This window comes from Pristiophorus japonicus, chromosome X, assembly GCF_044704955.1.
Source record: "Pristiophorus japonicus isolate sPriJap1 chromosome X, sPriJap1.hap1, whole genome shotgun sequence".
In the NCBI taxonomy this organism is placed as follows: domain Eukaryota; kingdom Metazoa; phylum Chordata; class Chondrichthyes; family Pristiophoridae; genus Pristiophorus; species Pristiophorus japonicus.
The window spans coordinates 19,673,001-19,817,179 of NC_092010.1; the positions used below are offsets into that span (position 1 = coordinate 19,673,001).

General features: G+C 45.7%; 2 protein-coding genes across 5 annotated transcripts; one reads left to right on the forward strand and one right to left on the reverse strand.

Moving 5' to 3' along the window:
- The first annotated feature begins 12,309 nt into the window (after positions 1-12,309).
- Positions 12,310-41,829, forward strand: dazap2 (DAZ associated protein 2). The gene is made up of 4 exons (XM_070869436.1): positions 12,310-12,448; positions 19,562-19,683; positions 35,794-36,024; positions 40,253-41,829. The coding sequence occupies exons 1-4, from the start codon at positions 12,436-12,438 to the stop codon at positions 40,379-40,381; spliced, it is 495 nt and encodes a 164-aa protein (XP_070725537.1). The 5' UTR covers positions 12,310-12,435; the 3' UTR covers positions 40,382-41,829.
- Positions 41,830-55,821: 13,992 nt separating this feature from the next.
- Positions 55,822-115,660, reverse strand: LOC139240918 (cytoplasmic dynein 1 intermediate chain 2-like). Of its 4 annotated transcripts, none has more exons than XM_070869438.1 (17): positions 115,575-115,660; positions 104,259-104,376; positions 97,782-97,899; positions 94,190-94,280; positions 85,019-85,134; positions 82,783-82,878; positions 79,751-79,913; positions 79,494-79,593; positions 77,561-77,686; positions 71,681-71,827; positions 71,343-71,456; positions 70,299-70,432; positions 68,904-69,048; positions 68,111-68,251; positions 64,736-64,861; positions 62,121-62,220; positions 55,822-58,965 (listed from the first exon to the last, which is right to left on the reverse strand). In XM_070869438.1, exons 2-17 carry the CDS (start codon positions 104,364-104,366, stop codon positions 58,958-58,960), a joined length of 1,833 nt encoding a protein of 610 aa, XP_070725539.1. In that variant the 5' UTR covers positions 104,367-104,376; positions 115,575-115,660; the 3' UTR covers positions 55,822-58,957. The 4 variants fall into 4 exon arrangements, with proteins under 4 accessions (XP_070725539.1, XP_070725541.1, XP_070725538.1 ...); XM_070869440.1 differs by adding an exon at positions 88,104-88,163 and having other exon boundaries at positions 55,822-62,220; XM_070869437.1 differs by having other exon boundaries at positions 55,822-62,220.
- Between the last annotated feature and the right edge of the window lie 28,519 nt (positions 115,661-144,179).

The following is a 144,179-nucleotide window of genomic DNA, read 5'->3' on the forward strand; positions in this document are numbered from 1 at the left end:
TGGGGACCTAGAAAACATAAATGAGATTATTAGAAGAGAAGGGGATGCCAGGGTGATATGAAAATGTAAGCAGGCATATGTATGAGGAGCAACACTGCTGCTATAAATATCACTGACAGACGTCACATATAATTGACATCATGATAGTACAGGATCTGCATTGCATTACAATGATATTTCATGATCCCATCATTAATTACATAACATTACATAACATTACGTCAATCATATATTGTACTGAAATGGCATTAAATTACTTTAAATCACCAATGGTTTATACATTACTCACGTAGCACAAGAACAGGTTCAGCACCACCACGGATGGTCAAAAGATTGTGGACTCCCACTAACGCCAACGTCCGCTCCTCGAGGTCGGTGAGTTGGCACAGATCTGCCGGTCCTCCTCCAATCCGCCTTTGCTCGGCGTGATTTTTTGACAGTTTCCTTGGCAAAGAGCATGGCATAAGCTCATTGCCTAGGTATTATTACAGATATTACAGATATTAATAGATACTATTACTATTACACAACACAACACACAGAACACACAGATAATTCACAATTAGTCACATTGCCCTTGCTATTCATCGTTAACGTTATATGCTAATACACTTTGTATGCAATTGAATGCATGGTTATATCTACGATCTGAGAATAAATTTAATAAGATCGAGGTTAGGAACTAACGCATGACACCAAGATTACCAGCCTCATTACAATCCAGCAGATCTACATTTGAATTAATGAGTCATTGCATCATTACAATTTATAAATTTAATAAATTTAATACTTACTCTTTCAGCACCAACAAAGTCGTTCCAGCGCTCACGGTTCGGCTCACGGACCTCATGTGTTACAGATGAGACCACTTCTCCGATCTCCGCCCATATTCGCTGATAAACCCTGGGGGGTGGTTTCCCACGACCACCCCGGGTCAATTGGGCCCAACGAGTTCTTACCTCGTGGACGAGGACAACATATGCCTCCTCGGAAAAACACTCGGCACGCCTTCTGCCACCCATCTCCTCTCCCACCTCACCCAGATCACTCCCTTCATCCACCTCCTCCACCTCTATAACATCACTCAACACCTCCTCTACGTGCTCCATTATTTATTTATAATTATTTTCAGTTATTTTCTGGCATAAATCAATTATTCAATATCCAATCCACAAAACCAGCTTTCCAACCACACTCGACTCTCTCTCTCTCTCTCTTTCTGTTCTGCGCATGTGCAGATGACCTCTGACCTCCCGAATCGCGGGAAAAGTTAATCACCTAAAAAATACCACACATGCGCAGAACGGCCGTTGCTGTGGACTTGCTAACGCCCAAACTAGCGGTTTTTAAAATGGGCGATATTCCGGCGATCCTGAAAAAAAATAATATCACTAACGCCAGATATCTAGTGATATTAAATAATAATATCACTATACTTTCCCGATGGAAAGTCGAGCCCTTAATCTCTTCTGCCTTCCACCCTATCACAGACATTCCCTTTTGTTCTTTCCTCCCCTCCCCCCTTTCTCTGCCTCAGCACTTGCTTAAAATCTGTTACATCTTTAATTTTTCCATCAACCTGACACGTTAACTCTGTCTCTCTCTCTCTCTGCCTGGCCTGCGGAGTATTTCCAGCATTTTCTGTTTTTATTTCAGATTTCCGCAGTATTTTGCTTTTGTATTAATCTGCCCTTTCCCTTTCCAAATGCTGATGCGTCTGTTACGTATTTCCAGCATTTTATTTCAGATAAGAACATAAGAACATAAGAAATAGGAGCAGGAGTAGGCCATTCGGCCCCTCGAGCCTGCTCCACCATTCAATAAGATCATGGCTGATTTTCTACCTCAACTCCACTTTCCTGCACATTGTCCATAATCCCATGATTCTCTTAATATCCAAAAAACTATCGATCTTTGTCTTGAGTATACTCAACGACTGAGCCTCCACAGCCTTTTGGGGTAGAGAATTCCAAAGATTCACTACCCTCTGAGTGAAGAAATTCCTCCTCATCTCAGTCCTAAATGGCCGACCCCTTATTCTGAGACTGTGACCCCTGGTTCTAGACTCCCCAACCAGGGGAAACATCCTCCCTGCATCTACCCTGTCAAGCCTTGTAAGAATTTTGTATGTTTCAATGAGATCACCTCTCATTCTTCTTAACTCTAGAGAATATAGGCCTAGTCGACTCAATCTCTCTCTATCGTTTTCTATTATTTACAGCTTTTAAAAATCTCTGTAGTAAAAGACAGCTGATTGTAGGGGCAGCAGTTTACAATCAATCTCTCTCCAACAGATAAAAATAGACGGGGTAATTTTAACTTTGGGTGATAGTGTAAGATCGGTGATATTGAGTTAGCCGTCCATTATACACAACACCCGATTTTTTTTCTATTGAAGTCAATGGAAGGGAAAGTCAGACGGGGCGTATAATGGGCGGCCAGATGCAACACAAGAATCGTCCTTTTAAATGCTTTAAAATTACTCCACAGAGAATAAGTCAACCCCATAATGAGACAAGATAAATATTCACTGCAACTGGGTCTCAGCAAATAACTCGCAAATGACACAGCCACAAGTTGGATTATGGTTCTTCCATGGGGAGAAAAGTAAGAAGAAGAAACAATGACAAAGTTTTGACTGTGACCCCATAATTAAGATAGAAAATAAGTGCTGTAATGAAATAAGTAATTCCTGTAGAATATAAAAGTGGGCTGGAATGCTCATTTCGAAGACTGATACTTTGATAGACAAGGTAAATGGGTATCTAATGCATAAAGGAATCAACTGGCATAGCCAGTCAAATTTCAGGTAGAACAGGTTTTACTGTAGTATTAATAATAGAAATGGATTTCAAACCTGCACAGACTTGTTGGTCCCAAAGGAGAGGTAAGCATACTGAGACCCAGCTTGGTCGACATCCTGTAGCTGGACAAGCTGTGCGAGGAGACCGAGAAGTATATGAAACAGCAACTAAACCAAGGGTCACAAGTGCACTGGAGGCTGCTTACCAATAGTCCCCTGGCCATATCGAGTGCCAATGTTTTAGCTGAAAAGTGACTTTGTGGTGACACATAGCAGTGGAAGTACATTTTTATTTCCATTGGAACCTCGCTACTTGAGAATGTTTTAATTCAATTTATTTGTTTTCTCCACACAAGTGTTTATAAACTTGTTTCTTGTTTCACTACTGTGTTCCTCAGGCATAATGGCCTTGCATGAGACACACTGGGGTTGATTTGAACTTGTTCTGCCACATGGCAAGGGGTCGCCAAATTGGGTGGGGTGCAAAACGGGTGTCCGAACCACTGTTGTCCATTTCCCACCCTGCTTCATTTTAAAATCGGCCGGGGTGCAAAACAGGCAGCCGACCCGAACCCATCTCGTTCCTGCCAGGTGGGTTAGGTTAGAAACATAGAAACATAGAAAATAGGTGCAGGAGTAGGCCATTCGGCCCTTCGAGCCTGCACCACCATTCAATAAGATCATGGCTGATCATTCACCTCAGTACCCCTTTCCTGCTTTCTCTCCATACCCCTTGATCCCCTTAGCCGTAAGGGCCATATCTAACTCCCTCTTGAATATATCCAGTGAACTGGCATCAACAACTCTCTGCGGCAGGGAATTCCACAGGTTAACAACTCTCTGCGTGAAGAAGTTTCTCCTCATCTCAGTCCTAAATGGCCTACCCCTTATCCTAAGACTATGTCCCCTGGTTCTGGACTTCCCCAACATCGGAAACATTCTTCCCACATCTAACCTGTCCTGTCCCGTCAGAATCTTATGCGTTTCTATGAGATCCCCTCTCACCCTTCTAAACTCCAGTGTATAAAGGCCCAGTTGATCCAGTTTCTCCTCATATGTCAGTCCAGCCATCCCTGGAATCAGTCTGGTGAACCTTTGCTGCACTCCCTCTATAGCAAGAACGTCCTTCCTCAGATTAGGAGACCAAAACTGAACACAATATTCCAGGCGAGGCCTCACCAAGGCCCTGTACAATTGCAGTAAGACCTCCCTGCTCCGATACTCAAATCCCCTAGCTATGAAGGCCAACATGCCATTTGCTTTCTTCACTGCCTGCTGTACCTGTATGCCACCTTTCAATGACTGATGAACCATGACACCCAGGTCTAGTTGCACCTCCCCTTTTCCTAATCTGCTGTCATTCAGATAATATTCTGCCTTCGTGTTTTTGCCACCGCAGTGGTTAAAATTGTGTATGGAGAAAGAGTCAGACTGAACACTGTGAGCTCAAAGTAAAGTTTGATCGTAGTCTTTTATTGCAGGTCTCCAGAGTGCCTCTCCAACCTGTGAAGCCTCCTTAAATACCTCTACTCCCAAGGGATTATGGGATCCCTTGGGACTCCAGGGGATGATCCCTCTGGTGGCTGTACAGAATAAATACAAGTCCACATATATAACAACACTTCCCCCCCCCGCCAAAGTCAATAGTGTAACTATTTACAATGTGAGTCGATCTGGGGCCCTTCTTGCCCTGGTTGATCGTCTCGGTGTGAAAGCTGGTGTTGTTGAATCATTTGTTGGGCCCTCGCTGGGCTGCTGTGCAGCTGGCCCTGCTGGGCTGCCTGGTGTGTTGGGTCCTGCTGGGCTGCTGTGGATGATGGGTTCTGCTTCGTGGTCAACCGTGGTGCCGGTTGCCACTAGTGTGTATGTTGGGGGATCAAAAAAGGTAGGGTCCAAGGTGGGTTGCTCAGAATAGTCCGTGAATCTGAGTTTGATTTGGTCCAAGTGTTTATGGTGAATGAATCCATTTGAAAATTTGACCTGAAACACCCTGCTCCCCTCTTTGACCACGACAGTGCCGGGAAGCCATTTGGGACCTTGTCCATAATTTAATACAAATACAGGATCATTGATTTCAATCTCACGTGACACATTTGCGCTATCATGGTATGCACTTTGTTGAAGCCGCCTGCTCTCTACCTGTTCATGTCGATCAGGGTGAACTAACAAGAGCCTTGTCTTAAGTGCTGTTTTCATGAGCAGTTCAGCAGGTGGGATCCCAGTGAGTGAGTGGGGTCTCATGCGGTAGCTAAGCAGGACTTGAGATAGGCGAGTCTGCAGTGAGCCTTCAGTTACCCTCTTCAAGCCTTGCTTGATGGTTTGCACTGCTCTCTCTGCCTGACCATTGGACGCTGGTTTAAACGGGGCAGAAGTGACATGTTTGATCCCGTTACGGGTCATGACTTCTTTGAACTTAGCACTGGTAAGTTGTCGCTCACCAGGACATCGGGTAAGCCGTGTGTGGCAAACATGGCCCGCAGGCTTTCAGTGGTGGCAGCGGACGTGCTAGCCAACATTATCTCACATTCAATCCACTTGGAGTACACGTCTACAACCACAAGGAACATTTTACCCAAGAACGGGCCTGCATAGTGAACGTGTACCCTAGACCACGGTTTGGAGGGCCAAGACCATAAACTTAACGGTGCCTCCCTGGGTACATAGCTTAACTGCGAGCATGTATTACATCTGTGAATGCAGGATTCTAAGTCCGCATCGATACCTGGCCACCACACGTGGAATCTGGCTATCGCTTTCATCATTACGATGCCTGGGTGGGTATTGTGGAGGTCATTGATGAAGGTGTCTCTGCCCTTCTTGGGGACCACTACTCGATTACCCCACAGAAGGCAGTCTGCCTGTATAGACATTTCACCTTTGCACCACTAGAACGGCTTTATCTCTTCCTGCATTTCCACTGGGACACTGGACCAGCTCCCGTGAAGCACACAGCTTTTGACTAGAGATAATAAGGGGTCCTGGCTTGTCCAGGTTTTGATCTGCCGGACAGTGACGGGTGATTGCTCACTCTCAAATGCTTCCATAATCATGGCTAGATCTGCGGGCTGCGCCATTTCCATTCCCGTGGTGGGCAATGGCAGCTTACTGAGAGCATTGGCGCAGTTTTCTGTGCCTGGCCTGTGGCGGATGGCATAGTTGTATGCGGACAACGTGAGCGCCCATCTCTGGATGCGGGCCGATGCATTGGTATTTATCCCTTTACTCTCGGAAAACAGGGATATAAGTGGCTTATGGTCAGTTTCCAATTCGAATTTTAGCCCAAACAGGTATTGATACATTTTCTTTATCCCATAGACACACGCTAATGCTTCTTTTTCAATCATGCTGTAGGCTCTCTCAGCCTTAGACAGTTTCCCAAAATCATTAGCTTGTTGCAATACACACCCGATGCCATATGACGACGCATCACATGCTAGTACCAAGCGCTTACTTGGATCATACAGCACAAGCAATTTGTTTGAGCATAACAATTTTCTCGCTTTTACAAAGGCATTTTCTTGGCTTTTGCCCCAAACCCATTCGCCCCCTTTTCATAGTAAGACATGTAGTGGTTTTAGTAGTGTGCTGAGACCCGATAAGAAGTTACCAAAGTAGTTCAAGACTCCCAGAAATGACCGCAGATCCGTCACGTTCTGTGGCCTCGGTGCGTTCTCGATTGCCTCAGTCTTCGCGTTGGTGGGCCTGATGCTGTCCGCCGCAATCCTCCTTCCCAAGAACTCCACTTCAGGCGTCAGGAAAACGCACTTCGAGCGTTTTAACCTGAGCCCCACGCGGTTGAGTCGACTAAGAACCTCCTCCAGGTTCTGCAGGTGCTCGACTGTGTTCCGACCTGTGACCAAGATGTCGTCCTGGAAGACCATGGTGTGCAGGACCGACTTCAGTTAACTTTCCTAGTTTTTCTGGAATATCGCTGCCGCTGATCGAATTTGAAACGGGCATCTGTTACAAACAAAAAGACCTTTGTGCGTGTTGATGCAGGTGAGGGCCTTTGATAATTCCTCCAATTCCTGCGTCATGTAGACTGAAGTCAGATCCAGCTTCGTGAATGTCTTTCCTCCCGCCAGCGTTGCAAAGAGGTCGTCTGCCTTTGGTAGTGGGTATTGGTCCTGCAGGGAGAAACGATTGATAGTTACTTTGTAATCGCCACAGATTCTGACGGTGCCGTCTCCCTTGAGGACTGGGACAATAGGACTGGCCCACTCACTGAACTCGATCGGTGAAATGATGCCCTCTCTTTGCAGCCGGTCTAGCTCAATCTCTACCCTTTCTCTCATCATGTACGGTACTGCTCTCGCCTTGTGATGGATGGGTCGCGCCCCCGGAATTAGGTGGATCTGCACTTTTGCTCCTTGGAATTTCCCGATGCCTGGTTCGAACAGCGAAGGGAATTTGTTTAAGACCTGGGCACACGAAGTGTCGTCAGCGGGCGATAGCGCTCGAACGTCGTCCCAATTCCAGCGTATCTTTCCCAGCCTGCTCCTGCGAGCAGCGTGGGACCATCGCCCGGTACCACCCAGAGTGGTAGCTTGTGCGCCGTTCCATCGTAGGAGACCTTTACGGTAGCACTGCCGATTACAGGAATCAGTTCTTTATTGTAAGTTCTTAGTTTTGTGCGAACTGGAGTTAAGACTGGCCTTGAGGCCTTGTTGCACCACAACCTTTCGAAAGTCTTTTTGCGCATGATGGACTGGCTCGCGCCCGAGTCCAGCTCCATTGACACCGGGAGCCCATTTAGTTCAACGTTCAGCATTATCGGGGGACAATTCGTGGTGAATGTGTGCACCCCATGTACCTCTGCCTCCTCTATCTGAGGCTCTGGTTTGTCGTGATCCTCCATGTATCTGTCCTCCTCTGCAACATGGTGATTTGCAGGTTTAACAGGCTTTGCAGCTCACCTGCACACTTGTTGGAGCTGTCCCATTGTTCCACAGCCCTTGCAAATGTACTCTTTGAATCAGCATGAATGGAAACGATGATCACCCCTACAGCGCCAACAAGGTGTTAATGGCCTTGCATTCATCACCCTTGATGATGGACTCTGAGACATCAGCGGACGTGCAGCTGCAGGTGTGTGTGACCTGCCCTGTACGTTACGATTCGAAAACAACATCACTTTGTTCACAGTACTTGTAGCAGCACTTGAGTGCTGAGAGATTTGCTTCGTATTGTCACTGGTGGCAATAAACGCCTGCTATTACCTTACTCAAGGTTGGGGTCTCTACAGTCAAAAGTTTGCGAAGTATGGTTTTGTGGCCAATGCCAAGTACGAAAATGTCTCTGAGCATGTGCTCCAAATGTCCTTCAAATTCGCAATGTCCTGCAAGGCGTCTTAGCTCAGCGACATAACTCGCCACTTCATGACCTTCAGACCTTTTGTAGATGTAGAACTGGTACCTCGCCATCAGAACGCTTTCCTTCGGGTTCAAATGCTCTCCGACCAGTGTGCACAAATCGTCGTACGATTTCTCCGTGGGTTTCGCTGGAGTGAGCAGATTCTTCATGAGGCCATACGTTGCCCCTCAGACGGTGAGGAGGATCGCCCTTCGTTTGGCAGCACTCTCTTCCCCATCTAGCTCGTTGGCCACGAAGTATTGGTCGAGTTGCTCCACAAAAGTTTCCCAATCATCTCCCACTGACAATTTCTCCAGGATGCCCACTGTTCTCTGCATCTTTGGGTTCGCTATCTGTATCTCGTCGCCAGTTGTTGTGTATGGAGAAAGAGTCAGACTGAACACTGTGAGCTCAAAGTAAAGTGTGACCTTAGTCTTTTATTGCCTTTCCAACCTGTGAAGCCTCCTTAAATACCTGTGCTCCCAAGGGATTATGAGATCCCTTATGGACTCCAGGGGATGAGCCCTCTGGTGGCTGTACAGAGTAAATACAAGTCCACATATATAACAAAAATGACCCCATAATTTCTGCCTTTTATACATATTTTTCCAAACTTCGCCCTGTATCTCCTGAGCCGTTGTTTTGTGCTAGGGTGCAATTTCACAGGTGGTAACGTCTCCCTGATTCCTTGCCCAAGTGGCCATTCTACATGCGTGAGTGTAGACAGAAACATTTCTGTAGCACCTTTCACGACCTCAGGGCCTCCCAAAGCACTTTACAGCCAATTAACTACTTTTGAAGTGTAGTCACTGTTGTAATACAGGAAATGCGGCAGCCAATTTGCACACAGCAAGCTCCCACAAACAGCAACATAGCAATAGTATGGATGCAATTAAGGGGAGGCTAGACAAGCATATGAGGGAGAAGGGAATAGAGGGTTATGCTAATAGATTTAGGTGGGGAAAGACGGGAGGTGACTCGAGTGGAGCTTAAACACCGGCATGGACTGGTTGGGCCGAATGGCCTGTTTCTTTGTCATACATCCTATGTAATGACCAGATAAACTGTTTTTAGTGACATTGATTGTGGGATAAATAGTGGCCAAGACACCAGGGATAACTCCGCAGCTCTTCTTCAAAGAGTGGTATGAGATCATTTACGTGCACTTGAGCAAGACTTGTTTTAACATCTCATCTGAAAGACGGCACCTCCAACAGTGCCAGCACTCCCCCAGTGCTGCAGTGGGAATGTCGGCCTGGATTATGTGCTCAAGTCTCTGGAGTGGGGCTTGAGTCCACAACCTTCTGATTCAAAAGTGAGAGTGCTACCAACTGAGCCAAGACTGACACTATCAGCCAATAGCTGATAGGCTATTTGACTGTGGTGGGCATTACCCTCACCTGATAGCTACACACGTGTGGTTTCCCGCAGGAGGCACATGTGGTCAGAAGTGCAAACCTAGCCTGATTTTTTCCCCCCTCCCTAATGTGGATTAAATTGCTCCCTCTCATCATGATTGCAGTTGAACTGTGTTTGATCTTCAGCAGTATAAGCAGCTGAATGTTTACATTGAGCAATACTTTTATTGCAATGTTCTGAGGTAGGTTATCAGTAAGTTTACAAAGTTCTTTTTATCCAGGTAGTGGTATTGTTGTTTCTCCTATAAAGGCGAAGAGACCATGGGGCTCAATTTGGGACCTTTCAAACTATATAAGCTGTCAGCTGTGGCTCAGTGGGTAGCACTCTTGCCTCTAAGTCAGAAGGTTGTGGGTTCAGGTCCCACTCCACAGACTTGAGCACAAAAAAATCTGGGCTGACACTCCAGCGCAGAACTGTGCGAGTGCTGCACTGTTAGAGGTGCTGTCTTTTAGATGAGATGTTAAACCGAGGCCCTGTCTGCCCTCTCAGTCGGACGTAAAAGATCCCATGGCAGTGATGGCACTATTTCGAAGAAGAGCAGGGGAGTTATCCCTGGAGTCCTGGTCAAAATTTATCCCTCAATCAACATCACTAAAACAGATTAGCTGGTCATTACAGACATGAGTTCAAATCCCACCACAGCAGATGAGGAATTAAAATCCAGTTAATTAAATAAATATGGGATAAAAAGCTAGAGTCAGTAATGGTGACCATGAAACTACTGGATTGTTGTAAAAACCCATCTGGCCCATTAATGTCCTTTAGGGAAGGAAATCTGCCATCCTTACCCGATCTGGCCAGACTGCTTGTCTGACATCCAGTTTTGGATGAGCAGAAATTTTCTCCAATTAAATATTGGGAAGACCAAAGCAATTGTTTTCGGTCCCCGCCACAAACTCTGTTCTCTAGACACTGACTCCATCCCTTTCCCCAACTCCTGTCTGAGGCTGAACCAGACTGTTCGCGAACTTGGTGTCATATTTGACCCTGAAATGAACTTTCGACCACATATCCACAGTATAACTAAAACCGCCTATTTCCACCTCCGTAACATCGCCCGTCTCTGCCCTTGTCTCAGCTCATCTGCTGCTGAAGCCCTCATCCATGCCTTTGTTACCTCTAGACTTGACTATTCCAACGTACTCCTGGCTGGCCTCCCACATTCTACCCTACGTAAACTCGAAATGATCCAAACCTTGACTGCCCGTGTCCTAACTCGCACCAAGTCCCGCTCACCCATCACCCCTGTGCTCGCTGACCTATATTGGCTTCCGGTTAAGCAACGCCTCGATTTCAAAATTCTCATCCTTGTTTTCAAATCCCTCCATGGCCTCGCCTCTCTCTATTTCTGTAATCTGCTCCAGGCCCACAACCCCCTTGAGATGTCTTGCTCCTCTAATTCTGCCCTCCTGACCATCCCTGATTATAATTGCTCAACCATCGGTGGCCGTGTCTTCAGCTGCCTGGGCCCTAAGCTCTGGAACTCCCTCCCTAAACCTCTCCGCCTCTCTACCTCTCTTTCCTATAGATGAAGTATAATGTGGATAAATGTGAGGTTATCCACTTTGGTGGTAAAAACAAAGAGACAGACTATTATCTGAATGGTGACAGATTAGGAAAAGGGAAGGTGCAACGAGACCTGGGTGTCATGGTACATCAGTCATTGAAGGTTGGCATGCAGGTACAGCAGGCGGTTAAGAAAGCAAATGGCATGTTGGCCTTCATAGCGAGGGGATTTGAGTACAGGGGCAGGGAGGTGTTGCTACAGTTGTACAGGGCCTTGGTGAGGCCACACCTGGAGTATTGTGTACAGTTTTGGTCTCCTAACCTGAGGAAGGACATTCTTGCTATTGAGGGAGTGCAGCGAAGGTTCACCAGACTGATTCCCGGGATGGCGGGACTGACCTATCAAGAAAGACTGGATCAACTGGGCTTGTATTCACTGGAGTTCAGAAGAATGAGAGGGGACCTCATAGAAACGTTTAAAATTCTGATGGGTTTAGACAGGTTAGATGCAGGAAGAATGTTCCCAATGTTGGGGAAGTCCAGAACCAGGGGTCACAGTCTAAGGATAAGGGGTAAGCCATTTAGGACCGAGATAAGGAGAAACTTCTTCACCCAGAGAGTGGTGAACCTGTGGAATTCTCTACCACAGAAAGTAGTTGAGGCCAATTCACTAAATATATTCAAAAGGGAGTTAGATGAAGTCCTTACTACTCGGGGGATCAAGGGGTATGGCGTGAAAGCAGGAATGGGGTACTGAAGTTTCATGTTCAGCCATGAACTCATTGAATGGCGGTGCAGGCTAGAAGGGCTGAATGGCCTGCTCCTGCACCTATTTTCTATGTTTCTATGTTTTTTCCTCATTCAAGACGCTCCTTAAAACATATCCCTTTGACCAAGCTTTTGGTCACCTGCACTAAATTCTACTTCTGTGGCTCGGTGTCAAATTTGTATTGCGTAATACTCTTGTGAAGTGTTTTGGGACGGTTCACTATGTTAAAGGCGCTATATAAATACACATTATTGTTATTGTTGTTAGGCACTTTGGGATATCCTGAGGTTGTGAAAGGTGCTATAGAAATGCAAGTCTTTCTTTTTTGATATATACGTTCAATAAGACAATGGATGAACCGTGAAAAGAAGTGTCATTTTCAACAAAGGTGGCGTTAAATATAATAGTTGAACGAGATCAATTCCGCTTTAAGAGTCTGGGTCCGCTTGCTTGAGTGACAGGCGTTGCCGTTACGCAATTCGAACAAGGAAGTAACTGTCGAAGCAAGGCGTGAGGCGACGAATCGACCTGATCTGATCCCATCCAAACCGGGACAGCCAGAGCTCACGCCGCATTCGCCCGCACCATGAGTAAGAAAGGTGAGGCTGGCGGGGTTTTTTTTTTGGTTGTGGTTGTTGTTGTTGTGTGTGAGGGCCGGGCTGAGCGGCGAGCAGAGGGCGGTGGCTCGGTGGTTCGGGGCCTGCGGGAGCCGCAGTCCTCACACATCCTGCGCAGGCAGGCCTTGGAGCCGCTCCTCGATTTGAGGACAAATTCGGCCGGCCTTCCGTCCGTCCGTTAGGCAACCTCCGCCAAATCCGGGCCGGGCTGCGGAAAAAAAATCCGACTTTTAAAATGGGCGAACTAGAATTCAAGCCGTCGAGTGATCGGAAACCATCGCCAATCCGAAGTGTGTTTTTAAAAAAAAAACGAATAATGTTTTCGTTTATTTTTGTAATTGGTAGCTTTAGCTGACAGGAATGTTTGCGCAACGGTTTTTTTTTTCACCCTTTTTTTTTGAGGGAAATTCTTGTGCTTTCCTCCCTCCCCACCACTTCTGAGGGCTCTTTGTTGGCATACGGTCCCAGTCTCTCGCCCTGTTGCCAAGCTACTTGGCCACAGGGAGGGTAAGCACAGCCGGTTCTGCTGTCCATACACACAGTTGGCAGAAGGGATCACTGGATGAATAGCCAGGAATGGGAGGCCTTGTGTCTCTTTTTTTTGGCTAATTTTTTTTCTCTCTCTGGAATCCCGGCAGCTTTTAATAAACAATGGACCATGCTTGCTGCCAATGGCGACATGCAAATGCTCGCTGGGCTAGGCCCAGTGTGTACATCTAGAAGAGGAAAGAAAGGTGCTATTATCAAAGTAGCACTGACTGATTATTGCAAATTTTAATAAAAATGTCAGTCAAGCTAGATTATGCCCAGAGTTTCCTGTCAGACACGCTGTTTGATACGCAGCCGAAATTTGGTAGGAAGAACGAGGAGAAGCAATATAAATTAAAGGGTACAATTCTAAAGGGGGTGAACAGAGAGACCTGGGGGTATATGTGCATAAATTGCTGAAGGTGGCAGGGCAGGTTGAGAAAGTGATTTTTAAAAAAAAAAGCATATGGGCTTCATAAATAGAGGCATAGAATACAAAAGTGAGGAAATTATGTACCAGTATAAAACACTGGCCTCATCTGGAGTATTGTGTCCAATTCTAGGCACTGCACTTTAGGAAGGATGTGAAGGCCTTTAGAGAGGGTGCAGAAAAGATTCACAAGAATGGTTCCAGGGATGAGGGACTTCAGCTACGTGGATAGTTGTAACCGTTCTATGGTTCAATGGCTTCTCCACACTTGGGCTAACTTTAAATTATTGATGTTTAAAATGTTGGGATATTTCACATGCTGTGAAGTTACTGTGTACTGCTTGTGGATAACCACCTGCTGGTGTTTTTAAAGAAAAAAATCATTGGTGCCTACAAAGAAAGAGAGACTTGCATTTATATAATGCCTTTTGCCTGCTCGGTACATCCCAAGGTACTTTACAGCCAATAGAGTACTTTTTTGAAGTGTAGTCCCTGTTGTAATGTAGGAGCATATATATTGTGATTTGTTGGTCATTTAATTCTGTAAATGGAGCAATTGGTATGAGTATAGTCCTACCAAGTGTTCAGCCCCAAGAGTTAATGTGAGAGTCTTCACGTGAGTTGACGTTGAGCTGGAAAACTGCTTTTGGATAATTTCCCTGACATTTCACAGGTTACATGTCTTGATACTTTGGCTCTACAGTGCTGCTCTGCGAGGTCAGATTCACACCCTGCTTTTCTTGACCAGTTTTATTTTTAATATTTATTCCTTGGATGTGAGTGTTGCTGGCAAGGATGGCATTTATTGTCCATCGCGAGCTGCTTTTTTAGAAAGTGGTGGTGGGCTTTGAACCTCTGCAGTCCATGTGGCGAAGGTGCTCCCACAGTGCTGTTGGGTAGGGAGTTCCAGGATTTTGACCCAGTGACAATGAAGGAACGGTGATATATTTCCAAGTCAGGGTGGTGTGTGGTTTGGAGGGGAACATGGCGGTGATGGTGTTCCCATGTCCTTTTGTTAAGTAGTGGAGGACACTGGCTTGGGGGTGTTGCTGAAGAACCCTTGGTGAGTTTCTGCAGCGCATCCTATGGATAGTACACACTGCAGCCATGGTATTCTGGCTGCTTTGTCCTGGATGGTGTCGAGCTTCTAGAGTGTTGTTGGAGCTGCACTAATCCAGGCAAGTGGAGAGTATTCCATCATACTCCTGACTTGAGCCTTGTAGGAGGTGCAGAGATTTTGGGGAATTAGGATGTGAGCCACTTGCTGCAGGATACCCAGCCTCTGACCTCTTGTTGCCACAGCATTTATGTGACCCCCAGAATGTTGATGATGGAGGACTCGGTGATGGTAATGCCATTGAATATCAAGTGGGAGGTAGCTGACTCTTTGAGGTGGTTATTGTCTGACACTTGTGTGCTACAAATAGTATTTGCCACTTGTCAGCCCAAGCCTGGCTGTTGTTCAGGTCTTGTTGCTTTTGGGCATGGAGTGCTTCATTATCTGAGGAATTGTGAATGGAGCTGAACACTGTGCAATCATCAGCGAACAGGGAAGGTTATTGATGAAGCAGCTGAAGATGGTTGGGCCTAGGACGCTGCCTTGAGGAACTCTTCCTGCGATGTCCTGGGGCTGAGATGAGTGGCCTCCAATAACCACAACCATCTTCCTTTTGTGCTGGGTATGACTCCAGCCGGTGGAGAGTCTCCCCCCTCCCCAGTCTCCATTGAATCAGTTTTACTAGGGCTCCTTGGTGCCACATTCTGTCAAATGCTGCCTTAATGTCAAGGGCAGTCACTCTCTCCTCACCTGGAATTCTGTCTTGCGTCCATGATTGGACCAAGGTTGGAATGAAATCTGGAACCGAGTGGTCCTGTTGGAACCCACATTGTATTCAACACTTTTATCCTGTGTTAGCTTCCAACTTTTCCATTTTTTTTATTGAGTATCTTGCCTACTTTGATTTAAACCTACTACTTTGGTGCAGTGCATTGGTGTTTCAACAAGTTATGTCAATGAGCAGTGGGATGTAGGTTTGCACCTGTGGTTCTTCAGCCGCTGAGTTCCTGATCTCGGCTATGCCATTCGGATGATTGCGAATTAGAGATCAGTTGTTTACCCACTGGGAAAGAAAGCCACCATATCCTGCCATGGCAACCTCTTTCTGCAGTCAAATTAGCAGAGATTTGGGACAAGTCAATCTGGAGGGACTCTGGGTATGTTGCGAGGAGACAAAAACAAAATGTCTTGTGACACAACACCCATAGGATTTATAATCCTGAGGGAAATGAGGAATTTCAGTTTTGAGCTCCTAGAAATAATGAGAGGAGATGATTCTTGATTTGAACATTGGGGGAGGGGGTGCGCATGCAAGAAAGTATTTTTGGAGTTTCAAAAGAATAAAGTGGGAACAATGGCCACGGTAGTATGGGCAAAAGACAGGACAAGAGAGGCAGGAGAGTTTGGAAACCAATGAAGGAAGAATCACTTCAGATAGCGAGCTTTTTCTGCATTCTATGAGCAAGTGGCTAGAACTGAAATATGGCAACAGTATTTAAGCCTTCATCAGACTTGGGCTTAAGAGGTGTTGAGAAAAGGAGTGTGTGGCACAAAAGGGAGATGGAACATTTTGAGGGTGACTTTTTAGTAATGGATGAAATGAGGGTTGTTTGGATTTGCAAACTGTCTTTTTGGATTTGTGACCTCAGTTACAAGCCATCCCAGATGGAAAGGATAAAAGTTTGCTCTCTACTGGCTGTAAAGGTTCCTGCGTGAAACGGGGTTTGTGTAGTCTCAACCCAGTTGCTCGTGTTAGTCCACAGCACAAAACTGCCCTCCCCCCCCCCCCCCCCCATTTGCCGTAAATTGATTCTAAAATATACCAGTCTCACTCTGGTTGTAGGGATGGCTGCCCTGAGAGACAGAAATGTCACACAAGTACAACAGGAAATGCTGTTAAGAGGCTGGGCGTGATTTTTGTGTAAACTGTATCTTTATAAAGCGGTTGTTTTTTTTCTCAGCGCGCACACACAGGATCCCTTTATCTCTTCCTTCTACCCCTCCCCCGGCAATTGTTAGTGCAGAGTGGTGGGAGCTTCGCTCTGTACCTTGCAATGTGCTATACTTGATCGGGGCATACTGCATACTGGTTAAAAATGATACATTTTCCATTCATCACTTGCCCATTGTGTTTTTCTGCACCAAACAGTGAGCGTGCAGGCTCCATCCAGTGGCCACGGCTTATAGTTTCACTTTCCAGTCTTATGACCTCACCGACCAGCAGTTTCCAGGAAATCGTTTTTTTTAAAACTCAGGAAATCCAGATGAGGGGTCAAGGGCAATGGAACAGGACGCGCAAGGTTAAAAAGAGAAGGCGAGATAAACAAAGAGGGATATAATAAGAAGCCATGTTTTATTTCCACAGAAGCCAAAAACACAAATTATTAAGCACTAAAATGAACACAAAAAGAAAACATTTGAAGAAAAAGACAATTTCTCTTCCAGCAAAATAGTCGGTTATCCAGATCTGTGTTAATAAAATCGAATCTGGTTAGCTGTCCTCTTACAAATATAACGTTTGCAAACCTTTTCTCCTTCTGGGAGCCAATCACCTTGTAACGAGGTAATTCCAAAAAACAGACTTTGCCCTTTATAGTTTGAACTACGTAATCAAGGGCATTGGAAAAAAGATAATAAAGAAGCTTTAACCCCAGTCAGCGTGCAGCAAAGTCGGGCACGGTGATTTCCACTGTGTAACTGGAATGTTTGGTGACTGTTCATTGGCTGTATTTGAATATAGCCCTGTTGCAGGAGATGCCATGTTTTCGAAAGGGCTGCTCCCACTGCTGTGGAGGACCTGTGATGGAAAATAACTGGAGCACATGAGTGGCAGAAACCCTGGAGAAAAGGCTGTTTGAATTTCAAAGCAGCGAGCGAGTCTAACTGTTGCCCGCATCTTAGCGTTTGAGTGCATTTCCACCCGTCGGGCAGTTGAATGGGACTGCTGGCAAATACTCCATGAATGTCTGATTTCATGTCCTAAATTTTCCCCTCGTTACTGAAATTTCAATGTCTTGAAATGTGTTTGAAGTACTAGTGCAAAATTTGTTATTTTGCAATAATCTAATGAAATCTGATGTACTTGCCTTTGCTCCGTTCTAATTTTATTTAAACATAGTTTATAGTGATCTGTCAGTGTTTGCCCATCCATGGAAGAGAATCAGAGTGCAAGCCTGCTTCTACTGTATTCAGCAATCTTTGGCTTGTGCTGTATTCTTTGAGCTTAGTTTATCATTAATATAAGGGGTTTATTGTTTGTCCCATGTTCCTGTGTGCATATAGTCACATTTCACTTTGGAACAAGCATGGGCTTGTCTGTGGAAGTGACGCTTTACTCTGAGCAGAAGAAAGAAGATCTGGAGCACACCTGAATCGTAACAGATCATGGGAAGGATACATCAGATGTATGGGAAGGATACACCATCAGAAAATGGCAGCCCAAATAACCTGAAACATATTAAATGACGCGAAGTGAATTCAAGATCTTTCCCACAAAAAGCACAGTACTGGGTCTAGAGAACATTTTTAACATAGGTTGGAGGGGGGGGGGTTAAATGGACAAAAATTCCGAGCGTATCGGGAAGCTGGCTCCACCCCGCCGACTTCCGGGTTTTACTGAGGCGGGACAAGGAGCAGGCAGCCATTTTAAATATGTTAATGAGGCCTCGGATTGGAACTGTTTTGCAGGTTTTACTGTGGCTGGGGTTGGCCTCGGGGGAAATCTGGCAGCTGCAGCTCGGTGAGGACAGCCTCGGGGAGAAGGTAAGTGGGCCAGGAGGAGCAGGAGTGCTTTCTCCCAGCCCCGCAAGCTCCAACCCCGGGGCCAGGGAACGGACCTACCTACTCCCGCAACCTCTGGAGTGCTCCCCGTCCGACTGGAAACCAAGCCTGTGAATCAGGCTGACTCCTGTGCGGGGAAGCATGTCGGCGCCAAAAGTTGCACGTGGGGAAACCCAGACTTTCCCTGCAAAACTCTGCCGCTGCCAGCCTACACCACCCACCCAGTAAATATCCAGCCCATGGTGTTGGCTCTCGAGCAGAAATAATAGTAGGAATGTTTCTGGGTGGTCAATCTCTACACTTCAAAGCACCAGGCAGAAAGGCTGGATCCCTCTTTCTTTCACACTCAACCTGGGTAGGCAGGTGGTGAGAGGATTGTGGCATATCTTTAACAATGTGACTGGTGTAACCATGCCCATGTTTTCAGTTCATGGGTATTGTGAAACTGTAGCATGCTCGCTGAGATTTGCCCTTTCAAACAGAAAATTGCTGTCATTCTGCTGAGCAATAACACTTCTGCGGTAAAAGTGTTGAGAAATGTGGGTGCTGGATGGAATGCAGGGCATGATTAGATTTAAATTGAAAATGATAGCCTTTAAAGTTTTTTTTAGCACAACAAGGTTTTGATGTTTCCCTGTAAAACTGAAATGAAAGTGCTGATCCTTTCTTGACTTATAATAGTTATCGGTCACAGTGATTTAATTGTTAAATCAAATGACATTTAGATCACCTGAAATGTTTTTGTGCTTTATTGAGATCGGACATTTCCTTTTTGAAACAGTTTGTTATTTCTCTGTTAAAATGGGCCTCCATGGTTTTCAAATTGTTTGGGTATTCCCCTCTTGTCCAGAAATTCAGCTTTTTTTGATCTTTCGGTTTCCTACCACTTTTTTTTTTTCCCTTTTTGGCTGGCATGGACTTCACATCCAGCTTCCACAGCTGCTGATGAGCTTGTGGAGTAGGCTCGAGGGGACAAATGGCCTACTCCTCCTATTTCTTGTGTTATGTTTGCAATCATTCAGTGCCACTGTGAGATACAACTGATGGTGTCTATTCATGTTTTTAAAAAAAAAAAACAAATCTGCCAGCTTATCAAGAGAGTAGATGCTTCCCAGTACACCCTAACCCTAAATGCAGATGTCGGCCCTTTCCCATATCAACAACAAATAAATCAAATGGGTTGAGGTTAAGAAGTCATCAGCTTAGTATTGCGTTATCAATGTAGAATCATGGTATTCTGAACTGAATGTCTTGTGTGATTTTTTTTTTTTTTTCCCCTCTTTCTCCCATTTTCTTTTAGGAGTGTATCAACAGCAAGGTTATCCTACACAGCAGCCAGGTATGGCTCCGCCACACTATTTGCCCACTGTTCAAGTTCCTCAGGCACCACCTTACACTGAAGCTCCTCCATCTTATGCGGAGGTGAGTGACCTAGTTTGTATCAATCTTTACACAGATCATGGAGTAAGGCACTTTATAATGGCTCTTACCAGTCATTCCACTATATACGGTGTGTGCTACCTTTTGGTCAACAGTACAGTGAATTGCTGTATAGTTCAGAAACTTAACTACTGTCCCCCACCTAGGAGCAAATAGAGAGGCTGTGGTGAGAGAGTGCTTGACTGCAGAGTAAAATTGGGGTAGGAGGGGTGGGATTGGTCCATGGGAGTGATAATGTGTTAACGGCCAAATAATTAGCACAGATCTTTTTGTGTGTGTGTGTGTAATTTCACACCCCTGTTCTCCAAGCTCCTGAGCTGTCCCATCTCTCCACCCACTTTTGAATGCTCCCATCCTCGTAGGCAATAGCCACTATTTTTCTCCCATCCTACTCCATGCACCTCCAACTGATCCCAAACTCCCACACTCCATCCTCCTCAATAACTCAGTTAATTCAGAGACTAGGGTCCTGAACTTAAGGAAAGGTAACTTCGACGGTATGAGACGTGAATTGGCTAGGATAGACTGGCAAATGGTACTTAAAGGGTTGACTGGGGAATAGGCAATGGCAGACATTTAAAAAAATCACATGGATGAACTTCAACAATTGTACATCCCTGTCTGGCGTAAAAATAAAAGGGGGAAGATGGCTCAACCATGGCTGACAAGGGAAATTGAGGATAGTGTTAAATCCAAGGAAGAGGCATATAAATTGGCCAGAAAAAGCAGCAAATCTGAGGACTGGGAGAAATTTAGAATTCAGCAGAGGAGGACAAAGAGTTTAATTAGGAGGGGGAAAATAGAGTATGAAAGTAAGCTTGCACGGAACATAAAAACTGACTGCCAAAGCTTCTATAGATATGCGAAGAGAAAACGATTAGTGAAGACAAATGTAGGTCCCTTGAGTCAGAATCAGGTGAATTTATAATGGAGAACAAAGAAATGGCAAACCAATTGAACAAATACTTTGGTTCTGCCTTCACTAAGGAAGACACAAATAACCTTCCGGAAATACTAGGGGACAGGGTCTAGTGAGAAGGAGGAACTGAAGGAAATCCTTATTAGTCAGGAAATTGTGTTGGGGAAATTGATGGGATTGAAGGCCGATAGTCTGCACCCAGAGTACTTAAGGAAGTGGCCCTAGAAATAGTGGATGCATTGGTGGTCATTTTCCAACACTCCATAGACTCTGGATCAGTTCCTTTGGATTGGAGGGTAGCTAATGCAACCCCACTTTTTATTTAAAAAAAAAAAAGGAGGGAGAGAGAAAATGGGTAATTGTAGACCGGTTAACCTGACATCAGTAGTGGGGAAAATGTTGGAATCAATTATTAAAGATGTAATAGCAGCATTTGGAAAGCAGTGACAGGATCAGTCCAAGTCAGCATGGATTTATGAAAGGGAAATCATGCTTGACAAATCTTCTAGAATTTTTTGAGGATGTAACTAGTAGAGTGGACAAGTGGATGTGATGTATTTGGACTTTGAAAAGGCTTTTGACAAGATCCCACACAAGAGATTAGTGTGCAAAATTAAAGCACATGGTATTGGGGGTAATGTATTGATGTGGATAGAGAACTGGTTGGCAGACAGGAAGCAAAGAGTAGGAATAAACGGGTCCTTTTCAGAATGGCAGGCAGTGACTAGTGGGGTACCGTAAGGTTCAGTGCTGGGACCCCAGCTATTTGCAATATACACTAATCATTTTGAATGAAGGAATTGAATGTAATATCTCTAAGTTTGCAGATGACACTAAGCTGGGTGACAGTGTAAGCTGTGAGGAGGATGCCAAGAGGCTGCAGGGTGACTTGGACAGATTAGGTGAGTGGGCAAATGCATGGTAGATGCAGTATAGTGTAGATAAATGTGAGGTTATCTACTTTGGTGGCAAAAACAGGAAGACAGAATATTATCTGAATGGTGACCGATTAGGAAAAGGGGGGGTGCAACGAGACCTGGGTGTTGTGGTACATCAGTCATTTGAAGGTTGGCATACGGGTACAGCAGGCAGTGAAGAAGGAAAATGGCATGTTGACCTTCATAGCGAGAGGATTTGAGTATAGGAGCAGGGAGGTCTTACTGCAGTGGTACAGGGCCTTGGTGAGATCACACCTTGAATATTGTGTGCAGTTTTGGTCTCCTAATCTGAGGAAAGACATTCTTGCTATTGAGGGAGTACAGCGAAGGTTCACCAGACTGATTACTGGAATGGCAGGACTGACGTATGAAGAAAGACTGGATCGACTAGGCTTATATTCACTGGAATTTAGAAGAATGAGAGGGGATCTCAGAAACATATAAAATTCTGACGGGACTGGACAGGTTAGATGCAGGAAGAATATTCCTGATGTTGGGGAAGTCCAGAACCAGGGGTCACAGTCTAAGGTTAAGGGGTAAGCCATTTAGGACCGAGATGAGGAGAAACTTCTTCACTTAGAGTTGTGGGCATGTGGAATTCTCTACCACAGAAAGTTGTTGAGGCCAATTCGTTAGATATTTCAAACGGGAGTTAGATGTGGCCCTTGCGGCCAAGGGGACTAAGGGGTATGGAGAGAAAGCAGGAATGGAGTACTGAAGTTGCATGATTAGTCATGATCATATTGAATGGTGGTGTGGGCTCGAAGGGCCGAATGGCCTACTCCTGCACCTACTTTCTATGTTTCTATAACTCCCAGGTTGAGCTGAGATTTCAATATCTAGCATGTGCGCATTTTCCACAAGAGGCAGGGGAGTGGGAGGTAAGTTAGGTACCATTTTGTTTCTTGTTATGTGACTTGCCCCTTTTTAGTTGTAGTAGTTGGAATATTGGCCAAGTCACAAGGAGAACTGCCCTGCTCTTTGACTACAGCTATGCGATCCTGAGTAGGCAGACAGGGCCTCAGTTTAACACCTCCAGCAGTGCAGCACTGGCTCAGAAGTGTGCTCAAGTCTCTGGAGTGGGGACTGAACCAACAGCCTTCTGACTTGAGCATGTGTGCTATCAGTGACTCAAGCTGATCGGTACTATTTCAGTGCTCAGTAATTGGTGGCTTTGTGAGGGAATCCAGTTCTCTCTGCTTGATGCTTGAGGTCTCTCTGAGCTTAACGAGCCTTGCAGTTTTTTTTCTGAGGGTTAGGTGTTTATTGCCATGAGAGTACTGCTTTGGCACTTTTCTGTAGCAATTCTAGGAGCACTCAATATCCAAGATGAATTGGGCTAACCGGTTGTACATTATTTAGAATTTGTGCTTACTTAGGAGGGAGAAGTTGAGGCATCAGTGTTGAGGGGAGTGGGGGGAGGTGATAAATTGTCCAGCATTCACCAGGTGATCACATTTGCAGTCCTAGTGCAGTCAGACTACATTAGGTATTTGTGTAGGTTGAAGTACAAGGTAAACTCACTCATTTTGGGAACAAGCATTTATCTTCGAGACCTAGGGCCCGAATTTGGTCAAGGCCTCCGCCCGCCCAAAGTGCTGTTGAGGTACCTGACTGTACTTTCGGCGGGATATTCATGAAGAAGGTCCCTCAAAGGTAGGCGGGTGGCAAATGAGGGACTCACGCCGCCAATCTGGGTGGCAGCCGGTGGGAGCTCCCATTCTCGGTGGCAGAAGCGCTTGCCGCCGAGGCTGGAGTCGGGTCCACGGAGGGTTGAAGACCTAAAAATAAAAATCAATAACAAAAAAATAAATAAACTATCGGAAGACCTTCAGGGGACCCCATCAAGGTAAGTCGCTGTGGAAAAACCAATTTAAAAAAAAAAAAATAATGTTCACTAACCTTTTTTCAACGATATTCATACTTGCCCGTCGGGGACAGACCAGCCTCCAGCCAGCGGTCCGCCCCCGTTCTGGCGCCGACTCCCGCCGCATCAATATGGGAGTTTGGCGAGCGGGAGGTCAGTTGCGCTACTCGGCCGTCCGCTGACGTCAGAGGGCGGTTCCTGGCGGCACGCTCCTCCTGCCTGCTCCAGGCCATGTCGAAAGTGGCACTGGGCGGATCTGCAAGAGCAATGTCGGCGGCAGTGGGCGGTGAGTTGATGAATTTCGGCCCCCTAGATTACTGCATTACACTATGTCAACAAGCAATTTATGTAATAGTTAGGGGTAGGGTGCCAGTTCTCCTCCAACCCCCATTGTCATTACGCCCTCCATATGGGGAGATTGAGTGCTGGGAAGGTCATTGTGGAAAATGAAGCGGCATCTTCCATGATCTTACTAAATGGCGGAGCAGGCTGGAGGGGCCAAATGGCCTACTCCTATTATTATGTTCATATCTTTATTCAGCATAGACAATGTGGATCTTAGTGGCCCTGTTGGTCTACCTGGGTGTCTCTGCACAAACCAGTACATCGTCGCTCCTATGCTTTTGATCTATTTAGTTGTGGAAGAGCTTGGTGTGTTCTATGGTGGGTGGGTGGGCGGGCGGAGACAGTTTCTTGCAAAAAGGCAACATCTGTTTGTTTTCCCTTCAAGTGGATTTTTTTCTCTTCATTGAATGTTTGAGTCCCCTGATGTTCAAAGATATTATTTTGATCTCTGCCATATTGAGAGAAGATTTTACTTGGGACAGTATGGTCATGCCATGTGGATTTATGAAAAACTTGGGACTCTTATTCTTGAAAGGAGGCAGATAAGAGGGGCCGACAGAGATTACATTACAACAGTGACTACTCTTCAAAAGTACTTCATTGGCTGTAAAGTGCTTTGGGACGTCCTGAGGTCATGAAAGCACTACATAAATGCAAGTCCTCTTTTTCTTTCTATACCAAATGGAACAGAAAAGGTCAATCCTGAGCACTATTTCAAGTTGAACCTCAACTGCAGGATAAGGGGATACAAGTACAAACTGGTAAAAGGCAAGTTCATGACTGATGTCAGGATGTATGTGTTTACAAAGAATTTTCAATACCTGACATGGTGTCTGGGTTGGAGAGTATTGGCAAAGACTCCTGAGGCATTCATGAGGCAGTTGAGTGCTGTAGTGGGAGAATCATAGGTTTCCATGGAAGGATGGACTGAATGGCCACTCATCTGTACTTGTACATAGCCCAAAAGGCAAGTATCTCGTATCTAGTCAAGACATCCATGGGATCGGTAAAGTTGCTGAAAGTCCCCAGCTGTTGACTTTCATGTATTAATTGCCTTTAGTTGTATTGTACACCAGTTTTATTCCATTACAGGTGGGACATTGTCACAACGTGTTGGCTTGGCCTGGGAGGCTGAGGTCAACTGGGGATGGCAGGGTCTCTCTCTGCGTGGTCTTGTTATCCACTGTGGCAGCATTGCTGCATCATTAGCATAGTTATGTTTTTGACAGGTTAACACTTTTTTCCCCCCTCAGTAGGATGTCCTGGGTTTGTCTAGAACTCTTGAGGGTGTTGCTGGGTTGGGATGAGGTGGGACAGATGTCCTCTACATGTTGCGATGAGGCCCTTGTGTTGGGATGGAAGACCTGACTGTTTTGGGGGGGGGGTTTTAAAGTGTGTTGGGGGAATCTTCAGTCAAGAATTTTAGCTTGGTGTGGTACAGCAATCTACCTTGGATGACTTGGATCCAGGTGGTCGTGTTGATGTTATCAAAGGCCTTGCACCTTTTGTAATCGATATGGCGAGAGATCAATCAAAATAAGATGCAACAACTCTAAGCACAATTCTACCTCTGCTATAACAGAGCTGATGTACTTTTTTGGATCAGAAGCTGTGGACTCTGTATAAGTGCATTGGGGCAGTTTGGAACGGTGGAAATGATGAATGTTCTATTTTGGGTCTGTTCTGCTGTTGAGATCCACCAAAATGTTCTGGATAGAGAGACACCCCCCCCCCCCCCTGCCTTGCTCCTTAGGAACTCCACAGGTGCATATGTTGCAACACACTTATTGAGGTTGTCTTTCTTTTTTGCAGCTATCTCCTGGTTTCTGGTAGTGCACTTGGCTCCAGTTGGTTTCTGTCATGTAACTGAAATGAGCCTTTAGCTTATCTAAGTGAGGGTCCTGTATTTGCTGGGAGTTGTTCATATTTTCTTGAAGTGGGGGGGAAAAAGAGGTTTGTAGATTGTTTTACTTGGTTGGGGAAATGGGTGGCTACCTGTAAGAGGAGTATTCGGGGTAGCCCACAGCTGTTCCACGGTCAGATAAAAAAGCTGTACTGATGGAGTTACACTCTTGGGCTGAAGATTGCTAAGATTCATTGTTGGAGGCAGAGGACCTTTTGCCAGCAGATCTTTTGCCTCCCATTGGTCCTGCTGGCATTCTTTCAAACAGTGCTGTGTGCTGATCCCATCAGCAGTGTCGATTTTCTCCTTTTTTACTCCAGGGCTGTGGCATGGTGGGGATGAGGAAAGACTTTTGGGCTGTGATCTTCTATTTGAGAATAGGTTCTTTGAATCTTTCTCCCCCTTTCCCCCTCCCCACCATTTTTATAAAAAGTATAGATGCGTGGTCAGAACACAGTCTTGTATTCAATGTCGCACGCTGTAAAATAAATTAAGTGTCCCAATATTTTCCTTATCCAATTGAAGGTATTATTTTTAGGATATGCCGTCAAGTCTAGCCTTTTGTCCAATCTGTATGTAATTTACGTCGCAGTATTTTCAGTGATTTGGAATGTGTCGGCTGTGGTTCCTAGCTCTATCATTACTCGCGAACTGACATTCCTCTCTTTTTGCTAAAAACAGGAAAGCGTGTTTTTCTCCTGATGAGTCATAAAATTGCAGGAGCTTGTGGCTTTCAAATGTGGTTTGTGAGGATGTGATTTTTGTTACTGACCATGAAAACTTAGTCCTGACTTGCAATGCACCTGCAATAATCAGTTAACACTTGTCAAACCACTATACATGTCAAAGTTCAATGATCCGATACAATTATTAGAGAAAATGTCTGAATGCTAATAGACGGAAAAGCTGATTTGACAACCAGGCCCTGCAGTTTCTGCTAAGTACAGTAATGGAGTGACGCACGCACATGTTGAGGGGGAGGCCAGCTCCTGAGCATGCAAAGATGCATCATAATATGCTGGTACAGCTTAATGCTGTCTCCTCCACTGAGACTTGGCATGAGATCCTGAAGGTGCACTACTTGGAAGAGTAGAAAGGTAAGGCATGACTATTACTGTAAAAGCAATGCAGGGCATGTGTAGGCATGAAGCAAAGTAGCACTGTAGTTGTAAGAGATAAATGCAGAATGGTTGGAGAAATGTTAGCAAAGATGTAATAAATATTAGAAGTGGAAATAGTTGGCTTATACAAACTATATTATAGGCACTGTGATGGGAGAGAATCTACCGCAGAAAGGAATGTCTTTGGTCTAATCACCGTGTGCTAATTCTGCAGTAGAGATCACTGCCCCTTCTGTGCAATGCATTACCATGAGCATGCTGAGATGACCTCGCCTGATTTTGCGAGGTCAGGTCATTTATAAAAAAAAAATTACAACACAGAAGCAGTCCAACCAGTCCATATTGGTGTTTATCTTCCACATGAGAAGTGGTCCTAATCCCATGTGTCCACCCTGTTCACTTTCCCCATCCACACCCTGTCCTTCAACCACCTATCTAATTTATAAAAATGTTGATCTGGTGTCTGTTTGACTCATTTACTCCAGTAGTACATTCAACAACCTCACAACACTTGGTATTTTTTAATAAAAGTGAACATGCTTTCTGCACACTGGCCCAGATGCTGATGGATGTGAAGGGATATTCGGTGAGACGATTTAAAGGGGCTGCCACTTGCTGGCAAAACTTAAAAGGTGTGATGGGGGCAAAAATTCTTCCAACCATTCAAAATTTAAAAAAAAAAACATTTGTCAGCCTTTCTAAAGGCTGCATGGTTTGGGAGGGAGGGGAAGGAAGAGAGAAGTGACATACCAAAAGCAAGAGAAGGCTAACGCAACGTCGAGGCATGATATGAAATCTGTGGGCAAAGTGTCAGAGCAGTGTCCCATCTGTTCTTTTCCCCAAAATATCCTACTTCATATTTGTATATGTTGAATGGCATTTGCCTCATTCCTGTCGGGTGTGGGACAGGGTGGCTGACTACTGAGATAACCTCTGATGGCTGTCCCTGTGGATCTAGGTGAGCCAGGTGGCACAGCATAGTAAGCCTGAGCCGCTGCTCCTTCATCCTACCCAGGTAGCTGGCTCCTTTGTGGTACATGCATTGCCTGGGATAGTACTTGCTCTAAATTGAGTGCTTTGTATATTCTCTATGCTCCTGGGACGTTGTCACCTTTTCCACCACCACCATGATGTACTTCTGATTCTTTCTAAAAAGGAAACTTCTCTGTAGTATTTATTTCTCTCAATGCTGTGGTGATAGTTTAACTTCTTCCCCTTTTGTTAAACTTACTAATGCTTAACAAAGGGGAAGATGTTGAGGTATCAACCTTTCTTCCACTACTTTACATCCAGCAGATCTGAGTCATTTCCATAACCGGTTCCCTTTTTATGCCGACACATTGTTAGCCTGACTCACAACTCCCTACCAGGAGAACCAGCTAAATGTAATGAGCAGTCGACATTCTATTCTTGTTAACACGGAATGTCAACCCAGTATTGAGACTAACTCTTCACTCCTCTCTAGATGCCAGGTCTGACTGGAATACAATGTGACTCCGCAGCTGTGAAATGCTCTACAAGTTCTTCATTATTGACTTTCCGCAGGTCTTAACTAACATTTTATTTCTCCGTTTTTACTAGACGTTGCTGTGTCTCGTTTTCTCAGGGAGGAAAACCCAGTATCAGTGTTGAACACAGATGAATCCTCCATGCCATTCCACCAGTTTCACTTTTCACTAAGATTAGTGAACATAGTAGCTGAAGATGTATATTCTAGCTCCGAGGTTCCCAAACTTTGCTGAGCCTCCTCTTTTGAAGTTTCATGTCCCATGTGCACCCCTTTCACCATTCTAAGAAACACCAGATGGAGCTTTCAGCTTCCACGCCATCATTGCTGGACTTCCAATGGAAAGGGAAATTGGGCTAGGTGTATAGCGAGCAGCCGATAACCTACCCGCCTGTTTTGAGCCCTCACCAAAGTTGAAAGGTCTACAAGAAGATTGTATTTCCACGCTAATATCATGTATGCAGTGTCAACCCGATATCTGTAATATAACACCAGAATCAGATGAGGCTTAATCTGTGGGATGGTAGTTATGGCACACTAAAATGGGCATTATTAGTAAAAAGTAAGCCTTTCCTGTAATAAAGATTGCCAAGACTTGGCTGAGAATCTAGGCCCTATATCTAACTGTACCAGAAAAAAAAACTGTGGATGCTGGAAACCTGAAATAAAAACAGAAAATGCTGGAAATACTCAGTGGGTCAGGCAGCATCTGTGGAGAGAGAAACTGAGTTAATGTTTCAGGTTAATGGCTTTTTGTAAGAACTGGAAAAGGTTCGAGCTGTGGCAGATTTTAAGCAAGTACAGAGCAGCTTCTGGTCACTTGTCATTTTAGTTCTCTGCCCCACTTTCACTCTAACCTCTCTCCTCTGCCTCCGACACTGTTCCAATGCAGCTCAACATTGAGCAACAGCACCTCATCTTTCTATTAGGCACTTAACAGCTTTCTGGACTCGACATTGAGTTCAACAGTTTCATATCATAACCCCAACCCCTATATTTTTGGTCAACAGCTGTTGCTAATGATTGTGACCCCATTACACCTCCTCTCGACCCATCTTTTGTTTCTTTACTTGACCCATTACCATCTCCTTTTGCTTGCACCATCATTCCTTTTGTCATTTAATCACTTCTGCCTTCCACCCCATCGTTTTTTCCTCCGTACTTGTTTAAAACCTGTTAATCGCTAACCTTTTCCAGTTCATCGGTCATCAACCTGAAACGTGACTGTTTCTCTGCTCTTGATGCTTCCTGACCTGCTGAGTATTTACAGCATTTTCAGTTTTTATTACAGCTGGTTATTAGTATTAAGTAGTCCCTCCTATCGAGCATGACTTGCTTCCATACCAAAAAGGAATGAATTCACCGGTGTTTCAATGAGGGACCTGACTTTCTAGGTTTCGAACTACACGTTGAAGGGTGGAAGATGCCTGTGCGTGGATTTTTTTTAAACGTGGGGTGGCCGTTGCATGCCAGCCACCACACGGGCTTGACAGAGCTAGGTCTTGATCCAGTGGCAAGGGTTAACCAAGACGACTGGAGACCAAGCTCTGCTGCATGGATCTAGTGGGCACACATGCTCCTACTGTCCATAGATTGCAGTGTGGACTGGCCTGTGCTGCCCTTGGTCCCTCGCCTCTCCTGGGCCCTGATCTCTCACCGCTCCTCCGCATTTTCATTATGGTTGTGTTTGCTGACCCACTTTGATGCAAATAAAAGAAAAACTGATTCTTCAGGTAGAGGGACGACAATGCTCACCCAACACTTTACCTGGAATGTGTATTTTGATCCAGTCATTGTCAGGCAGGCTACAGAGACTGCACAGCACTAACACTCGAGCGTTCTGATAATACTTGATATGAACACTACCGATTTCAGAGAACGCACAGTGCTAACGCTACAGATTTTAATGAAAGCACAGCGCTGACAGTCTGGAGTGCTAAACACGCACAGCGCTAATGCAACCGATTTCAGAGAATGCACAGCGCTAACAATCGAGTGCTAAACACGCACAGCGCTAAGGCTACCGATTTCAGCGAATGCACAGCGCTAAGGCTACCGATTTCAGAGAATGCACAGCGCTAACAATCGAGTGCTAAACATGCACCGCTAAGGCTACCGATTTCAGCGAATGCACAGCGCTAAGGCTACCGATTTCAGAGAATGCACAGCGCTAACAATCGAGTGCTAAACACGCACAGCGCTAAGGCTACCAATTTCAGCGAATGCACAGCGCTAAGGCTACCGATTTCAGAGAATGCACAGCGCTAACAATCGAGTGCTAAACATGCACAGCGCTAAGGCTACCGATTTCAGCGAATGCACAGCGCTAAGGCTACCGATTTCAGAGAATGCACAGCGCTAACAATCGAGTGCTAAACACGCACAGCGCTAAGGCTACCAATTTCAGCGAATGCACAGCGCTAAGGCTACCGATTTCGGAGAATGCACAGCGCTAACAATCGAGTGCTAAACATGCACAGCGCTAAGGCTACCGATTTCAGCGAATGCACAGCGCTAATGCAACCGATTTCAGCAAATGCACAGCGCTAACAATCGAGCGCTAAACATGCACAGCGCTAAGGCTACCAATTTCAGTGAATGCACAGCGCTAAGGCTACCGATTTCAGTGAATGCACAGCGCTAAGGCTACCGATTTCAGAGAATGCACAGCGCTAACAATCGAGTGCTAAACATGCACAGTGCTAAGGCTACCGATTTCAGCGAATGCACAGCGCTAAGGCTACCGATTTCAGCGAATGCACAGCGCTAACAGTCTGGAGTGCTCAACACGTACAGCGCTAACACTATTGGTTGCAATTAAGGGATAGCGCGAATACTGCCGATTTCAGTGAAGGCGCTGCCCTGACACTCTGGAGTTCTGAGCATGCACAGCGCTAATCGTCTGGAGTTGTGAGAACACACACCACTAACATTGTAGAGTACTGATAATGCACAGCATTAGCTATGCTGTCCAAGTGCTAATATTAGAGGTAATAACATGTAGTACTTGCTGTAAACAAACCAACACTGTTGATGCTAACACAGATGGACATTGAAAGCATGTATCTACTTTGCTGATGAACAGAGTGGTATCATTTCTTGTTTCTCTAAGTAGAGAATGCTGCTGAAATGTGTTAAATCAGCCCCAACTGTCATTAGGCAGTATGGGCACACTCCTACATTAAGAGAATATGCAAGGCAGAATTTGTGGCAAGGTGGACAGAACATCATCTTGCCAGCTCTTGCATTTCAGGCACAATTATTCAGAGAGCCTTCACATGGCGACAATGAAAACTTGCATTTATATAGTGCTTTTAATGTAGTAAAATGTTCCAAGGTGCTTCACAGGAGTGTTATAGACAAAAATGGACACCGAGCCAAAGAAAGAGGTACTCTTGATATGTGATTTAAAAACTTGGTTGCAGAGGTAGGTTTTAAGAAGCAAAAGAGGAGACTGAGAGGGTAGCTACTTCCTGGTTTATGGCTGACTAAACCGACAAGCAGCTGAATGAAGTAATTATGAGGACTGGCAAGTTAGGCCTCACTCTCTAGAGGGCTGCATGGCACCAATTTGTGCCAGTCGTTGTGAACCTGGGGTCACGCATGACTCAGGATCAACATGATCTGTCAAAACTCCCCCTTCTGCTGGGGAAGTGAGGCCTCCACATTGAGCAGCCTCCCTCGCTTTGACTCTGAAGACACTCCACGCCAGGCCAACCCAGCAATTGACTTGCGGGCCCCCTTCATATATGACCCCATGAACGGGTGCCGCAAGATCATGCAGGGTGCTGAAGCCGCTTCTCTGGAGCTGAATTTGACAAATCCACAACATTGACTATTTTGCATAATTTGACTTGCAAGTTTGGTTTAGTGAGGTCCCATGTCATTCAGCGAGACTCGGTGAGGGTGACGTCATTGCAAGTCACATCTCTAGCGAAGTCATAGCTTTTTAGCATACACTGAGTGTGACGCCATCGGGTGTCCAGGGGTAGGCTTGGTGACATCATCGGGTATCCCGATGCAGACTCGGTGATATCATCCGGTGTCCCGGTGCAGACGTGGTGACATCATTGGATATCCCGGCTCGGTGCTGTCATCGGGTGTCCCGGTGCAGACGCGGTGCTGTCATCGGGTGTCCCGGCGCAGGCTCGGTGATGTCATCAGGTGTCCTGGTGCCGGCTCGATGATGTCAACTGGATTTTTCTTTTACAGGTCCCGTCCAATTACTTCACTTGCCGAGCATGCCTTCTGAGAAATCAACTCGCTGCCATTCATGCTTCAGAGCGTGATACAGGTCTATGGCAGGGGGAGGGGAGAGAGATGGTTATCTTAGTTAAAGGAGAGGGGATGATGGAGAGGAAGAACGTGATCTAGGTCTCGGGGGCAAATGGATCACGTTGTTCCTCTTTCTCCCCCACCGTGCCCCACCCCCTGCTTTTAGACCTAGATTAGGTTTTCCCTCCCTGCTTGCTCCCTCCAGGCTCCAGCATCTCTTTCTTCCCCGCCCCATGTTCTGCTCCTTCAGGGCTCCTGTGCATATGCAGTCTGTGCCATACAATGAGCATGGGTGCCAGGATTGACTCGGAGAGGCGAAAACTGGAAGCTTCCATTCCCTGGCAATATGCACTCCAGATTATTGAATATACCCAACTCCTATTTGTCCAGACCCGGCAGCGTCTTTCCCACCTCCCCCAGCCCATGACCTAATCGTGCCGCCCAGTTTGGAAACCTTTGTTACAGCTGACATAACTTAAAATGTGAATTTGGTGGAATACACATTTTCTTCTGTGCTCCAGTTTGACCTACGTGTCTCAGCCACATATACCAAAATACTTTATCAAATAATTCATTGGATCTAAGTGTTAAGTTTCCCCCGAGATTACAGGAGTGACTATAATTGTTGCATTGCCCTTGGGTTTCAATCTCTGTCAAGCTATTCATTCAGTGTATTCTACTTTGCTTGGAGCCCAAGGGTCCTTGTATTGAAAACATTTTGTTTTGGTCAGACGGAGTTGGCTACAGTGGACTGGGAAAATAGATTAAAAGGTCAGACTAGCAGTGGCAGATATTTAAGGAGATATTTCATAATTCTCAACAAAGATATATTCTCGTGAGAAAGAAAGATTCTACGAGAAGGATGAACCATTCGTGGCTAACTGAAGTTATGGATGGTATCAAATTGAAAGAAAAGGCATACAATGTTGCGAAGATTAGTGGTAGGTTAGAAGATTGGGAAAATTTTAGAAACCAACAAAGGATGACTAAAAAAATAAGAGAGAGAAAATAGATTGAGAGTAAACTAGCAAGAAATATAAAAACAGACAGTGAGAGCTTCTACAAGTATATGAAAAGGAAGAGAGTAGCTAAAGTAAACTATAGGCCAGTTAACCTAATATCTGTCATTGGGAAAATGCTTGAAACCATTACTAAAGAAGTAGTAGCAAGACATTTAGAAAATCATAATACAATCAAGCAGAGTCAACATGGTTTTATGAAAGGGAAATAGTGTTTGACAAATTTATTCGAGTTCTTTGAGGATGTAACGAGCAGGATGGATAAAGGGGAACCAGTAGATGTCATGTATTTGGATTTCTAAAAGGCATTCGATAAGGTGTCACATAAGGTTACTATGTAAGATAAGAGCTCATAGTTAGCCAATCTTCGATCCATGCTAATATAACAAAAAACAGAGAATCTGGATAAATAGGTCATTTTCAAGTTGGCAAACTAACTAGTGGGGTGCCACAGGGATTAGTGCTGGGGCCGCAACTATTTACAATCTATATTAATGACTTGGATGAAGGGACCGAGTGTATTGTAGCCAAATTTTCTGACGATACAAAGAAAGGTGGGAATGTAAATTGTGAGGAGGACACAAAGAGTCTGCAAAGGGATATAGATAGGTTAAGTGAGTGGGTAAAAAATTGGCAGATGGAGTATAATGTGGGAAACTGTGAGGTTATCCACTTTGGTAGGAAGAATAGAAAAGCAAAATATTTGAACGGAGAGAGACTACAGAATGCTGCGGTACGGAGGGATCTGGGTGTCCTCGTACATGAAACACAGTTAGCATGCAGGTACAGCAAGTAATTAAGAAGGCAAATGGAATATTGGCTTTATTGCAAGGGGGATTGAGTATAAAAGTAGGGTAGTCTTGCTACATCTGTGAGACCGCACCTAGAGTACTGCATACAGTTTTGGTTTCCTTACTTAAGGAGGGATATACTTGCATTGGAGGCAGTTTAGAGAAGGTCCACTAGGTTGATTCCTGGGATGAAAAAGTTGTCTTATGAGAAAAGGTTGGGCCTGTACTCATTGGAGTTTAGAAGAATGAGGTGATCGTATTGAAATGTACAAGATTCTGAGGGGGCTTGACAGGGTAGATACAGAGAGGATGTTTCTCCTCATGGGGGAATCTGGAACTAGGGGACATAGTCCCAGATTAAGATTCGCCCAGTTAAGACCGAGATGAGAAGGAATTTCTTCTGAGGGCCGTGAATCTTCTCTAACTCCAGAGAGCTGTGGAAGCTGAGTCATTGAATATATTCAAGGTTGAGATAGACAGATTCTTGAACTATAGGGGAGTCAAGGGTTATGGGGAGCAGGCAGGGAATTGGAGTTGAGGCCAAGATCAGATCAGCCATGATCTTATTGAATGGCGGAGCAGGCTTGAGAGGCCGGCCTACTCCTGCTCCTATTTCTTATGTTCTTAACCTCGCCCCCCCCCCCCCCTCCCCTTCCCTGTTTCTCTTTCCCGCCAGCCCACCTCATCCACTAATGTCCCCATAATTACCAGTTGTACCAAAAAGACAAAATTGGTCAATTTTGATTTTAACTAGAAAACATTTTAATTTAGAGAATTGGTTATTCATTTTGTTAATGGCGGTGGCAGAGAATGGATGACTGATGATTTACTGTTCTATCGAAATGATCTATAGAATTGTGAACAGCTGGAAGTGAGAACTAATATTGTAATTTACTGTGGGGGTTCAGATGACATCACATCCAAGAGTGAAGCGTGAGTGGCTCATGAACATCACCAGAACTCTCAGATCAAATTACAGCCTTGTATTTCCCCATCTATAATTGCAGTACTCCATTATCACAATGGCAACTGTGCAATTAAATTACAGCTTCAGTTACATCGATTGATGACTCTGTTGGACGATAGACATAGAGAGGACCGAAAGGTCTAAAGCAGAATTCTAAGAGAATGAACAGGGGGAGAAACGCAAATGCTGGATATCTGAACTAAAAATAGAAAGTGCTGGACAGATCCATCTGTATTTGAAAAGAGGGGAAGACAAGTTAACATTTTAGTTGTAGACCCTTCACAAGAGACATATGAGCCCATTTATTTTTATAAATGTTGATGGGCCTGCTGAGTGTTCCCAGGGTTGTCTCTTGATTTCTGACAGAGCCGTAGACTGCGTTGTACTGTAAACATTTTAGACTTATTGTAAAATGATAATTGAATTTGTTTGCATCCCAGCTTCACCAACAGCCAAGATATGTCCAGGCTCCACTTAGCATGAGTGCTGGCTATCCAGGTGGTTTCTATGTGCCAGTCACAGCCCATATGCAAGTGGGTCCAGCTGGGGTAGGCATGCCCATGCGGTACTATGCAGTGCCACAAGTCTTCTCTCCATCCTCAACTGTGCTCATGGAAGGAGGGTATGATGCGGGTGCCAGGTTTGGGGCAGGCACTTCTCCTAATCTCCCAGTAAGTATTCTGAACAGCCGGCACTGTGTGTGCCACAGTATAACTCGTAACCATACCCAATGTGCTATCTATGATTTGTTAGTTTGAATTGAATGTATCTCAGATGGTTTTGTACATTTTTAGTTTGTGTATTGTGACACTGAAGCAATTGAAATAATAAAGCAACTGCATCATCTGAAATAGCTTTATTACTGTAATAATCCTAATCTATAACAATGGACACTAATTTACACCTCGATTCCACTTTCCCTACTGTCGCTGTCCCCATTCTGACCTATTTATTTTTTTCGAACATTTTAATACTGTTTCCTGCCTAACATACAAAATATTTGAGGAGACCATCAGACCCATGAATACTGATCCAATCTGTTTTATGGAGTAACCTTGTGCCCGACCCCCTCTAATCTATAGTAATGTTAACCCCTGGGGGAGGGAAAAAATTAATGGGGGAGAAACCTGTGGCCAGTTTCAGAACAAGCCTCTGAGAAATTCTTCCCTGATTTCCTTAGGCAATCAATCATTTTTCCAGGAAACCATGGTTATTCATGATACATCACTTGCTATAATTAACTAACTCCTCTTACCACCCCATATATTCCAATGCCTTTAGTAACAGGGCTAACTAGGATAAAAACAACCATCTCCATCTATCGGTTCCAAACCCCACTTTACCTCTGATACATTTCAAACATTTATTCATCACCCTCTTAAAATGTTTTAGAACATCCTACGTTTCTGTTGTCTCCCTGAGTAGGTTATTCCATGTTTACTATCCTCTGAAGAAATTCTGATAACGGTGTGCTTGCCTTTTATTGGCCTAGAGCTTATCTTAATATTGATAATTCTGGGATCCAGTTTATCTGTTCATTAAGAACATAAGAATTAGGAACAGGAGTAGGCCATCTAGCCCCTCGAGCCTGCTCCGCCATTCAACAAGATCATGGCTGATCTGGCCGTGGACTCGGCTCCACTTACCTGCCCGCTCCCCGTAACCCTTAATTCCCTTATTGGTTAAAAATCTATCTATTTGTGATTTGAACACACACAATGAGCTAGCCTCAACTGCTTCCTTGGACAGAGAATTCCACAGATTCACAACCCTCTGGGAGAAGAAATTCCCTCTCAACTTGGTTTTAAATTGGCTCCCCCGTATTTTGAGGCTGTGCCCCCTAGTTCTAGTCTCCCCGACCAGTGGAAACACCCTCTCTGCCTCTATCTTGTCTATCCCTTTCATTATCTTTAATGTTTCTATAAGATCACCCCTCATCCTTCTGAACTCCGAGTAAAGACCCAGTCTACTCAATCTATCATCATAAAGTAACCCCCTCATCTCTGGAATCAGCCTAGTGAATCGTCTCTGTACCCCCTCCAAAGCCAGTATATCCTTCCTTAAGTAAGGTGACCAAAACTGCATGCAGTAATCCAGGTGTGGCCTCACCAATACCCTGTACAGTTGCAGCAGGACCTCCCTGCTTTTGTACTCCATCCCTCTCGCAATGAAGGCCAACATTCCATTTGCCTACCTGATTACCTGCTGCACCTGCAAACTAACTTTTTGGGATTCATGCACAAGGACCCCAGGTCCCTCTGCACCGCAGCATGTTGTAATTTCTCCCCATTCAAATAATATTCCCTTTTACTGTTTTTTTTTTTCCAAGGTGGATGACCTCACACTTTCTGACATTGTATTCCATCTGCCAAACCTTAGCCCATTCGCTTAACCTATCTAAATCTCTTTGCAGCCTCTCTGTGTCCTCTACACGACCCGCTTTCCCACTAATCTTTGTGTCATCTGCAAATTTTGTTACACTACACTCTGTCCCCTCTTCCAGGTCATCTATGTATATTGTAAATAGTTGTGATCCCAGCACCGATCCCTGTGGCACACCACTAACCATGGATTTCCAACCCAAAAAGGACCCATTTATCCCGACTCTCTGCTTTCTGTTAGCCAGCCAATTCTCTATCCATGCTAATACATTTCCTCTGACTCCGCATACCTTTATCTTCTGCAGTAACCTTTTGTGTGGCACCTTATCGAATGCCTTTTGGAAATCTAAATACACCACATCCATCGGTACACCTCTATCCACCATGCTCGTTATATCCTCAAAGAATTCCAGTAAATTAGTTAAACATGATTTCTCCTTATTCATGAATCCATGTTGCGTCTGCTTGATTGCACTATTCCTATCTAGATGTCCCGCTATTTGTTCCTTAATGATAGCTTCAAGCATTTTCCCCACTACAGATGTTAAACTAACTGGCCTATAGTTACCTGCCTTTTGTCTGCCCCCTTTTTTAAACAGAGGCGTTACATTAGCTGCTTTCCAATCCGTTGGTACCTCCCCAGAGTCCAGAGAATTTTGGTAGATTATAACTAATGCATCTGCTATAACTTCCGCCATCTCTTTTAATACCCTGGGATGCATTTCATCAGGACCAGGGGACTTGTCTACCTTGAGTCCCAATAGCCTGTCCAGCACTTACCCCCCTAGTGATAGTGATTGTCTCAAGGTCCTCCCTTACCACATTCCTGTGACCAGCAATTTTTGGCATGGTTTTTGTGTCTTCCACTGTGAAGACCGAAGCAAAATAATTGTTTAAGGTCTCAGCCATTTCCACATTTCCCATTATTAAATCCCCCTTCTCATCTTCTAAGGGACCAACATTTACTTTAGTCACTCTTTTCCGTTTTATCTTTCCCTTGAAGATTTTAAATATCTCAAAGTTCACTCTAACCTACTTTTTTCCCGATGTAAGCCTCATTGCTGAGGTGCCCAATTCCATTGATTTAGTTGCTTTTAAGGCCATGATGTTCTCTTGTGGTATGGTGCCCAGAACTGTACGTAGTACTCAAGCTAGGGTTGGACGAGTGCTCTGTACAAGCTAGCCATCGTATACTGGAATTTGTGCTCTGTCCCTCGAGCTACCATGTTTGCCTTTTTCATGACTGCCGCACATTGTGCTAAAAAGCTCGATTTTCCCCCCCCCTGCTGTGTCATTCCCTGTAGAATGTTCCATTTACTTTGTACAATCACTCTTTGTTTCCTTTCCCCATATGTTTCGTGTGTCAAAACACAGAATGGAATACTGACATGAGCAAACTTGTTTGCAGCCTGCAGAACAGCAGCATCCCTAGACAAGTAAACACCTCTGTGTTGCGTAAACTTTTCATCCCGAATTGCTGCCTTGTAGGATCAATTTCTTAAAAAAATTACATCACAGAAAGAGGCCTTTCGGCCCATCGTGTCCGTGCTGGTCGAAAAAGAGCTACCCAGCCTAATCCCACCTTCCAGCACTAAGTGCGTAGCCCTGTAGATTACAGCACTTTAAGTACACATCCAAGTACTTTTTAAATGTGGTGAGGGTTTCTGCCTCTACCACCCTTTTCAGGCAGTGAGTTCCAGACCCTCTCCACCCTCTGGGTGAATACATTTCCCCTCAAATCCCCTCTAATCCTTCTACCAACTACTTTAAATCTATGCCCCCTGGTTATTGAACCCTCTGCTAAGGGAAATAGGTCCTTCCTATTTGACTCCCATTATATTTATAAGCCATTTTACCTTGAAGCCCAGATCATAGGACAGCAGGCTAAGTGCACTGTGCTCTTGCATTTACATAGGCCAAGTGCAGCGGGTCTCCGTATGGACTGGTTGCAAACCTACTCCTGCCAATTGTGCGTATGGCTGACTGGCCAGTGCACACGTGTGAAGGCCTGGATCTTTGCAATTTCCTTGCGGCCACCAGCCTTACTTGGCCTAATAAAGTGGCATCACGTACAAACAGCTCAATTATCTATTAAATGGCTCGTGACGCAATATCATGTGCCTACTCTGAGCAAAGACACTGGCCAAAGTGTCACCCTGTGCACGTGCAGAATGTTTGGAACCCTCCAGAAGACTGGCTGTACTTTTACCAAACTTAAACGCGGGCGATTGACTCAGTTGGCTTGCTGTCCCGAGACCTGTTCATTCTCAACCTCTGCTCCCCTACCCAGTTGATTTAGTTCCCATTTGCCAATGAAAACAAGGAACTTTTCTAGTTTTTAATATTCTGGAGAGGAGAAAATTGGAGAGAAAACTAGCGAAACAAACTGCAATGTATGCTGGTTAAGTTGAAATATGTGCTTGGGTTATCTGCTTTTTAATCACAGGATTCAGTTGTACCACAGTGTTGGTTAACCTTAAAAACACCTTTTTATTTTTCTCTCTTTCTCTTAATTTAGCCTCCTCCACCTGGTTGTCCTCCCAATGCAGCTCAAATACAAGCCATGCAGGGTGGTAATGTCATCGTGACCCAGAGAAAGGGCAACTGGCTTTCCGGTGGCTCAGATGGTGGTTACACAATCTGGTAATCAGATGAAAGCCTGAGCGAGAACATGCTATGGAAGGAACCATTAACCTTACAGTTTGTTTAGACAAATAATGGACGTATCTTGGTAACTAAGCCTCTTAGCATCTTTAAAAGCTTTTTCTTCGAGCATTGAATTTAAAATTGTAGTAGTGTACCTGTGCAGCAGGGGTAAATGCTCATAAAACAAAACTTGAGTGAATTAAAAAAAAAAAAAAAAAAAATGTTTTGGTTTGTGCCTTTTAAGTTTCATCATAGTTAAAACGAAAAACAAAAAAAACTAGGCAATCGAGAAGTGACATTTGTTGATTTAAGAGGATTAGAAATTAAAATTTACCAACCAAATAACACTTCAGGATCACAGACTGTTTGCTGTGTCTCTGACCCTTTTCCGTACTGATTTGGCCTTTGAAGCACAAAAGTGTGTGCATGTGTGTGCCATATAACCTCTGCACAAGGAATTTTTATGTATATTGCTGTTTAATATGAGAAATATACAAAGCCATAAGATGTTTTTCATTTTAGTAAAAAATTGCAATTTTGGTGGATACCAATGCAGTCCTCAAAGGGTTAATTGTGCCAATTTCTGTGATCTGCGAAAGGGAAAGTCTGCGCTTTTTCACTTGTTGCTATATGCACCTGAAACCTCTTGAACTGTCTGCGCAAATAAATGTTTTCCTCTTGTAAGGAGAGGCGCTCGTTTCTTTTCCACTGTGGCTATGTTCTGATGGATCACTTCGTGCTCTTTTGCTGTCTGATCTGTCCAGAGCACCACAATTTATAAAAAAAAAGAAAAAATATTTTTCTAGTCCACTGATTTGTTAATGCTCATGGCACAGTGCATGTGGCTGCAATCTCCAGTGTCTGGATCAGTACCTAAAATGGTTAGTTTCCAGACTGAATTATCACAGGATGAGGCTAATCCTCTGCCTATCTCTTGGCTTTGTCTGGATAGCAAATTTTAATTTGTGCTTCAAACCTGAGGAGGGCAGTGTTGGCCAATCATTTCCAAACTTATGGTGTGAATTACTGATTTGTATTTGCTATCAGAGTCAAAGCAAAAATTCTGTTTCATTCTTCTGGCCATCTTGTGGCCAACTTTTGGATGGGAAATGACTATCTTAGCAAAAGGACCATAAGATCTACAATAGAGCAGTCATCGTGTTGGGTAACATTCCAATCCTGCTTGCATTAGTCTGCACAATGTTTCATCTGTCCTGGATAAGGTTAGACTTTTCTTTTGGCAAAGTTAAGTTGCCCACCAAGTTTCACCCCAGTTCACGAGACTGATTGTATCCAACCTCAGCCTGGTCATTTTGTACGGTCAGTTGAACACCGGAAATGTCAAGTTTCCTGTGTTACAGAAATGTAATCCTGAAGGATCAGACTGTTGGCACCCACAATGTAAATTGTATTGGATAAATGTATTAAAAAATGCACAACTTTAACATAGCATGGACTCTTGGTATTTAATAGGCTGATATGCACAAGGCCATTCGGTTTAAAATGGTCGTTGGTTTGGGCAGAAATGGCAGTGCTATTTATTGGCAGCCGATGAACAGTGCATCATTACTTGGCTTCTTGCACAATTCGTTCAAAGTTTTTTGAAGTTTCTTTTGTAGTCCTTTTCATATATAGTCCTTCTAGTTTTAAGTTTTCTCAGCTAATCTATTTAGCACTTTTATTAAAAAAAATACCTGATTTTAACTGTCCTACCCAATTTGACTCTGAAAACAAACCTGTAACATCAGAGTTAGGTCGCTTAATTACATTTTAAAACTGGACTGATTCGCTGTAAATATACAGGGATACCTATAAAAATGGACAATTATTGAGAGACCCAAATAGCTTGCATAGTAAAATCTGCAAGATGCACTCTGAAACCACGGACACTCGCAAATTCCGAAATACAGACAGCTTTCAATGCCCCAAGCCTTTTTACAATTTAAAACACGGGACGCGCAGCTCAGTGCCAGGTGGCAGCGGATGAAAGAATTGGCTTTTGTGCCATAGGCAGTTCTTTACCCAGAATCCAGAGCGGCAGAGAAACTGCTCAATCCCTGGATTGGATACTTGCACGGAGAGAGCGGTTTCTCTGCCGCTATGGATGCTGGATAAAGAATTGCACAAAAGCCTGTAACTCCACTGCATCTCACTCCACCAACGTTCCCTCAAAGTTGTGCAACCCGGGCCTGGCTTTCCCAAAGTGAAATTTCCCGCATGCGCAAAACTTCGAATGGGTTGCGCACCCCAAAACAAATTAGGGGGGAACATTGCACTCCGCCATTTGTCAACCAACCCCCAGCACTTCAAACATTAGGAGCTGCTGCACACGGAGGGAGGGCTGGAGTGCTTGGGAGATCCCAGCGAAATTGGGGGTGGTGGGGGGATTAACATCCTGCAGACCACCCCCAATTTCGCTGGGATTTCCCAGGCACTCCAGCCACACAGCAGCCGCCTTGTCCTGTGCAGGTTGCCAACGTAGCAGATCTCTGGATCAGGCATCCCTTCAATAGAAAAGGACCTCGGGATGGCAATGAACTAGGAAACCCAGTAAACTGAAAACTAACAAGTCCTATCCCCCTGGCAGGGCTCCAGAATTTGACCCGATCCCAGGTGAGGGAGTAAAAAGGAATGCTGCAGGAGATGCAACCATTTGCGGAATATTTGGCTCACCGGTTTATTTTCTCGGCCGTTTGGTGCAGCCCTGCCTATAGCACTCTCACCAGCCTCCCGAATCAAGGAAAGCGCATGCAAACAGCGAGAGGGGTTGTTCTTTCCTGACTCATCGTAGCGTCCATACACTCAGCGGCTGCTGGCTGTCTCCTGACCCTGCCATCATCGTCTTTCCCTCGGCTTCTGATGGTGGATCCAGTTCTTTGAGGGACCTTGGCTTTGAGAGGGGCTGTCCCAGGTCTCTGTCTGCTGCTCTATAAAGTGATGGACAGGCCTGTGAGTCCCTGTCAGTCAGCCTTCCTGCAGACGCACTGCTCAGCCAGAAAACGACACCTTCAGTCTTACACATAATGCGGCCTGTTGTGCTTTCACGCTCCCAAATGTTCTCTCAACATTTTGGAAGCTTCAATATACTGGCACAACCTGTCATGATATTTCCCCCATTGGCCTGTGACTGCCCTACGGCTGGTAAGTAGAACTGAGAAACGCTGAAGTTGCACTCTGCTCCAAGTGACAGCGCTTTGCAATGAAACAGGGATTGAGACTGCAAAATTGCGAAGTGAGCAGAGCTGAACGCTGGAGTGTGGGAGGGGGATTCTGCAGCTGACTGGGCGCTGACCATCATCTTGGCTGTTGGGGAAAATTTTACAGTACAGACATCATTATGAAAAAAGCTAAACCTGCAAAAAAAAGGACAGCTGATGCCAGTCACTAAGGTGCCCATAATTTACAGGTTTCACTGCAGAAGCCAATCATTTTTATTTTTTTTAACTGACAGGAAGTTACTACGTGACTCTCTGCCCTGCAGTTTGGACTTGGAGCACGTGCAACAACAAATCTTGAATTCGTCAACAGTAAGATTGTAAAATGCATCGAGCCTCTTGCTTTTTAAAAAAAAAAAAGCAATACAGTTGACCTTAGTGCCCCTGAGCAGTGGACTGGAAAAGATGGACCAAGGTTCCCCACTCCTGGTTTGTTCCACAACATCCTGCTGTATACACACTGACATCGATGAGGACAGGGTCAGGCTTGGCTGTGAAGGCCTCCACACTGGAAGAACCAGCTTAAACGAACTCGCACATGAACGGCCACTTGGGTGAGACACAGGAGGGCATCAGCTCCTCTGGAGCTTGCTCCTAACGAGGATCAAGCAGAGGAGGAGAAAAAATCTTTAACGCTCACATTAAACGTGGAGTGCTTTGTGAAGACGGCACTTCGCTGAAAGTGTGTTGGGTAGTTTATTGCAGAATAATTGGTCATTTAATATACTGCAAATAAAACAGCCTGCGTAGAACAAATACAAGTTTAATGGACTCACAAGCTATAAACCAAATAAAGAACAGTTTATGTATCTCTAACATGGGGGATAGATTTTCAACTTGCCGCCCGGGTGTAAAACTGGCTGCCCGTTTAAGAAACGGCCCGATTTTCATTTCCGTTCCATTTCATTTCAATGGTTTATTCTGTTAACTCTCGTTGAAACATCTCTGTCTCCACAAATGTACCAACGCGTGAAATTCTGCTGCTAAGCAGCCATTGTTGGCTTTGCCGTAGAGTTTTGTCTTTGCATTGATATATTTGCAATGCCTCAATTTTAAACTTCTCATCCTTGTTTTCAAATCCCTCCTTGGCCTTGCTCCTCCCTATCTCTGTAACCTCCTCCAGCCCCACAACCACCGCCACCCCCCCCCCTCCCCAGATTTCTGAGCTCCTCTAATTCTGGCCTCTTGCTCATCCCCTGATTTTAATCGCTCTACATTGGTGGCCATGCCTTCAGCTGCCTGCGCCCTATGCTGTGGAATTCCCTCCCTTAAACCTTTCGCCTCTCTAGCTCTCTTTCCTCTTTTAAGATGCTCCTTAAAGCCTACCTTTTTGGTCATCTGTCCTAATATCTCCTTTTTGTGGCTTGGTGTCAAATTTTATTTCTTAATACTCTTGTGAAGTTCCTTGGGTCGTTTTACTACGTTAAAAACACTATATAAATACAACTTGTTGTTTAAGGGGAAAAAAAGATCCTGGCTCTATTTAAAATGAATGCAGTCCGCTTATTTGGTTCTAATTAATTGTCAGTACAATGGATACAGACAACGTCAAATAAATGGGATGTGGAGTCACCGGAGAAGTCTCTGACCAAGAAAGGTATACGTAGTGTTTTGCAGCTAAACCAGTGGAGCTCTACACCCATCAGTCTTTAGTGTAGTTTATTTTTCCCTGCCCCCATTGGACACATTTTGTAGGTGGTCCTTCGGGATCGTAGGCTCATGAATCCTGGCCTGTCACGAAGATTAGAGCACATCTGTGTCACCTGCAGGTCGTAAATTGTTCCTTGAGTTTTATTAAAATGTTAAATCTTTTTCTTGCTTTTCCTTTTGTCTTTCTCTTCTCTCTTAATCCATTCTCTTTCTATCTAATTTTCCCATATTCCTTCTTCGTCGTTCGCTCTGTTTCTCTATCCTTTTGTTTCATTGATTAAGGCGATAGACCATTGGACCTGATGCTCAGGAGGTAGCAGAAGCTCCATTGACCTTGCTGCGCCGTTATCAATTCGCAATTCCAGCAATTTGTGGCGCAATCTGAAGGTTGAGGTAAAAAAAAAATTTGATTCTTGTCGCTCGGCGCGAGATATGCCATTCCAGCAATTTCTGGGCCAATATTTTGCAAAGTCTGTGGGACACTAGAGCATTAACATGTGCTTTACTAGCAGCTGCAGTCTCACTATGTGCCTGCCAGTAGCACTGTTCATTTATAGTAGTCACTGTTTAGTAGCCTCGTTAAAAGAACTGCACATAGAACTTGATGGGTCCCTCTGAATACAATCTCATATTTGCCTTTTTTCACTGTGTCTTTAACTGTTGCTACAGCCCTCAGGTTCAAATTGCTGCTCAGGGCTCTTCATAAAATGTATGGGGAATCTAAAGGTCCAGTTGTTACTGTCTCGCTCCATAGTACTAAGGCAGCCTCCTCATAATTCTCCTTATTGGGCCATAATTTGCTGTGTCAGCAAATCTAACAACATCTGCCGTTAGTTGGACTTGTCCTTGCATGTTTAAGTTTTTTAATTTTTTGTGTGGCAAGTTGCTGAAAGTGCGAGCTGATAACATCGCAGTGAGGGAAACAAAGTTGCAAGTTAGGAATTTAGCATAGGCAAACTTTCCGGTATGATGGCGTACTCTACGAGTCCGAATATGCTGTCATACACATTGCAAACTCTGGCCCATGATGTCTGTTCCAACATTGTCCTTCAGAACCCTGAACCTGTACCCTGTTGTGATGCCTAGGTGTATCTGAAATGATTTTTTTGCTGTTGTTTGGCCGCCTTGTGCTGAACAAGGCATTTCAAATGGACCAGTAGATATTTTGGCTGCTTTTCTATGAAGGTATAGGGGCGATTTAGGCAAAGAGGTGGCCAAGATGTGGTCATAAACTGCAATGCCGGTTTAACCCTTGTTTAGTGCAAGACGCCATCTTGGTAAAGGGTTGAAGCTTGCGCGAGTAACGACCGCCCAGAGGATCATTAAGGTGCTGATCGACAATTAAATTGCCTGCTAGCGCTCATTAAAGAGGCTACACGGCATTTTGGTGCAGCGACCAGCTGAACAGGAGTAAACAAGTAATTGCTGAGAATTTCGAGCACGACTTAAAGGTATATCACCTTTTACTGTTCACTTGCTGGAGGATTGAAGAGCACTTTTGAAACACATCGGGAGATTTTCTGGGACACTTTGTCAAGACTTCAACACTCCATCAACATTTATGCTGGAAATTCTCTGAGGACTTTACCTAAAATGAGTGAGTGCTGTACTACTCCACCTTTATAGGAGTCACCAGGAGAAAGGGAGTGCTTGGTCATCGGCATCTTGCTATGGGTCCCCCTTGGCCTGCAGGAGGAATGGGAGGAGGACATGAGGCCAGGCAGAGCAGCACCAGCTGCTGCAGGAGAGAGGGACGGGAGGTCCTGCGGGTACAGGACCTCCCGCCTCCTCTGGACCTCCAGTGCTGTGTCCAAGAACCTGTGTGCCCTCACTCGGTCCCCGAGCCCTCCTGAAATTTGCAGCTGTGCGTCAGCCAGCCCACTCCACACCTTCAGTGGAAGTGGGTACGTGGAGCTCACATATACTGCTCCACGGAAATTGTGACTAATCAGCGCTCGAGTGCTAAACCTACAGGCATCTGATTTAACGCCTGCAGGCAAGTTCAACTTATGTTAAGCAGCATTTAGGACCAAAATTGCGTGTTAAAACTAGACTTTCAAACAGGTGTGTCTTATTAGCACAGCAACCATTTAGTGTGTGTTTTCACCCTTTCATCAAAATAGCCTCCGTAGACTTTTGTTACCGTAGTTAGAGGTTTATTTTATGAACTGCTGAGACACAACTCTCAGAACTTATTGGGGGGGAAAATTGCAGCCAGAGGCTTCCTTCCTCCCTCCTCTGACCCGAAAAAAATATACCTGGTGGTCCCGGAGGAACGTAGGATCCCGGTCGGAGGCCTAGATTCGCTGCGCAGCGCACCGGGCGATGACTTTCACGTACATACGTACACACTGGAGTCACATGGGCCTGGACCACCAATCACTATGCAGTATTCTCATTGATAAAAATGGAAACTCCATTTGTACGTGTTCCCATTACTATCATTGAGAAACCCCCCTAAAACACCAAAACACTGCATAATAAATAAATAAAACACCTCACATATTTAAAATTAATTGAACTTAAATGTTTTAGAAAAAATAGATATTTTTGGAATGTTTTTAAATGTGTTTTAATAGGGTTAAAAATAAATTTACCTTAATAGACGAGGTTTTTAATATAAAAATGAATGATTAAATTACACTTTTCTATGTTTTAAAAGCGTTATGCTATGTGCCTGCTTTTACCAGGCGTAAACGTTTGAAGGACATTTGCTGGGCTTGAGTTGGGAAAATAGCCCAATCTCTCCTGGGGATGCGTGGGATCTGTACGGAAAAATCTTGAGAGATCGGGAAAGCCGGTTTTCGGTGCATGCGCATCGCGCCCCAAGAAACAGCTTTTGCGAGGCCTCACCAGCTCCGTGCGCACTTCGTACCAACCCGGCGAGGCTGGAATTTCTGGTCCATTAAATTCTCTCTAGCATGTTAAGATCTATCACCAGTGTCACAGGCAGCACATATCGCCTATAGGAACATGAGGAGGCCATTCAGTCCCTCACGTCTGTTCTGCCATTCAATTAGATCACGGTTGACCTGTATCTTGACTCCATTGACCTGCCTTGGTTCTGTAACTCTCAATACCCTCGCCCAACAAAAATCTATCAATCTCAGTATTTAAATTTTCAATTGAGCCCCGGCCTCAAAAGCTTTTTGGGGGAGAGAGTTCCAGATTCCCACGACCCTTTGTGTGAAGAAGTGCTTCCTGACATCACCCCTGAACAGCCTGGCTCTAGTTTTAAGGTTATGCCCCCTTGTTCTGGTCTCCCCCCACCAGAGGAAATAGTTTATTTCTATTTACCCTATCGGGTCCTTTAATCCGATTTAAGATACCTTATCCTGAAGTGGCACCTAACACTACAAAACACACTTTGACTGTTCTTAACCGATAAGGGGAGCGGGCAGGGAAGTGGAGCTGAGTCCATGATCGGATCAGCCATGATCGTATTAAATGGCGGAGCAGACTCGAGGGGCCTTATGGCCTACTCCTGCTCCTATTTCTTATGTTCTTATGCAGCTGTTAATGGTTGTTTGGATTTCTGTACGTGGTGAGAATTTTACGAAACCACAACTGTACAGTAGTAAATTTTAAAAAGGACCCCAAAAGATAACAAGTTTGATTCCCGCACTCCATTGTGTTGCTAATGTCCAGTGTAATACTGCAGTGAGGTGCTGAGCAGAGCCAGAGGACTTCCTCACACTGGACATTGTGACAGCCTAAGCTGCTGCTGCCATGTGCTTCCTAATGAGTGTAAAATAGTACTGTTGGAGCCTTGCGGGCAGGTTCCATGGCTTTAAGGAAGGAGTCATGGTCCCTTTAATTCCCTTGCTATCTGGATCAGCTCAGGCTCCTCAATTGGAAATTAACAATGAGGACCAGAGTTCCCTGTGGCACCATTGTGCCCTGAAACAGTGGAATGGTGAGGTTTTTCTCCAGGGAAAGGGTGGAGGTAATAAAATGAAGTATAACTTTGAGACTTCAGAACACATTTTGCTGTTATGTAGATAAGTTCAGCATTCTTCCAAATTAATCGCTGAGCTGAGTGAATGAAATATATTTTAATATTTTACTCCTACTCGGCATCCAGCAGTGTCACACCCCACCATCCCATGGAGCAAATATGATTTCTGTAAGCCTTCCCTGCAGCATTCCTCCAAACTATTTCATATTTTCATAATTTCATCATTAAATTTTATATATGCTGCAAATTGATCAGAAATGCTTCAGAAGTTGCTACTTTTTCTGGTTTGTAATCTGCTGGTCACGGTTAGCATGGTACTTGGCAGAAGATACAGTTTGATCCAACCAGGGGCACTTGCTCTACTTTTGTTTATGCACTTTACAAACTACAGTGCCAGTAAAGTACTGATTGGAGGCAAGGCTCGGCAACCAGGTCACTTTCAACCTGCATTCAGGAACCCAATGCAAATTGATCAAATTTGCTGATGATACTTAATTAAGTGGGATCCTGGAATCATAGGCATCTCAGAAATTACAGAAATGAGCTGGACAAAATAAGTAGACAGAACAATGGCAGATTAATTTTACTGAGGAAAAGTGTAAAGTATTAAGGAATTTTCCAAGATTTTTTCCCCCCAATTGGCCTGGGTTTTTATCTTTTTTTGCCTCTCCCAGGAGATTGCATAGCTCTGGGTGGAGTGTAAAATGTTGCGATACATGGGGTATCACAGTTGTGTGGGGCGGATTGGTTGGGCCAGATGCTCTTTGCTTGTCCACCATTGTTCATAGGTTTATATGTAACTTTCAGGGCTGCTGACTGAGGGCCGTGTTTCTCTTTGTCGGCGGCGCAGACACGATGGGCCGAAAAGGCCTCCTTCTGCGCTGTAGATTTCTATGTTTCTATTCCCTGAATTTTGTTGAAATAGCTAAGGATGAAAAAGACTTGGGGGTAGAAATTGCCACCCCCCCCCCCCCCCCCCCGGCCTGAAATGGAGCGCTCCCACCCCGTTTCAATGGTTCTTACCGCAGCTGCGGTTCAGGTTGCCTCTTGAGTGACATTTGGCTCTTTGTTGTTTTTTTGTTCCGTGCATGTGGAACTCGATCATATTGGGGGCGGTGACTACACCTGAGGGACAGACGCGACGGTGACAGCAACTGAGGGGCGGAAGTTGGGGGCGGTGTGGAGTCACTGCCGCGCTGACGTCATCACGGCGCCACTTCACCCCGGCTCTGCCCTTCACTTAAAGGGGAGAGACTTCACGATTTTTAAACTTCGGCCCATTGAGCCACCAGGGTGGGTTTTGGCTGGGCCAGCGGCCTGGCACCCAAGAGGGGGTGTCAGGCTGCCTGTTGGTGGCCTGGCCAAACCCGGGGGCATAATTGTCGGGCTGACCTGGCAGTCGGCTGACAAGAAAAAACACGGTGACAGCGACAGTACGCCCTCCCCTTTAAGGGAAGCCGTACCGCCGTTGCAGAAGGCCACAGCCTCACTGGACCACCGGGAAAAAACAAGTTTTGGCACCGCCGGGCGGTCCGAAGATTTTCCGAGGGGAATGTCGCCGTCGGGGGGAGGGGGGGTTAGATCAGCGGTGTGCACGGTGATGATGCGCTTACCACGGATCGGCAGCAGCAGAGCGGTAAGGGGAGGATCGGGGCACTGCCGGGGAACCTCGGGAGGGCAATTGGGCTATCAGCGGCCATTCCACCAAACGTCAGCGGCCTCTCCACTCCGCAGCGTGGCCGCAGATTTGTGGTGGTAATAGGCCTTAAGGAACGGGGTAATTTCGGCCCCTTGGAATCTTAGACTCAATACTCAATATAGCCAACCAATGCAGAGCAGCAATCAACAAAGCCACTATAGTGTTGAACTATGTTGCCAAAAGAATAGAATACAGGTCAGAAGAAGTGGTGATCAAATGATATAGAGCTCGGGTCAGACTGCACCTCGAGTGTTTACCCAGCTCACTGAGACACAAGGGAGACATTGAAGACTATGCAGCGAAGAGCCACTAAACTGATTCCTAGGGGTAGAGTTTAAGTTTTGGTCGCAATTGGGAAATTGCACTGGTTAGACTACGCTTCAGGTTTCCACTAAAATTTATTTGCATAATCACATAATTAAAATCTTCCACGAACCAGCGTAATCGGGCACTGTAAGTTTATTTTTTTCCATTAAAAAGTCTTTATGATTTATTTAAGAGTGGTAACCTGGTGCAGTTTTATTAATACTGCTGGAAACGGGTTTATCACAAAAATAAGCATTCTTAATAAGGGTATCCCATCCTCCACCTGTGAGTAACCTGATTTAAAATCACTGTAAATGACTTTAAAAATCTATACTGAACCATTTAATAGTTTAATTACATAGGATTACATGAGATATATGGTACAGAAACAGGCCATTTGGCCCAACCAGTCCATGCCAGCTCCCGTCAGACAGGAAGCAGAGAGTCGGGATAAACGAGTCCTTTTCAGAATGGCAGGCAGTGACTAGTGGGGTGCCGCAGGGCTCAGTGCTGGGACCCCAGCTCTTTACAATATACATTAATGATTTAGATGAAGGAATAGAATGTATTATCTCCAAGTTTGCAGATGACACTAAACTGGGTGGCGGTGTGAGCTGTGAGGAGGATGCTAAGAGGCTGCAGGGTGACTTGGACAGGTTAGGTGAGTGGGCAAATACATGGCAGATGCAGTACAATGTGGATAAATGTGAGGTTATCCATTTTGGGGGCAAAAACACGAAGGCAGAATATTATCTGAATGGCGGCAGACTAGGAAAAGGGGAGATGCAACGAGACCTGGGTGTCATGGTCCATCAATCATTGAAAGTGGGCACGCAGGTGCAGCAGGCGGTGAAGAAGGCAAATGGTATGTTGGCCTTCATAGCTAGGGGATTTGATTATAGAAGCAGGGAGGTCTTAATGCAGCTGTACAGGGCCTTGGTGAGGCCTCACCTGGAATATTGTGTTCAGTTTTGGTCTCCTAGTCTGAGGAAGGACGTTCTTGCTATTGAGGGAGTGCAGCGAAGGTTCACCAGACTGATTCCAGGGATGGCTGGGCTGTCATATGAGGAGAGACTGGATCGACTGGGCCTTTATTCACTGGAGTTTAGAAGGATGAGAGGGGATCTCATAGAAACATATAAGATTCTGACGGGACTGGACAGGATAGATGTGGGAAGAATGTTCCCGATGTTGGGGAAGTCCAGAACCAGGGGATATAGTCTTAGGATAAGGGGTAGGCCATTTAGGACTGAGATAAGGAGAAACTTCTTCACTCAGAGAGAATTCCCTGCCGCAGAGAGTTGTTGATGCCAGTTCACTGGATATATTCAAGAGGGAGTTAGATATGACCCTTACGGTTAAGAGGATCAAGGTGTATGGAGAGAAAGCAGGAAAGGGGTACTGAAGGAATGATCAGCCATGATCTTGTTGAATGGCGGTGCAGGCTTGAAGGGCCGAATGGCCTACTCCTGCACCTATTTTCTATGTTTCTATGTTTCCTCAATCTATCAGTGTAACCCTCTATTCACTTTTCCCTCATATACTGTCTAGGCTCCCCTTAAAAATGCATCGATACTATTCGCTTCAACCACTACCTGTGGTAGTGAGTTCCACTTTCTCACCGCTCTCTGGGTAAAGAAGTTTCTTCTGAATTCGCTATTGGATTTTTGGTGACTATCTTATATTGATAGCATCTAGTTATGTTCTCCCCTACAAGTGGAAACATTCTCTTTCTATTCACTCTATCAAAACCTTTCATAATTTTAAAGACTTCTATTAGGTCACCCCTCAGCCTTCTTTTTTCAAGAGAACAGAGACCCAGCCTGTTCATCCTTTCCTGATTTGTATACCCTCGCATTTCTGGTATCATCCTTGTAAATCTTCTCTGCACCCTCTCCAGTGCCTCTGTATCCTTTTTATAATATGGCGACCAGAACTGTACACTGTACTCCAAGTGTGGTCTAACCAAGGTTCGATACAGGTTTAGCATAACTTCACTACTTTTCTATTCTATACCTCTAGAAGTAAACCCTAGTGCTTGGTTTGCTTTCTTTACGGCCTCGCTAACCTGTGTCGCAACTTTTAATAATTGGTGTATTTGTACTCCGAGATCCCTTTGTTCCTCTACCCCACCCAGACTCGCACCCTCCACGTAATAAGTGACCTCCCTATTCTTCCACCAAAATGTAATAGCTCGCATTTATCTGTGTTGAAATTCATTTGCTAATTATATGCCCATTCTGAGCTTGAGCAGCATCTGGCGTTACTGCGGTGCATCCACGAGGCCGAGAGCTACGTGGCTAGCACGTTTCAGGAGGTTGTCACCCTGCAGCTAAGGAGTGCGTATACAGAGAGGGAATGGGTGACTGCCAGACAGAAGAGGACCACCAGGCAGGTAATGCAGGAGTCCCCAGAGTGCATCTTGCTCTCCAACCAGTATTCTGTTTTGAGTACATTGGGTACATCCAAACTGGGATTTCCAATCGCACATCAGTTATATTACCAAACTTGACCTCATTCCAAGACTATAACTATGGTTAAAAAGTAGCAACTGGAGGCAGTTCCTAGAAGATCTATGAAATTGATCTCTTGTGGCAGGAGTGTGATCTGGAGAAACTGGAGCTTTCCAGCCTTGAAATGAAGTCAGTGTGAAGGGACCTTGTATATACGACTGTAAGCAGTATAGAAAAGGTAGCTTTAGTTTGTAGTAGTTAAGCTCAAGAGTAGGACAAGGGGCTACGTGTTCAAACTAATAAAAGGCAAAGTCAGAACAGATGTCAAAGTGCTTCGCAGTGATCAACACAGCTGGATTGGTGAAGGTGAAACCACTGGATTTTAAAATTAATTGAATGTTGCATGATCTAAGCTGTGATGAATAGCACTTTTCACCTGTGAAACTGCAGCTATCACAGTGCCCAAGGGAAGGCCGATACCTGCCTTGCTTTGACTGTATTTCATATACGCAGCAGAGGAAGTTAGTAATGCGCACACTCATTTGCTGAGCTCCTGACTGAGCAACAGCTGGGGAAAGAAATAAAGACAAAGGCAATGAGCGATCTTGTTTTCTGAAAGTTGCAGACAACAGCTGCCCTGTTGCTGCTGATGCAAGTTACTGAGTCATAGCACTTGGTTATGGACAGCAGTTTTAGCCAATCATCTTGCAGAAATTACTGGGCAGAATGGATATTGGCTCCAATCTAAAATCCTTTTTAGTGGGGCTTCCCACCAGCTGCTAGGTTTTTAAAAGCCAGAAGAAACTCTGGTGGCTGCTGTAAAGGGTTATCTTGTCCATCAACCTTAAAAACTGACAATTCAAGACGCCCTCATATAAGCCTATGGTGAGAACTAGCTACATGTGGCGCGGGTACACACATTCCTTCACTTGCATTATATTTACATTTTATTTTCTGTATGAAAGCCTAAAGGGAAAAATTTAAATTTAAAAAAATTATACATTGATTCATTTTATGCAATTGATTTTTTAATCCAAGAAGGAAAAACTGACTTTGGATTTTCAATAGTCTAGTCCAGTCAGACCATCAATTCCCTATCCCAGTCACTCTCAAATACAATCCCTACCCTGGTTCAGACGCTGTACCCTATCCAACACACCACCCTTTCAGACATATCTCCCGCTACAACCTTCCTAGGTTACACCGCCACTCCTCCTCACTCCTGTACCATCCAACCAGTCATTCTTCATCCACGCTCTGTCTTCACTAATGCTGGCACTGTCCTTCCTCCCACACCCCAAAGTGCTGCTCCCAGTTTCTCTCCTGTCAATAGTATTCATTCCCCCAGCACCACGGATACCCGAATACATTTTACTGAGGAGCAAACAACTGATTCAAGCTGCTTGAACTGTTCGAAATAGTCGGGGCATGTAATACGTTATAAGCGGTGCCTTTGTAATTGACTCTTACGGTAATGTAAAATGGCTAGTTACCCGAGAAAGGTGGCTGTATATGACAAGCATGGATGGTGGGGACTATGCAAGTCAATCTAGCTGCAGCATACTGTAGGTTCAACCTCCCACCCTGTAGCAGCCAGGAGCACTTCCATTAGTGACAGGACCCTCCAAGGAGCAGCAATGAGGGGAGAGGTGGCATGAGTCACTTTTAATCATTAAAAATTATGTAGTGGGAGTATACGGGTGAGGGTATGCCTTATCTAATATCAATGTGTGAGCAGGTAATCAATCCTGTGAAAAATCAAACCCTTCCATACACTACAGAAAAGACACTGCTTCAGTTTTCTTATTCACTGTTTTGCCTTTCTACCTTTGCTTTAGTTACAGTACTGCTCCTCTCTTACACAAACGACGGGGCGGGATTCAAAACCATATCAACAAAGGGTCGAGAAGAGTCAATGTTCACAATGATAGGGTTTTAGAAAAGCAGTTGGAAAATCTAATTGTAAGCAAATAAAATGAGTAGTTTTTTGTAGGTTAGACGGAGTATTACCTCGTGCTTAAAGAACACAGTAAGAGATGTCAATATAACACTAATGTCGTACAGCACGCTTGTGTATCACAGATTCTCACAAGCATATGTAGAAGGACATCTACATCTGCTGGCCCCATACAGAAAACACATTGAAATAGATGCACTTTATTCAGGTTGAGGGAATGTTCTGTTCTTTATTTGCATTCATATTACTAGTAACTTTATGCAATACATTATTTGAAAAAGCTCACAGAAACGAGATATTTCACACACTTCATGTCGAGTTTCAGGAGGGAGAAATGTGCTATACTGAGACCAAAAACTCACTAAAATTTATACAAGCAGCTGCTTATGTCTTAATGCCTTAAAGTGCTTTATGCACAATGAATTGCTTTTTGAATTATAACTATTATGACGACAAAATATGGATACAATTTATCAACTTTAATATAAGCTCTTAAAATATGCATTTTTAAATAGAATTATTCAAATTAGTCAAATAAGATCCAAACTGCACATTGTCACAGCAAACCACATTATCATCACACATGTTTTAAGTTCTTAACACTAGCAAAAAATATATATCTGCTGTAATTCTTAGAAACAAGCTTTGAGATGTGCAAAGTTAAACTGCTTCATATCTGTGTGGTTAAACTAGTGGATTAACCCATGATAATTTGTTTTAACTTCAGTATAGCCATGCAATCAATATTAAATGTCAGTTATGCTATGGTGAGGAATTCTGCCAAAACACTGAGAAACTACAAGATCCCAATCCTGGATTGCATTTCCAGCTTTCATTTTAAGTTAACTGAGAAAATAGCATACAAAGCAAATGAACTAGACAAAGCTGCTTTCATGGATATTAGCTTCAGAGGTTCCTTTGACTGATGATAATGCCATAAGCCAGGAACTGTCCAGTAACTTGGTCCTGTCCTACCATTATTTCAAGCATGAAGTTCAATTTAAACTCGTTGATCCCATATTGTCAGATCAGACTGTAGTTTCATCAGACACATAAGGTACCATTCCAATCTGATCAGATGCTAGAAGAACCATTGTTTTAAAATATTTCTAATTCTGAAACAATAGCAAATAAATATGGTCAGCTGTGTGTGGGGTGGCACTGTGTATACTGGTGTGTTCTCGCTGAATGGAACTGGGAATGTGTGTCCACGATTAGTGCATGGCCTCAGCAGGGAGAGGTGCCAAGCTTATGTTAGCTACTGTCAATATGCAGGGAGATCAGAGAGCGAGTCACCATCCTTCTAGCACACAGCAGGGGCCTCAGAGCAGGCTGCTACTTGCTGTCTGGGCCAGGCAATAGTGAATGCAGGAGCTGAAATAAATGGAAGGGTGGGGGGGGGGGGGGGCGGAAGTTTCATTGTATAAATAATAATTTTCAAAACATTTACAAATATTAAAGTGTGTTAATGTTTGGTTAATTTAGGGGAACATTACAGTTTAAAGTGCATCTATTATAACATTTTCATTTTTACACCAAATGTAGAGAAGGTACAGTAATATAACGGGTCCCATAATTGCTACCTGCTCACGACCAAAACTATTTCAAAATCCTTTAGTTGCAGAATAGAAAGATTCTTCACATCCTCCACATGACCTAGTGTTCTAACACATACACTCACTCACATTCTGTAGCCCTAAACTTGCTGCCATGACACCACGGGGAGCTTTTCAGGAAGCACATTGGGAAATCGTGCACTCCCAGCCCATAATTTTCCACCCATTTTCCAGGAGCACAGAAGTAGAAGATCTCCCCTATATATTCTGTCATTTGAGAATTGCTCATTGCCCGCATTCATCAGTCGCCAGCACCATGCCAAAATTAGTTGAGTAGATTTGAAATGGGTGCATTGTGTTATGTAGTGTAAAGTCTCCCTTGCCCCAGTTTATTTTAGCTGGCTTCAAGATAGAAAGCAAAGAGTAGGGTTGAAGGGTAGCTATTCTGAGTGGCAGAAGGTGCGGTGTGGTGTCCCACAAGGATCAGTGCTGGGAACACTGTTGTTCACAATTTATATGAACGATTTAGACTTTGGAATCAAAAACACCATTCCTAAATTTGTGGATGATACAAAATTGGGAAGGGGGAAGAGATAGTCAAGACTGAGGAGGATTGCAACAAAATATAAGACGGCATTAATAAACTTGCAGAATGGGTGTATAATTGGCAAATTAATTTCAACACATAATTGTGAGGTATTACATTTTGGTAAGAAATAAGGAGCTCACTTATTACTTGGAAAATAAGGAGCTAAATGGGGTGGAGGAGCAAAGCGATCTCTGAGTACAAATACACAAATCACTAAAAGTAGCGACATGTTAACAAGGCCATAAAAAAAAACAAGCACTAGGGTTTATTTCGAGAGGGATTGAATTGAGAAGTAGATAAGTTATGCTAAACTTGGTTAGACCACACTTGGAGTGTGTACAATTCTGGTTGCCATATTATAAAAAGTATAAGGCGGCACTGGAGAGGGTGCAAAAAAGATTTACAAGGGTGATACCAGAAATGCAAGAAAAGGATGAACAGGCTGGGTCTCTTGAGAAGAGAAGGCTGAGGGGTGACCTAATAGAGGTCTTTAAAATTATGAAAGGTTTTGATAGAGTGGATACAGAGAGAGTGTTTCCACATGTGGGGGAAGAGCATAACTGGAGGCCATCAATATAAGATAGTCACCAAGAAGACAAATAGGGAATTCAGAAGAAACTTCTTTACCCAGAGTGGTGAGAATGTGGAACTCGCTACCACAGGGAGTGGTTGAGGCGAATAGTATTGATGTATTTAAGGGGAGGCTAGACTAGTATATGAGGGAGAACGGTAGAGAGGTTATACTGATAGATGAGGAAAGACAGGAGGCAGCTCGAGTGGAGCATAAATGCTGGCATGGACTGGTTGGGCCACATGACCTGTTTCTGTGCTGTATATCCTAAGTAATCTTCAGTATCAGTGATTCCATATTACAAGGAGCCTTCCCATTTTGTACAGTAATTAACGGTCTCTAAAAACTGCACTATATTTAATACATATTTAAAAATGACCTAGAGAAATAGCTAAATGATATAGTGCCAAACTTGTAAATAGTGTTATGTTTGAGCTAAACATCTGAACAACAGAATGTGCAAAAATCTACAAAAGAAAAAACGTGGACACAGAATTGGACAGCGATGTTTGGTCGGTACTCCAGTGAAGGCAGAAGGGAGCAGTTAAGACCAGTGGACATCATTGAAAATGTTCTAGTGGACATAGTGGGGTTGAAATCCTCTCATCATCAAGAGTGTTCCATCAAAATCCTTTGAAAATGAAAGATCTTTCATTAAACTTTTACAAATTTTGACGACGAAGTGCAATTCAAATAAACCTTCACTTTGCTAATGGTTCTGAGATACACTTGGTAGTACTGATTTACACAGGTGATGTATATCGGAGACCTGAGCTTTACAAAGAAAATGAAAAAGAAATCCTCCCATCACCCTGGAACATGTTTGAGACAAGAGGTTCAACATCTGAATAATGAACTAGACCTAAAGCAGCTGAATAGCCACAATCTATAGAACTGTTTTTAGCACTGTACAAAGAATACTTGTTGACATTTGTATAAAAGAATGGAAAGTCAGACTCAGCTGTTTTAGCATCCAGTCAGGAGGAGTTGTTCACAAGTTTGGAAGGCACATCCCTTTCTGAGAGTTCTTTCAGGTGTTAAGTGTTGAATTTTCTGGTAAGGAAGTCACATTTATTTATCTGAAAGTCTTTTCAATGCTATAGCGCATTCATATTGTGGAACTGTTCTGGGCAGTTGCTTAGTATGCCGAGCCTTTGGAACCCATCCCATTTACATTGCAGGAGAATTTCAGAGATTGAAGGCAATGGGTGAGCTACTGCTCAAAAGTTGACTGCAAATTGGAAGTAGCTGCAACATGTGAATGTGCAGTTGCTTTTAAAGTATGATTACAGCTCCAAGTGTCTGACTGTGGACATCAGAGGAAGGTCCAACCTGGTCAACAATGGAAGATGCACATTGCTGACCTGTAGGGGTGGGCTCAGGGCATAGAAAACAGGGGTAGGAGGGGGCCGGGGGTGGGGGGGGTATATGAATTCCTTGCTAGAAAATACAGTAACTGACCAAACATAAAATACCGACAGCATTTGCTGATCATGGGATCATAGAATGGTTAGAGTGTGGACAAAGGCCATTCGGCCCGTTGAGCCCGTGCTGGCTCTCTGTAAGAGCACTTCAACTAGTCCCACTCCCCCGCCCTTTCCCCGTAGTCCTGCAAATCTTTTCCTTCAGGTACGTATCCAATTCCCTTTTGAAAGCCACGATCGAGTCTGCCTCCACCACCTTTTCAGGCCTTGCATTCCAGATCCTAACCACTCACTGCGTAAAAAACATTTTTACAATGTTCTATCTAAGCCAAAACATTAAATTAATTTTTAGGTATTTTTAATTTTGAAACTGTGTGTCAAAAACATAAAAATCTTTTACTGAATACTGGTTAGATCTTATGGAATAGTGTTTCAAATATTTATTAGAACAAACATTTTGGACATATGGGCAGCTGATCCTCCTTTCCCTTTAGCCTAGCAACGATTAGTGACAACATCCCATGTTCCTGGAGCTGGTCCTCAGGCAACACTTTAACACTCTAATCTTTTGAGCAATTAATGAATCTATTTTTTGGAGTGCGATAGTTATGTTCGTGCAGTCCTCAGAGTTTGATATTCAGAACCATCCTGGCTACTTTCATTCAGGCAAGCTGCCACAATACAAAGCGAAGAAATGATCAGTTGCCCAACTCTCGACACATCCCTTGCTTCCGATAGGTTTATATATTTCTGTGATACAGTACTTGAGTTGCTTGTTCCAATATTCCTCGATTGGTAATATGTGTAAATCATGTTAAATTCTATTTAGCGAAATATTCCAATGCTGTACTTACCTCCTCGTTCTCTGCTTGCCACTATTTTCCTGGGGGCCTCCTCATGGGCGGCTCAAGCACCTGCCTGATTCAGACAGGAGCCTCATTCCAATATGCTAATCCGGAACCTATGGCATACGTAGGAACCCAATGCAGATTTTTAGCTACCAATGGGTGGACTGTGTACCATGCACGTTCCACCCATTGGTACCTGGCGTTTAGCAGTCTAACCAGCGGTCCTTAAAGTGACCACTCCAGGCCGCTTAGAAAAGAGGTACTTTTTAAAAAAAATGGGGCCAGAGGCATGAATTTTCCTCCTAGCCCCACACAAATCAATCGGCCCACTGTCAACCTGTCTGTCCCCCTCAACGGGGAGAATATTTCCGGCTCCGTTCTACAGTGGAGCCACTGAAATTCCCACCTTGCCCGACCAGCTAGTTGCCTGCGAGCCATAGTTAAAATCCAGCCACTGTATCCATCTTGGCAGCCTTCCCAGGCACGTTTACATAAAACTCTGTCTTTATAAAGCCAAGCTTGTGAACGGACTTGGTCTACAACTTCTAGATCAAACGCAGCTTATTTGGGGATTTGATCTGGTCTGTAGTCTGCGCCTGGCTCAATTTGCTATGCTCCCTCCCCTGCCCAGCGTAGCCTTGGAACTCAGAAGTGTGATCATTGTCAAAATAGATGATAGTTGATGGGGAACAGCATGCACAGCAATGCCAAGTCAAGAGCCCCACAAATTTGGAAGCTCATTTTCAAATCGAAATACTTGGGAGTTACATGGGAAATTTAAATGTTAAAGAAATTCCAAACGTCATTGGACTGATGAGTGAATTGTGATGATTAGCAGCGCTGACTTAAGAATGCAATAATTTTGCATTCCAGCATAGAAAGTGAAGTGAATGGTGTATTTTTTGACCTATTCTTTGACCTATCGCCCAATAGCAGAGAGGCCTTGCAGTACATTGTGGAGGAGCCAGGAGCTGAAGATGGAAGTGACATCAGTCAGTGGACTTTGAGGCCCAGGTAACTGCCAATGACTCAGCATGCAAGAGAGAAGTGTGTTTCTAATTACCAACAGCCCAGAATATCCTCCTCCGCGTTTTCTTGTATGGTGAAAGGTTCTGTTGTAAACATAAAGTTGGGTGTGCTGTTTAATCATGATTCTCCCTACCAAAAGCAAGGTTGGAAACTCATGCTTTAGAGTAATGGAAGAGCAGCAAAAAGCCTGGAGTTAATTGCTACAAAGACACAACTTACATGGGAGTTTCGTGCCCACATGCTACTGGACACTCTAACCAGACAACCACACATGAAATATGTTACTAGCCAGGTAGGGAGACCTGATAAAATAGTCACATGGGGCAAATTACATGATCCACATATTGCACTGTCTGTATAATAATTTGGTAAGGGGGAGGCAAAAAGGAGAGCATATTTGAGCTAAGAATTGATGCAGTTTCTTCCATTTATAAATTGCGAGAATGCGACAAAGCAGCTATAATAATCTGTTTATGCTAGGAGACCTGCTGATGCTTCCTCCTCTGCGTCATTTCCGTTTGCCTTAAGGTCAACAAGTGTTTGTGCAAAACTGGTCCATTCATCGTTCCGGGGAACAGCGATTTGCTGAAAAGTGAAAAATACGAAAAACATGAGAATGATCATGGCATATCTATAATGTGATAATGATGGATTAGTCTTTCCTGCACCTCATCAAGGGGCTTGGAGTACTCCTGCAGTCATAGTGAATCAGTTTCAGTTCGTTTCCCCAACCCATTTTTCTCCCACTGTCCTATTTTGCGCACACTGCACAATCAGCCGATTATGTACATACTGTGTCAGTCACTGCCATAGCTAATAGGTGGACTATTTTGCATGGACATCTTTGCTGGCTTTCAGCTGATAGCTGATCAAAGTCTGCATGAGAAAATGAGATTAGTTGGGCCGTAAGTGTTGAACTCCACCAGGATCTGCTGTGGGGCCTCAGCCACAAGGATGGAACAAACCTTTTTTAAAAAAAAAAGTGTTTTATTCATTCACGAGGTGTGGGTGTTTCTGGCAATGCCAGCATTTATTGCCCATCCCTAATTGCCCTTGAGAAGGTGGTGGTGAGCCACCTTCTTGAACCACTGCAGTCCGTGTGGTGAAGGTGCTCCCACAGTGCTATTAGGGAGGGAGTTCCAGGATTGTGACCCAGCGACTATGAAGGAACGGCCGATATATTTCCAAGTCAGGATGGTGTGTGACTTGGAGGGGAACTTGGAGGTGGTGGTGTTCCCATGTGCCTGCTGCCTTTGTCCTTCTAGGTGGTAGAGGTCATGGGTTTGGGCGGTGCTGCCGGAGAAGCCTTGGCTAGTTGCTGCAGTGCATCTTATAGATGGTACATACTGCAGCCACGGTGCACCGGTGGTGGAGGGAGTGAATGTTGAAGGTGGTGGATGGGGTGTCAATCAAGCGGGCTGCTTTGTCCTGGATAGTGTTGAGCTTCTTGAGTGTTGTTGGAGCTGCACTCATCCAGGCAAGTGGAGAGTATTCCATCATACTCCTGGCTTGTGCCTTGTAGATGGTGGAAAGGCTTTGGGGAGTCAGGAGGTGAGACACTTGCCACAGAATACCCAGCCTCTGACCCGATCTTGTAGCCACAGTATTTATGTGGCTGGTCCAGTTAAGTTTCTAGTCAATGGTGACCTCCCAGGATGTTGATGGTGAGAGATTTGGTGATGGTAGTGCCATTGAATGTCAAGGGGTGGTGGTTAGACTCTTGCTTGTTGGAGATAGTCATTGCCTGGCACTTGTGTGGCGCAAATGTTACTTGCCACTTATCAGCCCAAGCATGAATATCATCCAGGTCTTGCTGCATGTGGGCATGGACTGTTTCATTATCTGAGGAGTTTCGAATGGAATTGAACACTGTGCAATTATCAGCGAACATCCTCACTTCTGACCTTATGATGGAAGGAAGGTCATTGATGAATCTGCTGAAGATGGTTGGGCCTAGGACACTGCCCTGAGGAACTCCTGCAGTGATGTCCTGGGGCTGTGATGATTGACCTTCACCAACCACAACCATCTTCCTTTGTGCTAGGTATGACTCCAGCCAGTCAACGACACCTTCCATCACTTTGCTGATGATTGAGAGTAGACGGAGAGGGCGGTAATTGGCCGGATTGGATTTGTCCTGCTTTCTGTGGACAGGACATACCTGGGCAGTTTTCCAGATTGTCGGGTAGATACCAGTGTTGTACTGGAACAGCTTGGCTAGAGGCACAGCTAGTTCTGGAGCAGAAGTCTTTAGCATGACAACCGGGATGTTGGGGCCCATAGCCTTTGCTGTATTCAGTGCGCTTAGCCGTTTCTTGATGTCACGTGAAGTGAATCGAATTGGCTGAAGACTGGCTTCTGTGATGGTGGGGACCTTTGGAAGAGCCAGAGATAGACTATCCACTCGGCACTTCTGGCTGAAGATGTTTGCAAACGCTTCAGCCTTATCTTCTGCACTCGCTTTCTGGGCACTTCAAGTGTCTGCGGCACTTCATCATTGAGTCAGGTTTGTGACTACTGATGTTCAAAATAGTCTCAGTATATCTTATACTGTATACTGCTATGAGATTCTAGTCATTTCCATTCTTGTAATCTCATCTATATTTCTATCCTCCTTCACACGTTAGATTCATAGAGTAATTCTGTGTTGAAAATAATTGTTCAAGCTTCCCATGATGGCTCATGGTCCAATGCACCACCCAGTGTGGGACCAGGAAGATCTTTGGCTCAATCCTTGGTCTGTGCTGAATTATCTAATCTCAGCCAGAGGTACAGTTAGGGCACTACAATTTGCCTCAATGCCCCTGGGCGAGCAAGGTGGGGGGAAACTCAGCCAGTGACTGTTTTCCTGTAACATCTCCATTTTGGCAGGGATAGCATTTGAGCCGGCTGTGGCATCCACCACAGTGGAATAACTTGCCACTGTTCTGTAGTCTCAGAGTGAAAAAATGGCCACTTGCACAAGGCATTGGAAAGTGATCAGTGCTTGTGAAAGAGCAAAGAGCCAGTGCCTTCAGGAGAGCTGGGGAGAAGAAAAGTTCAAATACAATAGGAAAGTGGTGCAATGTAGCCTGTGGAACCTTCAATACAAACTCTTTACCTCTCCGACATCATAAATCAACACTTGACCTTCAGAATCACCCACAGCAATCTCTCGTCCGGACTGCGCCCACCGTACACGATGCAACGCAGGATTTCCCTCCATGGTGACACTTGCAGTAGGAACCTGCATATTAGAAGCGTAATTAATTTGTTTAAGGTTCGGTCTCTAAACAAAGAGGGCAGAAGATGTTTTTGTTCCGAAGTATAACGGCTTAATTACATTCTAACATATACAATCCCATTCACGGCTTATATACGTCATCAGTTCTTACAGGACCTTGAGTCTGCTTTGGGCCTGTATGTCAATCAATGTCATTGTCTGAAGCCCAGCACTCCTCTGATGTCTCCTACATGTTCTACAACAAGGTTAGAAACGGACAACGTTACCCGTGCCACCGTCCCATAAACATGAGATAACAATATGGGGACAGGGTGTCTCATGATGTGGACACATTGAAGATGCACTATTATTTAAGCAATCTTTAGCTGAAGGTTAACAATATACAACAGGCCATTTTCTAGACAGCCTACAAAATTGCTTTTCTTACATATGCCATCTATTGAGTCTAGTGGGATCCCTCTTAAGGAAAATTGCTTTCCTTACAAGCAGCAGCCATATCAGTTTAAACACATCACAGGGGCTCCTTACAGCAGTCTGTACTTGTATTTCAATCTATGTGGCTTATTAAGTCAAACTTAAACCGCCATCTTCATTATTTACATAAGCAATGGAATGGCTTGGGCTACTGATTTCTCCATAACTGCCACCCACAATGTCCTAACCCCACAATTAGCTCGGAGGAAGAAGAGAGGTGGACTCAAAGGGGTGGAAATTCAATTGTCTAGCATCTCAGTTAGCGGCCAGGAGGGCGTTAATGCGAGCGTAATAGCTTACCGACCGGGCACGCAGCGTGCAGCGTGCAGCACCCCGCCGGAAAATTCAATTGAGGGCTAACTGGGGCGCGAAGCGCGAGTGCCTGGCTGGTGACGATTACTTCGATCATGACGTCAGTCCTGGTGCAGTGACCACGCTAGCGTCCCGCTTGCTAAATTCGGTCAGGCTGCCTCATTTAGCGACCGTCATTAATCATGCCTGATGAAACAATCTGTACAACCTTTCACAGTCGTTAACTGGTGGCTATTTAAAGGAATGAGGAAGCACTTCCCTGGGAGGTCACAGTCAGTGCAATGTTCACACACAGCACGGTGCGTGAGCCTCCCAGTTTACAGCGGCAGACAGACATAACAGCACAGCTTGATAACAAGTGAAGTTGAAAACTTTAATGGGTGCATTATTATGCTGCGCCTTTAAAAGTTGGTTTTTCCCAGGATTTCAAATTGAACTTCGGAGCATGTGCAATGGATTCCAGAATTTAACGCGAGCTTTTTCATTAGCACCCCCGCAGGTCAAGTGTGTAACGGCTAATTTAGCTCTTGGCCCGATTTCAACAAATTTCTCAGTGGGAGGCGCAAACTTTTTTAAAGCGCTAAAATTACCACTCCGCCTGGATTAATGCCTCAAAATGGGTGACAACAAATTTCCACCCCAAGGTCTATTCCTCCTCTGGATGTGCAATTGGTTTCATTGCATCAAAACCCTCGACGGATCAGTAATGGCGGTTATCTTACGTTCTGATTAGGGCACACATCTTCTCCACCCAAAGGCCCACACATCTCCTGTACTCCTGAGAACATAAGAAATAGGAGCAGCCATTTGACCATTTGAGCCTGCTCTGCCATTTAGTAAGACCATGGCTGATCTGTTCATGGACTCGGCTCCACTTCTCTTCCTGCTCCCCATAACCCTTTATCACTCCAAAATCTGTCTATCTTCACCTTAAATATATTCAATGACCCAACCTCCACAGCTCGCTGAGGCAGAGAATTCCACAAATTTACAACCCTCAGAAGAAATTCCTCCTCATCTCCATTTTAAATGGGCGGCCCCTTATTCTGAGACTAAGACCCCTAGTTTTAGTTTCCCCTATGAGTGGAAATATCCTCTCTGCATCCACCTTGTTGAGCTCCCTCATTATCTTATATGTTTTGATAAGATCACCTCTCATTCTTCTGAACTCCAATTAGTATAGGCCCAACCTACTCAACCTATCTTCATCTTCGGAATCAACCTAATGAACCTTCTCGGAACAGCCTCCAATGCAAGTATATCCTTCCATAAATACGGAGACCAAAACAGTACGCAGTACTCCAGGTGTGGCCTCACCAATACAGTTGTAGCAGGACTTCTCTGCTTTTATATTCTATCCCCCCTTGCAATAAAGGCCAACATTCCATTTGCCGTCCTGATTACTTGCTGTACCTGCATACTAACTTTTTGTGTTTCATGCACAAGGACCCCAAGGTCCCTCTGTACTGCAGTACTTTGCAATTTTTCTCCATTTAAATTATAATTTGCTTTTCTATTTTTCTGCCAAAGTGGATAACCTCACATTTTTCCACATTATACTCCCATCTGCCAAATTTTTGCCCACTTACTTAGCCTGTCTATATCCCTTTGCAGAATGTGTGTGTCTTCCTCACAATTTGCTTTCCCACCCATCTTTGTATCATCAGCAAACTTGGTTACATTACACTCGGTCCCTTCATCCAAGTCATTAATATAGATTGTAAATAGTTGAGGCACCAGCACTGATCCCTGCGGCACCCCACTAGTTACTGTTTGCTAACCAGAAAATGACCCAGTTTATCCTGACTCTCTGTTTTTCTGTTAGTTAGCCAATCCTCTATCCATGCTAATATGTCACCCCCAATCCCGTGAACTTTTATCTTATGCAGTAACCTTTTATGTGGCACCTTATCGAATGCCTTCTGGAAATCCAAATACACCACATCCACTGGTTTCCCCCTTATCTACCCTGCTCCTTACATCCTCAAAGAGCTCCAGCAAATTTGTCAAACACGATTTCCCTTTCATAAAACCATGCTGACTCTGCTTAATTGAATTATGCTTTTCCAAATGTCCTGTTACTGCTTCCTTAATTTAATGGACTCCAGCATTTTCCCAACGACAGATGTTAGGCTTACTGGTCTAAAGTTTCCTGCTTTCTGTCTGCCTCCTTTGATGTGGTCTGCTCCCAGGTTACAATTAATGTTGCTGTAAGCTGGTCACCACTTGGTGTGATAGAGCAACCTGCTGGAGATTCCATCATCCTAGTTTCCCTTCCATAGGGGTCCTTGACTTCTCGGTTCAGGCTTGGGTCAGAGAGGTTGGGAAATCCAACCTGCTTCCCACCACTGTGATGTTAAGTGGTGCTCCAATGTGCTTTGTCGCCTAAAACTATTTCTGTTAATTATAAGTCATAATCACCGATTGAGAGAATCCGCTTTATTCCCACAGTCCTTCTCGACTTACCTCAGAGTCTTCATTCAAATTCCAGAGATCAAGCCGGCCCATTCCGTCAACACACGCGAAGAGTGCAGGGTGGATAGGAGACCACATGACGTCAAACACATAGTCTGAACTGTCCTCAAAGGAATATAAGGGCTTGTTGCTCTAAAAGAAGAAATAAATTCTGCTGACTTGAGAGATCACCAGAAAAGGAATACAAGACTCTAGCCACATAAATTGAAAGCTAACAGAACTAATTTTCTTTCTCTCCAATTTCTCCTCTTCTGAAATCACAGACTCCTTCACTGGGGTACAGTTCCAGTTGTCATCTGCTACCTCTTGCAAGTGACCCTCAGCAGTGAGTGTCATCAGGCTGTTGGGGACATCACAGCCGAGCCAGAAACTGTTTTCACCCAGCATGCCTTCCAGTAGCGTTTCTGTAGAAGGATCAGGAGCAGGAACCTTGGCTGCATTTTCCGACTCTAACCCAGAGGGGCTGAGATCATCTGGCTCAGTACAGACCATGGATATAACCAGAAACCTTCCTGGTCTGTCAGGCTGAGACTTGACCTTTGAGTCATTAGGGATGAATTCACACAATAACATTATTTCCACCACAAATACCTGCTGAGGAATCAAAATATGTAAAAAGTCATAATATCACAACTAAATTGTATAAAATCCATTTGCTTTCATTGTTTTAATGCGTGCTGTTCAAAACACATTGGCGTTGGCGGCAAAGTGATTATGCAAAAGGTTACATAATCACTCAGTAGATGCCAGTCAGTGGAGTCCACTAATATTCATTTATGCCCACCTTAGTTGACCAGAGCTTCACAGTCCAGTCGAACGATGAAGTGATAAAAAGATGAGAGAAGTCCACTGCCCCTGCTGCTGTGTGACAATGGACCCCTGTCACTGGACCCTGGTGTCCTTCAAACATCTCGATGATTCCAGCTTTGCTGTAATTTACAAGACAATCACTGCAATTTCAGAACAATTGATGGAATTATGTTCTTGCTTGATCAGTCGCAACTGCACGAGGCATAATTCCTGTTGGCTACCTCTGTATTCTTCTTCTATTCTTTCCATTTCCCTCTTTTTCTCTCTCGAACATTCGTTATCTCTGCCTTTTATTTTGTTAAATCTCAAACTCTCTTTCTCCCTGCAAGTATAATTGTTTTAGCTGGGGCGAAGAGGAGCCTGGGGCAATTGTCCTGAAACTCATCATCTTTCCATTTGGATGTTCCCACATCAAGACTGCAACTTAATTTCAACAGCAAGGTCACTGTATGTACATTGCCTAACCAGGGTAAAATGTGATGCAATGGGTATCTATCTATTTCAAGGTGTGCCATTGTAATGAGTGGAAAAAGCCTGAAACTTTACATTGGATTTTGTATCTTGATATGGCCAAAGCTCCTTATGGCAATCCAGAGAGTATTCAGACTCATGCACAGAGTGAAGGGCCCAAGAGAAAGATTTAGGAGATGCAATTCCCCACTAAATCAGTGAATTTACCCCACTGACAGCCCTGTGGTACAAAAACATATCTATCACAGAGTGGGAATATTGCTGCTCGATTTCAATAATGGCACCACACACACTCAAATAGCGGAAATTTAGCTGTAACCCACTGAGAGGGAAAAAAAAAAGTCAACAAGCGATTGGAACTCAAATTGAGAGTGTCAGATAGGAGATGCGCTGATGAGATTTCACTTGAAATGATGAGCTAGTATACAAGTTTACAGTTTTAATTTTGTTAGGTAGCTTAATAAAAACTGACAGTGGTATCCAATTACTGTAAGTCAAATAACAGCGAAAATACATGCAGAGATGTTCTATCATATGCATAGGGCTACATGATTATACCCCCAACATAAATCACCTTACATAAAAAGTGGTGTCTCGCAGCACTGTTCACAGATAAAAAGTAGACTTTTGCACGTTGCGCTGAAGTAACTGTCCTGTGTTCGTCTTATGATGCTTCCCACCCGTCCGCCTTTAAGGACACACTATCTGGGCCTTACTAACCAGCTCTGAGCTCCATCATCTCCTTTATCTGCTTGGCAATGGTGCTGAAGCTTGCACCCCAGACCTTTAGTGTTGGCTTCAGCTAACAAACTAATCAGATCACAAAAAAGTGATGGACTTCTATATTTGATAGAATTGGTAATATAGTACATTTTCTCCATAATTGCATATGCCATACCTGCCAAGGCGACATGCTGTGTACACAGAGCCTTCTTCACTGCCCACGACAAAGTTATTGATGTCCCCCAGTGGGAAGGACATGGAGGTAACAGCAACTGCCTTCGATTGCTTGTGTACCAGCTCAATACTGTCCTGCAACAACAAAAAAAATCACCAATAACAAGTGGATAATACAACAGTGTGCATTTATATGGCGCTCCTCATATGCAAGAGATGTCTCAAGATACAGGGCTAAAGGCTTGTGTTATGAATGAGGCAGAACCTTCTACAGTTCAACATTGGCAAGACCAAATTTGTGGCTCCCACACCCAAGACCACCTATGTATTATTGCCTGTCTTCATCTCTATCTCACTTTCACCACTTCTGAAACCTTCATCCAATCTTTGTCTCCTCGAGGCCCAACTTCTCCAACATTCACTGATTTCCCAAGCTCCACCCGACACAAACTCCAACTTGGCCAAAACTCCACTACCTTCCTCCTATCCTGCTTACCTATCACATCTCTTCTAACCAACCTCTACTGGCTCCCAGTCACCAACCATTACATTCAAAAATCCTCATCCTGGTTTACAAATCCTTTCTTGACCTCTCTCCATCCCACTTCTGCAAATTCCTCCAGGCCAACCTGTACCATCAGTTCTTCTGAACCTGGTCTGCTAAGCATCTCTCCCCTCCGTGCGGCCGCTCCCCCCAACTTGGTTGCAGAACCTTCTGAGCTGCAGTGTGACATTTCCTTCCCTAAACTCCTCTATCTTGATCCATCTCTCCCCACCTTCAAAAGTCTCTTCAAAGTCACTCCTTCAACCACACCATCAGGCATCTCTATCAACCATCTCCTTGTTCCTGCTCGGCAGGCCATCTCCCTTGAGAAGTGCCGTGGGATGTTTTATTACGTTAACGGCTCCACATCGGTGCAAGTTGCTATAGAATGATGATTGGAACTATTACAAGGACCAAAGCGGCCTTGCTTTCATTCTATTTTATTCATTCAAAAGGATTTTAGGTGATGAGAAATGCAAGTTCCTACAATTCTGTTCTTACCTGTGGCTGAGAGAGCATGTCCAGGCTCCAGGTACACAGTTTTCCATCAGTGGAGACGCTGACCAGGTTATGAGCATTTTGAGTACCAACAACGTTCACACAGTACACAGGATGCTACAACACAGAGAACAATCATACCGGGATATCAATGTAAAGATCTGGAAAATAAATGATTGCTCCAATCTCCTTTACAGGACAGTTTTATCCCTCATTAAGTTGAACAAATACCACCACCGTTATTATGTCTGTCCACTTCATATATTGGATGTATGCGATGTGATTAAAGATTTGGTTTCAAACTTATTTTCAGTATGTGGTAATAAATGGATTCTTCTCACCGTGTGGGCTGCAGCAGACAGTGGGGTGCGCTGGACAGGCGTCTTCTTGTTACTGCGGTTATCCCAAAGGACAATCTGACCAGAATATGTTCCACCCACCATCAGATTTGGGTGAAACTGTGCAAAGCAGGCAGACATGACTTTTGACTGAAAGAGAGAGCAATTAAATACAATCACACCTTCTCATAACTCAAAAGAGAGATCAAAAAAGAGACGAGCTGCTGACATTAACATTCTGTCTTTAAACCCCGAGGCCGAAATTCAGCTCCCCAATAAGGTCCGTTACCGCCGGATTGCAGCGGCCAGGTACCGGAATCGAATGGCCACCGCCAGCCAAATTCAGCAGGGTGGGGGGAGGTGAGTTTCTGGCGGTTCCCACTTCTGCCGCTGCCGAGCGGCTGTGAGTCATCAGTGCGCGCACCGCTGGGATCTCTCACCTCATTTGAAATTCAGCCTGAAAAATCGAATGCTCGCCGAGCGGTGCCCCCGACAGCTCTCTCTGTCGGCGCACCTTTCATTCCCTCTGTGAGCCATGGCAGCGCGGCGGCCATTAAAGGCAAGGGCCCAATGCCGCCGCCATTTTATTTTTTTTGCCGGCCGAGTTCCCGGACTATTGTGCCCCCCCCCCCGGGTTCGGCCGGGCCACCAACAGGCATCGTGGCACCCTCTCTTGGGTGCCAGACCGCTGGCCCGGCCGAAACCCTCCCTGGTGGCCCAGTGGCCAAGCCGAAATAATCACCGATTCTCTCCCCTTTAACGGAGGGGAGAGACGGTGATGCAGACGCACAATGACATCATCACCGCTCCGCTGCTGAGTGACGGGGGCGGAGAATCCGTCTCGGCCCCACTTCCACACCTCACCAGCACTTACCGCTGCACTTCCGCCCCCATTATGACCGACTTCCGGGCCGCTTTAAAAAAAAAACGCCAAAGAGCTGAATTTCGCGAAAGAGGCGACCTCATCAGAGATGGCGGTAAAAATTCTTTGAAAACGGTAGGTATGCCAGGTTTCCGGTGGGGCTGAATTTTGGCCCCTCTATGTCTAAACTCAGTCTTTAAACTAAATGTGTTTCAGATGAGACGTTAAACAGAGACCCCGTTTTCCCTCCCAGGCGGACGTAAAACATTCCACGGTGCTATTCAAAGAAGAGCAAGGGAGTTATCCCCAGTGTCCTGGCCAATGTTTATCCCTCAACCAACATCACTGAAACAGATTATCTGGTGATAATGCTGTTTATGGAAGCTTGCTGTGCGCAAATTGGCTGCCGCCTTTCCTGCATTACAATAGTGATGGCACTTTCAAAAGTATTTCATTGGCTGTAAAGCGCTTTGGTCCCGGAGGTCGTGAAAGGCGCTATATAAATGCAAGCAACGTTCCCGCTAAGCTGCGCGGCGGTCTGGAGGTCCCATGCAGGCTGCTCACTAGCTTTTAAATGGAAGAAACCGCGCTTGCGTGAAAATCTGAATACGCCGCGCAGCCAGTTAAAGGGACCGCGCTTGAGAAAAAAAGTTACAGGGAACATTGAATGTAAGTTTTTTTCCATGGAACTGAGTGGCTTGATGGTGTCAACATGAATTACACTCAGCAATTAGTCAACGAGAGAGGTTCAAACATGTACACAAAACAAGTTTGTGCCCAGTTGCAATCCTCCCCCATCCATTCTATGTCTGAATAAAAGAGCTAGATGCCCAAATGAATTACCTGCTCCGGTCTGCATCAAAGCACGACAGGCAAAACGTGTGCAAATAAGTCTCATTTATAGTAAGCCTTTCTGTGCACAACTTTGGGACTAAAAGAAAAGAAACATAGAAACTTACAGCGCAGGAGGCCCATCGTGTCTGCGCCGGCTGACAAAGAGCCGCACGGCCCTTGGTCAGCAGCCCTGAAGGTTACATATAAACCTATGAACAATGACGGAAAAGCAAAGAGCACCCAGCCCAACCAGTCCGCCTCACACAACTGCGACACCCCTTATACGAAAACATTCTACACTCCATTCTACCTGGAGCCATGTGATCTCCTGGGAGGCGCAAAAACCAGATAAAAACCCAGGCCAGTTTAGGGAGAAAAAAATCTGGGAAAATTCCTCTCTGACCCACCCAGGCGATCAAAACTAGTCCAGGAGATCACCCTGGCCGTATTCTATTCCCTGCAGTACTTACCATTATATCTGCTCCGTCCAACAAAAGGTCACCCAATCTAATCCTAATTACAAGCTCTAGATCTGTAACCCTGCAGATTGCTGCACTTTAAGTGCCCACCCAACCATCTCTTAAAAGTGGTGAGGGTTTCTGCATCCACCACTCTTCCAGGCAGCGAGTTCCAGATACCCACAACCCTCTGCGTAAAGAAGCCCCCCCGTCAAATCCCCTACCAACCACCTTAAAACTATGCCCCCTAGTAATAGATACCTCCACCAATGGAAATAGACCCTTACTATCCATTTCGCATGCCGCCTTAACCACCTGGCTTGTTACTTTCAGGGATCTGTGTACAAACACACGATAACATCCATCTGGTCCGGGACCTCATCCATCATTCCCAGGAAGCTGGTCTGTCGGTCGCCTTCCTATCTCTCGACCAAGAGAAGGTGTTCGACAGGGTGGATCATGACTATCTGTTTGGGACTCTGCGCGCTTTCGGGTTCGGGACGCATTTCGTCGCCCGGATTCGACTTTTGTACACCGCCGCGGAGTGTCTGATTAAGGTTAACGGGTCCTTGACGGCGCCCCTTCGCTTTAGGAGAGGGGTGCGCCAGGGATGCCCCATGTCTGGCCAGTTATATGCCATCTGCGTGGAGCCTTTCCTGCGGACGAGGTTGACGGGACTGGCTCTGCAAGGGCCGGGCGTGGAGGTCGTCCTCTCGGCTTACGCCGATGACGTGCTCCTCGCGGTAGAGGATCCCGCTGACCTGCGGAGGATGCGTGAGTGCCAGGAGATTTACTCGGCCGCGTCCTCCGCCAGGATCAACTGGGAGAAATGTTCCGGACTCCTGGTGGGTCATTGGCGGGTGGACTCCCTGCCGGAGGAGCTCAGGCCTTTTGCCTGGAGCACGACCCATCTCCTCTATCTGGGAGTCTACCTTAGCCCCGACGAGGAAGCCTGGCCGGCGAACTGGCAAGAGCTGGAGGCCAAGTTCGCCGCTCGCCTAGGGCGCTGGACAGGACTGCTCCGAGTGCTGTCCTACAGGGGTCGAGTGCTAGTCATAAACCAGCTGGTGGCCGCCATGCTGTGGTACCGGCTGGTCACTTTGATCCCTCCCCCTGCGTTTGTCACCAAGATACAGAAGAAGCTGGTGGACTTCTTCTGGAACAACAGGAAGCACTGGGTCTCTGCCGCGGTCTTGAGTCTCCCACTTGGGGAGGGCGGTCAGTCGTTGGTGTGCGTCAGCGCCCAGCTCGCGACTTTCCGTCTTCAGACCCTGCAGAGATACCTTTACGTCGAGCCCCCTCCTAGGTGGTGTGCTCTGGCGACGTATTTCTTCCGCCAGCAGCACGGCCTCAACTACGACACGCAGCTCCTGTTTGTGAACTTGGGGGGTGCCAGGACCGCCGTCCAGGAGCTGCCTGTCTTTTACAAGGAACTCACCAGGGTCAGGAACAAAGTCACCACCAAGCGCAGCTCTCCACCGGCTGGAGTGGCGGCTGTCCTGCAGGAGCTGCTGCTCAGGAATCCATACCTCCACGACTGAGGTTTTAGGTGGCAGTCGGACGAGAGGGCTGTGGCTGGTGAGGTGATCAGGGTCAGGGACCTGCTCGATGGCGGAGGAGCGGGCTGGATGGCGCCAGACACGCTGGCGCGGCGCCTAAATTCGGCCGACATCCGCCGCGCGGCCGATGCCATCGAGTCGCTAAAAACAGCTCTGGGCCCTGATTCCGTTAGGTGCATCGAAGAGGCTCAAGCACGTGGGGAGATCCCGTCCGAACTGACCCCTGTCCGGACGGAATTCCTCATCGGCGCCAAACCCCGGAACCTCCCTCGGGAGCCGGCGCCTCACAACTTGAGCCGCCTCGGGGAAATCCCCTCCTGCCTTTCAGTTCCGCGTGGAGGGGTTTCCTGTACGGGCTGCTCCTGCACACTCTCAACTTTGCCATCCTCGCCTGCCGTCCGGACACGCCATGGCGTACCATCTTGCCGTCCGGAGGAGGTGGGGGTCCCCGATGGAGGGCACTCTACGCGGGAGTCCTCCCACTATTTATCGGGGACTTGGCCTGGAGGGTGGTGCACAGAGCAGTGACGTGCAATAAATTTTTAAGCCGGTTCACGGGCTCCCAGGCCGCCTGCAATTTCTGCGGTCTGGAAGAGTCCGTGTTCCATGTTTTTATCGAATGCACGAGGTTGCAGCCCCTGTTTTATTATTTAAAGGGGCTGCTCCTGAAATTCTGGCTGCACTTCAGTCCCACACTCCTGATCTTTGGGCACCCTGTGCGGAGGGGAGCGGGTAGGTCCGAGGGCCTCCTCGTAGGACTGCTCCTGGGCACAGCCATGGGTGCCATCAGCTGGTCCAGGCAGCGGGCGGTCGAGGGGGTCGTTCAGCCTGACTGTCTGCCTCTCTTCCGCGCGTACATCCGCCAGGGTGTCCTTGGAGATGGAGCACGCGGTGTCCACCGGTACGCTCGCGGCCTTCCGCGAGAGGTGGGCACCGGAGGGACTGGAGTGCATCATCACGCCTGGCAACCAAATTTTAATTTGATTTTATGTTTTAAAGTTTAATTTGTTCTAATTGCCGGTGTTTTTATTGTCCCCCTCCCCTTTTATAGGGGGCACTTGGAGAAAAAAAAAATATGATTTTAGTGCCAAAAAACCCCCAAAAAACACAAAAAAAAGGGCCTTGAAAATGGTTGGTGTGTCCCCCAGATCGGGGGGACACGATTTAATGTTTTAGTTTCCGCCCAAAAAGAGTTCTGTGGACAAGCATTCCAAGGCCATTTTGTTCATCTACACTATTAAGTGGCCTACCGATTAATGTGTATACCCTTTCCTTATTCACCCTCCGAAAGTGCATCACCTCACACTTCTCTGAATTAAATTCCATTTGTCACTGCTCTGCCCATCTGACCAGTAGATTAATAACTCCTGCAGCCCATGACTTTCCTCTTCATTATCAACCACACAGTCAATTTTAGTGTCATCTGCAAACTTCTTAATCATACTCCCTATATTCAAATCTAAATCGTTGATATATACCACAAAAAGCAAGGGACCCAGTACTGAGCCTTGCGGAACCCCACTGGAAACATCCTTCCAGTCACAAAAACATCCATCAATCATTACTCTTTGCTTCCTATCTCCAAACCAATTCTCGATCCAACTTGACACTTTGCCCTGTATCCCATGGGCTTTAACCTTCATGAGCAGTCTACCATGTGGGACCTTATCAAAAGCCTTGCTAAAGTACATATATACTACATCGTACGCACTACCCTCAATCGACCCTCCTGGTTACCGCCTCAAAAAATTCAATCAGGTTCAATTCAATTCAACAGAATGGTGTATAATTAACAGGAATAGATTGGTCAAGTCACTGCTGCTACACTCAGATTTCGAAATATTTTAATGTGGAAATGCAATACACACGGGAAAAATGATGATTTTGAGCGCAGGTACAACTTCACATGTGCACACTAAATAAGGAATATACATCATCCAATTTTATATAAATAATATTAACACCACAGCACACTTTCTCTAAAGGTTAATGCTAAATATTGGACAGTAAAATTAGACAACTCAAATATGTATAACATATAGAATATAATTTTCTGGTATCACACCCAGTTAGATAGACTGCATGATTCCCAAACTTAGCACGGGGTTAGGAAGAGTCGGAATCTACAAACTGAATACACATAAAAGGGTTTCAACACATTATAGAATACCTGGCAGTGAAAGATATATTCTGGAGTGGTCTTCTTAAACTTCATATTCCATACAAGAGCTACACCATCAGGCTCATTCAAAGCATCCTCGTTATTAGTATACGAAGCAACCAGTAGTTCTGGATACTATTTGAAAAAAGAGTGATGAAAGAAACAGATCAGTTTAGCTCATAGGAGTTAATACAAGAGATAGCGCTCCCTCATTATACTGTTGGGTATAGTTCCAACTCAGTCAGGTGAAAGAACAACTGCAGTCACAGTTCCCACCGCCCAGATTAAGACTGACGTTCCTAACACCTTCACAAGAAGTCAATCTCTCTGGATTGGAATAAAAACAGAAAAATGCTGGAAATACTCAGCGGGTCAGGCAGCATCTGTGGAGTGAGAAACAGAGTTAACGTTTCAGGTGACCCTTTGTCAGAACTGGAAAAAGTTAGAGATGTAACAGATTTTCAGCAAGTGTAGGGGCAGGGAAAGGAAGGGGGCGGGGGGGGCGGTGGTGGGGAAAGAACAAAAAAGGTCTGTGATAGGGTGGAAGGCAGGAGAGATTAAGAGACAAAAGTGATGCTGGTGCGAGGCAAAAGGAGATGGTAATGGGGCAAATTAAGAAACATAAGATGAGTCTAGATAGGGAAAGAGAATAAAAAAATAGGGGCAGAGGTTATGGTCTGAAATTGTTGAACTCTATGTTGAGGCCAGAAGGCTGTAAAGTGCCTAAACGAAAAATGAGGTGCTGTTCCTCGAGCTTATGTTGAGCTTCATTGGAACAGTGCAAGAGGCTGAGGATGAAGAGGTCAGAGTGGGAGTGGAGAATTAAAGTGACAGGCGACCGGAAGCTTGGGGTCATGCCTAGAGACTGATTGGATCCAATCCCGGGATTGGATTCGGGTGACTGATATTCAATCGGATGAGCCTGATCGGAAAGTGGGCGGAAATCCATTGCACCAGATCTCCGCCCACTTTGCATATCGTGCACGTTTCCAGGGACAGGGGAACTGGGAATTTCAGTAAAATATAAAACGGTGGCCCGGCAAGGGTGGGGGGAAAGAGAAGAGTATCATCTTGCACACGATTTCCTAACGTGTGTGTGTGCAGGATGTTCATTCATATTCTCGCTCACGAATACTGTGCCTCCAGGTTTTCTAAGCAATGAAGCTGAATGCAGAAGTCAGTTTAAAAGAGCCAAGTACGATCGGTCTTCAAGTTATAAGGTTATTTCCAAACCTTTTTTTCCCTCTTGCCACTTAGGTATTCATCTGACTTTGTGACATTTGTTGTGGAGCAGTCTTCTCTCCCCTCCTCAATGGACCAGTGGGTTGCCCCATGGGAATCTCACTGTATCTCTGCTTTTTGGAAGAGCGAGCCACAGAGGGAAGCAGGGCAGGTCAGACAGCACCAGGGATGCTGTGCACTCACCCACCAGTAGCCTCAAGTCCATATCTACTGACCTTGCTTTGGCAAAGGAATAGTGCACATGGTGGCTCCAATTAGCAAGGAATACCTGATGGCACAAATAGGATATGTGAAGACAACATGCAACCAGGCCATGGTGAATTATTCTTCAAAAGGCACCCCACTAAGATGCCACCAACCATATTTACATTGTTTCACGCTGTGGGGAACGGTCTTCAACAGGGTCAGCAGACAGCCAGATGCAGAGTTTTGTCAACTGTTACAACCCACATGTAGCACAGGGCTCAGTATTGGGCAGCTTTACTTAAATACATAAAAAATGGGTGACGCAGGGTCCCAATAGCCTGAGCATCATTTTGTATGCCTTTCGTTTTTTTCATCATTGTGCAATTAGGGAGGAAATAGCCTTCAGCTGCTGGGTGAAATAGTTTCATCAGCTCATTGATGCGAAGTGTCAGAAGACAGCAAGTGAAACCTATTGCTATCACTTCATGAGTTTTCATCCCGACGGCTTACTCACCTGCTGTGACCAGTCCAGACAGGTAACAACACGATCCTTTGACCAATTTTCATCATAAAACTGCCTGTTCAGTGACAACTTGGCCCCCGCTTGGACCTCCCTGTGGAGGCATTTTATAATGTATTAAACACATACAGCAATACGTCAGTAGACTTAATTCATTGCAATTTTAAAGCACAGTGCAGTCTTCAGACTAGTCTGTCAAAGAGAAAGTGGCAGAAAATAATTTACGAATAAGGAAGGAAGACATTACCCACCCTTCTTTGTCATCTAAGTTGCGGCCACTGTAGTCAAAGAAAATGTCAACATGTTCAGTAAGTGCTTGCTCAATCATTCTGGAGGTCTGGTCAAAGGAGGCCAGAAATCCCGCAGAACGTAGAATCTTTTCTTTTTCATCCTCGGTCATCTCATGCCGAATTGCTGGAAAGAAATTTGACATCATAATTGAGCTTAGATGCCTTTTTTTTTTTAAATACAAATGTTACTATTTTTCTTTCCCATTCCCCTCCTGAAGTCTCCTACATCGAACACCTTCCCTGGCACAATGAACTGGTCCACTGCATTTTTCTCACACTTAGTAACTCTGCGCAATGCAAGGAAAATGTTAAAGACAGCACAAAGAAATGGGATTTCAGCTCCTAGATCTGTGACTGACAAAAGAAATAAACAACATGCCAGTAAACCTTTCAGGACCATACTATGTGCAGTTTGCATGATACCTTTTAGTATACATACCCAAATGTGCACCCCTGCAGCGCACTCCTCCTCTCGAGTGCTGCACAGGGGAGATTCTCTATCCAATGATCCCCTCTCTTCCCCACTGCATTTCCAATCAGTGTCATCCCACAACAACACGAGTCTAAGATCAGACCAAGGCTGCTTCCCTAATTAGTATGATGCAGCTCCAATAAGGAAGGGAGAGTTGCTGGATCTAGCTCCGAGTAGTGAGGTAAGACAAGTAAGTGAACTGAAGATTAATAAACTAGGAAGAGGATAGGGGATGCATCAAAGGTAGGGGGTTCCAAGAATGAATAGCGAGGTTAGAGCAAAGATACTGACCCTGAAATTCCGGTTGACCTCTACCTGCGGGCAAACGACCCCAAAACACAAAAAAGATGCTCACTTACCTGCTGCTACTGCGTCCATCCGAACCCCCGAGCCCGAGGCCTCTGGTGACTGCGCGCTCAGCGTATGCACGTGGGGACGTGCGCAGGCCGGGATCTGGAGACAGCAGCCAATCAGGTGAAGTATAGTTTCTCATTCATAGTAATAGGAGTACTGTAAGTCCGGAACTCCTATTACTATGAATGAGAATCCCGCCCCCCACCCCAACACCCAAAACACAATAAAAAAATAGAAAATAAAGTACACATTTAACATTCGTTTAAATTAAAGTTGTTATAAAAAAAAAAAGTTTGCCGACTTTTCAAAAAGCTTTTTTTAATTAAGCCTTAAAATAAGCTTACCGTAGTGGGGAGGGTTTTTAAAAATAAAATGTGTTTTTATAACTTTATTTTTAATATGTGTGTGTATTTTTAAACATCAGGCGCAAGATTTTAAAAGATATTTGCAGGGCAAGATATTAGTAAATATCGGAAATTTTGCCCTGCAAGTGTCCTCGCTCCCGATCTGCGGATGATCCGTCAAGCCAGAAACTTGACAGATCGTTGACAGATCGGAAAAAACGGTTTTCAACGCATGCGCATTGCTCGCTGAAAATTGGCTTTTCCGATGCCTTCCCGGGTCCATAGAAACTTCTTACGGACCCGGGACATCGGAATTTCAGGACCACTAAGTATAGGCAGTACAGTACGGAAGAAATTATGACAAATATAAAAAGGTATAGAAGAAAAGCAGAGAGATTGGGAAGGGCAAGAGGAACTATGAAAGAGATGGACGGTCAAAATAAAATGAAACATAAGCACATCAGAAGTGAAAGGAAATTTAAAGGGGGCACTTAGAAATGAAAGGTCTTGTACCCGAGAGTGAAGGATTGCAAAAAAGCTCAAGTATTTTGCCTCAGTATTTAAAGAAGATGAAAGTAGGTCTATAGCAGTACCCGAAGAGGATGTGAATGAGTCACTACAGGAGATAAATATTCAAAAGAAAACAGCACTAAAAAAGTTAATGGTACTAGTGGACAAGTCACCAGGCTCCAATGATATGTATCCCAGAATACTGAAAGAGTTAGAGAGCAAATGCACTAACCATAACTTTCCAAAAATCTTTGGAACGGGAATTGTGTCAAATACCTCTGAATAAGGCCTTCTCTACTGAGCTAGTCAACATTACTAGGCTTTATTCATACCTCCTGGTTTTTGAATGATTGCTAGATTGAGGAGTGCAGCATGTTCGTGCGCCAACACACAACAGCAGGGTGGTGAGGGTTTGATCTTCAGTGCCGCCAAGTTGCCAATCTTTGTTGCACTGCTGCGAGAAGGGAATTTCGCATGTGTGTGCTTCTTACTGGCGAGAACCGAATGGCACTGGCTGGAGCTCAGGAGCCAATCACCTGCCCTCACTCAGTTACAGATATCCACCTCACACCTCAAAGAAGCTAGAGCAAATCATAGCGTCACAAAATCACAAAAGGAATACCTGCGATAAATAGACTGCATCGAGTCTGCAAACATTTTCCAACTTCGACAAACAACCAAACCCACGGCAAGTTTAAGTGTATATTGAGAACGGAAAAACAGCAGACCTCATCCAGGGATGTGGTGCAGGAATTATATACCACAGCTCCACAAAACCAGAGCAAGGAGAAGTCATTCATTCAACTGAAGAATTCTAACTGGAATGAAACACTTTTTAAACTTTACATTGGCAGCACTCTCATGCTTAGGTTTCAACACACTGCTATTAATAGTATCAATCTAGGTTTCTGATAGCACCAATATCTTGCGTTGCAACACAACCGAGGGGCTGTTGCATATATATTGTGCATAGTATTCTATGAATTATGTGAGCATTTGACCGGGGGGGGGGGGGGGGGGGGGTGTGAAAAAGCACTTTCGATGCAAGGTGTTGTTTCTCCTCCTCGCCCCCCGCCCTTTTAAACTTTAACTACAATCTCCTGGACTGTGCTTCACACTCACAGGGAGCAGACATTTCACATGCTGGAGATGTCCACGTGCTCTTGGCTCACAACCCTGAGCACCTCCACCAATTCAGCAGAGAACAGCATCCTTCTAGTCTCTGTGCGGAAATTTGAATTGAGCATTCTTTGAATAACTTTGTTCAGCCAAGTTCGGTATAATGAAAAGTTAGTCTATTCCACATATCTTACCTTGATGCTCTTCTTCAGTCTCCTCTTGGGTTTCTTCAGGTGTTTCGGTCTCTGTTTCAGTTGTTGCTTTCATGGGAACTTGTTCTTCGTCTTTTTCTTTAGAAAGAAATTGTATCAAACAGCAAATCGACACACATCAGAAATCAACCCTATATGCACAGCTATATCCACAAAATGTAATTGTACCCCCTGAAATCAATGTATTACTTCATTTGTACTTAAAACATTTATCCAAATGCCATTGATAGGGTGACTCAAGTTGAACACAACCCAACCTATATTTGTGCACAGAGCAATATACAGTAATTTGAAAAACTCTCTCCCCTTCATGTAAAATGTCTATTTTCTCACTTCCCATCGGAGCCCATTGCCATGTTTAGTAGACACCTCAAATCGCTGGAGAAATATCACCAACGAGGTCTCCGCAAGATCCTGCAAATTCCCTGGGAGGACAGACGCACCAACGTCAGTGTTCTCGACCAGACCAACATCCCCAGCATCGAAGCACTGACCACACTTGATCAGCTCCGCTGGGCAGGCCACATTGTTCGCATGCCCGACACAAGACTCCCAAAGCAAGCGCTCTACTCGGAACTCCTACACGGCAAACGAGCCAAAGGTGGGCAGAGGAAATGTTACAAGGGCATCCTCAAAGCCTCCCTGATAAAGTGCAACATCCCCACCGACACCTGGGAGTCCCTGGCCAAAGACCGCCCTAAGTGGAGGAAGTGCATCTGGGAGGGCGCTGAGCACCTAGTCTCGTCGCCGAGAGCATGCAGAAATCAAGCGCAGGCAGCGGAAGGAGGGTGCGGCAAACCAGACTCCCCACGCACCCTTTCCTTCAACGACTGTCTGTCCCACCTGTGACAGAGCCTGTAATTCCCGTATTGGACTGTCAGTCACCTGAGAACTCACTGAGTGGAAGCAAGTCTTCCTCGATTTCGAGGGACTGCCTATGATGATGATGATTGCCATGCACCATTTCCTGGATAACAGGGCAGTCGGGTGATCCACTATCAGGGTTCTACCGCTGCCACTAATTTGGTTGCTAGGAAATCCCGCGAGCACCCCAGGATGACTTGCCGATTGAGTTTTTTTCTCTCTCTTGTGGTGGGACCTTTACTAGAGTTCGCAGCACATTTGGGATCGCTAACTGAGCTCCCTCACTTTTACAAATAAAAATAGCAATTTTGAGCACTAAAAAAAAGCATTCAATGTTGAAACAATCCCTGATATGGGTCACTGAGGGCATACCAACTTACATTCAACCAGGTAATTTCCAATGGGTCACGTCAGATGGGAGTTGTTCTCTATAGCAGAATGCCCCATGGAAGAGAAAAACTAATCAGCAGGGACACCTATCCCATCCTGTCAGCCAATATGAGCAGCATTGCTGCTGTCAATGGAAGAGTCTATGACCTAGACAGTCCTGTCCACCTAGCTACAGCTGGAGGCAAGATGGCAACAAAAATGGGGTGTTAAAAGGGGAAATTCCAGCAATGTGGAGATACACTTTGTTCTGTCCTCTTACTTTCCTCGACACAGGCGCTACACTCTTCAAGCTGAAGGGGGGCTAAGTGAAGGGGTCAGAAAGTGAAACTATCATTAATGGCCCATACACTAAAGCCCACCCCATGAACTGAGCAGTTGAGATTGTAGGCTCCAGAATCCTATACAAGATGCATTATAATATGAATTGGCCTGATGAGAATACGGTCTGACTCTTGGTCGGCCAACAGAGACTATATGAACACTTGGCTTCGAATAAGATCTCTATCTAGTGTGCAATTTACTCTAGATTTCCTGAACAGCAGAAACGTACTTGTCCTGTAACAAGTTTGATCGAGAGAAAGTGTTGCAGGGACAGAGAGGATCTCTGGTGATTGGTTTTGAAGATGGCAAGTAAGAGTTCAAGGTTTAGGTACTTGAATTTTCCAGCTATCTAGTAAGGTGTGTCAGTTTTCACCTAGGCTGCTCGTCACAGTGCCCAATGAAAACAACGCATCCCACCTCGGCGTTGAGGTAAAGTAAAATATCTGTCCTTTAGAGAGAATGTGCTTCTTGATGGTTAAAATCCAGAGCAGCACAGCCAAATACAAGTCATGCAAAAGCCAAAAGCCTAAAGCCCAGTTCACCACAGCAAAGAGAGAATCCATGGGGGGGCGGGGGGAGGGGAAGAGATCTAAACAAATAATTAAAGGAGAAAATTACTGGAAAATGATTGGTCTTGGCTCACCTTCATTTGGTTTAGCAACCACTGGCGTTTGGGTCTCCTTACTGTGTGCAAGACGCTCACAAGGTGCAATATCCACATGGGTAATTCTGGCTATTCCTAGTTTTTGCAGGTGATGTCTACATAGGAGTGGATAAATAAAAATCACTGTGGTGCAGTAAGTAGCAAAGCGACACTCAAATCTGATGGACTGCTACGCTTCTACAGCAATTGCAATGGAACCTCCAATATCCATACTCTGATCTACCAGAATTTCCACAGGACACACAATTGTGCGAGATGCCACATCATTAAATCATTTCTTTTGTTATCTGCATTTCATCTTTTAACGGTGAATGCAACATGAATGTTTTATTTTCTTATTTGCATTGTATGTGCCTTCGTTCATGTGCCTAGGATATTGCTGCAGCGTATGTACAAGATCAGAATTTGGCTTATTCATCAATTTCCATTATCCAGAAAGAGTCCCCTCCATTTTGGCAAATAATGGAGGTTCCATGGTTATGCAATGTTATAAACGAACTATTGTTTTCCATCAGCAGTCTGCACGATGAATTGGTCGTCCCAACACACATTAAAAAAGCACTGAGCAGACAATAAGCATACAGATTATGTGCAGAACATTTTCATGTAGAGGCCACAGTAGAAATAAATACTTAAAGCATCTCTTGTCGTAAACCTTTCTAGACCTGTTCTTGAACCCTTTGCCAAAGTGCAGCAATGTAAGTGTTTTATATCAGTTGCAGACCTGGAGTTACAAGTGAGATTTTTGGAATCTTTGCTAGTTTAAATACTAGAGTTTCATGAACGTATCCTGTAGGTTTTGATTATATCAAAAAATAAAATCACTGGAGAATGAGTTTTTAAAAAAAAAAAATACTTGTTCCAATTTCTCCAGTTACCCTCCAGATGAGAATGGAAACAGCTCAAGTGTGAACCACATAACAGACTGGTTTGTGTTTGGTATTTTGTCTGTTATAATGACTGTCGGATTTATTGTACAGGACAATCACGACTTAAATTTATAAAGTAGTGATTGTGGAATATTGAACATAACACTAATGTTATCCACGTGACTTTCATATACATGAACAAACGGTGGAGATCGAGGGAGTGATTTTGCAGCAAGAACACAGAGGGAATCTTGTAAAAGTCAAATCTGGGATGGCCTAGCAGTTAAAGGATGAATACCTGTATGCAGGTGCAGTGTATGTACTGCAATTACATGGTAACGCACGAGTTACTGGGGGTCACTTTCACCTTCAGCGCTTGGGTTGCAAACTGTTGGGAGCGGATCACTCACCGGTTATAGAACCCGCCCGATGGGAGGACAGGTGCTCCAATTGAAACTAAAGGCTAATTAAACAATGAATAAATAAGGGCTACATATACTGAGTGTTACACCACTGTAGTCATTGTTTGGGTGTGAAGCAAAGCTCGACATACACACCTATCATCCATCATGCTTCTTCTCCAGATCCACAATTTTAAAAAAAAACGATAAATAAATCAAGAGTTAAATCTAACTGGCAATTAGTTTGCCAAGCAGTAGGAATGAGGCATGTGGAAGGAACAATTAAAGTTCCAAATCAATGCTCGGGCATTAAAATCACAGCCTTTCCAGCATTTCATCAAATGATCTGGTGCGTATTATTCCACTTTTAAAAATCCGAATGCCAGTACAAAAATAAGCCCAGGGTCCCTTTAATATCACCCACTGAACACAAATGATAAAAAGACTACCTACTTCTACCAAAATTAATATTTTGTTCAATATACATCTCTCCGAAACAATACCTTTATGAAAATGGGAACAGTTCTGAACAGCACTATTGTGCTTCATAGTTTAAGTTTTCTATTGGGTACTCTGTGCTTCCATTGTATATGGTTCATGACGAATCATTAAATGCGCAAGATACCAAATAAAGCTTTTTAAAATGTCAGTGTGTGATGGCCCAGGGACACTCGGGTGGATATCCTGCCTTGTTCAGTATTCCTATTTCAAAAAATACGGGGCGGGTGGTGGCCAGCAGCAGCCCGTGAATTTTAACGTGGAGCACTCCCAAATAAGTTAAGTAATTTCTTTAAGGAACGCTGATTTGGCTGCTAAACAACTGAAGAAACTGACGGCAGTGTGCACGGCGCCTGTTACTGTCACTTGCAATCCAAAAGGGTCCTGAAACAGGTGCCAGGACCGATGCATATGCAAATAGGGGACTCAATGCCTACAGGAGGAGCCTTAATCAATATGGTGGGCAGCACACTGCCAGCGTTGCATGAACACGCGCACGTCACCCGCCATATTGGACTCGTAGGATTTCGAGGCCATTAATTATTGCTCGAGGTAGCAGTCTGTTCCACGAGATGACATTTTACATGAAGAAGGTTTCCTTAAGCTACGTTTAACTTTTGGTTTAGTATATAATCATGTCCCTGCTTCTCCTATCCTGGTTTTGTATTTTTTTTAAAAACTCTTTACATCCTTATTCAGTATCTGATAAAAATGTATAATATTTGTCTTTTTCTAATAAGATTTAGTCTCTTCAGCCCCTCTCAGTGGATTAAAATCTGAAATGTTGTCGCTTGATTTTCTCTTGAACCCTTTCCATGTTCTCGGTCACTTAATTGGTTTGGAAACCATAACTAGAATCACTACCCAACATGGGGCAGGTTATCACTAATGCTTTATAGGATCAGTCTCAAGACCTTGCCCTTGCATTCCTTGCACACCCCCAACAGTCTATTTGCCTTTGTGCCCTACACTTTCAATGTCTGGTCAACTATGACAGCTACATCTTTTTCTTAACGCCTCATTTAATGATGTCCCCTTCATTTTCTAATCCTTACATTTCTCAATATTAAATGCCTCTGCCCAATTGTTAAATCATTAAAGATCTCTGAATCTGAACCCTCCTTTTAAAAAAAAAGAACTGATTTTTACAGAAAGCATTCTCATTTAATGAACAAATGATTCAACCCCTGAAGGAAACACTTATTGCAGATTTTACAGTTTAGCTCACGTTTATTTGGTCTCGGCGAGTTAGCCAAGTATTATAGTTAGCAGCAGAAAGGAGTAGAGGATAGGTACCGCATTTCAGAATCAGTCTGAAGTTGAAGGACAGAGAGATCTGTATCCCATTGCAGCGTCCTGATGAGGTTAGCAGAGTAAACCGTGAAGTAGAAATGTGAAAGGTTAGTTTTCATACACAGTAAATAAAGCTACACAATCAAAGTAGAAAAATCCACTGGCCCTGCCTGATTTTTGGGGTTTGCAAATATATAGTAAATCGTTTTATATGACCAGCTCCAATACCAAATGATTAAGCGATGACACAAAGGATCTATCAGACAAAGCTAGTTAATGTCATTGGGTGTTACCTGATCGATTAATTGATTTGGGTGCTTCTTGACTTAAACTGGAGGCGGAAATATATTCTGTATTTTTTAGTTAATTATTTATTCACGACACTGATCCCACAAATTGCCTCAAGAACATTAAGAGTCAACCTGTAGTATGGGATTGGAGTCACGTTTAGGTCAGACCAGGTAGGGGTGGCAGGTTCCCTTCTTTTTTTCCTGGTACCAGCCAACAAATTGCCACGGTAGGATTTGAACTCAACCTCTGGGTTGCTAGTCCAATACCATAAACACTGCACGACCCTACTCCTTCAGGTCAAAATATGTGGGGACCATTGGATTTTCCAGCACTGTTCATGTTCAATAATGATTTTACTGGAAAGCCTGAGCAAAAGTGATAGCCATTTCAGACTCATTGATAGTTTTACACAATCAGACAAATCGTGGATTAATCACACTGTTACAGTGTAAAATACCACTGAACAAATCTCTTGACATCATGCATATCAGTGGGATAAATTCCAGAAACGGACACTTGAATTTGAGGGAGTGGAGAGATAAAAACATCAAATATCATGTGTCATTAAAGTAAAATTGCTGATATGTGTAATGCTTTGGTTAAATTTAGAATAAATAAAAAACAAATTCACCTACCTACTTGATTTTTTATCAGCATCACAAGCAAAAATCTGTATAATACAGATCGTGTAGTCAGATCACTGTCTACTGTGACCACGCAATAGTGGTTCCAATGGGAAATTAGTCGTTCTTTTTTTAAAAAATTAGCGATGCAAGGAAGTCAGATTATATCTCAATGTCCTATCTCCATTTGTTACAATAAAGTGTCCAAACTCAAATTCTCAATTGTTAAGGTGTAAATTAGACCCACCTCAGGGGGAGGGTTCATGCTTTTGTTTCAAACACGTGCGTACACATTACCAGCATAAAATGCTTGGGGATTCACAACCAAATCCCTTCCTATACCAGCTGACGTTTTCTTCCTCCTCATGTTCATCATTTCACCCACTCCCACCATTTGTCCCCTCTGTGCTACAATGTGGGAGGGCGGCAGGGGGGCGGGGGGGAGGAGAGGGAAAGAGAAGAGAATCACATTTAAATTGCAAATTGCAATAATAGTACTATTACAGAATGGCAGCTCCATTAATTCACTCGCAGAGACCAGATCACCGAGCTTGGGTCCCAGCATAAGTAATATGCATTCAAGGGGAATACAAAAAAGGTATGGATTGCCATTGATTTGATTATTTTTGTCCTTTAGCTGCAAACTTCCACTTGTAATTTAGTCCATTCTCCCCAGACGTGTCAACTGAGACTGTGTGGGGTGAACCATCTGCTTGTATACCTTAAACTATCTTTCTCCCCATCAGCATCATTCTTTCTTTGGATGAGAGGCTGGCCTGACCCAAGCACTTGTATTTCTGTTCACAAGAACTTGTATGACTGTCGCCTGGCATTACTCACCCCCCCCAATTCTCCACTCGGAAGTGCAAAGCCTCTGCTAAACACCTCGTCTTACTCCCACAGCAATTACAAGGGCAAACTTGCATCTTGCCACTTGGTGGCAGAGAACAATGTGCACTGACGAGTGCAGCACCAGTCTTGGATCTTGCACACATCAACCCTTGAACTTGAATTAAGACAGCACCAAATGTCATTTCTAAAAGTGGTCATTAAAGACTTGATCTACTCTACAAAGATTTGAAGAAAATGTAACCTGGATAACATTATTTGATTTTAACATGTACCATTGTGCTTTGCTTTTATTTAATTAGTAAAATATTCGCCATTCATGTTTCTGTGGATGAAGTGTACAGAGAATAGGGGAGAAATTGGCTAACCCCCGAAAACAGATATAGGGATCGTGGTACGCAATTAACCAGTGCCTGGTTCATTGCGTTGCAGGCAGCATGGTAAGTCAACCGGGGAGGGGGGGGGGCACGATATCGCGAGTGGCTAGCACTACTTAAAGCAGAGATGCAAGAAGTGGTGGGTTTCTTTTCAGTAGTGATACTTTGAGCAATGGCTGAACATGCTAGAGAGTAAGCACCGAGGTTTTCAGACGCTGCACTGGAGGTCTTGGTGGAAGAGATGGAAAGAAGGAGAGAGGTCCTGTATCCGCAGCAGGCCCTCCAGACAGATTCTCAGGAGGCACTAGGAAGAAGTAGCGGCAGAAGTCAGTGTCAGGAGTGTTGCTCCAAGACCATGGATGCAGTGCAGGAAGAAGTTTAATGATCTTACACGAATTGTCAAGGTCATCTTCAAATGGCACATCCCTTCATTACACCCCCATCACCTACCTACCAACAATCTCCATCAAGCAGTACTCAACACTTCAATTCATATGCTTTACCTCACCCTCGCACACTTAGCACTGTTGGAAGCCTCGCACTGACAACTTGCACACACTGGTAACTATTCAACCATGACAACCACATCACCGGACACTCACTGACACTCTTTCTCACAGAAGGTGGTAGTGCATAACAGCAGGCAGCAGCAAAGAACTGGAGGAGAACAAGCACGCCTGACCTGCTGAGTATTTCCAGCATTTTCGGTTTTTATTTCTGAATCTTCAGGTGGACATTTAGGGCTGGATTTTAGGCTTTTCTGTTTTCAGGGTGAAAACGGAGGCGGGGCGGGAAAGTTACCGGCCAGGAATAGTTTGCGTCTTGGTATTAAGTTTGGGCATCTGGGCCCTGCATCAGGGGGCACAGTGCTAGGGGAGGCGTTGTACACCCCTCGTGGCGCAAGCATGGGAAACTCGCGAACTAAAGTGCCGGCCTGGAAGCGCTCCGAGAGGCGCCTGTGGAGGGGGAGGGGGGGACAAAAACATTGTCCATGCCATCACAACACAAATCGTAAAAACAATTAAAAAGAACACTCCATTACCTTCCCCTGCGCCGCCGGCATAACTGGACCGCTCTGATTTCCCAGGCGATCATTGCGGGCACACTTCCGGGCTGACAGATCGGGCAGGAGTTCAAATTCGTGCCGGTGTCGCAACCAGGGATGTTACACACCCGGCGCAGCTCTTCCTAGCGGTGCTCAGCGCCGCCACAAAACCCGAGCACAGGATCACGGCGGGACGTTGGAGACCTCACCGCTGCCTTTTACGCCACTCCGGGGCAAAAAACGGGGCAAAGAGGACCGGAAAATCCAGGCCAAAAGATCTCTTTACACTTATGGGGAGAAGGGAGTTCTCCCAGTGTCCTGGCCAAGATTTCTTCAAGCAAAACTACCAAAAACAGATTAACTGGTCATTATCTCAGTTCAGTTTATGGGAGCTTGCTGCGTGCAAATTGGCTTTTGAGTTTCCTACATTAACAACGACTACACCTCAAAATAAATTCATTAGATGCGAAGCGCTTTGGGACACCCCAAGGATGTGATAAGTCTTTAATGCTATGTGTTCTCCACACACCATAGGAGTATAGCTTAGCTTGATGGACTTTGAGGAAATCAAGAGATGAGCGATCACATCATTACATGGTGCTACATGTATCTCCAACTCTCACATCATATAGAAGCCCAAGGACTTGCATCATTGCAGCAGTTTGTTTGACCTGAAGCTAAACGAAATCGAACTACTTAACACAACCTTCACCCATCCAAACTACACCTCTGCAGGATGCGTGGAGACAGATAGGTGGGATCATGGTGCGTGGAAGATATAGATCATTCAAAGGATGAAGATATCTCTACCAGGTAGGTAATCTATCATCTTCATTCTGCATATCATAGGAGCTTCTCAAAGTAGCACATATTTAACACGGAGAGGCCCCCATGCAGGAGCCTTTACATCAGTACCGTCAAGGGCTGCAGTCAAATCTAGGCAGTAAATGAAGGCTAAAAACAAAATTCAAAGTGCAAGAAATGTAAACTCATGGGGCAGCACGAAATATGATTAACTGACTCCATTGCACAATCTTGTACCATCTTGTGTTTATAAGCTCTATTAGTGGATGCAGTGCAGGAAATGAATCAAAGGATCTAACAGAGGGGATGAGAAACACCTATCTAACAGGCCTTCAAACAGAATGTCTCCGGCATCAGAGGTGATGTTTGACCCCTCCCTTCAACTGTGAAAAGAAATCCCTCCTGTGAGGCATTGGGATCCTGCCTCTGTTCATTGCTGCTGTGTCCAAGAGCCCATCCTTGCAGGGTCAATACAGGGATAGCAGCACAATTTCTGTTCTGTTTGTATCTTTTAACCTGCGGTAGGATCGGGGAAAATGGAGGAGTGTCTAACCCACTTCCAAGCGGACATGGCCTCTCTCCTTGGCCAGGAACACAGGAACTGATGGCTGCTTGGAGAGGCAAACAGGTACTGCCAACTCATGAAAATGTTCTGAACTACTTTTGGGCGGATCTTCTACTGGCAACGATAAACTCTGAGATGACACAGAACACCTACTGCTATGCGATTTACTCTAGCTAAATGCTGATCATTGAATAATCTCATGCTCAAGACCCCAGAGTACTAGTAGCATCACACCTTGACAAAGGGAGCCAGACGAGTTGGCTCTTTGCTTGTTGATGTAGCAGACGACAGTATCATTGTGCAACCACATACATGTCAGCTTGTCCTGTACCTATAGTCTGGAAGCGCATCAGCCCCCCATCGTTGAATGTGGTAATGGGTACATCCCAACAGTTTGAGGCACCCAGCTGCAGAGGAACTGGAAGTCTAGGTAAATTGGCAGTAAGAGCAGTCCACCGGGCACATTAATCAGTTGGAACTAAGACTAGTATGCTGGCAGACCTCAGACATGGGGTTCCGAAGAACAAATTCATCCAAATATAGATATACATGGAGATGCCACATTCAGAGATACCTCGTGACCAGGGCCAAGCTTAGGGTGCTGTGGAGGGGCTGAAGTACTGATAACTTTGCCACTTGAAACTGAAGCAGAGAAACTTCAAGTTGTGTTCCCATATGGCGATATGGAATCATGAATTCTTTAGGTCTATGGAAGCTAAACTGTTCTCAGAGCACATGGTGTCAATAATCTGTGACGTGGGGTCAGATGAAACATTCAAGTGCCCACATCCCCCCGCCCCACCCCTTTAACAAGGTGACACCACTAATTTCATTTTGGAGACTAGAGGTCATGTGAGAGGAGCAAAGAATCTTTAGCTGGGGAGGAACAAACTCACAACGGTGCAAGACCCTGGAGCTTCATACAACGTGGGAGCATGGCATCTGCACACTGCAAATGGTACGTCCATATCCAGCTGGGCTAGCTGTGTGGAGAATGCGGACCAAAGAAGAATGCTTATTTTATCTACTGGGCATCAGATCAAACAGAAATTCTGGAATAGTATAAAAGCTGCAGAGAGTCAAATCAGTAACTCCATTCTCCTTGGCTTCCTACTACACTTTTTTTGCTGGTTCAAGTAGCACTTTACCTGATGCTTCTGACAGCAGGGGACAAGTATCGGGCCAATCCAAAATAATTGAAACTATTGCCAAGTTTTCTTTCAACTCGGACCATCATCTGAGCCATCAGAAGCTACATTCAATTCAATGAACAGGACAAAACACGTGATAACAGAACATCTTCGGCCCACGCTTCACAACCGAGAGCACGATTGCATTTTCGCTCGAGTAAAATCTTATTATGGGTTGTCTCATCTCAAAGCACGTCACCCGCCGACTGAGTGCGCGGCAGTGTTTGAAAAGTCCGCTGGTAAAAAGGTGTGTGGAGTGAGGATTTGAAACAGAAACTGAAAAGGCAGGAAAATTACAACAAACTAAAAAAAAACAGACGTGACCGAAATTCAGAATCGTCTTACCGAGTTCCGACTGTGCCTTCCACAGACTCCTGGCTCTCAGACTCACTTGGCGTTCCCAACGATTTGTTCGATGGAGAAATAGGAGAATGGACTAAATAATTGAACAAACAGGTGTCTCCAGTTACTGTCCGCAGCGGCTGCACTATTAACGATGTGCATTAATTAAATTAAATAAAATGGGAATTGTTAGATAAAATCATTGTGGAGAAATTAAAGAGAAAAAGGAATGAAAACAAAAACACACAAAGGAGGAAGAAAATAACATTTGTTAAAAGGCTGTTCAAAGCAGAATCTGTATTGCAATAGAACGCTCATCAAGACAGCCCCAATAGTGGTAACTGTATGGTAACTTTCACAAAACAATATAGGGAAGGTGGTACAGTGCACAGAGTACACTGCTAATAATCTGATAGGGCTCAGCTACTGAATCTGAAAAATTGACCCACCTGACAGATAATCATGGGATTAGTGTTTTAAATGATTGCTTCTAATTGAATTTTCAGGCAATCTGCATAATATTTAGCTATCTTGTTTCATCTAAGTCTCATAGCATTTTGCCCTAAAGACTGCATTCAATGCACAGAAGACACCTAGGGGCCAAAATTGCCCACCACTGGAAACGGGGCGCACGCACCCAGTTTCTAGTGTTTTTACCGCTGCGATGGAAGAGGTGGCCTCGAGTTAAATTCCGCTCTTTGGCTTTTTTTCCCCCGATGGACCGGAAGTCGGTCATAATGGGAGTAGATATACGGTGGTGAGCACTCTAGAGGAGCGGAAGTTGGGGGTGGGGGGGGGGGGTGTCGTGTCCACTGCTATTAGTCATCACGGCGCAGCGTCACCACGGTTCTCCTCTTCATTTAAAGGGGAGAGCCAGCGCGATCTTTAAAGTTCAGCCCACTGGGCCACCAGGGAGGGTTTCAGCCGAGCCAGGCTGCCTGTTGGCGGCCCGGCTGAACCCGGGGGCATAATTGTCGGCCTGACCTGGCAGTCGGTCGACAAAAAAAAACATGAGGCAGCGGCAGTGCACCCTCCCCTTTCATGGGAGCCGCACCGCCATCTTAGAAAGCCACACCCTCATTGAACCGCCTGAAAAAAAGCAGCTTTTGGCACCGCCTGGCGGGAGGAAGATTCTTTCGGTGGAATTTCGCCGTCGGGGAGGGGGAAATCGGCGGTGCGTACTCTGATGACGCACTTAGGACGGATCGGCAGCAGCGGAGCGGTGGGTGGGGGTGGGGGGGCGTGGAAGCGTGTCACCGCTGGGTTACCGCAGGAGCGGAATTTTGATAATGCCGGTCATTCCACGAAAAGTCACCGTCCATTCCACTCCGCAGCGTGGCCGCCGATTTCTGGTGGTAACAAACCTTAAGGAAAGGGGAAATTTCGGCCCCCCCAGTCTCTGTACATTCATGTGAATACACCAGTTTTAAATTGATTTGGTCCGTTAGAACCACAGACACATACAGCAGACACCCGGGGGGGGGTTAAAAATAAAAATATGGGAAAGCCGACCCCAATGCGCACACATCCGGTTTTAATGGAGGCAGGTTGGGGGTTGGGAGACGAACCTGCTCTCTGGAGGAGGCCTGGTCATTGACATATTTTAATGAGGCAGCGTGCCCAAGATTTTATCTCTGTTCCAGATTTCACCCGGCAACTGAAGAGAGGCGAGAACAGACGGATCCAACAGGTAAGTGCCTTTCCAGCGCTGCTTGTGGGCCAGGAGGTGCAAGAGTGCTTTCCCCGCCGGCCCACCAAGCTTACCTGATTCCATCGTAGTGATCAGACACCCATGATCGAATCTACCCCCCACTGCAATCGGGGGCCCCCCATGCTCGACCCTCGGCTGTAGTCTGATGCTGCCGGCCTATCCACCCGACAGCTAGCCAGCCTCTCAATCCGGTTGGCTGCTAAAGCTACCCCCTGCCTCCCCATTATTATCGGGACCCTGGTGAGCCCTCATTTTCAATTTGTACATCCCACCTAAAATTACTTGTGCCTTCTTGATTTAAAAAGTTTATTTTAAAATGCATATCACAACCACAAACTCACACTTCCATTCTCCATTGGTCTATTATTGGGAAGAGATGCCAAGCAGCAGCCAGGCACTTCCCAAGTGATAGGGGAAAGGCAGGAAACCAAGCCTCATAACTCTGGCAACTGGATCAAGATCAACATCAACAGAGGTAAGGCCTGAGAGAAGGTCACCGGAATGCTTTCCCATCTGGGGAACGGCAGAGACAGCAAAAGATAAAGGAAAGCTTATACATTAGAGAAAAGTGCTTAAAAAAAAATCACAAAGAACTATCTTACTGTAAATGTTATTAAAATAATGTAATTGTTGACAACTTTCAACCCTCCAAGATTGTCCCCAAGTGTCACTCATTCTCTTGCTTTTTTTGGTTTAGGTATCTGCATCATAATTCCTGTTTTTGATATTCTCTTCCGATCCATTCTTTCCACGTACAGTCACTCAGATACTCTTTTCTATCTGATACTCAAGTCTTCAGAAGATCACAAAGACGAGGGAAGCCATCTGGCCGGTCTAGCTAATTGTTTCCATAGAAACCTACAGTCCCATTATCATAGCATCTCACTGCCCTTTGAATAACTCGAATTATTGCCTCCAGTCCCCTACACAGAGCATATGCGCGGTATTTAATCGGTGCAAGAAGTGCTTCTTGACATCAGTCCTGAACTGGCCTTTTATCAGTTTATCCCTATGTCCCATAGCTGTGCTTTAACTCAAAGTAGTTCTCAGGATCCTCTATATACCCACTCATTCACCTCCTTTCAAGGTTGAAGAGTCCTTTCCTCATAATTCAAGCCAGCAGCACTAGGGGTCAGCCTCATGGCCCTTCTATGCAACATTTTGACGGCCCGGATGTTTCCCTATGCCTCAATGATGAGACACAGACACAGGGTTCAAGATGCAGCCTGACCAGAGCAGAGTACAGCTTCACCATGATAACCTCCAAAATAACTTCTTCTCATGGGGCCTACCACAATTTGGGGGTGGCGGCGGGCGGGGGGAGAAGGGAGGCAGCTGAAAATGTTTCATTTCGGTGATGAGGCCTCTGCACAACCGCACTCGAGACTTCACAGGCTCCAGAGGCCCCCCTCCACCAATGTTTGAATTCTGGATGCCGGGTCCAGCAATCGAACTGAGCAAATATGGGAACATGCAGGAGGCCATGTTTCCCTCACCTGCCTCATTTTGATAGTCTCCACATCAACAATCACACCACCTAACTGCACAGAAAAAAAGTGTCACATTGGAACTTAAAGGACAATTCATGCGCGTTTTCTGAATCAGTCAGTTGGGCACATGATCTGAAGCCAATTCACATACAGCCAAATTATGTTCCACTACAGAAATTTTAGAACTGTGTCATTCATATTCCAAGAGAGGCAATTTGAAGGGCAGAAAGAATTGAAACAAGGTGAACAAAACTAAACAAAAAAAAAGGTTCAATTTGGTTGACCAGAATTACAAGTTTGACTGCCAGTGACCACGTGAAAACCATTTATTGTTCCAATCTATTTGTAACAATAAAGGATTTGTGACCCAGTTTTGGACACTTCACAGACTCACCCATGGAGGGCTCTGTAGTTATGCCAATGCTCTGAAGTAGTGCTTCAGTCTCCTTACGCTTTCTCTCCAGATCCAACTCATCCTGTGAGGCAGAAGGAGTCTCCTTCTTGAAATCACCCTGAAAGCATTTGAATAAGATTCACTGCTGGAGGCTTTGAAAGTATCTCACAAAACTACGTGCATGCTCTGCGCTATACCTTATCCAGAATCAAAGCCGTGAAAGATATAAATGTTCAGTGGTGGTAAACAAGAAATTACTGATCACAAACAGGTTAGTTATTACTAACAGCAGAATATGAAACACAAAAAATATCCACTCCAAAATACTTTTTTCAATACAATACAAAGAACATAGGAAATCAAGGATGAGAAAAAGCCCATTAGATCCCATCAAAACTCAACCAACTGCATTTTGAACTCCAGTCTCTTTGTAGATTATCCCAAACATATGTCACATTTTGAATAAAGACTTTTAGTTAAAAGTTCATTTTGTTTTATTGAAATTTGTGTTCTCTGGTTCTGCCAGCCTGATTTACACCGCAACATATTCTGAGCTTACCTCATCTGCACCACTCAATATCGCACAATGTGTCCCCCTTCCCTTAACCCATCTTCTTTATGGACCAGTATTTTCCAAATAGGTGTGTAGGGAACACCCGGCAAATAGTTACCCATGCATTGCTTGTATTTAATTGTTTCTCCATATGTCTCAACATTTAAAGTGATGACTCCACTGTCACTCCCTGGTCCCTTTTTTAGTTGTGAATGGAGTTTATATCCTGCAATATGAACATCTCTTGTGTTAAGACAGCAGTGAATTAAAAAAAAAAGGGCATTACTGCAGTTGCAGTCATGTGGGGACAATTTTGTCTGCACACGATAAATGGCCGATGTATGGGCAGGACAGGGCATGAGCGATGTCAGGGTGGGACCAGTAAGATTTTCCAGGTCCGTCTCCATTGCCACGTGTTGGCGTACTCTCCATTTTGGAGGCAGGAAAACGAAACAGTTTTATGCTTTTTGTCAAAAATTGCGAAAGAAAGAACTCCATATAAGCATAACTTCAAGGCTAGTGTTTTAATGTAAAAAAATATGTAATATTTTCTCACTGACAGTGAATTCAATCTTAGTCATGTCATTAGAATCATGAACTTGAATAACTCACTTGTAAATGACACCTATTATCCTATGTACCCATTCTAGTCTACAAATAAATCCAAATTTTCAAACATTTACTCAGTGAAACTTTCACAGAGGAATTAAAATCCTCCCTCAAACACAGGACATATGATTTAAGAGATTTTAAATTACAATGACAGCCTTTCTTTTTCATAATCCAGGCCTTAATTTTGTTGGATGATCGCTCCTCAATGTGTATGAAGCTCGGAGTAAAAGATTTGCTACACTCATTTCCACTCAATCTCTCTCATGTGATGCTTTAATCTACATATAGATTGGGCTAACCAAACTGGTAGCAATGCGGTGGAGGAGGATTTCCTGGAGTGTAGTAAGGATGGTTTTCTAGACCAATGTCAAGGAACCAATGAGAGGGCTGGCCATCCTAGACTGGGTGATGTGTAATGAGAAAGGACTAATTAGCAATCTTGTTGTGCGAGGCCCCTTGGGGAAGAGTGACCATAATATGGTAGAATTCTTTATTAAGATGGAGAGTGACACAGTTAATTCAGAGACTAGGGTCCTGAACTTAAGAAAAGGTTACTTCGATGGTATGAGACATGAATTGGCTAGAATAGACTGGCGAGTGATACTTAAAGGGTTGAAGGTGGATAGGCAATGGCAAACATTTAAAGATCACATGAATGAACTTCAACAATTGTACATTCCTGTCTGGAGTAAAAATAAAACGGGGAAGGTGGCTCAACCGTGGCGAACAAGGGAAATTAAGGATAGTGTTAAATCCAAGGAAGAGGCATATAAATTGGCCAGAAAAAGCAGCAAACCTGAGGACTGGGAGAATTTTATAATACAGCAGAGGAGGACAAAGGGTTTAATTAGGAGTGGGAAAATAGAGTACGAGAGGAAGCTTGCTGGGAAAATAAAAACTGACTGCAAAAGCTTCTATAGATATGTGAAGAGAAAAAGATTAGTGAAGACCAATGTAGGTCCCTTGCAGTCAGATTCAGGTGAATTTATAATGGGGAACAAAGAAATGGCGGACCAATTGAACAAATACTTTGGTTCTGTCTTCACGAAGAAAGACACAAATAACCTTCCGGAAATACGAGGGGACCGAGGGTCTAGTGAGAAGGAGGAACTGAAGGAAATCCTTATGAGGCGGGAAATTGTGTGAGGGAAATTGATGGGATTGAAGGCCGATAAATCCCCGGGGCCTGATAGTCTGCATCCCAGAGTACTTAAGGAAGTAGCCGTAGAAATAGTGGATGCATTGGTGATCATTTTCCAACAGTCTATCGACTCTGGATCAGTTCCTATGGACTGGAGGGTAGCTAATGTAACACCACTTTTTAAGAAAGGAGGGAGAGAGAAAACGGGTAATTATAGACCGGTTAACCTGACATCGGTAGTGTGGAAAATGTTGGAATCAATTATTAAAGATGATATAGCAGCACATTTGGAAAGCAGTGACGGGATCGGTCCAAGTCAGCATGGATTTATGAAAGGGAAATCGTGCTTGACAAATCTTCTCGAATTTTTTGAGGATGTAACTGGTAGAGTGGACAAGGGAGAAACATAGAACCAGTGGATGTGGTGTATTTGGACTTTAAAAAGGCTTTTGACAAGGTCCCACACAAGAGATTGGCGTGCAAAATTAAAGCACTTGGTATTGGGGGTAGTGTACTGACGTGGATAGAGAACTGGTTGTCATGACAGGAAGCAGAGTCGGGATAAACGGGTCCTTTTCAGAATGGCAGACAGTAACTAGTGGGGTGCCGCAGGGCTCAGTGTTGAGACCCCAGCTATTTACAATATACATTAATGATTTGGATGAGGGAATTGAGTTTAATATCTCCAAGTTTGCAGATGACACTAAGCTGGGTGGCGGTGTGAGCTGTGAGGAGGATGCTAAAAGGCTGCAGGATGACTTGGACAGGTTAGATGAGTGGGCAAATGCGTGGCAGATGCAGTATAATGTGGATAAATGTGAGGTTATCCACTTTGATGGCAAAAACACGAAGGCAGAATATTATCTGAATGGCGGCAGATTAGGAAAAGGAGAGGTGCAATGAGATCTGGGTGTCATGGTACATCAGTTATTGAAAGTTGGCATGCAGGTACAGCAGGCGGTGAAGAAGGCAAATGGCATGTTGGCCTTCATAGCTAGGGGATTTTGAGTAGAGGAGCACGGAGGTCTTACTGCAGTTGTACAGGGCCTTTGTGAGGCCTCACCTGTAATATTGTGTTCAGTTTTGGTCTCCTAATCTAAGGAAGGACGTTCTTGCTATTGAGGGAGTGCAGCGAAGGTTCACCAGACTGATTCCCGGGATGGCAGGACTGACACATGAGGAGAGACTGGATCGACTGGGCCTGTATTCACTGGAGTTTGGAAGGATGAGAGGGGATCTCATAGAAACATATAACATTCTGACGGGATTGGACAGGTTAGATGCAGGAAGAATGTTCCCGATGTTGGGGAAGCCCAGAACCAGGGGTCACAGTCTAAGGATAAGGGGTAAGCCATTTAGGACTGAGATGAGGAGAAATTTCTTCACTCAGAGAGTTGTTAACCTGTGGAATTCACTACCGACGAGAGTTGTTGATGCTAGTTCATTGGATATATTCAAGAGGGAGTTAGATGTGGCCCTTACGGCTAAAGGGATCAAGCGGGAAAGGGGTACTGAGGTGAATGATCAGCCATGATCTTATTGAATGGTGGTGCAGGCTCGAAGGGCCTACTCCTGCACCTATTTTTCTATGTTTCTAAGCCACTCGCACAGAAATGTACAGTACAGACAGGGTGATGGCCTTGTAAGATGACCACCATTCTCCCACAATGACCAGCATCTGAAAACGTAAAACTTCAAAACAAAAGAAAATAATGTTGAATTAAGTTAACTGTATATTTTTTTATTGGATTCTCAAGAAATACATTCATGTCTATATCTTATACACACAAGTGTACATTCACACCTATATTATGTGAAGCCAGTCCCCAAGTCGCCCTGTCCACACCTGTTCCCTTCATTGTGTACTCATGTTGCTAATCCAATATAGAATACACTTGTCACTATTCAATCTAATTGGTCCTTTGTCTGCCCAATTGCAAAACCGATGTTAATTCTTCTGCAAATCTTTGGCACCATCATTTGTCTCTGCTGTTCTCCCAATTTTAGTGTTGTCCCCATATTTAACAAGCTTACAAGCTGGCTGCCACAGAGCTTCGTATCAAAAGCAATGCTAATGTAAAAAAGCAACACCACTTGTAATGGTCTAACTGTTAGAGGTTTTTATGGCTTGTCAATTTAATTACTATTTTTGTTTTGGAAGGAGCTGTTCTGCCAATGTTTAAGAATGTCAACGTTTTTCCCTTTCTTCAGATGTGAAGTGCTAACACCACTATTATCGCTCCTCAAGGGCAGTTACACTTCACTTTTCCATCGCTGCCAGAATATCTATAATGCTTCTCAAGCAAACTTTGAATCCTGAAGCTCAATAGGTAGATTGAGCCCAATCAATTGAACTCAATTTGCAAAAAGGATGGGGCAGGGAAATCATAGCCTTATCATAGAATCATACAGCCCAGGAGGCCATTGGCCCATCGTGCCTGTTCCAGCTCTTTGAAAGAGCTATCCAATTAGTCCCACTCCCCTGCCCTTTCCCCATAGCCCAGGAAATGTTTTCTCTTCAAGTATTTATCCAATTCCCTTTTGAAAGTTACTGCTGAATCTGCTTCCACTGGCCTTTCTGGCAGCACATTCCAGATCACAACAACTCACGTAAAGAAACGTCTCATCTCCCCTGTTTCTTTTGCCAATTATCTTAAATCCGTGTCCTCTGGTTACCGACCCTCCTGCCAGTGGAAACAGTTTCTCCTTATTTACTCTATCAAAACCCTTCATAATTTTGAACACCGCCATCAAATCTCTCCTTAACATTCTCTGCTCTAAGGAGAACAATCCCAGCTTCTCTAGTCTCTCCACGTAACTGAAGTCCCTGAGCCTTTCTACTGAACGAAGAGCTGGATCGGCTGAATGGTTTGCCGCAACTGCACTCCTGGAAGGCTGGCGAGAGCCAAATCCGATTGGAAAAAAGATATTTCATCAGTCCAGACAAATGGTACAAACAGGACAGCTGAGAATGATAGATTAGTCATTGCACAAGGAGATTTGTTTTTATAAGGAACTGAAGACTCAAATACATCATCATAGTCCCTCGAAATCGAGGAAGACTTGCTTCCACTCTGAAAGTGAGTTCTCAGGTGACTGAACAGTCCAATACGGGAATTACAGTACCTGTCACAAGTGGGACAGATAGTCGTTGAGGGAAAGGGACGGTGGGACTGGTTTGCCACATGCTCTTTCCGCTGCCTGCATTTGTTTTCTGCATGCTTTCGGCGATGAGACTTGAGGTGCTCAGCGCCCTCCCAGATGCTCTTCCTCCACTTAGGGCGGTCTCTGGCCAGGGACTCCCAGGTGCCGGTGGGGATGTTGCATTTTATCAGGGAGGCTTTGAGGGTTTCCTTGTAACGTTTCCTCTGCCCACCTGGGACTCGCTTGCCATGTAGGAGTTCCGAGTAGAGCGCTTGCTTTTGGAGTCTTGTGTCAGGCATGCGAACAATGTGGCCCGCCTAACGGAGCTGGTCGAGTGTGGTCAGTGCTTCGATGCTGGCCTGATCGAGAACAGGTGCGTCTGTCTTCCCAGGGGATTTGCAAGATCTTGCAGAGACATCGTTATTAACTCACAGTGAGTTGTTACGACGTGGAATGCACTGCTTGAAAGGGTGATGGAAGCAGATTAATTAGGAATTTTCAAAAGGGAACTGGATAAATACTTGAAAAGGAAAAAACTGCAGAGCTTATGGAGAAAGAGCAGTGTACTGCGACTAATTGGATCACTCTTTCAAAGAGCCGGCACAGGCACGATGGGCTAAATGGCCTTTTACTGTGCTGCGTAATTCTGTGAATTAGGTGGGAGAGAGTACATCCAATTGAAATATTCAAAAATAAGGCCAATATAGGACTGCATCCTGTTAAAGGAGGCGGTGTAGTTGCAAGCTCAGTTAGGAGTCCACAACATAAAGCTATTCGGATTTATTTTTTGCAGTACACGGACAAGCCCACTCATAGGGATCATAGGACAGGTTAGAAATAGAGCACTGCTCCGGTAGAGGCAGCTCTTCCAAGGTTGGTTGTGAAATGAATCAAGGCAACATAAGGCAGCTCTACCATGTGTCTGACCTGGGTATCTGACCATTGCCTCCCATCTTATTAAGGACATTCACAAACATAAATAGTGCTCGTTTGGTTCACTAAATTGGCCAACAATATACAGACTCACATCCTTTCTTTTTTTCTCCTCCTCCTTTCTCTTCTTTTCTTCTCTGATCTGTGCTAACCGTAGCTTTTTGCGTTCCAGCTCAGCTTTGAGTTCACTCTTGTCTGCCATAGTATGGAACCTGAAAATAAAAATAAATTGTCTCAGCTCGATATTAAGTCATAGTTGCTCTGTCCCAAACTGTGTTGCAGTTAGCGGTCCTTTTAACACAATGTTGTAGCCACGAGATAGCGTGGCAATAGTCTCTCTTTTACCGCATTGGGCTACTTCTGGTGCACCACAAGCATCATGTGGTGGCAACAATCTCATCTTCATATCAAATGGAAAGACTGAAAGATAGAATCAAATCACCAAAAACCTATATTCGAGCCCAGCACGTGTCCATTGCGGAACCCAACTATGCCTCATGTTTGCTAGAGAGGAAGTAAAAAAGACTTGCATTTATATAGCGCCTTTCACGGCCACCGGACGTCTCAAAGCACTTTACACCCAATGAAGTACTTTTGGAGTGTAGTCACTGTTGTGATGTGAGAAACGCGGCAGCCAACGTGCACACAGCAAGCTCCCACAATCTGGTTTAGTGATGTTGATTGAGAGATAAATATTGGCCAAGACACCAGGGATAACTCCCCTGCTCTTCTTCGAAATAGTGCCATAGGATCTTTTACGTCCACCTGAGGGGGCAGACGGGGCCTCGGTTTAACGTTTCATCCGAAAAACGACACCTCCGACAGTTTTGGTCACCTTACTTAAGGAAGGATATACTAGCTTTGGAGGGGGTACAGAGACGATTCACTAGGCTGATTTGAGAAATGAGGGGGTTACCTTATGATGATAGATTGAGTAGACTGGGTCTTTACTCCTTGGAGTTCAGAAGGATGAGGGGTGATCTTATAGAAACATTTAAAATCATGAAAGGGATAGACAAGATCGAGGCAGAGAGGTTGTTTCCATTGGTGGGGGAGACTAGAACTAGGGGGCACAGCCTCAAAATACGGAGGAGCCAATTTAAAACCGAGTTGAGAAGGAATTTCTTCTCCCAGAGGGTTGTGAATCTGTGGAATTCTCTGCCCAAGGAAGCAGTTGAGGCTAGCTCATTGAATGTTTTCAAGTCAAAGATAGATAGATTTTTAAGCAATAAGGGAATTAAGGGTTACGGGGAGAGGGCGGGTAAGTGGAGCTGAGTCCACAACCAGATCAGCCATGATCTTATTGAATGGCGGAGCAGGCTCGAGGGGCTAGATGGCCTACTCCTGTTCCTAATTCTTATGTTCTTATGACAGTGCGGCACTCCCTCAACACTGCACTGGGAGTATAAGCCTAGATTTTTGTGCTCAAGTTCCTGGAGTGGGACTTGAACCCACAACCTTCTGACCCTACCCACTGAGCCACAGCTGACACTGAAGTAGAGAAACTAATGAACCTCTACACAGCTGCTGTGATTTCGCTCCAACTGAGTCAAGGTCCTTCAAGACCCAGAGCACTGACGTGGCATTTTGGTACTCCCCATAAATGCCTGCTCCTATGGAAAGGAAAGTTGATCAATCTCCCCTCTCTGTACATTGTTTGGATCCAGATACTTTGACCCGTTAGAAAGAAATTGATTTATATAGCACCTTTCATGACCTCAGGATGTCCCAAAACTTTTGAGTCAATGAAGTATTTTTGAAGTGTAGTCACTGTTGTAATATGGGAAACACAGCAGCCAATTCGCACAGTAAACTCCTACAAACAGCAGTGATACTGACCAGATAATCTGTTTTAGTGATGTTGGTTGAGGGATAAATATTGGCCAGGACAGAGGATAACTCCCCTGCTCTTCTTTGAATAGCGCCGTGGGATCCTTTACGTTCCATCCGAGGGGGCAAACAGGGCCTCGGTTTAACGTCTCATCCAAAAGACGGCACCTCCGACAGTGCAGCGCTCCCTCAGTACTGCAATGAGGTGGCAGCCTAGTCTCTGGCGTAGGGCCTGAACCCATGACCTTCTCACTCAGCGGAAATAGGGCAACCACTGAGCCAAGGTTCAAACAGAGAAAATTAGGCATTTGCTTTGCCTAAAATCGAAGGAAATTCTTGGTTATGGCCCCATCAACCTAAATTACTGTTTTGATTGAGCTGGCAAGTCATCATTTAGATGTGCTTCAGCCTCAGATGCGCTAAATCCACATTTGATTTCTGTGTTCTGCTTGAACCAGTCTTCGCTCTTGAATTCGTGTAAAAATTCAAAAGAAGTTTTGACTATATAGAGTCCAATTCTGGGCACCACACTTCAGGAAGGCTGTCAAGTCCTTGAAGAGTGTGCAGAGGGCATTTATTAGAATGATAAGCAGGGATGAAAGACTCCAATTCAGTGGAGAGACTGGAGAAGCTGGGATTGCTCTCCTTAGAGCAGAGAAAGTAAAAGGGAGATTTGAGAGAGGTCTTCAAAATCATGATGGGCTTTGATGCAGTAAATGAGAAACGGTTTCCAGTGGTAGAAGGATCGGTAACCAGAGGACACAGATTTAAGGTGATTGGAAAAAGAACCAGAGGCGACATGAGGAAACACTTTTTGGCGCAGTGAGTTGATGTGATCGGGAACGCACTGCCTGAAAGGGTGGTGGTAGCAGATTCAACAGCAACGTTGAAAAGAGAATTGGATAAATTCTTGAAATGGAATAAAAAATGCAGGGCTGTGGGGAAAGAGCGGGGGGAGTGGGACTAATTGGACAGTCCTACCAAAGAGCCGGCACAGGCACGAATAGCCTCCTTCTGTGCTGTATGACACATTTTCTGAGTCAGTGTTCGAGTTGGATTGGGTTGTTTGGTATGAGTCACTGCCAGACTTTTATTTGTAATGAGCACGCCTCTATTGATGCATTGGATTTTACTTTATTTCTGGCTCCATTTCCCTGAACGTATGTGTGTACTTTATTACTTGTGCATTTTTCATTCTTTGATACCCTGAAAAAAATTAAAGATTGTTTTAATTACTAATTTACAAAATGAATTAGTTATGAAGTTCAACGAGAGGTTCATCAGCACAGAACAGGAAACTGCAACGGACTTTGGATAATAGAACAAACAGCCTACAATTCAAGACTCAGCAATGTCCACGCCCCTGAAAGTTGAACTGACTCACTCACTTCCCACAATATATAGAATGGCAAATCTGAACATAAAAAAATACTGTATAATCTCTTTCTTAAAAAGCCATCTGTAATTTTCATTAACAAACACAAAGGAAGAATATGACAGTAACCCTCGTATCATACAAGTTTCAGAAATAATTCCACATATATAAATTCACACATTAAATTTACTTTCGCCGAAACAGCAATTCTGCCAGAGCCAGCACGACGAGGCAATGCACAATAAGGGGAGGTAGCAAAAGTAACAGATTGGGACCACATCCTCTTTGATTGTAGAATTCATTTTTAACTTCACCATTGAGTTAAGTTAGTCCAAAAAATAAATTCTGTGTTTCACTGATTCCTCACAGAGAAATTACATGAAAAATGTAGCGCACTGCACGACACTTTTCAGCCGGATATATCACGGGGAAAGTAATCTACGATGATGCATTACTGGCTTTTAAAAAAAATCTTGAGGCTATCATCATAGGCGGTACCTCGAACGAGGATGACTTGCTTCCACATGAGTTCACAGATGTTTCAATGAAGGACCCGATCTTCCAGTCCTGAACTCAATTGAGGGGGTGGAAGATGCCTGTGCATGGATTTTATTAACGTGTGGTGACCGTTGCATATCAGCCACCACACGGGCTTGACAGAGCTAGGTCTTTATCTAGTGGCAAGGGTTAACCAGAACGACTGGAGACCTGCTCTGCTGCACGGACCTAGTGCATACACATGGGGGTAATTAACCAATGAAAATCGAACTTTCATTGTGGCCACAGTGAAATTTCGGTTTTGTTTCAAAGTGTGAATATTGGGAGAGAGATAAAAGACACTCTATGTTGATAATGATTTTAAATTACGAGAAAGTTTCATTGCAATAAAAGGAGATTTAAATTTCGGGTTTGAAAACCTTTTTAAAAATGAATGCTGTATTCTGATATCAGGAAAGGTTTTTTAAAAAAAGTATTACGCGAAGTCACAAAATAACATCAGGCCTTCTTACAAACCTGCAAAAGGAGTTAACCCTTTCCACTGACAGCTGTTCTATTTAACTCACCAAACAACTTTGGTATCGCTGCATGTAGAATTAAATAGGTCAGCACACCCTTCTATTTACAGGCTGCTTGCTGCAATATCGACACACCCTTTTCTTCCAGACTAACTGTTTTGACAGATGAAAGCATTAAGATTACATGCCAACTTGAAGTCAATCAAATCAGTGAGGCGTCACTCACTGCTGATTAAAATGGGCTATTTTAGATTTGAGACGATGTCTGTGGGAAAAAAAAAAACACACAAAACATTGCTTTGGCCAAAAGATAAAGAACAATTTTCAAACCCCAAAATCCCACCTGTTAATTTTTCAGATTCCATCTTTTAATTTTGCATACAGCTGTTGTTAAAAATCACTTATTGGGCTCAATTTTGCCCAAGCCCGTTTTCTGGCATATTGCCAGAGTTACACCCGTTTTTCTAGGCCAGAAATAATTTGCCAAAGTTTCCCCAACCTATAATTCGAATTTGGCACTGCGCAGCGAGTCCAGTCGCCTCGGGGGGTGGAGCTTGCTGTCTGCACCGAAAAACAATGCTGCACCTTCTGCGCATGCATGGACAAAAAAAAAAATTACGTTTCTGACGTCGTTGCAATGGACGCACATGCGCAGTACAGCTCCAAGTTGCCACTTGGCCATTTTTAAAGAGCCAGTTGTGTGTGTGAGAAGGAGTGCTGTGTGAGAGCATTGGAAAAATTTAAGCTGTAGCAGTACAAGATGCACTAGTTACTGTGATTGAGAACAGATTGCAGGAGCTGGTCACCAGCAGAGGTCACATAAAAGTTCCACCCAAAGAAAAGAAACACTGGAACCAAGTTGCAGAAGATTACTGCACAATGGTGACCACCACGAGAACTGGAGGCCAGTGTAAAAAGTGGCAGGACCTTCGTCAAGTTGTTCATGCAAGTAATATTTTCATTTATTTCACTGGAATTGTCTCCCAGTAGCCAGCTCTGCCCTTCTGGCTGCTGCTGAAACATGGCAGATATAATGCTGTTGCGTAGTATGAATGCATCATGTGTGCTCCCAGGGTATCTTGCATCGACTGACATGATACGATGCATGTCGTCACACACTAGCTGTGCATTAATGGAGTGGAAGCCTTTTCTGTTCCTGTACATCTCGGAATCCTCCAAAAAGGTGCTCGCAAGACGATGTGGGTACAATCAATGCAGCCCTGTACCTTTGGGAAGCCAGCAATCCTGGAGAAGCCCACAGCCCCTCATGGATTGCTTGGGTGGTCATGGGGAACTTTATGTAGTCATTCGTCTGGGCATATAGTGCAGCCGTCACCTGGCGAATGCAGACATGTGTTGCATGTTGAGAGATGGCGCACACATCCCCAGTTGTAGCTTGAAACATGCCGGAGGCATAGAATGAAAGTGTAGCTGTAACCTTCACTTCAACTGACAAAGCAGTCCTCCTGATGCTTCTAGGTTGCAGGTCTGCTTTGGCCAACTTTCAGATCTCAGTTTATAACTTCTTTGAGGAAACGCAGCCTTCTGACACAGTCAGCATCACTCAGCTGGAGGTACGAACGCCTGTCTCAATATACCCGAGGTGGGTAAGGCCTGCTGCCCAGCACCCTACGGGCTCTGATGTTCCTGATGCGATGACATCGAATCAATTGTCTCCTACGTAGCACCATGATGCAGAAGGCTCGCACAAGGTATGGCATTGTCAGTATTGGCCCCATACTTAAATTTTACCTTTGAAAGAAGCTCAAAATGGCAGGAAAGCAGACAGGACAGGTTCACAGTTCTCTCTCTCTCCCCAAGGTCTGTATGGATGGACCACACCCTAAGGTCTTGTGACTTCCCCCCTCTTTTCTCTCCCCCATAACTAATTGCAGTCTTGTGACTTCTCCCCTTCTCTCTCCACACTCCCCCCCACCCCCCCGCCCCACCCCCTCATTGCAGTCTTCAAAAGTCTTCCGATCGGCACCTCGATCTCTTTCTCTTCCCCCCGCCTTGTTTTCCAACTGAGCCCAGAGCCCGTGTCCAAGCGTGAGGCCGATTCTGCCAGCCTAAGCTACGACCCTCCAGCCTTGCTTCAAGACGTTTGGTGGTGGCGTGAGTAAAAAAAAAGAGAAAACTTCTGAAATCCAAATAACTTCCATTTATTACGTTGAGAGGTTTAAAAAAAAAGTTGAACTTTATTATTGATTTTGACAGTATTCTTGACTCCCTCCAAAATCTTCGATTAAAAACAATGGCGTCTTTCAGCGCCGATTTGTCAACGTGCGCTGGTTTTCTTAAGTGTCCAGAAGGTTTTTCGGGAGAGGCCAGATACACCGACCTAGGAGGAAAGTTTTTTGGCCAAACTGCGAAAAATTATAAAAACCGGCGCAGACATGAGGGAACGCCCCGCCCCTTACGACGTTAAAAAAAAAACACACTGGCCTAGAAAAATTGTAACTAAGTCAGTTACACCGACGCAGATCGCAGGGGGAATCTTTGAAAAAAAGAAATACACCAAAAAGAAAATGGCGCGCGCCAAAGAAACGGCTCAAATGACCCGGGAAAATTGAGCCCATTAAATTTGATATTTTCCGCACTCTCTACTTGGGCATCACTATTCTGTGACATAGTTATGCTTGCAGCTGCACACTTCTACCATTAGGAGCTTAGAGAAGCTGCAGATCTCCATACCATTATTCCAATACACCCCAATGGAAATCGCTTCTCGATTTATCGTGAGCAAAGCCACAGGAGATTCACGCAGCAACCAGCTTTAATAGAACAATTAAAAACAGAAAATGCTGGAAATCTCAGCGGGTCAGGCAGCATCTGTAGGGAGAAAAACCGAGTTAACGTTTGATGACCCTTCGTCAGAACTGGTGAATGTTAACTCTGTTTTTCTCTCCTCAGATGCTGCGTGATTTCACTGAGATTTCCAGCATTTTTATTTCAGATTCCAGCATCTGCAGTATTTTGCTTTAATAGAACAAGGTCGGTTACACAATTAAAACACATCAGACTTCAATGTTACAGTACCCTGGCTAGAGCTTGTTTTGCAAAGGACTTCAGCAAAAGATCTCAAGATAATCAGTCCCTGTTCCCTCACCAGAAATTGATGGGCAAGCAGGCGGCGGGAGGGGTGGGAAAGAATGGATAGAGAGAGAAAGAAAAGCAGTTGGGATTAATTGTGATGTGTTGTTGAAAATTGGAGTGGCAGAAGGCCAATACAGCACTTCATATGATGTCTCAAACATACCCCCCTCAAAAAAATCACATCACTTCCACCCCACACACCCATTCTGGAAAATGTAACAGCCACATCATGTAGGTACAAATCTTCATTGAATATCTGTCATTTCTTGATTTTCCGCATTCATGGAATGTGAGTGCACACTTTCCTACTGATTATCCTCAGATCCTGGGCATATGCCCTATGCTAACCAAGGTCCATTATGAATAATAATTAAAAATTATAACCTTAACTGAATTGAATTGCTGTAGCTGGACAACCCATTTTGGCATGGGTATGGCAAAGGTTTTTAAACATCTCGTCCTTCACATCCACCCTACTTTAAATAAACTGAGCTGAATAGGCGCCCAGTGCTTCCGAACTGCGTTTTCAGTCAGGACTGCAGTATACAAAGCAATGAGTAATCTATTTCTTCGACACCCTCTTTCAATGAGTGCATGCTCCGGTGCCAAATCAGTCTTGTAATAGAAACATAGAAAATAGGTGCAGGAGCAGGCCATTCAGCCCTTCGAGCCTGCACCACCATTCAATATGAATATTGGCTGATCATGCAACTTCAGTACCCCACTCCTGCCTTCTCTCCATATCCCCTGATCCCTTTAGCCGTAAGGGCCACATCTAACTCCCTTTTGAAGATGTCCTGCAGACTCAACAAGAAATGGATTCAGTAGAACACTTCAGGATAAAGATATTGCAGTAGTGATGTAGCCTTAAGTATTTGCACAACCCCCTCCCCACCAATAAAACCACTCGACTAAGGCTAGTCTCTTGATTTAAGGTTGCTATCTTCATATCAATTTTCAGTCTGGGTGTTGGACTATGGCATTTATGTGCCATCATAATTCCTGACAACTCACCTCCACCCACCCCACTGAAAGCACCGAGGAACAGGCAGATTACAGAAATGCACACAATACTCAGAAATGACAAGGAGCTGGTGACTTCAGTTCAGATGCGATACTTTTGTAACTTAAATTTGTTTCACTTAAAAGAAACATAATGGGGATTCTGCATACGAATACTGGAGAATAAGTACATAAGAATTTTTAAGAACATTAGGCCTAATTGCCGCTGTCTTTTTCACAAATTATACCCACCTGAACATGTTTCTCAATCCCTTGCAGAGCTTTATCTTGTATTCGTTTGAAGAACCCTCTGCTAGAGATGAGCTGGTGGCACAATACGTTGCTGTAACAAGCTGACAGTTGGATATGGGGACACCCCTTCAATCTCAGCTGTGCTGATGTAGCCATTACAAAACAGCATCAGCAAAAACCCAAGACGTAGTTATCTACCCAACCTCTCAGCTGGGAGAAAGCACATGACACAAGGAGGGCAGAAGCAGACAAATAAAAGAAGAATTGCTAAAGTCCACTCAAGCAAATCTTACTTAACTACAATAATACCACTGCATAGCGAATCCTTCCCAGCAGGTGTTGTAAAAAATGACTGCTCACAGCGTTACATCTTAAAGGAACACGGTCTTAATGCAGTACTGCTGAGAGCAGGCATGCTGATGCTTCAATTCTAGTACAGACACTCTTGCCAAATAAAATGTGCGGACTGCAATATCACAGACTAAGGCATCCTATCTCATGTAGTGCCCATAGATGTTAAGTTTGGAAAGATTTTGGTGCTCAAAGTACTGACATCCCTCACTTTGCAATCTAGGCCCAACACTCCAGAGCAGTACTGAGGGAGTGCTGCACTGTTGGAGGTGCCGATTTGAGACGTTAAACCGAGGTCCCATCTGCCCTCTCAGGTGGCCGTAAAAGATCCCATGGCACTATTTCAAAGAGAGAGCAGGGGAGTTCTCCCCGGTGTCCTGGCCAATATTTATCCATCAACCAACATCACTAAAAAACAGATTATCTGGTCATTATCACATTGCTGTTTGTGGGAACTTGCTGTGCTCAAATTGTCTACCACGTTTCCTACATTACAACAGTGACCACACTTTAAAAGTATTTAATTGGCTGTAAAGCACTTTGAGACGACCAGAGATCGCAAAAGGCGCTATATAAATGCAAGTTTCTTTTATATCTTTTGCACCCAGTGCCAGCAGCAAATACACCCAGGTAAAATATAACGTGCCCGGACAACAAATAGCATTAATCCAAACCTCAGACGAGTACTCCCTAATGGCACCAGTGTAAATTTCTCCATTATCAGTCATCCTAAAGGTATTTAAGTGAAATTGCCAAGTATTGAGCTATACGCTAAGCCTAGGTCCGTGCAGCAGCCCTGAGCTATACGCTAAGCCTAGGTCCGTGCAGCAGAACAGGTCTCCAGTCGTCTTGGTTAACCCTTGCCACTGGACCAAGACCTAGCTCTGTCAAGCCCGTGTGGTGGCTGGTGTGCAACAGCCACCCCATGTTAAAAAAATCCATGCACAGACATCTTCCACCCTTTGGGATGTAGTTCAGGACCTGGAATATTAGGTCCTTCATTGAAACACCTGTGAACTCATCCCTTTTTAGCGTGGAAGCAAGTCATCCTCATTTCAGGGGACTGCCTATGATGATGATAATGATGAGAAAGCCCATTTCAGTTCGGCCCATATAGTCAGGAAAGGCAGAGAAAGATGGATTGATTGATTCATCCCATCATTCCTAGAATGGTTTGAAATTTAGGGCCCAGGTGCCAAAGGACAATATTCAAAAATGATCAAATGTCACATTCAATTACTGTAAATATTTTGTCCAACTCTCTGAAGCTCAGAGCAGTGGTTTGTTTGATGGATGTGGAGATTATAGAATCAGAGAAACACAAAAACATACCATTCACCCCATGAAATCTGCACTGGTGTTGTCTTCCATATAAGTAATCTGGTCTAATCTCTATCTCCAGCTCAATCCCCATGCCCTTTAACATTTCTCTTTTTCAAACAACTAATTACCATTTAAAATTTATGGACTCTGCTTCAACGGTGATTAGTTTAAAGAGAATTTCAGATTCTAACCACTGTGTGTGAAGAATTGTGTTCGAACTTCCCCTTTAATTCTTTTGTGACGATCTTAAATCTGTGCCGTTATCATGTCTACACCACACCTCCTCCCAATATCTGGCTTTCTTGAAATTCAATAGCAAGGTAGAACCCCTCAGTTGTAAATCGAGTATTTTGAAATGTTTCTGAAGTTGCTTAATTGTTCAGTATACATTCAATTTAAAAGGACTGAATTTATTATTCTAGGAGGTTTGCTGAGTATTTTTGAGAGTTCAGGGGGAGTGGCAGTGGAATGGAATAGAAAGATGCAAATCTAATCCTCCGCAGCAAAAAGCAAAGTAGTTTTAATAAGTACCTTGCATCTCCTCAGCTGCCAACCAAAAGGGGCCATTGGTGGAATGCTGGAGGTGGGCTAGCCATTTCCTCGTCATCAGGACGAGAAAGGCATCCAGACAGATTGAAAAACCTGACCAATAATTATCTGTTCCTTGTACAAATAATTTTATACCCACTGCAAGCCTCAGGCGAGCAGAATACCATATCCCCACCCTTTCACCACACACTCATTTGGAATGACAAGCCTGGAGGAGGCAGCAGCGTCAACCTCGCTGGAACTGCAATGTCCATGATTGACATCGCCGTGCGCCAATCAGCGACCGCGCTTTAAAATCCCACCCATGGAAGAACCAATCAGTGCAGAGAGAGAGGGCGTTGCGGAATGGTACTTCAAGGACAGCGCGACGCGAGTTATCACTTCAAATCGGAATTAGTAAACGTCGGATTGAAAATAAGCTTTTATAACAGCCCCTTCTGTGAAAGTGAATCAATATTTAAGTTCCAGCCGCTATCGTTCATTTTCTTTAAACGAAAAGAATTGACTGAAATCCTCTCAAACGCTAACGCCGTTTTTTCTTCATAATAACTGACGTTTTATTCAGAATTTTTTTTTAAACTAATTTTTTCCAATAATGAATTGAAAAATAACTAACCTTTGCTACTAACATATATATATATATGTGTGTGTGAGCGGAAGATGCTTCTGCGTCTCACGGCTGCACCGGCGACAACACAGCAGAGGTGATGTCATCCCACAATGCGATGCGCGAGGAGGACCACCTGACAGTCCCCGCTCTGCTGTTGTTATGCAACTTATTATTATGCAAATTTATAATTATGCAACTTATTATTGTAAATTAAGTGTCAGCCGTGGCACAGTGGGCAGCACACTCGCCTCTGAGTCAGAAGGTTGTGGGTTCAAGTCCTACTCCAGAAACTTGAACACAATAATCTTGGCTGATGCTCCAGGGGAGTGCTGAACTGTCGGAGGTGCTGTCTGCTTAGATGAGATGTTAAACCGAGGCCTGTTTGCTCTCTCAGGTGGATGTAAAAGATCTCACGGCACTATTTCGAAGAGCAGGGGAGTTATTCCTCAATCAAAAAAAAAGATGATCTGGTCATTATCACATTGCTGTGTGTGGGAGCTTGCTGTGCGAAACTTGACTGCCACGTTTCCCACATTCTAACAGTGACTACACTTCAAATGTACTTCATTGGTGGTCATGAAAGGTGCTATAAAAATCCAGGCAGGGGCAGCATGGCCTAATGGATAAGGCATCTGACTTCGGTGCAGACACTGAGGTTATCACAAGCTTGCAGGTTCGAAGTTTCCGCTGAGCTCAAATGGGGGAGGTAAGGTCAGGAACCAACCCCATACCGCTCGGCCTCCGTCACGTGTTCTCCTTCCGCCGCCAGCTTTTTATCCGGCTGGCGCAGGAGGAGAAAAAGGGAGGGAGCCTTTAATGTCGTCCACGAGGGGACTGCCTACCGCGTCTTCTAGACGTCGGACGGCATGCAGAGCCACGCATATAGGGAGGTGGGCCAAAACACCTAAGGTGGCCAAAGCTGGCGCCACCGCCACTCCTCCCCCCAGTAGCGTCCACGTGCCGGGAGCCGTAGGTGCGCGGGCATCGTCGGAGGCCTTTGTCTTCACGGTCTCCGGCAGGGGGGAGGGAGTGCGTCCGGTCGGAAGGAAGGCGCGACGGAAAAATAAACACCTCGAGGCGGGTCCCCTCAGTGTGCCAGACAGCCCCATCACCGCGCTCGGCCAACCCCAAAGTCTGTGCCCGAGCCCTTGACTAATACCATGGAGAGCATACCACCCGTGGTCGGGCTCGGGCAAGAAAAGTCAAAGGGGGGAGCGGAGTCGGAGGCCTCGGCAGACATGGAGGTCTCCCTGCCTCCGCCTCCACCCAGACACAAAAGGAGGCATCGCTCCAATGAGGCGGAGGAGGAACAACATCTCTCCGCGGAGGAGTTGGTGTCCCCCGTGTCCCCCACCAGCGCTCCAAAACTACACCGTAGGTGGGGGGAATCTGTCCCCGGGGAGGGTGAGATAGTTGAGGCTGCCCAGCCTCTGCCTCCCGGGGATAGGGAAGAAGATCTGCCTGTTGCAGGGGGCGCGGGGCTGCCGGAAGAATGCGTCACCGCCGGGTCGAGCGTCCCGGGGACTGAGGCGGGCGAGGCCGAAAAGGCCGAACCTGAGCCCGCCCAGCCATTAACCAACATCCCCCGGGACTTGCTCGACCTGGCAGAAAAAGAACAATTAAAAATAAATGATTTTAAAGAACATCCACTCGCTGGGCCGGGGGGGTGGTGGCAGGGAGGGTGAGGAATCCCAACCTTCGCCACTAACTTTGGAGCCGGGGGACTTGGAGGAACTGGAGCTGTACTTCGGCCCGTGTTCCCCGGTGCCTGGGGTGGAGGGGGACCCCCTTCCGCTGCCGCTTCCTGACCCAGCATCCCACCCAAAAGAGCCCGGGAGGACTCCTCTGCCAATGTTCCTGGGGGTGGGATCGGGGCAGAGGCAGGGCCGGATGGATCGACCTCGTGCGGTCGACGGACCAGCTGCTGGCGGCGACCTCCCGGAGGAGGACGGGGACTCGGTGGAGGACGCGGGGGAAGATCTGGAGTCCATTGCCAGTGAGGCGGTGGATCTCCTCGTTCCCGCCGCTGAGTACCCCCTCATTCCTGCCAAGGAACTCCGAGACTTTATGGTCCAGAGCCAGGGTTGCCGCAACCGAGCCCATCTGGCCCTGGACAAATGGTCCGAGCCGGCACTGCTCATCAGGTCCGTCCGCGCTGCCGCTAAAACTATGGCCGCGGGCGGGCCCTCATCAAAGGCACAAAGCCTTGAGCTGCGCCAGCTCAAAACGTTCCTCGCTGGGTTGCTGAGGGAGTGGAGGTCAACAAACAACTCCGCTCCCCCCCACAATAGGTTAAGTTAGAGGTTACACTATGCTTTTGCCATGAAGATAACCATAGCCAGCCTCAACATCAACGGCGGCAGAGAGGCACGCCGTAGATTTGACAATTTTTCGCTCCTGCGGGAGGGGAAATATGCGGTGTGCTTCCTGCAAGAAACCCACACCGTTCCGGGAGACGAAGCCACGTGGCTCCTGGAATGGCAAGGAGAGGTCCGCATGAGCCACCTCACCGCCATTTCTAGTGGGGTGGCTATCTTGCTGGCCCCGCATTTTCAGCCGGAGATCTTGGGGGTCGAGGAGCCCGTGCCAGGCCGCTTGCTGCACATCACGGTTCGCCTGGGGGACGTGCCGCTTCACCCCGTGACCGTGTACGCCCCTCAGCCCGGCCCGCAGCAAACGCGCTTCTTCGAAGAAGTGTCCGCTCTTCTTGGCTCCGTCAACGTTGGCGACTGCATTGTCCTCGGGGAGAATTTTAACTGCACCCTCGAGGGGAGGGACCGCTCCGGTGCCCCGCAGAGCATGACGGCGATCGAGAAGTTGAGGGACCTGGTCGGGTCCTTTGACTTGGTGGACATCTGGCGAAATCTCCATCCCGACTCCAGCGCCTTTACTTGGGTGAATCCTGGAAGAGGATGGTCCAGAATCGACCGCCTTTACGTGTCTCGGGCGTACGTTTCCTGCGTTCCGGCGGTCTCCATGTGGCCGGCGCCGTGCTCGGACCACCACCTGGTGTGGGCGGAGCTCGCTTCGCTCCGCGCGAGGACGGGGTCCGCGTACTGGCACTTTAACAACCAGCTGCTGGAGGATGTGCGGTTCCAGGACTCATTCCGTCGATTCTGGTCTGACTGGAGAAGGAAGCAGGGGGGCTTCCCCTCCTTGAGGCTATGGTGGGACGTGGGCAAGGCTCACGTCCGTCTCTTCTGTCAAGAGTATGCGAGGGGGTCGACCAAGAGGCGGGCGGCCAGAGTCGGGCGCCTAGAAAAAGAGGTGCTCGACCTGGAAGCCCGTCTCGGTCAAGTCGTCGAGGACCCGGCCCTGCGGACGGTGTACGAAGCGAAGAAGGCCGCGCTGAAGGACCTGCAGTTCGTCGGGTCCCGAGGCGCGTTCGTGAGGTCGCGGATCCGGTTCCTGCGGGATCTGGACCGCGGCTCCCCCTTCTTCTACTCGCTGGAAAAAAGACAGGGTGTCCGTAAGCAGCTCTTGACGCTGCTGGCCGACGACGGCTCTCTCGTCTCAGATCCGGAGGGCGTCAGCAACAGGGCCCGAGAATATTACGGGGCTCTGTTCTCTCCGGAGCCATCCAGCGAGGAAGCGCGTAGCGTTTTGTGGGAAGACCTGCCGAAGGTCGGCACGGAGGGCGCGGAAAATCTGGAAGCTCCGCTAAGCCTGGTGGAGCTGACCGGCGCCCTCGACCGGCTCTCGAGGGGAAAAGCCCCGGGGCTGGACGGGCTGACCGTGGAGTTCCACAGGGCGTTCTGGGACGTCCTGGGGGGCGACTACGCGCGGGTCCTGGGGGAAAGTCTGGCGACCGGGGTGATGCCCCCCTCTTGGCGCAGGCCTGCTGCCTAAGAAGGGCGATCTCCGCCGACTTAAGAACTGGCGCCCGGTCTCCCTCCTCAGCACGGACTACAAAATCTTCGCCAGGGTGATGTCTGCTCGCCTTGGTGCCGTGCTGGACCACATGATCCACCCCGACCAGTCCTACACGGTCCCGGGCCGGACAATCCACGATAACATTCATCTGGTCCGGGACCTCATCCATCATTCCCTGGAGGCTGGTCTGTCGGTCGCCTTCCAATCTCTAGACCAAGAGAAGGCGTTCGACAGGGTGGATCACGAATATCTGTTCAGAACTGTGCGCGCTTTCGGGTTCGGGATGCATTTCGTCGCCCGGATCCGACTTTTGTATGCCGCCGTGGAGTGTCTGATTAAATTAACGGGTCTTTGATGGCGCCCCCTTCGCTTTGGGAGAGGGGTGCGCTAGGGATGCCCCATGTCCGGCCAGTTATACGCCCATCTGCGTGGAGCCTTTCCTGTGCCTCCTGCGGACGAGGTTGATGGGACTGGCTCTGCAAAGGCCGGGCGTGGAGGTCGTCCTCTCGGCTTACGCCGATGACGTGCTCCTCATGGTCGAGGATCGCGTTGACCTGCGGAAGATGCGTGAGTGCCAGGAGATTTACTCGGCCGCATCCTCTGTCAGGATCAACTGGGAGAAATGTTCCGGACTCCTGGTGGGTCAGTGGCGGGTGGACTCCCTGCTGGAGGAGCTCAGGCCTTTTGCCTGGAGCACGACCCATCTCCTCCATCTGGGAGTCTACCTTAGCCCCGACGAGGAAGCCTGGCCGGCGAACTGGCAAGAGCTGGAGGCCAAGGTCGCTGCTCGCCTAGGGGGCTGGACAGGACTGCTCCGAGTGCTGTCCTACAGGGGTCGAGCGCGAGTCATAAACCAGCTGGTGGCCGCTATGCTGTGGTACCGGCTGGTCACTTTGATCCCTCCCCCTGTGTTTGTCGCCAAGATACAGAAGAAGCTGGTGGACTTCTTCTGGAACAACAGAAAGCACTGGGAGAAATTTAGAACTCAGCAGAGGAGGACAAAGGGTTTGATTAGGGCAGGGAAAATGGAGTATGAGAAGAAGCAAGAAGCTTGCAGGGAACATTAAGACGGATTGCAAAAGTTTCTATAGATATGTAAAGAGAAAAAGGTTAGTAAAGACAAACGTAGGTCCGCTGCAGTCAGAATCAGGGGAAGTCATAACGGGGAACAAAGAAATGGCGGACCAATTGAACAAGTACTTTGGTTCGGTATTCAAGAAGGAGGACACGAACAACCTTCCGGTTATAAAAGGGGTCGGGGGGTCTAGTAAGGAGGAGGAACTGAGGGAAATCCTTATTAGCCGGGAAATTGTGTTGGGGAAATTGATGGGATTGAAGGCCGATAAATCCCCAGGGCCTGATGGACTGCATCCCAGAGTACTTAAGGAGGTGGCCTTGGAAATAGTGGATGCGTTGACAGTCATTTTCCAACATTCCATTGACTCTGGATCAGTTCCTATGGAGTGGAGGGTAGCCAATGTAACCCCACTTTTTAAAAAAGGAGGGAGAGAGAAAACAGGGAATTATAGACCGGTCAGCCTGACATCGGTAGTGGGTAAAATGATGGAATCAATTATTAAGGATGTCATAGCAGTGCATTTGGAAAGAGGTGACATGATAGGTCCAAGTCAGCATGGATTTGTGAAAGGGAAATCATGCTTGACAAATCTTCTGGAATTTTTTGAGGATGTTTCCAGTAGAGTGGATAAGGGAGAACCAGTTGATGTGGTATATTTGGACTTTCAGAAGGCGTTCGACAAGGTCCCACATTAGAGATTGATGTGCAAAGTTAGAGCACATGGGATTGGGGGTAGTGTACTGACATGGATTGAGAACTGGTTGTCAGACAGGAAGCAAAGAGTAGGAGTAAATGGGTACTTTTCAGAATGGCAGGCAGTGACTAGTGGGGTACCGCAAGGTTCTGTGCTGGGGCCCCAGCTGTTTACACTGTACATTAATGATTTAGATGAGGGGATTAAATGTAGTATCTCCAAATTTGCGGATGACACTAAGTTGGGTGGCAGTGTGAGCTGCGAGGAGGATGCTGTGAGGCTGCAGAGCGACTTGGATAGGTTAGGTGAGTGGGCAAATGCATGGCAGATGAAGTATAATGTGGATAAATGTGAGGTTATCCACTTTGGTGGTAAAAACAGAGAGACAGACTATTATCTGAATGGTGACAGATTAGGAAAAGGGGAGGTGCAAAGAGACCTGGGTGTCATGGTACATCAGTCATTGAAGGTTGGCATGCAGGTGCAGCAGGCGGTTAAGAAAGCAAATGGCATGTTGGCCTTCATAGCAAGGGGATTTGAGTACAAGGGCAGGGAGGTGTTGCTACAGTTGTACAGGGCATTGGTGAGGCCACACCTGGAGTATTGTGTACAGTTTTGGTCTCCTAACCTGAGGAAGGACATTCTTGCTATTGAGGGAGTGCAGCGAAGGTTCACCAGACTGATTCCCGGGATGGCGGGACTGACCTATCAAGAAAGACTGGATCAACTGGGCTTGTATTCACTGGAGTTCAGAAGAATGAGAGGGGACCTCATAGAAACATTTAAAATTCTGACGGGGTTAGACAGGTTAGATGCAGGAAGAATGTTCCCAATGTTGGGGAAGTCCAGAACCAGAGGTCACAGTCTAAGGATAAGGGGTAAGCCATTTAGGACCGAGATGCGGAGGAACTTCTTCACCCAGAGAGTGGTGAACCTGTGGAATTCTCTACCACAGAAAGTTGTTGAGGCCAATTCACTAAATATATTCAAAAAGGAGTTAGATGAGGTCCTTACTACTAGGGGGATCAAGGGGTATGGCGTGAAAGCAGGAATGGGGTACTGAAGTTGAATGTTCAGCCATGAACTCATTGAATGGCGGTGCAGGCTAGAAGGGCCGAATGGCCTACTCCTGCACCTATTTTCTATGTTTCTATGTTTCTATGTCTCTGCCACGGTCTTAAGTCTCCTGCTTAGGGAGGGCGGTCAGTCGTTGGTGTGCGTCGGCTCCCAGCTAGCGACTTACCGTCTTCAGACCCTGCAGAGATACCTTTACGTCGAGCCCCCTCCTAGGTGGTGTGCGCTGGCGACGTATTTCTTCCGCCAGCAGTACAGCCTCAATTATGACACGCAGCTCCTGTTTGTGAGCATGGGGGGGCGTCAGGACAGCCGTCCAGGGGCTGCCTGTCTTTTACCAGGAACTCACCAGGGTCTGGAACAAAGTCACCACCAAGCGCAGCTCTCCACTGGCTGGAGTGGTGGCTGTCCTACAGGAGCCGCTGCTCAGGAATCCGTACCTCCACGACTGAGGTTTTAGGTGGCAGTCGGACGAGAGGGCTGTGGCTGGTGAAGTGGCCAGGGTCAGGGACCTGCTCGATGGCGGAGGAGCGGGCTGGATGGCGCCAGACACGCTGGCGCGGCGCCTAAACTGGGCCGACGTCCGCCGCGCGGCCGATGCCATCGAGTCGCTAAAAACAGCCCTGACTCCATTAGGTGTGTCGAGGAGGCTCAAGCACGTGGGGAGATCCCGTCCGAACTGACCCCCGTCCGGATGGAATTCCTCATCGGCGCCAAGCCCCGAAACCTCCCTCTGGAGCCGGCGCCTCACAACTTGAGCCGCCTCGGGGAAATCCCCTCCGTGCCTTTCAGTTCTGCGCGGGGGGGTTTCCTGTACGGGCTGCTCCTGCACACTCCTCCACCTTGCCATCCTCGTCTGCCGTCCGGACACGCCATGGCGTACCATCTTGTCGTCCGGAGGAGGCGGAGGTCCCCAATGGAGTGCACTCTACGCGGGAGTCCTCCCACTATTTATCGGGGACTTGGACTGGAGGGTGGTGCATGGAGCAGTCCAGTGCAATAAATTTTTAAGCTGGTTCACGGGCTCCCAGGCCGCCTGCTATTTCTGCGGTCTGGAGGAGTCCGTGTTCCATGTTTTTATGGAATGTGCGAGGTTGCAGCCCCTATTCCACTATTTAAAGGGGCTGCTCCTGAAATTCTGGTTGCACTTCAGTCCCACACTCCTGATCGTTGGGCACCCTGTGCGGAGGGGAGTGGGTAGGACTGAGGGCCTCCTCATAGGACTGCTCCTGGGCACGGCCAAGGGTGCCATCAGCTGGTCCAGGCAGCGGGCGGTCGAGGGGGCCGTTCAGCCTGACTGCCTGCCTCTCTTCTGTGCTTACATCCGGTCCAGGGTGTCCTTAGAGATGGAGCACGCGGTGTCCACCGGTACACTCGCGGCCTTCCGCAAGAGGTGGGCGCCGGAGGGACTGGAGTGCATCATCACCCCCGGCAACCAAATTTTAATTTGATTTTATACGTTTTAAAGTTTAATTTGTTTTTATTGCCGGTTTTAGTGTCCCCCTCCCCTTTTATAGGGGGCACTTGTATAATTTATGGTTTTAGTGCCCCAAAAAAACAAGCCTCTGGGAAGCTTGTGGGTAAAAGTCCCACTCCAGGCACTCAAGCACATAATCTAGGCTGACACACCCAGTGCAGTGCTAAGGTTGCGCTGCATGGTCGGAGATACTGTCTTTCGGATAAGAGGTCTGCCCTCTCAGGTGGACGTAAAAGTTCCCATGACACTATTTTGAAGAAAAGCAGGGAAGTTATCCCCAGTGTCCCGGCCTATATATATCCCTCAATCAACATCACAAAAACAGTTTATCTGGTCATTATCACATTGCTGTATGTGGGAGCTTGCTGTGCACAAGTTGGCTGCCACGTTTCCCACATTACAACAGTGACTACACTCCAAAAGTACTTCATTGGCTGTAAAGTGTTTTGAGACGTCCAATGCTCATGAAAGACTATATAAATCCAAGTCTTTCTTTTTTTTTCTTTTAAATTTATTATTCTGTAACTTATTGCAAATTTCTTCTTGTGCAACTTATGCAAATTTCTTATATGACAACATCTTTTGGATGAGACGTTAAACTGAGGCCCCGTCTGCCCTCTCAGGTGGATGTGAAAGATCCCACGGCACTATTTCGAAGAAGAGCAGGGGAGTTCTCCCCTGTGTTCTGGCCAATATTTATCCCTCAATCAACATCACTAAAACAGATTATCTGTGTCATTATCACATTGCTGTTTGTGGGAGCTTGCTGTGCGCAAATTGGCTGCTACATTTCCCACATTACAACAGTGACTACACTTCAAAAGTACTTCATTGGCTGTAAAGCGCTTTGAGACGTCCAGTAGTTGTGAAAGGTGCTATGTAAATGTAAGTCTTTATGCAAATTTATTATGCAACCTATTATACAAATTTCTTATTATGCAACTTATTATGTAAATTTCATTTGCATCCGATAGAGGTCCCACTTCTACCTATATCTCCAGCATAAAAAAATAAAACCAAGCACTCGGGTTTATTTCTAGAAGGATTGAACTGAAAAGTAGAGAAGTTATGCTCAACTTGAATCGAATCTTGGTTAGACCACACTTGGAGTACCAACATAAGTGGTGGGGATACTTTTAGAGGCATCATTTCAAAGTTTCCAGATGGCACAAAACTCGGAAAAATAGTAAACATTCCAGATCCTGGCCACTCACTGCGTAAAAAAGATTTTTCTGATGTTGCCTTTGGTTCTTTTGCAAATCACCTTAAATCTGTGTCCTCTGGTTACCGACCCTTCCTCATCCCTGGTACCATTCCAATAAATCTTTCTGCACCCTCTCCAAGGCCTTGACATCCTTCCTAAAGGGTGGTGCCAGAACTGAACACAATATTCCAGCTGAGGCCGAACCACTGTTTTATAAAGGTTTAGCAGAACTTCCTTGCTTTTGTACTCTATTTCTCTATTCATAAAGACAAGGATCCCGCATGCTCTTTAACAGCCTTCTCAACCTGCCCTGCCACCTTCAAAGACTTGTGTGCATACACTCACAGGTTTCTCTGCTCCTGCACCCCCTTTAAAATTGTGCCATTTCGTTCATTTTGCATCTCCTCATTCTCCCTATCAAAATGTATCACTTCACACTTCTCTGAGTTCAATTTCATCTGCCATGGGTCTGTCCATGTTACCAGTTTGTCTGTGTCCTCCTGAATTCTGTTACTATCCTCCTCATTGTTCACTACTTTTCCCAATTTTGTGCCATCTGCAAACTTTGAAATTATGCCTCTAAAGGTTTCCCCACCACTGACGTTGGGCTGACTGGCCTGTAGTTTCTGGGCTTATCTTTTTTTAAACATAGGTATAACATTTGCAATCCTCAAATCCTCTGGCACCACCCCCATATCTGAGGAGGATTGGAAGATTGTGGCCAGAGCCTCTGTAATTTCCACCCTTACTCCCCTTGGTAACCTACGATGCATCACATCCCGACCGGGTGACTTTTCTACTTGGAGGACTGCCAACCTTTTAAGTAAATTCTCTTTATCTATTTTTATCTTTTCCAATATCGCTACTGCCTCCTCCATTACTGCTACATTGGCAGAATCCTCTTCAGCCATGCCCTCTGCCTCCACAAGAATGAATATCTCCTTTTTGGTCCCTCATTGGCCCCAGCCTTCCTAGAATCATAGCACAGGACAGCACAGAAGGAGGCCATTCGGCCCATTGAGTCTGCGCCGGCTCTTTCAAAAGAGCAATTTTTTGATAGGTTTTGATAGAGTAGATACAGAGAGAGTGTTTCCACTTGTGGGGAAGAGCAAAACTAGAGGCCATCAATATAAGATAGTCACCAAGAAATCAAATAGGGAATTCAGAAGCAACTTCTTTACCCAGAGAGTGGTGAGAATATGGAACTCGCTGCCACAGGGAGTGGTTGAAGCGAATAGTATAGATGCATTTAAGGGTAGGTTAGATAAGCATATGGGGGAGAAGAGAATAGAGGGTTATGCTGATAGAGTTAGATGAGGAAAGACGGGAGGAGGCGCGAGTGGAACATAAATACCAGCATGACTGGTTGGGCTAAATGGTCTGTTTCTGTGCTGTATATCCGATGTAATCCTATGATTTTCTTTGTCTGTTTATATCACTTTAGACCTGTCTGTCAAGCCTTGCTTATTAGGACTGACACTCATTATTTTTGCTATAGGCTATACTGATACATGATTATCTCATGAATGAAACCCACACCGTCTTTGTGATCCCATCTTCCACCCTCCATAAACAGCAGCTAGGGTTGCCAACTCTGGTTGGAGGGGTTCCTGGAGATGGGAGCAAGTGATAGATCAGGGTATTTTCTAAATGGGGAAAAGCTAGGAACTGTGGAGGAGCAGAGAGATTTAGGAGTCCATATACAGAAACCACGAATCCGTCCCTTCCGCTGTCACAGACTCTTCAGTTTATTTAATTACCCAAAGGAAGCGAGTAGCCATAAACAAAGCTTGTAAAGGAAATCTGTTAAACATCAACAAAACTCCAGGACATCAATTTAACATTAGAACTGATATCATTCAACTGCTGATTGGTTGTTTTACACAGATGACATTTGCATGGTCTCAGCGTGACCAGAACCACAGGCGGGAAGGGTACAGGGGAGCCCGAAGAACTCGGAGGTCCTGCCGAATTTAATGGCGTGACCTCATTAGCATTTTTTTCTTCGGTTTCCCGCCCGGCTGTCAATTTGACGAGCGGCCGGGCGGGAAAGCTAGTGGCAGAAGGCCACAGCTGGGGATCCTTGGGTATAGACCCTGGCAATCGCCGGGGGGCGGGTTTAAGGTGAGGCATTGGGGCTTGAGGTGGAGGAAATCAGCCACAATCGCAGCATAGAGAGCGAGACATCAAGGTTTGGGAGCAGGTCGCCGATCGCGGCAGGGGAAGCACTCGTGCTCCTTCTGGCCCACTCGGAGTGCTGTAAAGGGCACTTACCTTGTGGAGCAGGCAGCTTCCGCCTCCCTTTCACTGTCGGGTTGGACGCCTCATGACCTGCTGCTGTGAAAACAACAATATGGAGGGTTGGGGATGCATTCCCGTTTTTTTCTTTTTAACCTCCCCTCTGCCCGTGGGGGTGTTAAAAACTCCGCTCGCCGGGGGTTTGCTGGGGGGGGGGGGGGGGGCGGGGTTAATATATTTCATTTTCATACTCATCCTTACAACGTTCAGTCCAGTTCACACAACGTTTTCACAGAATGAGTGATTTTTGAAGAGCAATGGATAAATTGCATTTGTTCAGAGTCTATTCCAGAAATTTAGTTACCTCCTTAAATTCTTGTAGCTTTGTGAGATTTGACCTTGTAAATCCATATTAACTATCCTTTATTACCCCTGTTAAGCTCTTTAGATGATATGGCATTAATTGAGCACTTTCCCCATTGCCAATAGACTAACTGGGATATGAGATTAGATTTCTATTAAGTCCCTGATTCATCTCTAAGTCCATTTCTTATTATTCTTTCTGATTTTTTCACATGATATCAAAGATATTCCTCCAACACTTACTTGCTCCTTTAGGCAGATATATGAGAGTATGAGTTGGTGCGGGAGTAAAATGCTTCCTTTAAACCTAGGAACACAGGAACAGGCCCCTCGAGCCTGTTCCGCCATACAATTAGATCATGGCTGATCTGTACCTCAACCACGTTTACCTACCTTTGCTCCATATCCCTTCCTACCCTTACCTGACAAAAAGTCTATCAAATCTATCTAATTTTAATTACGTGCCAATTGAACAGTGTCAAAGGCCTTTGTAAGGTCGAAGAAGACCATGTATAAGGGCTGGCGCTGCTCCCTGCATTTTTCCTGCAGTTGTCGTGCTGCAAAGATCATGTCCGTCGTGTCCCGTAGGGGACGAAATCCGCACTGTGACTCCGGGAGGAGCTCCTCGGCCACAGGGAGAAAACGGTTGAGGAGGACTCTAGCGACGACTTTCCCCAGTGGCTGATAGCAGGGAGATTCCTCTGTAGTTGCCGCAGTCGGACTTGTCCCCTTTTTTAAAGATGGTCACGATCACTGCATCTCTGAGATCTCCCGGCATGCTCTCCTCCCTCCAGATGAGAGAGATGAGGTCATGTACACGCGCCAGCAGCACCTCTCCGCCATACTTCAGTGCCTCAGCAGGGATTCCATCCGCTTCTGTAGCCTTATTGTTCTTAAGCTGTCTTATGGCTTTTGTAAATGTAAATATAATTGTCACTCAAGGGAGGCAGACAAGAAGAATTTCAGAGACAGGCCCCTCGTGGCGTCCAAGGAAACTGTGCCTGCGAAATAAAACGATGCATGTGACACATTTTGATTTGTGCATTGACAGAGAGGATAGTCAACCTTTTCTTTTTGAAGGCATGTTTATTAAAGTCGAAGCTTGTGTCTCAAATGAGCCTGTGGGACTCTATCTAGGACAGCTTAATTACTCAATTCTTGGTGCTTCTCATTTGCTGATATAATGAATTGGAAATGTAGATTTAAGCATTACGAACATAAAAACCATGGTAGATGAACTTTGTGACATCCCTCTTAGTGTGTCGCACAATTACCGCAACGCTGCAGCTGTTGGGCTGGAAAATTAATTTTAGCCAGTGACAAGTCTATTCATTGTGATTCATCCACTTCTAAAAGAAAAAAATAAATAATGGCTTGCGAAGCTGGAACATATTATTGATAAAAACAGGATTTCATATTTTTAAATTATTTTTTTTATACATCTGTTTTTTTTGATGAAGCATGTCTCTGAATTTCAGTGAAATAACTCACTGTGAAGCCACCCCTGACTACCTTGGCATCGCTGTTGACTGTAATGGGATCAAGTAACCTCATTTCAAGTTAATAAACAGCTTGGAAATATGCTGCAGGACACCTAGCGCATCTCTACAACTCTTTGTTTGTTGGCTTGACAGGGTCGATGCAGGGAGGATGTTTCCCCTGGGCTGGGGAGTCTAGAACCAGGGGTCACAATCTCAGAATAAGGGGTCGGCCATTTAGGACTAAGAGGAGGAGAAATTTCTTCACTCAGAGGATGGTGAATCTTTGGAATTCTCTACCCCAGAGGGCTGTGGAGGCTCAGTCTTTGAGTATATTCAAGACAAAGATCGATAGATTTTTGGATATTAAGGGAATCAAGGGATATGGGGATAGTGCAGTAAAGTGGAGTTGAGGTAGAAGATCAGCCATGATCTTATTAAATGGCGGAGCAGGCTCGAGGGGCCGAATGGCCTACTCCTGCTCCTAATTCTTATGTTCTTATGAAGTAGAATTACCATCAACATGTCATAAAAAAAAAACATTGGTTTTGGGAATTAATAAGTGAACAAGTACATAAATTGTAGGAACATGCAAAGTGCATTAAGCCCATCTAGGTTGCTCTGTTCAAGACAACATAAAGGATCTGCTCTGACCATTTTTCTCCCCCTCCTGCCTTGGTGACAAGTCTGTGCCCCTCTACTCATTATTACGCCAGCAATCTATCAAGTTCCTGTTTTTCTTGAACCAGTACTGTGTTCAGTGCAATGAGCTGTAATCTATTCAATTATTTAACAATTCTAAGTTTGGAGTAGTTGCTCCTTAATTTAAGTTGGAGGTTACAATTGGCCTCAGTGCCCCCGAGCTAGCAAGGAGACAAATCAGTCAGGTTTCCCACTTCAGATCACCATCAACTGACCTTTGCTGGCAAATGTGCATGTTTAGACATTGAATCAAGTTCCCCTGTGGTCAAATAGCTTGCAAACACAAAATAGTGAGGTTCGCACATGAAGATTAGGGATATAAGAACATAAGAACATAAGAAATAGGAGCAGGAATAGGCCATACGGTCCCTCAAGCCTGCTCCACCATTCAATAAGATCATGGCTGATCTGATCATGGACACAGGTCCACTTCCTTGCCCGCTCCCCATAACTCCTTATTCCCTTATCGGTTAAGAAACTGTCTATTTCTGTCTTAAATTTATTTAATGTCCCAGCTTCTACAGCTCTCTGAGGCAGTGAATTCCACAGATTTACAACCCTCTGAGAGAAGAAATTTCTCCTCATCTCAGTTCTAAATGGGCGGCCCCTTATTCTAAGATCATGCCCTCTCGTTCTAGTCTCCCCCATCAGTGGAAACATCCTCTCTGCATCCACCTTGTCAAGCCCACTTATAATCTTATACGTTTCAATAACATCACCTCTCATTCTTCTGAATTCCAATGAGTAGAGGCCCAACCTATGAGGGGCCTAGATAAAGTGGATAGGAAGAATCTATTTCCCTTAGTAGAGAGGTTATTAACCAGGAGGCATAGGTTTAAAGTAATTGGTAGAAGGATCAGAGGGGAGTTGAGGAGAACTCTTTTCACCCAGAGGGTGGTGGGGGTCTGGAACTCACTGCATGAAAGGGTGGTGGAGGCAGAAACCCTCACCACGTTTAAAAAATATTTGGATATGCACTTGAAGCGCCGTAATCTACAAGGCTATGGACCAAGAGCTGGAAAGTGGGCTGGATAGCTCTTTGTTTAGCCGGCACAGATAGGATGAGCCCAATGGCCTCCTTCCGTGCCATAAATTCTATATGCAATGTACTGGAGGGCTGCTATCTCCCATGAAGGAACATATGCAGTGACAGTCATGTGCCCAACCTTCAGCGCCTCTCGGGTGTCAGTAAATGACCATTTATGCTGCTAGATGTGTTATATAGGAACAGGAGTCAATCAATCAGCACCGAGAGCCAATCTCTCATGGCTGATCTGCATCTCAACTCCACTTACTCATCTTTTCTCCATATCCCTTGAAACCCTTACCTGAATCTATCCACCAGTCTTGAAAGCTTCAATTTACTCAGCGTCCACAGCCTTTTGGGGGAGAGTGTTCCAGATTTCCACTACCATTTGTGTGAAAAAAGTGCTTCCTGATTTCACTCCTAAATGGCTTGGCTCTAATTTTAAGACAATGGGGTGGAAATTCGGTCCCGCCCATTTTGAGGCATTAATCCAGGCGGTGCGGTAATTTTAGTGCCTTGAAAAAGTTTGCACCTCCCGCCATGAAATTTGCTGGAATCGGACCAAGAGCTGAAGGGCTAAATCAGCCGTTACACACCTGACCTGTGGGGGGGAGCGCTAATGAAATTTCTGGCACTAAATTTTGCCGAATGATTGCGCATGCTCCGAAGTCCGATTCACATCCCGGGAAAAGCCGAGTCTTAAAGGCACGGCAAGGTAAGTAATCGCATGCACAGCTCCACCTCCTCACTGACCTGAGAGTGGGAAAATGGAGGAGCAGGGAGGAAGGCAGAGAGCACACCGTTTCTCGGCCACGGCCCTTGAGGCCTTGCCTGAGACTGTTGTGAGGCCCAACAATGCATTACATCCTGGAGGGGGACGAAGGCCACCGCCAAGGGTCTTCAGGAGGCTGTGGAGGGAGGTGGCCCAGCACGTCTCTGCCCACGGCACAGTGGCCAGGACAGCGACACAATGTCCCAAAAATTCAACGACCTCACTAGGGTCGTCAGGGTGAGTACCCTTGACATTAACCTTGCAATGTGTTCGTGTGAGCCTCACAGTCTTACACAATGTAAAGGCTTTACACTGCCCACCCCTTCTCCATATGTACCAGGCCATGCTCCTCGTTGCTGGAGACACACTAAAAGCTCTGTATCACCTCACCAGACATGCCCCGCCCATCCAAGCATCTCTCACCTTCTAGCTCCTGACTCAGCCTGAGGACACCTACCTTAACTCTCCATATGCAGTCACAGGCCTTCAGCCTCATACTTACTCATAGCTCTTTGTCCCCAAACCCCATTGTGTGTGGCAGATGTAGAGATTCACACCTCGGGACATTAGTAGCGAGTCACTTACTGCAGACACATGTGGCACACCAGTAGCTACAGACCCACTGACAACGTCTTGTTTTGGTCACTGCAGACCAAGCTCGCCCACAATAGACAAGAGCAGCAGTGGACGGGAAGCGGGGAGCCATATCTCCAGGACCTCACCGAGGTGGAGGAGCGAGTGTCCGCTTACTGCAGACACATGTGGCACACCAGTAGCTACAGACCCATTGACAACTTCTTGTTTTGGTCATTGCAGAACAAGCTTGCCAACAATAGACAAGAGCAGCAGCGGAAGGGAGGAGATGAGCCTGACCTCCAGGACCTCACCGAGGTGGAGGAGCGAGTGTCCGCCCTCATTGAGTAGGAGCAGTAAGCATGGGAGGGGTGTGAGGCAGAGGGGTAGGAAATGCCAGCGCAAGACGCACTGGCAAAATGTGTCCCCGTCGGGCGTTTGTACATCTGGATGATAATGATGTTTTGTGGTCTTTGAAGGGGCGGTAGCTCCAATTTTTATTATTTGCGGGTGTGGGACCTCTGTACATATGTTCTGCATGATAATTATGTTTTGTGGTCTTTGAAGGGGCGTTAGCTTCATTTTTTATTATTTGCGGTGTGGAGTTTTTGGGGTTGTTTGAGGGATGTTAATAAATAAAATGTTACCTCGGCCTGTGATCCCCACTGGCAAGACCTAAGACCTCATGATGGCCAAGTTGTGCAGCATGCAGCACACCACAATGAATAGTGAGACCTGTTGAGGGAAGTATTGAAGGCTGCCTCCAGAGCAGTCCAGGCATCGGAATCACTGCTTCAGCAGCCCTATTGTCTGCTCGATGATGTTGCGGGTGGCGGTAGGGCTCTCATTGTAGCGTTCCTCCGGTTCTGTGGTGGGGTTACAGAGGGGGGTCATTAGCCAGGTGGCCAGGCCATATCCCTTGTCCCCGAACAGCCAGCCTCGGCCTTCCCGTGGTAGCTGAAACAGTTCTGGCACAGTGCTCTGCCACAGGATAAACATGCCATGTACGCTTCCAGGATAGCGAGCATTGACTGCGAGGATGCGGTGTGTGTGGTCACACACCAGCTGCAGATTTAGAGAGTGGTATCCCTTTCTGTTTCTGAATATCTCTGTATTCTGGAAAGATGCTCGCAAAGCCACATGCGTGCAGTCCATTGCTCCTTGAACCCTCGGGAAGCCCGCTATACTGACAAAACCCACATGCGCATTCGTTCTGTTTCTCCATGGTCATCGGGAAGTTAATGAAGTCCATTCTGCGTGTGTAGAGAGCCTGTGCGACGTCGCGGATGCAGCGATGTGCTGCGAATTGTGAGACACTGCATATGTCCCCTGATGCAGCCTGGAAGGAGCCGGAGGCATAGAAGGTGAGTGCCACCGTGACCTTCACTGCGACGGGCAGCGCAGTCCTGGCGCTGATGTGAGGCTGCAGGTCTGCCTACAGGAAATAGCATATCTCTGTAACTACCTCCTTTCGGAAGCGCAGCCTTCTGACACACTGCTCCTCGGCCAGGTCCAGGTATGAGCGTTACGGCCGGCAAAGCGTGGGGGTTAAGGCCTCCTGCTCCGACATCTAGGGACTCTCCTCCTTCGGCCGCTGACATGGCCAACAGCCTTCTGTCTTCATGCCACCTTACCAGAGCATGTAGAATGCGACGCTGGCGGCATAGTAATGCACCCATTAACGTTTTCAACTTCGCTTGTTATCAAGCTGTACTGTTAAGTCTGTCTGTCGCTGCAAACTCGGGGGCTCATGGACCGTGCTGTGTGTAAACGTTGCACTGACGGTGACCTCCGAGGGAAGCACTTCCTCATCCCTTCAACTAGCCTCCAGTTAATTACTGTGGAAGGTTGTACTGACTGTTTTTTCAGACGTGATTAGTGGCGGTCGCTAAATGAGGCAGCCGCACCTAATTTAGCGAGCAGGGCACAAGCGTGGGTGTTGCACCAGGACTGACACCGCGATCGGACTCATTGTCAGCAGCCAGGCACTAGCATTTTGCATTCCCGGTAAACCGTAACTAAATTTTCCAGCTGTGCGCCCGGTCTGAAAACTGTTACGCTCGCATTAACGCCCCTCCTGGCCGCTAACTGAGGCGCTAGACAATCGAATTTCCACCCGAATGCCTCCTTGTTCTAGGTTTCCCCCACTGATGTGCATTGTACCCTCTTATTGTTAGTTGAACACAAGAGGGCTCCTGATGGAAGTAAGCATGCTGTAGCAATTACACTCCAGGATCTCCTCACATTACTTAATGTTATATGGTTTGATCGAAGGTTCCAGAGTCTAAAATAATAGTAGCCACACCATCTTAAGGGGTGGAAATTCGCTCGCACCTCTGTTGCGGCGTTAATCCAGGCGGGGCGGTAAACTTTGCGCCTGGAAATGGTTTGCGTCTGCCGCCGCAAAATTCATCGGCTGGGCCCTGAGTGTGGGACGGAGCGCTAAGGGAGGCGTTCCACACTTCTTTTAGGGTGCTAGGTTGGCTGAGCACGTGCCAAGCTAAACAGCCGGCCTCGGAGCGCCCTAAGTTACGCCTCGGGGTGGGAGGTGGGGGAGAAATCTGAAAAAAAAACACCAAAAACATTCCCAATAAATAACTCACGCCACCACAACATAGATCGCAAAAAAAAAAATCAATCACACTTACCTCAGGTGACCATTACTTCCCTCACTGAGGCCGCTACAGCTTGGAATGCCAGTTTCCACAGGCAGTCCCACCAGGGCGCGCTATGGAGCGCGACAGATCGGGCGCGATCCAAAATATCGAGCCGGTGTCGCAACCAGGGGCGTTGCACACCGGCCCGCCACTTCTGGGCGGTAATGCTCCACGCCCCCTCGAAACCGGCACCGAATGTCCCAGCGGGGCGCTGGAATCTGGCCGCCCGTTCGGAAGTGCTTACCGCCGCCATTGCCGACCCTCCGGGGTGTTATCAGGGGCGGCAGAAGACTGAAAATCTAGCCGAAAGAGTTTATTCAGACATAGCTCTCTCCAGAGGAAATAGTTTCTCTGTATCTACCCTATTGAATCCCTTTAACATTTTAAATACCTCGATTAGATCACCCCTCAACCTTCTAAACACAAGGGAGTACAAACCAAGTTGCAATTATTTGATATGTGAAACATTGGAAGGTGTTTCAAGGCTTTCAATTATGCATTGCATCTGTGCACCCTGCTAGAGCATGGGTATGCATGAGGTGCTATGAAAAAGCTGTACGTTAGTGTGAGGGCTTCGCATAGGGTTACCAACCCTCCAGTATTATCCTGGCGTCTCTAGGAATTGAAGATTAATCTCCCAGATACTGCGAGCGACCCAGGAGAAACATCACAGGGACGTTAAAAAATATTTTTCATTTTCTTTGATACTTTAGTTTATTAGTTATATAAATATTAGAGATGGGAAAAAGGAAGCCGTTCTGTTTGACTGGGCGGGGTAGTTGGAGGCGGGAGGTCATGTGATGAAACCTCCAGGACTATGTCCGACCAGAGTTGGCAAGCAGTAAATTTGGAACAAGTTGACAGACAATGCTTTGTGGCATTGAATCTTGGGAAATCTATCTGGTACATGGTACTGTTGGGTAGTTGTATGTCGTGAGGTTCAAACATGTTATCACCATCCCCATGTATTATATGGGTTCGGTAGTGTAGTATTTACGGCACCAGACTAGCAACCCAACCATTTGGGAGCTCAGCCTGCCCACGACTAGAATAAATTAGTGGCCCTAGCATTCAGCACTGTTGCCAATGTCTGCTGGTGGCAGTGGTTTGCCTTGCGAGCCTGGACATGAGACCACCTTATGAGGTAGTGTTCTGTGTCTCCGTGGGTATGTATGGGTTTGGTAGTGTTGTGGTTATGATTGTGGACTTGCAACCCAGGAGTTCTGAGCTCAAATTCTACTGTGGTAGGTTTTAATAAGTCTGTTAAATTGTGGCTAGCACCAGGGAGAAGGAAAACAACTGGTTCACTAATGTCCTTCAGGAAAGTGAACCCACTCTTGGCCTACAGGTGACCCTAAAGTGGTTGATTATTTATAAGAACATAAGAAATAGGAGCAGGAGTCGGCCATTGGCCCCTCAATCCTGCTCCGCCATTTAATAAGATCATGGCTGATCTGATCTTGGCCTCAACTCCACTTCCTGCCCGCTCCCCATAACCCTTCACTCCCTTATTGTTCAAAAATCTGTCTATCTCCACCTTGAATATATTCAATGACCCAGCCTGCACAGCTCTCTGGGGCAGAGAATTCCACAGATTTACGACCCTATGAGAGAAGAAATTCCTCCTCATCTCAGTTCTAAATGGACGACCCTCCCCATTCTGAAACTATGCCTCCTAGTTCTAGATTCCCTCATGAGGGGAAACATCCTCTCTGCATCTACCTTGTCGAGCCTCCTCAGTATCTTATATGTTTCAATAAGATCACCTCATTCTTCTAAACTCCAATATCCCAACCAGCTCAACCTTTCTTCATAAGTCAATCCCTTCATCACAGGAATCAACCTAGTGAACCTTATCTGAACTGCCTCCAATGCTCTTTGAAGTGACCTAGCAAGCAACTCAGTTGTACAAACATAGAAACATAGAAAACAGGTGCAGGAGTAGGCCATTCGGCCCTTCGAGCCTGTACCACCATGCAATAAGATCATGGTTGATGATTCCCTCAGTACCCCTTTTCTACTTTCTCTCCATACCCCTTGATCCCCTTAGCCGTAAGGACCATATCTAACTCCCTCTTGAATATATCCAATGAACTGGCATCAACAACTCTCTGCGGCAGGGAATTCCACAGGTTCACAACTCTCTGGGTGAAGAAGTTTCTCCTCATCTTAGTCCTAAGTGGCCTACCCCTTATCCTAAGAATATTTCCCCTGGTTCTGGACTTCCCCAACATCGGAAACATTCTTCCCGCATCTAACCTGTCCAGTCCCGTCAGAATTTTATATGTTTCTATGAGATCCCCTCTCATCCTTCTACACTCCAGTGAATAAAGGCCCAGTTGATCCAATCTCTCCTCATATGGCAGTCCAGCCATCCCTGGAATTAATCTGGAGAACCTTCGCTGCACTCCCTCAATAGCAAGAACATCCTTCCTCAGATTATGAGACCAAAACTGAACACAATATTCCAGGTGAGGCCTCACTAAGGCCCTGTACACCTGCAGTAAGACTTCCCTGCTCCAATACTCAAATCCCCTAGCTATAAAGGCCAACATACAATTTGCCTTCTTCACTGCCTGTTGTACCTGCATGCCAACTTTCAATGACTGATGAACCATGACACCCAGGTCTCGTTGCACCTCCCCTTTTCCTAATCTGTCGCCATTCAGATAATATTCTGCCTTCGTGTTTTTGGTCCCAAAATGGATAACCTCACATTTATCCACATTATACTGCATCTGCCATGCATTTGCCCACTCACCTAACCTGTCCAGGTCACCCTGCAGCCTCTTAGCGTCCTCCTCACAGCTCACACCGCCACCCAGTTTAGTGTCATCTGCAAACTTGGAGATATTACACTCAATTCCTTCATCTAAATCGTTAATGTATATTGTAAAGAGCTGGGGTCCCAGCACTGAGCCCTGCGGCACTCCACTAGTCACTGCCTGCCATTCAGAAAAGGACCCGTTTATCCCAACTCTCTGCTTCCTGTCTGCCAACCAGTTCTCTATCCACGTCAGTACATTACCCCCAATACCATGCGCTTTGACTTTGCACACCAATCTCTTGTGTGGGACCTTGTCAAAAGCCTTTTGAAAGTCCAAATACATCACATCCACTGGTTCTCCCTTGTCCACTCTGCTAATTACATCCTCAAAAAATTCCAGAAGATTCGTCAAGCATGATTTCCCTTTCATAAATCCATGCTGACTTGGACCGATCCTGTCACTGCTTTCCAAATGCACTGCTATTTCATCCTTAATGATTGATTCCAACATTTTCCCCACTACCGATGTCAGGCTAACCGGTCTATAATTACCCATTTTCTCTCCCCCTCCTTTTTTAAAAAGTGGTGTTACATTAGCTACCCTCCAGTCCATAGGAACTGATCCAGAGTCAATACACTGTTGGAAAATGATCACCAATGCATCCACTATTTCTAGGGCCACTTCCTTAAGTACTCTGGGATAAAGACTATCAGGCCCCGGGGATTTATCAACCTTCAATCCCATCAATTTCCCTAACACAATTTCCCGCCTAATAAGGATATCCTTCAGTTCCTCCTTCTCACTAGACCCACTGTCCCCTAGTACATTTGGAAGGTTATTTGTGTCTTCCTTCGTGAAGACAGAACCGAAGTATTTGTTCAATTGGTCTGCCATTTCTTTGTTCCCCATTATAAATTCACCTGAATCTGACTGCAAGGAACCTACGTTTGTCTTCACTAATCTTTTTCTATTGACATATTTATAGAAGCTTTTGCAGTCAGTTTTTATGTTCCCTGCAAGCTTCCTCTCGTACTCTATTTTCCCCCTCTTAATTAAATCCTTAGTCCTCCTCTGTTGAATTCTAAATTTCTCCCAGTCCTCAGGTTTGTTACTTTTTCTAGCCAATTTATATGCTTCTTCCTTGGTTTTAACACTATCTTAATTTCCTTTGTTAGCCACGGTTGTGCCACCTTCCCCGTTTTATTTTTACTCCAGACAGGGATGTGCAATTGCTGAAGTTCATCCATGTGATCTTTAAATATTTGCCATTGCTTATCCACCGTCAACCATTTAAGTATCCTTTGCCAGTCTATTCTAGCCAATTCATGCCTCATACCGTCGAAGATACCTTTCCTTAAGTTCAGGACCCTAGTCTCCGAATTAACTGTGTCACTCTCCATCTTAATAAAGAATTCTACCATAATATGGTCACTCTTCCCCAAGGGGCCTCGAACAACAAGATTGCTAATTAGTCCCTTCTCATTACACATCACTCAGTCTAGGATAGCCAGCTCTCTAGTTGGTTCCTCGACATATTGGTCGAGAAAACAATCCGTAATACACTCCAGGAAATCCTCCTCCACCGCATTACTACCAGTTTGGTTAGCCCAATCAATATGTAGATTAATGTTGCCCATGATAACTGCTGTACCTTTATTGCACACATCCCTTATTTCTTATTTGATGCTGTCTATAAAGTCCTTACTCTACAGCATGTAACCACACGAGGCACATTCCAGGGACAAGGCCACTCTGTGACCTTAACTCTTTATTACAGGACTCCAGAAGTGATGACCCTGCGTGGAACCTCCCTTTATATACCTGTGTGGTCAGGTAAGCAGTGTCTCCCACAAGTTCACCCCTTGTGGTCAAGGTGTGCATCTGAGTTGAGTGTATACAGTAATACAGTGGTGTTACATTGTAGTTACAAACATGACATCACCTTCCCCCCCCACTCCCAAAGTCTAACTGGGATCATAGGTTTAGTCTTTTAGGTGGTCTACGCTCCCTCGTGGAGCGCCGCAGTTGGGGCTCTGGTTGTTGGACACTGACGTGAGTGTCTGTCACCTGTAGTGATTCCGGCCTGTCCGGACTGACCTCAGGGACTGTGCATTTTTCTGATTGCTCTTGTTGCTCGTTCACTGGCAGTGTTGTGAGCTCCATCTCATGGTCTTCTTCAGGTTCCTCCGTGTCCATGCTGAACCTTTTTTTTTTACTTGGTCCAGATGCTTACGGCATATCTGGCCATTGTTGAGTTTTACCACGATGACCCTATTCCCCTCTTTGTCAATTACAGTACCCTCAAGCCATTTGGGCCCCATGGCGTGATTGAGGACGAATACAGGATCATTTATTTCTATACATCTCCCCCTCCCATTACGGTCATGATACTCATTTTGTGACTTGCGCTTGCCCTCAACTATGTCGGTCAGGACTGGGTGGATGAAGGACAACCGAGTTTCGAGTGTCCGTTTCATGAGTAGCTCTGCGGGTGGAACCCCTGTGAGCGAGTGCGGGCGGGATCTATAGGCCAGCAGGAGGCACAATAGGCGGCATTGTAGGGAGGGTCCTTGAATTCTGAGCATACCTTGCTTAATGATTTGGACTGCCCGTTCCGCCTGGCCATTGGAGGCCGGCTGGAACAACGCTGTCCTGACGTGGTTGATGCCATTGCCCAACATAAACTCCCGGAATTCATAGCTCATGAAACACGGACCATTATCACTAACCAGGGTGTCCGGCAATCCATGAGTTGCAAAGATCGCACGTAGGCTTTCCACGGTGGTGGATGGCGTGCATGAATTCAGGATGATGCACTCGATCCATTTCGAGTATGCATCTACTACAATGAGGAACATCTTCCCATGAACGGGCCCGCGTAGTCAACGTGAATGCATGACCATGGCCTGGTGGGCCAGGGCCACGGGCTGAGCGGGGCCTCCCTGGGGGCATTACCCAGCTGGGCACAGGTCGTGCACCTGCGAACACAGTGTTCCAGGTCTGAGTCAATTCCAGGCCACCAAATGTGTGACCGGGCAATGGTCTTCATCATCACAATGCCTGGGTGCTCTCTGTGGAGTTCCCTGATGAATGCTTCCCTGCCCTTCTGGGGCATGACTACCCGGCTGCCCCATGGTAGGCAGTCGGCTTGGATGGAGAGCTCATCCATCCGCCTGTGGAATGGTCTGTCCTCCTCAGGGCATGCTCCGTGTGGGGGCGCCCAATCCCCAGTCAGGACACATTTCTTAATCGGGGATAGGAGGGGATCTCTGTTTGTCCAGATTTTCATCTGGCGGGCAGTGATGGGGGCGCCTGCACTGCCAAAGGCATCAACAGCCATGACCATCTCAGCGCTTTGTTCCGCTGCCCCCTCGGTGGTGGCCAGTGGAAGCCTGCTGAGCGCGTCAGCGCAGTTTTCAGTGCCGGGCCGGTGTCGGATGGAGTAGTCATAAGCAGCTAGCATGAGAGCCCACCGCTGTATGCGAGCTGACGCATTGGCATTGACAGCCTTGCTGTCTGACAACAGGGATGTTAACGGCTTGTGGTCCGTTTCTAATTCAAACTTCCTACCGAAGAGGTACTGATGCATTTTTTTTACACCATAGACACATGCAAGCGCTTCCTTCTCGACCATCCCATATCCCCGTTCTGCTTGAGAGAGCGACCTGGAGGCATAAGCCACAGGTTGTAGCTGACCCTCAGCATTACCCTGCTGCAACACGCACACAACCCCATAGGACGATACATCACATGTCAGAACTAAACATTTACAGGGGTCATACAGGGTCAACAACTTGTTTGAACAAAGTAGGTTTCGCGCCCGATTGAAAGCCCGTTCCTGACATTCCCCCAAAACCAATTGCAACCCTTACGCAGGAGCACGTGAAGCATCTCCAACAATGTGCTCAAGTTCGGCAGAAAGTTCCCGAAATAGTTCAACAGTCCCAGGAATGAACGCAGCTCCAATGTGTTGCAGGGCCTGGGTGCTCGTCGAATCGCCTCTGTTTTGGATTTGGTGGGCCGAATCCCATCTGCAGCAACCCTCCTGCCCAGAAACTCAACCTCAGGAGCTAAAAACATGCATTTAGACTTCTTGAGTCGCAGGCCTACCTGGTCCAGTCGGCGTAGCACCTCCTCCAGGTTGCGGAGATGTTCCTCGGTGTCTCGACCCGTGATGAGGATGTCGTTCCCAGAATGGATTTAAGCAGGCTTTCCATGTTACGTTGAAAAATCGCGGCCGCTGATCGAATGCCAAACGGGCACCTGTTATACGCAAACAGTCCCTTGTGCGTGGTGATGGTGGTCAGTAGTTTAGATTCGTCGGCCAGTTCCTGGGTCATATAGGCTGATGTGAGGTCCAACTTGGTGAACAGCTTTCCGCCTGCCAGCATGGCGAAGAGGTCCTCCGCTCTTGGGAGCGGTTATTGGCCTTGTAGGGACACCCGATTGATGGTGGCCTTGTAGTCGCCACAGATCCTGACAGAGCCATCTGCTTTTAGAACGGGAACGATGGGGCTCGCCCAGTCGCTGAATTCAACAGGCGAGATGATGCCCTCTCGCAACAGCCGGTCGCATTCGCTCTCGATTTTTTCCTTCATCACATACGGCACCGCTCTGGCTTTGTGGTTCACTGGCCTGGCGTCCGGGGTGATGTGTATCACTACTTTAGTGCCTTTGAAAGTCCCGACGCCCGGTTTGAATAGTGACTCGAATTGTTGTAGACTTGTGAGCACGAACTTCGCTCTACCGAGGACATTGCGTGAACATCCCCCCATTTCCAGTTCATCTCGGCTAACCAGCTCCTCCCCAACAGTGCGGGACCATTGCCCGGGACAATCCAGAGTGTCAGCCGGTTCAGTAATCCATTGTGTGTGACAGCCATCATTGCACTGCCTAGCACCGGAATGATTTCTTTGGTGTAAGTTCGTAATTGTGTCTCAATACGTTCTAATTTGGGTCTACTGGCTTTGAGTGGCCATAGCTTCTCAAATTGCTGAACTCCCATGAGTGACTGGCTGACCCCAGTGTCCAGCTCCATGTGTACTGGGATGCCGTTCAACAAAACCCTCATCATCATTGGTGGCGTTTTGGTGTATGAACTGTGAATATTCGCCACATGGACCCGCTGAACCTCAGCGTCCATCGATTTGCCCCAAAGGTCATCCTGCCTCACAGAACCCTCTTCTGGTCCATCTGCCTCATATATTAGTCGGGTTGCATGTTTTCTGCACATTCGAGCTAAATGGCCACTGAGATTTCAGTTTCTGCAGACAAACTGTTGGAATCTGCAGGATCTGGCTGAGTGTTTTTCCCCACACCTCCAGCATGAGTTAAAGTTTCCATTGTTGGGGACAAAGGGACTATGGCCAGGAATTCCGCACTGACTGTCCCTTTGACTGCTCTTGAGTACCCTATTAGTGGGTGTCAATGGCCCAATCCCAGGCCGCAATGTCCACTGTGATGGCGTGAACGTCCGTTCAGCCTGCCATTGTCTCTGTTGAGGTCCTGCTCTGGGGTCTATTGCTGCCTGGTAAATGTCAGACTGCCCCTGCCTGCCTGCGGGGCTCTGAGCAGCAGTGATGATGTTGACTCCCTGATCCATCGCTGTGTTAGAGGCAGAATTGCGCGCGTAAATCATTTTCATCTCTTCCTCCCCGCCATGAAAGTTTGAGCTAACAACGCTGCCACTTCCAAGGTCAAGTCCTTGGTCTCAATTAACTTGCGAAAAATTCCTGCATGACCGATACCCTCGATAAAGAAGTCCCTTAGCATCTCCCCGCTGCAGGCGTCTGTGAACTTACAGAGGCTGGCCAAACGCCGGAGGTCTGCTACAAAGTCCGGTATGCTCTGTCCTTCACGATGTTGGTGGGTGTAGAATCTGTGTCGAGCCATATGTATGCTGCTCGCCGGTTTGAGGTGCCCTCCGATTCATTTGCTAAGCTCTTCAAAGGTTTTGTCCCATGGCTTTTCGGGTGCCAGTAAGTCCTTCATGAGCGCATAAGTCTTTGGCCCGCAGCTGGTCAGGAGATGAGTCGCTTGTCGGCCGCTGCATCCCCCAGCCAGTCTTTCATAACGAAGCTTTGCTGAAGCCTCTCGACAAAATCGTCCCAGTCTTCCCCAACACAGTACCATTCCTCTGTGCTGCTGGTGGCCATTCTCGTGGGTCGTGAATTCCCGTTTCTCGTCGCCAATGTAAAGTCCTTACTCTACAGCATGAAACCGCATGAGGCACATTCCAGGGACTCTGTGACCTTAACTCTTTATTACAGGACTCCAGAAGTGATGACCCTGCGTGGGACCTCCGTTTATATACCTGTGTGGTCAGGTAAGGAGTGTCTCCCACAAGTTCACCCCCTGTGGTCAAGGTGTGCATCTGAGTTGAGTGTATACAGTATACAGTGGTGTTACATTGTAGTTACAAACATGGCACTGTCCCCAACATCACGACTACTGTTTGGTGGTCTGTACATAACTTCCACTAGCGTTTTCTGCCCTTTGGTATTCCGCAGCTCCACCCATACCGATTCCACATCATCCAAGCTAATGTCCCTCCTTACTATTGCATTAATTTCCTCTTTAACCAGCAACGCCACCCCGCCTCCTTTTCCTCTCTGCCTATCCTTCCTAAATGTT

Coding starts and splice junctions, on each gene's coding strand:
- dazap2 (XM_070869436.1), top strand. Junction 19,684..35,793: donor CTCCTCCATCTTATGCGGAG/GTGAGTGACCTA, acceptor TTTGCATCCCAG/CTTCACCAACAGCCAAGATA. Junction 36,025..40,252: donor GCACTTCTCCTAATCTCCCA/GTAAGTATTCTG, acceptor CTCTTAATTTAG/CCTCCTCCACCTGGTTGTCC.
- LOC139240918 (XM_070869440.1), bottom strand. CDS start 104,366: ATGGCAGACAAGAGTGAACTCAAAGCTGAGCTGGAACGCAAAAAGCTA. Junction 79,914..82,782: donor GACTGAAGAAGAGCATCAAG/GTAAGATATGTG, acceptor ATTTCTTTCCAG/CAATTCGGCATGAGATGACC. Junction 62,221..64,735: donor TGATTTATGATGTCGGAGAG/GTAAAGAGTTTG, acceptor TTCACTTTTCAG/CAAATCGCTGTTCCCCGGAA.